Raw genomic sequence first — 144,179 nt, 5'->3', positions numbered from 1 at the left:
TAGCTTGGTCATACAGGGAGGTATACAGGTGAGTACACTGGGCTTGTAGCGTTGGGCATACAGGGATGTATACAGGAAGTATACTGGCTGGCAGTGTTGGGCGTACAGGGAGGTATACGGGTGAGTACACTGGGCTTTTAGTGTTGGGCGTACAGGAAAGTATACAGGTGAGTCCACTGGGATTTCAGCTTGGGCATACAGGGAGGTATACAGGTAAGTATACTGGCTGGCAGCGTTGGGCATACAGGGAGGTATACGGGTGAGTAAACTGCGCTTTTAGCGTTGGGTGTCCAGGGAGATATACAAGTGAGTACACTGGGCTTTAGCGTTGGGTGTCCAGGGAGATATACAAGTGAGTACACTGGGCTTTTAGCGTGGTAGATTGGACTTACAGGCAAGTGTATGGGTGGATGTACAGGGCTTTATCCCTTCAATACTCAGGTGATTGTAGCAGACGTGTAGGTACACAACAACTTGTAGTCTTCTTCTCTCTGACAGACTTACGAAGACCACTTAGGCGACAGAATTAATTTTGATTCTCGTCCTTTAAGATTCAGAGGGATATTATCCACCAAACTGGACCCTGCACAAACTCAGGTATTAGAGTAATGTTATCTCTGCTGGAGAAAGGGGCAATACAGTATGATCCCCCCCTCCAAGAGAGTCAGTCCGGGTACAGGCGGTGCTTCATATTTTCCAAGAAAAATGGTGGGCTGAGGTTTTTAAAACTCAGACATCTTAACTGTTTTTTGAGGAAATTAACCTTCAGAATGCTGATCGCTATTATCGTGGCCAGTACCATATTCTAGGACTGGTTTGTCAAAATGGGTCTACGGACACTTATATAACAAAAATATAACAAAAATAAGCTCTAATATTTTTAATGTTGTTTACAATAAAACAACATTATAAATATAACAGCTTTAACCTCAATGACATTGTATTAACAAATATTTAAGTAGTTAAAGTTCTCATCAGTTCTTATTCTGTGAAAAAGCTTAAATAATCAAAATATTCACAAGGATATACACAAAGGATTGTGAGTATTTCTTACAACATGTAATGATAATTTTAAGTTCGTTTCACTTGAATGATTTAATTTAAGTAATTTTATACGCTTAAAAGTTTAATATACTGAGATTTTTAAGTATATGTCTAAAATTAAGATATTAATAAATAAACGAATAAATGTTTCAAAAGTTCAAGCTCTCATCGTTGAGATTAACAGTTTACCCTATTAATTAGATTATTTCCTTCTGAGTCAGTTATGTTTTCCAACCCAAGCTCATGTTAAACTGCACCTGTTCTGTCTATGATGGGCTTTTCCAATAAATGATTAGCAAAAACATACTTTTCATGATTTTTTATTTATAAACCAGTAAACCAGAAAGTCTTGTCTGATACAGAAAGAGATATTAGAATTACATAAAACAAAAGTTCAACTTCAACTGGGAATATATGGAAATGGCAAATGTATTTTTATAGCACAACAGAAGTCGACCAATGTGGTTTAAAATTCCATACAAAAAATAAAAGTTTGGTAGCAGAGTTTGCAAACGACAAATAGATGTCTGGCTAATTGCTTAATATAATGCATTACAATAGTTGAGTCTCAATGATATCAAATCATGGACCGTCTTTGTACATAAAAGAAACTTGACTTCACAATGAATCTAATGGTTGAAGAAAATGATACATTTTCTTTGTAGTATTTTTGCAAATTTTAAACAAATTATTTTGTTAAGAAGACACCGATCACACTCATATCTCGTGTGATGGCAGAGGTTGGTATCTGACCCTTGACGTCCTTAATCTATAGACAAGCACTGCGCACACCATGGCAACTGTTGCTAGGAGACAGCCAGCAATGACTAGTAGGTTCAGATTCACGCCTTGGCTTACAGTGACCTCTGAAATAAAGTAAAGGCATGGAAATGTTAGTTGATCATATGAGCATCTACTACACAAGCAGCATGAACAACAGAAGCAAAACGACGTCTTACGTGATGCACGTCTCAGTCGCAGGGGTCCCTGGGAGATGAGGTGACTGGCGGTCTGGATTGGTGCCTCTCTTTTGTGATGATGGTGGGATGGTGGAGATACTGTGGTGTTTGTGCAGCCCTGAGAACAGCGGGTGGCGGGGTTGTTGACCTCACATATGATGATTGAGCAGCTGATGAACACCTTTAGAGGAAAGACAGAAAAGAAAAGCATTAAAGTTACTTTATTTGTTTTATTTTATTATTGCAGAATATTTGCCACCCTTACCTGGTCGTGGAGCCCAATGAATTTGAAGGCCTCTAACCCGAACTCGATGTATGGTTGGTGATTTGAGAAAATCTGAACAGTTTCATCCACAATGCATCTGATATTAGAAAACACATTTGAATTAGTAATGGGTGGTGGACTGAGATTTCAGAGGCTAGAGATGGGAACTGACCCTTTTACCATTACTAATGTTAGTAGAGAGCTGCAAATGTGATTACTTTGTAATCACAGCAGTCATAAAAGAAACCATAAGCAACAATGGTATTGAATTAAACGGTTTAATGTAGCAGAATCGTACCCGTTTGTGATGATGGGGTAAGAGATTGGGTAGTTGGGATTATCGTAGGGTGTAGCCACACAGGACTCGAGGAAGATCTCAGTGTGTTGGACTGGAGTGATGGGCTCAATCTGCATGTAGATCATCTCACCCAAATCATACTCCAGTGGGTAGGACTTTGCATCAATTTCGTTGTAGAAGTTTGCAGATTGATAAAATTCGAACTCGTAGCTGAATGAGCCGAAGCCAATCTCTGTGAAGTTGATCCCTGGTCTGCGTGTATCAAACTCCATTGTAAGGTTGCTTCTTTTCTGGTACTTGCACATGAATTCAATTTCTAGTTCGTGGGTCCTGGTTATAATGTCACTGGGGTCATCGTACGAAAAGATTTTATTCTTGAAGATAAGGTTATCATTGGTCTCCTTTAAACAAACAGATGTTTTCTAAAGTTAGGCTACTATCAGGTATTATGACATAATAAGCAGGCTTTAGTACTTTTATTCTCAAACTTTATTTGTCATGATACAGTTTAAACTTTAAAACAAAGTTTAGTGCTAAATGATCTTACCTCAATTTCAGTGCCACAACCATTTAAAGGTATGCTGATGAACACATGGGTCTTATTGGAGTTAAGCCGGCAAAAAGGATTTATCAGTCTCAAGTGTTTGTTATTGATGTTTTTGATTGTAGACTTCTCAACTGACACTGACATTGAGTTTTGTAAGCAGGTTACATGTGCCTTGGGTCCTAGAAGTCAAAATAATAATCAGGCATTTCTATCAAAGCAGAATCTTTCTGTGTTAACATATCAGCATTTATAAACGCTTTTAAAACAAACTGTAGAAGGAATGAGGACATGCATGTAATATATGTTTTTAGTGGCATCTAGCAGTGATGTTACGAATTGCAACCAATCTCAATATTGAAATGCATGGAGAAGCAAAGGTAGATGCCACAGGACAAACATGTCATCGTCTAAAATGACGCAGGGCCAAAAAGCGTACAGTTGGTCCGTTTAGGGCAGGGGTGTCCAATCCTGCTCCTGGAGGGCGAGTGTCTCCAACCCTATTCAAACAATCTGATCCAACTTATCAAGGTCTTACTGAGCGGGCTAGAAACTTTCAGGCAGGTGTGTTGAGGGATGTTTCAGCTAAACTCTGTAGGACATCAGCTCTCCAGGACCGAGTTTGGACACCCCTGGTTTAGGGCTACTAGAAACATGACAGCGACTTTCATGTAAGGGGGTGAGATTATATATCTGTCAAGAGATCCTTCTAAAAGTTACACAATGCACTTTTAAAATATAAAAGTCCATCTTATTTTTATTATAACTTTATCACTGACAAATACTTTGAGCAATAATAGTCTTAACGGTCTATGCATTTGTTTCACATGCAATAATGCACAATTTATCAAACTTTTTAGAATAGGAAGTTATGAACCAAAGAATCATACAACCGCCTTGACTAATACTAGACATAAGATACCCCAAAAGACTCAATTTACAAGAAAAGGTACAACATACCACCAAAATATAGATGTCTTTTAAATTAGCTATAGAGATTCCCTATACGGGTGCCCTATACCAAACCCAAACGCATAACCCCCCCAAAGGGCAGTTGCCCACACCCATGCTTAAATCAGCCACCATCATGGGTTTGGGATTTACTCATCTTTCAACATGAAATAATACCTAGAAGAAATTCCAAATTTATAGGTCGCAAATGCATGATTTGATTGTTGTCTCAAAAAAGAGACACAAAATGCAACACATTTGGTCACAGTGTGGAGCCCTTGGTGTATAATCTAGCCCTGGTGTAAGTAGAAGAGGCAGTTTAACAATCATTTTTATATATTTTTTTAACTTTGTAATACCTTGTAATGTTGATGCGACTGTGGTTGTAGTCGGTGCCACTGTGGTTGTTGTCGGTACGACTGTGGTTGTAGTCGGTGCGACTGAGGTTGTAGTCGGTGCTTTTGTGGTTGTAGTCGGTGCGACTGTGGTTGTAGTCGGTGCCACTGTGGTTGTTGTCGGTACGACTGTGGTTGTAGTCGGTGCGACTGAGGTTGTAGTCGGTGCTTTTGTGGTTGTAGTCGGTGCCACTGTGGTTGTTGTCGGTGCGACTGTGGTTGTAGTCGGTGCCACTGTGGTTGTAGTCGGTGCCACTGTGGTTGTAGTCGGTGCCACTGTGGTTGTAGTCGGTGCCACTGTGGTTGTAGTCGGTGCCAGTGTGGTTGTAGTCGGTGCCAGTGTGGTTGTAGTCGGTGCCAGTGTGGTTGTAGTCGGTGCCAGTGTGGTTGTAGTCGGTGCCAGTGTGGTTGTAGTCGGTGCCAGTGTGGTTGTAGTCGGTGCCAGTGTGGTTGTAGTCGGTGCCAGTGTGGTTGTAGTCGGTGCCAGTGTGGTTGTAGTCGGTGCCAATGTGGTTGTAGTCGGTGCGACTGTGGTTGTAGTGGGTGCGACTGTGGTTGTAGTCGGTGCGACTGTGGTTGTAGTCAGTCCGACTGTGTATATAAAATTCCATTTTATTATCTTGTCATTCATTTTAAAATATTTTTCTAATAAATAACATGACAATTTACTGCTTGACCTACTTTCATCCACCTCTACAATGACACACCTCATTTCAGACTGGTAAATGTTTGACCTTTAAATGGACAGATTTCAGTTTAGAGTTATGCTATGATACAATATGAAGCCAGAAATAAGATTTTACTGAAACATACCCAGATTGTCCTTCTGCAATGAAGCAAAATGGAAAGTATTGGCCAGAGTTCTCTAGAGTTGGTGTCCAGTTAATCACATACTCCCCAGTGGTTGCTTTGTTTTTTGTGCTGTACAATGGTCCACTTATTATGACATCAGTGATGCTTGAATGACCAAAAACAAAAACCATTAGTAAAGCAACTCATACCAACATTATTTATCAACATTATTTCCCATAGTTTGAACTGCTGCAGGAGCTGATAGCTTGAATCTACTCAAATATCATTAATTTCAATTATCGAGAGGTGAGAACCAAAACTGCGTAAGTGACATTTTGGGTGAAATTGACATATAGACACTTTAATCAGCCGCATGCTTGTCTGCACGGAACTAAACTTCCAGTTTCCATTTGTTTAATTGTCTGACTAGTGGCTAAACTGAACTCTGGAACAAATACCTCGTCAAAAGTAACAAATGTTTTAGTTTCCTAAAGATGAGGGGAGACAGTGATTATGGATCACCACTATTTGAAGGGAGGTTTTGCAGCCGATCTGTAGTTAACATTGTATACATTATATAGTACACATTTTACACAGAAGCATTAGCTCAATGTAGTTTATGATACTTGTTATTTACTTTGCTTGTTAACAGAAATAAACTACCCTAAAATGACTCTGTCGTTATTGATTCTTTGTGGAAGTTTAATCGGAGGTTATGTTTGTTCCACGAAAGACGTTTGTTTATTTTGTTACTGCTGAAACTAAATTTTTTCTGCCGAAAGGACACGAGTGAATTCCTAATCAATTTGGAGTTATCAAAGATTGAAATGAGTATATAATGTCAGATTAAAACATCATTTTTTTGTTCTGGCGCTCCTGCATTTAAAGTTGGTGAAATGTCCCTTATGCCCCTCTGGTTCTCACCCAACGTTAAATGTTAATTTTAAGAAATTGAAATTACAGTTTATTGCTTTGCTAACCAAACAGTAAATTTGATCATCCAGTATATACTGTAGTAACTCACTGTAGCTACTTGTGTCTGCACTTTCTGTACAATGATATTCTGTCATACTAAATCTTTTGAATCTCTATTTGGTTTATTTTTTTCAGTTGAATACAAAATTAAACCTGAAATAAAACAGAAATGTTTTTCTGAATACCTTGAAATATATGCAAAAGCATTTATTCTGATTTCAAGCTCCTCATCCACACGGGCCTGCAGGTGCTCTCCATGTTGAGGTGTTGGTGGGAGGAACAGTGGTATATATTCACCCTCAGTGCAAGATAGAGCTGAACCATCAACTGAAACAGCAACATATGTGTAAGCAGAAGATGCAGTTTAAAATTATTTTTATAGCATTCAAAACTTTGTAATACCTTGGAGAGAAAATTGAAGAGGAATTTTGCTCAGTGGTAAATTTGGATCTGTGGTTGTAGTTGGTGGAACTGTGGTTGTAGTCGGTGGAACTGGGGTTGTAGTCGGTGGAACTGGGGTTGTAGTCGGTGGAACTGGGGTTGTAGTCGGTGGAACTGGGGTTGTAGTCGGTGGAACTGGGGTTGTACAAGGTCCACATGTGGTTGTAGTCAGTGGAACTGGGGTTGTAGTCGGTGGAACTGTTGTTGTAGTCGGTGGAACTGTGGTTGTAGTCGGTGGAACTGTGGTTGTAGTCGGTGGAACTGTGGTTGTGGTCGGTGGATCTGTGGTTGTAGTCGGTGGAACTGTAGTGGTAGTCGGTGGAACTGTGGTTGTCATCTGTGGTTTCGGTGAATTGTGGTTGTTGTCGGTGGAACCGTGGTTGTTGTCGGTGGATCTGTGGTTGTACCCGGTGGATCTGTGGTTGTTCTCGGTGGATCTGGGTTTGTATAAATTAAATTGACACTTCGAACCATGCGTTGGGCTCTGTTGAAACTGTCTGGATCTCTAGTCACTGAAGGTTGGTTTGTGTAGGACAGAGTGATCGTGTTAATGGGGAAATCTTCCAGTACCAACTCAAACGAATAAACTCCTGTGAGCGATATGTTGTCATACGACAACGAGCATTCATTCTAGCAAAAAAGAAACAGTCTGAAACCCTGTATCTTAAAAGCAACAACATAAGCATCTTAAACAAAACAGTTTTAAATAAATTACATACATCAAAGACTATTTAAAGACTTTACTGTGTGTTTTGATAATAAACCTTATACACACACATGAGAAAGATTTTCAGTTATGTCTGGACAATGTGGAAGAGTATAGAAGCTTTCATTTTTTTAGCAAAGCTCTGTTGTGTATTAGTTTCTTAGCATTGCTTTGATAAAGACTTTTAAAATGATGTTCACTTGTAATTTTATGAATTTTCAAAACTGACACAAAGTTGTCTGCTAAAATGTGTGTGTACAAAATGTTACTCACATATTATTTTAGCACAGTTTGTACTGAATACAGTTATGTGATATTAGCCGTTGATATGTTTAAAGCAACTAAAAAAACCAAATATAAGAGCATGTCAGAACCTCTGCCAGTGTCCCAAAATGGTCGACCCCAGAGGGTTAAATAAATTACATTCATAAAATACTAAAGAAGTCTTTTCATGCTCCAATCAGACAATGTACAGTATTGTACTCTTACCTGATCCAAAGTAAAACCAGCAGGTTGGTTGCAAGTTCCACATTCATTATTGTATGCGAGTCCATATCTACATCTGACCTGGTCACCATCAGGATCAAAGGCTAAAAGATTGAACCTCCTTGGACAGTTCTGAGGAACTCTAGAAACAACCCCCCAAAAATGGCATTTTATTAATGATTGCATTTACATGCACAGTCTTAAGCCGCTTATGCTTAATAAACATATAATGTGTGGAGTCATAACGGCGTAAGCAAAAACCGATCGGCACAGGGAGTTTTTCGCTCATTACCCCGATTTCCTGTTACATGTAAAAACCTTAACCAGCGTTCCTGCAGTTTTGATCATGATGTCTCTGCATGTAAATTATAGTCATACGCGGAAGTAAGTAAGTGACACTCAAACAGTTGGAGAAACTGCAAAAATGCAAGCTCATGTTACATTTACAGGTTCTGCAGACAGATACAACAATATATTTTAGGACAGATTTCCCAACTATATGGCGTCATTGCCTCTGAGAAACCTGACAAATCTCCAAATTCCATATAAATGCATTTTTCTGTATTGATTTTCATGTAAACGCATTAAAACACGTTTCTATAATAAGCAGATTTTTGATAGTTATCCACTTATTTTGGGCATGTAAATGGACTCATTGTTATAATAAATAGAGAGCGCATATCATAATTAAAAATGTAATACATAAAAAAAGAATAAAGATTTTACCTCAGAAACGGTAATGTGGTAGTGATAGGGGATCTGTTGGGCTCTGAGGTGTCTGATCTCACTCCAAGATCAATATGTGTAAGAAGACTCCAGGGTCCACCTGTTGTCACTGTGTTATAAATCCAGCAGCAATTCTGGTTTCTGTTGTGCCATGCAGAGATGTATAACATCAATTTACATTTGAAATCTCTTATAATGTTTCAGAAGCTGGTTCTGTTTTAAATATTTGCACTTATTATTACTGTAATCATACTTACATCAGCTCAAATGGGTCATTGTTGGAAACGGTTCTTGTTATGATTCCCTCAGACTGACACCAGTTGCCACCATTAACACTTGAATCTATTTGACCCATCTCAAAACTGTCCTCAGTGCCGCAGTCTCCAGACGAGCATGACCAGTAATCATATGAGGAACAGTGATGGTAGGCCGTCTTGAAGCGAAGTTCCACCTGTAATAATATGTGGATTAGTAAGTCTGTCTACTACTATAATTCACTTAAATAAAATCAATGGTAGTGTGCTTACCTTGTATGATCCATCAAAGTTACTTCTTGAGTTAAAAGTCATTGAGCCTCCATAAAAGTGTGAAGCTGTGGTGCTCAACACCTGCAGTATCAGGAGCAAAAAAGTCAGATACATGATGATGAGAAGAGCTCAGATTATCTGTAACTATCAGCACAGATGCTCCTCTTGTATAGCCCCTAAAGGAGGAAATGACAATTATTTCTTTCTGAGTAACGCCAATGTTTCCAGTACGGATTAAGGGAAATGTATATTACAATAGGCACTAAAATTAGAAATGATTGGCATTAAATTATCAATGAACAATTACCCAGGCCACAACTATCTTAGGCATCTAGATAGGCGTCTTGCATGGGAACTTCCACAAATAAATTATTTCTTTTGTTCTGTCTGATATCTTCAAAGGGTGTACGTGAAAATCCTCATTTTGTCGTGTTGTGTTCAGATCCAGTCAGCATTGTTTAGATGGACTGGTCTGGTTTATGTCTTTATTTGTTTGGTCAAGAAGAAATTAAGTTTTTTGAGGAAAACATTCCAGGATTTTTCTTAATTTAATAGACTTTATTGGACCCCAACAGTTTACAGTTTCAATGCAGTTTTATTGCAGCTTCAAAGGCCTCTGTAAGGGTTTTGTATTGTCAGAGATGGGAACAAGTCACACATGTGCAAGTCTCAAGTAAGTCCCAAGTATTTTTTTTCTTGGGCAAGTCAAGTCAAGTCGAGTCACAGGCTATGTCAAGTCAAGTCAAGGCCTGTAGTAGGTCAAGTCAAGTCCAAGTCAAGTCACCTTATTATTGTAATTTTACCTGCAAAATCTGATCTTAATAAAGATATATAGAATATAAAGATGTAAAGAAATACTCATGTTCAGTAAAATACATCATGGAATCAAACAAAATGGTACTCTCTTCCGTTTGCCCACCTACATTTCAAATAACGAACTTGAGCGCGCAAAAGACGCGATATGTGAACCGGCCCTAACATTGTAGAATCCAGTAATTTTTCTTTGTGTGTGTGTTCAGGTGGCAAACTTAGAAAAAGTAGCCAAGTATTGTTTCGCTCAGATCAAGGGAAGTATTTAAAAAAATAAATCACAATTATTTTGCCCACATTTGTCCCCAACACGGTATGATGAGGGTTAATGGCTACGTTAGCTATTATTACATTAGCTAATTACCAACTAACCAGATATTAACAAATTGACAAGCAACTTATTGGGCAGAATGGCTCTTCAAATGACGGACGAATTTGGAGGTTGCCGTTCGTGAATGTAATGTTGCCATCCTGATGAAGCCGAAAGCGATGACCCTCGCTACCCCTCCGGCTGACATGTTGATATCTGTGGGCGTGGTGTGCGTAAGGTACGAGAGGGCATGACTGATGATAGTGTCATGATTCAGCCATGACAACGCCATTATCAGCCTGCGCTCCAGCTGGGTCAACTTTATTTTTTTAAAATAGTTTGTATATTATATATTTAAACTGAAAACATGATGTGATTAAGTCATTCAAGTCATCGTGTCTCAAGTCAATTCAAGTCCCGAGTCTTTAACTTTTAAGTCCGAGTCAAGTCTCAAGTATTTTATTTTTTGTCAAGGCAAGTCACAAGTCACAAAAATAGCGACTCAAGTCGACTCGAGTCCAAGTCACCAAGTCACAAGTCCCCATGTCTGTGCATTGTGTTCTGTGTGGTTTATTGTCAAGGTCTTTTATTTAAACATTATGTTCTGTTTCTAGTCTTTTATTTTGAAACTATGTCATGTCTCACTTCACCATGCCCTTTCTACTTGTCAGTATAAATCCGGTTCAATCCAATCATCTCACTGCTAAGTATTGTATGTGTAACAGCTGCATTACCGAGCGTTTTTATCATTGTTTCATGGTTACGTTTTTGGATTGCCCTTTGGATTTGTTTGCCTGCCCTTTTAGGATATTACTAATAACCCTATTTGCATTTGGATTCTCTCGCTCTCTCTTGCTTTGTGTAAGCAGCCCATTTGTTACAACCTCTAAACGACCCCAAACAAGTCATAAGGGTCTTATTTAGCAAAACGATTTTCGGCAAGAAAAATATGCACTTTAAAACCACGATTTCTCGTTTTGCACAAGTCGTTTGACACGCCAGCATGACCTTATGCATTTGCATAAGCACATCGAAAGATCACGCGCCACATGTGAAACGCACATTTGCTGACCATTTTAAACAATAAACTGACACAAAGACATTAATTAGTATCATTCCACATACAACAACATCTCAACGCTCCTCTTACTCCACACTTGTAAACACTGGGGCGGGTTAAAAAAGGATATCTGCTAATCTCCATCTTGACCACTAAAGGTAACAAATACTAAAAATCTCAAAAATTACCTATACAGTTTGTTCTAGCTTCTGTCTTAAAACTCATAATTTAGATAAGAGTCAGGTTTAACAATTCAGACCAGGGGTTACATGATTAACTGGAAGGAAACATTTATTAATATGTCTTCTCATAAACAAGACATAAACATGAAAATGTCACTGACAGGAACATCAATTATATTTTCCAGCATGTCAGTCTGTTGGAATTTATTTATTGTTGTTGCTGCATTTAACAACAAAGAAAAAACCCAGTCAGACTAGATGAACAAATTGAAATCAAGTCTGCCTAGAGATGCAACAGATGCAGAAGTTCCCACAAACTAAAATTGAACCTAAATACCGTAAAAGCTTTAATCCAAACCACAAGGCTTAAAAACAAAAAGTATTTTAGAGAAAAAAACAGCATGGCCTTGTTTAGATTAAACAGAAAGAAACTTAATAATAATGATAATAAACAAAATAAAATAAATATCTGGAAAATTGTCAGCCATAAAAAACGTTTTTTTTGCATTCCAAAAAAAGTAAATGCTTGGATGTGAAAATTCTTCCATTTTTTTTTTAGGATAATCTAAATGAATAGTTAGGTTTGTCCATATTTTACCCAACCATGGTTTGAAAACTAAAAATAGAAATGACCCAATGTCGCAGACAGGTTGACAGTTCTGTGATGGTTGAGATTAAAAAAAGATTCATTGCTTACACTAATTGGTAAATTGGTAACGCCTAAAAACTTTTTTTCAAGTTTTTCATTGAAAGTGAAACTACAGTGGAATTTTTAAGTGGAATAAACTTTTTGGGGTGTTACCAATTGAAGTAATTTTTTAAAGGTGCCAAAGAATGCAATAAAATAATCTTTTAAACTGTTCTTTAAAATATTCACATAGAAGAAATGTAGCTTTATTAGGTGCAAAAATGATCCAGAGTCAGTTTTACATGTCCATTTACAACCCTAGGATTTGCCTTTAGAAATAAATGGCCTATTATTACATTATTGGAAAGGATCATGAAAAATAATGTTGAGCCCTGCTCTGATTGGCTGTTTCTCAGAGCAGCTCCTTTAGTAGCTCTGTGTGTGTGTAAACAGATCTTATGTTTGCAGGGCTCAAAATTAACTTTTTATTTGGTAGCACTTAGGAGCACCAGCAAAAATCTTGGCGCACCCATCCAAATATTTTGAAGCACCACAACTACAACTTATAAGTTAATAGATTTATTTTATTAAAAATTAAACACCACAACTGGGCTTTACACATCCTATGGCCAGGATTTGAAATTTGGTCTTTTTTGCTGCATAGATTCCTAAAATAATACCCAAATGCTGTTTAAATAGTATAGCAGCAATAATATTAACAATTACAGGTAACATAATAATGATTATAATAGAAAATCTAGCAAACATGTAAAACACTGATTAATTGTGACATTACAAAAGTGACCTTAATATAGAAGGCTAATATATATTGGTATTGATAACTGCATTAACAGGATGCTATTACTACTAAAAAGGCAATGTTTTTAAAAACCTAACATCAGCATTGTCGTGTTCCACCTCAACATGGAATACTAGGATGTTTGTTGGATGTCCCTCAAGCAGGATGCGCACATACATTATCAAACACTATTTTTTGGTGTCTCCATCAATAATGAACACATTTGTCATGGCACTTCTTGTGTTTTTGGCACTTCCGCAAGATTTAAGCAAGGTCTCGTGCTTAAAATGTGTGGATTCCGCCACCAACGCCGTTTTACCTGCAACCTCCGTTTTACAGGATTTACAGTAAACACAGTAACACTGAGCCATTTTCATAGCGGAGCCACTCGTAATCTTTTAATATAATGTAAGGTCACACAGATTAAATTTCGGTCGCATATGCAACCAAAACAGTTGCAATTTCTGTCTGAGTCTGTATAAGATGAAGATAAAGATTTTGAGGAATAATCAATTGTTTAATGGACGTTTCTTGGTGGTAAGTTTTGACCTGCAAAACGTAACTGTAACATCGATAGTAGAACTTCACCATAAACGCTAGCATATAGCATTAATTAGCATTTATACCACGGGTCTGTTGAATGCTGTATTCTGATTGGCTGAGAAATGTTCCAAGGGTATGCGTTAACTCTTTCGCCGCCAGCGTTTTTAAAATAAGTTGCCAGCCAGCGTTTTTCATGATTTTCACAAAAGTTTAATGCCTTCTAGAAAATGTTCTTCTTTAAATATATAAACATACAATATATCAAATCAAAGAACAGACCCTCTGCTTTCAAAAAAAAAACCGTTTCATCCTACCTTCAGTAGTTCTTTTGTAATCAGCTTTTGAATATGGGTTTCTGCAAAAACACCAACTTTTGAGCAAAAAGCAGAGATAATTCCATTTTTGTGACGGACTTTCATAGAGATCCCATTCAGAGCGATCTTTAAAACAGACACAGACATCCAGTTGCTTGCCATAGGGCAATACTTCCGGGTTTAAAAAGTTGCAGAAGGGTGCCACCTGGTGGATAATAGCGGTATTGCGGAAAGACGGAAATACTCGTCATTGGCTGGGAAGCGTTTTCTCTTGATTGTCGTCAATGGCGGTGAAAGAAGCATTAAATATCTTTTATGCATTCTTTCTAAAACAGACAAGGGCTTTCTCACGGCTCGCATCAGCAAAGCATTGCATCGTCCATGTTACACTTAACAGAAGTTGACACTTGTCTTTTTGAAAAATAAAAAAGTAATAATAATTATACAAAAGAGTTGTTCTAGTCGTTACTAGAAGGCACAGAGTGAGTTAGACCTGCCTTGGCGGTGCGCCTTTTATGCATTCTGAAGGTGCCTGTTTTATCGTGTTGCAGTCTATTAGGCAACATTCCGCATAAGATGGGTTTAGATTTGGAATTACATTACAACTACATTTTAGTGCTAACTGATAAGGTGATGGTGATGATCATCTTTCTTTATTATTTTTAGCACTACCTCAAACTTAAGCGCCGTCTCTTCGGAGCTGTCATTTTCTTAAATAAGCCGCGGCAATGTTTCAACTGAGCTTCTAATAAGACAAACGCCTTTATTTTCCATGCTATTGTCACCAGGTGATGATCTGTGAGGGCGGAACCAAAAGTGTGCAAGATCGGTTCCGCCCGGCGAAGGTTCCGCCCGGACGACTGACTCCAAACACCGGAATTCCCGGGGTTTCCCTGAATACTAAATCAAGCCCGATATCATACAGGTGAGGGCGATTAACACAGCGATTGCTGATAGGCCGATAAGGAAAGAAGGCTGAGCATAAAAAGACCTTTGAAGACGTCAGATGTGGGCTGTTTTGTGGTACTTTGGAGTACCCTGCTTGCGCTTTGTTGCTACGGTGGACATCGGCTGGGTTAACTCACATTGATCCCTTAGGGAAGACGAGAGGTTGGAGACGTCTGGGTAAGGAAGTTATTGTGTGATTTGGATGTTGAGAAGAGCACACGAAGAAATTGGATGTACGAATGGGGAGACTTTTTGACAACAAAGCGTGAGTAACAATCAAAGCAAATTCTATGCGCTATTTAGAAGAAGAGTTACCAGTGTATTTTGAGAGAGTGTTGAAGGTTACCGGCCCCACTACGAAGGGAAACGTGGGCGTGCCGTGCGTGTATTGTGATACACCAACTGGGAGATCTGTAGACGAAACTTTCCATCATTCACGGCCCTGCGGAGAACGGAAGCGTAGGTGAGCCGAGGAGGTAACCAGGAGACATAAAGGGGTGTTGCTGAACATATTCACGTTTGAATTCTTTTCTCTCTCTCTGGCGAGTACAAAGCCCAACCCGTCTCTCGAGCAGCCGAGGCCTAGGTGGCCAAGTCTTAACTTCACGTGGAGTGCGTGTGCAGAGTGCGGTGGTGAGTTGTGACTTTCATCGTGTGTTTTCACTAAGCTTGCTGTGTGTGTGCTGTGTTTACAGTAACCGAAGCCGCCCTGGCCCCGTGCAGATCGTGCGAAGTAACAGCACGTTGAGGCCTGAGCCATATGAGAGAAACCAACTACTACCATAACCCCCTGAGTGTCGGCTAGAGCTCGCGTCAACCCGGAAAGCAGGCAGCGGTGTAACCCAACTACACATCAAAGTGAACAACGGCCGAGGTACATTGTATGGATTGAAGGTCGAAGTTGTGTCTGTCCAGAAGAACTCGGTGTGTGCGCAGAGCCTCGTCGAGAGTTCGCCCCAGTAGAAGATCCCCTGTCGGTGACAAGGAAGGGGAGCTTGGGAAGCGTTCGGCTCTGCGGCGCCCGACCTTGCAGTCCCCACGACACCTACGAAGCTTTGGGCCGACGGGTGAAGGCATACAGTGTGCGGCCGTTGTGGTGAGAGTGCGCTGCCTGGAGGAGTGAACCAAAGGCCCAAGTGTTGTGAGTAACCTACCTGTGTAGTGTGTAACTTACCTGTGTTTGCAGCAACGCCTCGAAGAGGACCGAACAGTGTCAGTAGTGAAAACTCCTTACCTCTGTCTCCACGTATGCCTTGGAGTGAACCAAAGGCCCAAGTGTTGTGAGTAACCTACCTGTGTAGTGTGTAACTTACCTGTGTTTGCAGCAACGCCTCGAAGAGGACCGAACAGTGTCAGTAGTGAAAACTCCTTACCTCTGTCTCCACGTATGCCTTGGAGCGAACCAAAGGCCCAAGTGTTGTGAGTAACCTACCTGTGTAGTGTGTAACTTACCTGTGTTTGCAGCAACGCCTCGAAGAAGACTGAACATTGTCAGTAGTGAAAACCCCTTACCTCTGTCTTCGCGTATGCCCTGGAGTGAACCAAAGGCTCAAGTCTTGTGAGTAACCTACCTGTGAAGTGTACAACCTCCCTGTGTTTACAGCAGCGCCTCAGAGAGGATTGTACAGTGTCGGCCGGGAGATAGACTTACCTCCGTTCCAACGTAGATCCCGAGGTGAAGAACGGTCCAGGTCCCGTGAGTAGTTTACCTGAGGGCGAGAGAGACAGAGAGACAGAAACAACGGTCAGATAACTGGTGACTCAGTGCTGGGCCAAACATTAAATTGTGTTCTCCCTGTTTTGCCTCCAGGAGGAAGCGGAGGGCGCCACGGGTTCAAGAACAGCATAGGAGGAGACTCCTGGCCCCCGTCCCCTAGTCCAACTCGTCCTGGAGGCGAGAAGAAGATTGTTTTAAACTGCCCTTCCCCTTTCTTTCCCCTTTCCCCTTCTCTTTTAACTATTTAATAAAGATACATTTTAATTGTAGTATACTCGTCTGTCTGGTCATTGGGGTGGTCTTGGGAACCTCCTCGAGGTGGAAAGTAGAGAGGGGCGTGGCCTGTTAGCTATCTTGGGTCCGCCCCAGCCGTGACACTATCACCTTACCCAAACCATTTTGAAACTAAGGAGTCATTTGTCCTCTGATTACATACAAGCAGCATACAAGCTCCTCGGCGACGCGTTTGCGAAATTGCAGGCGTGGCTCGAAATGGCTGTTTTTCAAACAGCGTAACTTGTTTTAAACTAATCAGTTAATGGCTCGGTTGTCGGTGAAGAAAAGGATTAGTTTTCGCCATCCCTAATTTAATATTTAATCCTTGTCTGCTATATAAGTTCATTGTTTTTTTAAATGCCGATATGGTGGTATAGAAACTGATACCTTTGCTATTTTTAGATCCCGCGGTATACCATATTACCGTATTACCGCCCAAGCCTATTACTCACAGCAACTGCTAATACTCTCCTCTCTGTGTCTTTTTCCTTCTAGTGGCCAGCCGAAATCCTCCTTTCTGCGTGTTCCTGCTGCCAGAACTCCTCTCTCGGCGACACTTCCGGTGAGTATTCCTATTGCACACACTTAGCACAGATCATTCATATTTAGATGCTTGATCACACACATCCTTGTTGCATAATGTAAATACTCAGCCAATTTCGGTTTTCCTATGTCCTCCTTCACCCAGTCACTCAGTAATTCCTCCACCTTTTCGGTCCTGCACTCACTCCCCCGCTCTACTTCCTCTCACCAGATCGGCTCGAACAAAATGCCCATTGCCAACTTCTGAAGCCCCTTATATCCTCCTCCTCTTCCCTCTGTCATCCAATCCACAATCGCCACGTCCGCTTGTCACACCTGTGCCTCATCGCGCCTAATTTTCCCTCTCAGAGAACCCGGAAGTGCCAGTGTTTGTGCTTTTCGGTCCAGGCGGAACAAATCTCCAACTTTTAGTTCCGCCCTCAGAAAGTCACCCCGTGACATACACCTCTGCATGTGGGTATGGGAAGCTTTTGAAATTAGGTAGGCCAAATTCAGGTGGAAATCCCCAAAAAAGCCTTATCTATGCCTAGGTAAATAATTTTTTTTCTAAGGCACCTTTAAGTTGATCCAACTTTTCACTTTTTATAGTGTATATGTCAGGATCCTGTCAGAATCATGTCTTGTAGGAACATGTGATGTCTTTACCCAGCCACCTGTTTTCCTTGTCTTGTCTCTTTTACCCCGCTTCCTTGTGATCCTCGTTTGTATTTATTGTTTTCACTTGTTGTCCTCATTTTTTGCTCCCCTATTTAATTCCTTGTGCCCATTGTTCTGTCTACGTACGTACTGTATTGATCCTGTTGTGTTCTGGTTGTATAAAGAACTATTTAAGTCAAGTTTATTTGTACTGTTAGTATCCAGTTTATTGTCTTGTTTTATAAAGTCTCATCCTGTCAGTGTTTTGTTACTTAGTGTCCTTGACAAGTGTCGTGTAAACCCTGTCTTGTTTTGCCCCTTGTGGGGTTTTGTTTTCTTGTTTATTTAATAAAGTCCTGTATTCTTTACTCCTGTCTGCGCTTGGGTTCATCTGCCCCCAAACCCTCACAGTATATAGCGATAAAGACAAAACAGATAAGAGTATGAGTTATTCATCGTTCAGTGTGGATCTACTAAGACAAAAATCAATGTTTTGTTTCTTATGCTTGACAGAGCACAAGATGTTGACCTAAATTCTCTCACTTTTGACATTTTCTGTAAATTCGGTTTTATGTCAGATCATCCAAAACTACACAAAGACCATTTATCTCAACATTAGACGTCCCTTAATAGATTTAACTAAAGTCTGAAAGTTTACATTACAGTCATGGCAACATGAGCTTGGTTCTGGCTTGGGAGAAAGCTTTGTCACCCTAACAGTAAGTTTGTAGTTTGTTCTTACAAATTTATTACAGTACAAAGATGATATTGGTTTTCAGATTTCAAAGATCTAGATGGAGTACACTGACAGCTTACAAGAAAGACAGGTAGGAGCGAGATCATGTAATGCCTTGTAAACAAGAACAAGCATCTTGTAATAGTTTGTATACCAAACAGGTAACCAATCCGTGAGAATGGCACGGAAAAGAAAGTGTAACAGAGTCATACTTCTTGGCTGATTTAATCGTTGTGGCTGCTGCATTTTGTATTTTTTGTAGGTGCGCCAATGCTTTGGTATGAATTCCAGTATAAAGTACAGTTGTCTGTTCTTGAGAAAACGATCTAATTTCTGCTTGCTTGCAAATGATTGGCAAATGATAACTGACAGATACATAATGGCATTTAGACAAAACACCTGTCAGATAAATGGCAGTTCAAGATTAACTTTGGTAAAAAGTGTCAATTGAATCCACAATCAGAGAGGCAAAAATGATAAAAAAAAGATTAATAAAAGCCATTAAAAAAAAACATAAGATACTCAAATACTTTGTATTATTGTATTACACCCAATCTCTTTTGTTTTTACACCTGACCCTCCACTAGTAGCACTTACTTTTTCTCCTATTAATAATAATAGTAATAATAATAATATGTTAATTATTAAACCAAGGTTGCTTCACAAAATGATACAATCATTAGACAGGCAATTACACAATCAATTCTCAATCAAGATATAACAAACCGTCAGAAGGGACATTTAAAAAAACGTAAAAACTAATAACTACAGAAAATGAATTATTTACCAAGCAAAAGTGAATAGATAAATGTTAAGATGAGACTTGATGGTGTTTAATTGCTATTCTGTTCTTTCTTCTTTGTGTACTGCGTTATGTTAACCGAGACATGATTCAGACCAGTTATGTACTGCTGCGCTTTTGTTGATTGCTTTCATTGTCTACCTCATTTGTAAGTCGCTTTGGATAAAAGCATCTGCTAAGTGACTAAATGTAAATGTAAAACACAAAAATATCAAATACTGTTTTTGCAGATAACAATACATCTCATTATCATAATCAATAAAGAAAATAATTGAATGCATGAGATTAATGACTGAGGTTTAACAGGTACATTTTCTTCCTAACAGATGCGTTTCAATGTCTGACAAAAATAAGATAACAAAAAAGAGATGTGTCTATTCATTTCTAAAACATCATTAATATGATGCATGATGCATTTATTTTGACTCTGATGATCATTAGTATCATACAATCAAATGGGTATAAATCATATATTTCTTTATGTAAAGTGATAGCAACTCGTTGTCATTTAAGGACATACAGTACTGTAAATTATTTCTGTCTGAAGAACGTGTGCACAACCTGTCCTGTGGCTTTATTTCAGGCACGAGGAAGTTGTGTTTCCCAAAACTGCATTAGGTTTAATAGCACATGCTAAATTGTTCTTGAGATCATTATTGAGATCATTATTTCCATTATGATGATGAAGATAAAGAGCATTTAATTATTTTTAATTGGTTCAGAAAATATTTTATGTAACTGCGTTGTCTAATTGTTTAATAAAATGTGTTTAATTGAAGTTTGTTTAGTCTTTTCTATGACAAACATCTTAAAGGGCGTGTTGCAGGTTAACCACCACTGTCGATTAATGGGTACATAAATCACTCAAGATATGTGTATAATTTTTTAAATGTCTCAAAAATGGTCTTAAAGACCACTTTTTTACGTTTTTGGTATTAACGTTTTTTTACGCAATTCTGCGATGACGTCACGTTGGGGAGAAGTGGAGAAAGACTCAGCCATAGCCATAGAGATAGATGAGACATTTATTGCTGTTTAATACTTACGTATATAATTTGGAAATCATATATACATCGTAGGAAATATATAATGTGTTATACTGCCAAGGTACCATGCTAATTATTATGTATGATATATGTGGAGATAAATAAAACTTCGCAAATCTGCTGATTTGATCCATTCATGTCCTGACCACCAGGGTAGAGATTTTTAAACATCCTTAATCCACACTTCTATCAAATAATATCTCAAATATATTGTTTTGTGAAATAAAAGGATGCTTTGTTATATTGTTTATGCGATTATAACGAATCACACGATCATTTTATACGCAGCAGCAGTCAGCAGCTGCAGCATACTCGGATCCGACCGCATACATACTGTAATAAACAGGCGTTCGGCGGCTTTTACATCACGACAGACTATGCCATTTGAGGAGGATCCACTCATTGATCACCGTATTTTTATAAATCCTGTACATGTTTGGACCTGCCGAACAGGTTGAGCACTTTTATATACTTTGTTGAGCAAAGAGGCTGCACAGTTTGACCAGCGGGCTGCGGGAACCGGCGCACATCACGCCGCCAGATGGTGTTAACTCGAAATGTGTAACTATTATCAGATCGGCCCACCGGGAAAGTCCCGACTCTCTCGATTGCCATTCCGCTACTGGCTGTAAGAAAGTGAGTGCGCTTGGGTCGCTGGTCCCCGCGAACAGACGTGACGTGCTTCACTCACCTTCCAGGATTAGAGACATGCTGCCAAAACCGTTTGTGCTGAAGATCGCATAAAGTTACACCCATTTCAGGCAGGATCATGGACCCCCTCAAGCCAGCATGCACGAGTATGTTAATTGTTTGTTTACTTTCTACACGAAGATATGCTTACGTTATGCTATCTGGCTGTCTGCCTATCTCTCTATACTAGCCTATCCATCTATCTATCTAAAATCTGCGCTATCAGAACTGTACTTTACTCGTCTTTCTATAGTCATTCTCAATGCTCTCAAGACGGCTTTGGTAAATTCGCTCCCCAGCGTGACGTCATACAGTGCGTTGTGGGGGAAAGGAGAATCAATGCAAACCGCTGTACTTTTTCATACTTTTTAGGGTTTTGTGATACCCAACAACATAAAATACAATGGATAACAGTTTAAATGTTTATTATCAACAAGCAAATTGCACAAATTCGTTGAAAAATTTAACCTGCAAAACGCCCTTTAATAAACAATAACAGCAATAAACAACAACAATAATGTGGTTGCTTTACTGAAGAAACAGGGAAATGTTGTACTGGGTTTATAATAGGAATGATATATTTTTTTAAATGTTGGGTTATTTGAAACATTTTATTTACTCTTTCTTATACCATTATGGGGCAGTTTTCTGGACAGGGTTTAGATTAATTCAGGACTAGGTCTTAGTTAAATTAGGATTTTAAGAAATGGCAGCTCAAACATGCATTTTTGTCTGGGACTATGACTCCTGTCCTTCCCAGATACAAAAACTGCCCTTATAAGTTAAAATATGCAGTGCTTAACAAATTCATTAGCACTCGTTTATTTATCTCAAATCTCAACTTAGTATTTGAACAACTTTGTTATTAAATTAATGTGTAATCTGCAACACATTCTCACTCCCCAAGGAGTCAAATTTTCAGTATGAAGACGCGAAGGGTGCACCTATCACTATATTGCCGAAATGAGGACTCTGTTGCTTTTATGCTAATTCTGTCAGTGTCTGATATAGACGAAAGGGAATCCCGGAAGGTGATGCTGTCACGTTATGCGACGTCAACGTATGCGGCAATCAGCAGGATCATGCCGCTTCTGGACGTTAACTACTCGATTATTTTCCTATTTTTAAACCATTGTCGCTTGGGGTTAGAGTTGGTCTTGGGTTGGGATGTAATTTTATGTAACAGAAAGTCATTCTAACCCCAACCCCAAGCGACAATGGTAAAAATTTAAAACAAAAATTGAGTAGTTAACGTCCAGAAGCGGCATGATCCTGTAACACAGTCTCACACCCATGGCGTCGGTGTTTGACGGCACTTGACCATGCGTCAGTGTGTTGGCGCGGAGGGTGTACCTTTCGCGTCGTTTTTTGACGAGCTGGGGACTTCAATACTATTAGGTACGCGAAATTAAACAGTTGTCACCTGGCATTGGGGTTAGGGTTAGGTTTGGGTAGGGATGTCATTATGTAAATCTAACCCTAAACCGACGCGAGAATGGTAGAAAATGGTAAGAAAATAGGAAAGAGAATGCAACGGACTTAATAGTATTGAAGTCACCAGCTCGTCAAAAAATGACGCGAAAGGCACACCCCCCGCGCCAACACACCGACGCACGGCCAAGTGTCGTCAAATATTGACGCCATGGGATCGTCGCATATGTTGACGTCGCATTACAATATATCCGACGCTGAGGGATTAGCATGAAAGCAATGGCGTTCCCATTTCGTCGATATAGTGATCTATAGGGTCACCCTACGCTTCTTCACAGTGACATGCTTGAACATGCTTCAGATTTTGACGCCTGGTGAGTGAGAATGTGTTGCTAATTTAATGTTGGGGGCGTACATCTCGACTGTGATGTCACAGTTGGTGTTGTGTTGAGATTGTTTTCCAGCAGTCTTTTGCATGCACAAGGTTTACATAAGAAGGAGGAAACAATTGTGTTTGAGGTTCAAGATATGTTATTACCATGTACACAACTCTTATTATTCATCTATGACTATAAATATAGTTTTACATTCTACGGCACCTTTAATGACTGTAATTGACAGCTAAATAAAAATAATGTTGTGCTTTACTATAACTTTTCTTGAAAATTCATGGATAAGAACAATAATTATATTTTATTATTAAAAACACATACTGCTTGGCTACAGTAACATAACTAAATGAGTTTCGGTAAACACCAATAATGTTAGTTTTGTACAGCTGTGACACAAACCTTACATTGGGTGGTGATCTATAAATTTATTAAGTGCTATATATAGACATTGTTTCTAGTAAAGGTTGTAAAATATAAAAGTAATTCATTCAATAAAGTTTTATAACCACCCAAAAAATAAATCTATTGTACAATATACTAAAACTCAAGTATTCAGATCAGCAGATTCAATAGTTTATTACAAATTGCACTTTTAACATTCATGCATACATTCACGCAATAATATATGATAATATATGAAAGTAAAAATATATATACATTCGTTGAACCATGTTGTGTGCAAAGAATTAAGAAGGAAATAATAAGACAATAGGATCTATATTGAAAGCAACAGAACATAAACAACTGCTTAAAAGATCATTGTTGTGCTATTCTCCTATTGAAGGTGTTTATTTAGTTCATGTACAAGTAGATATGTAAGCAAACTGGAAAGACTTGAAACTCTGTAGGTGTATATAAAGTAGGTTTCTTGCGCACAGGACATTAAATGCCATCAGAAACTGGACAAAAGATGCATACGGTCAAGTGCTCGTGTTTTTTTGATCTTATGTACCAACATCCCCGCCAGCACAATGACTGAGACAACGAAGAGTCCGGCAAAGACCCCGGTGCTTACGCTTACATGTTGAGATCCACCATTATTTTCTGCTGCAAAAATGAAAGAACAATAAAGTTAAGTGACATGACGATCATGGAATTTTCACACTTAATAACTTGTTTTTGTTTACAGTACTTTATTGTCAAAACTAAAAGGGTTTTGTAGATGTTTACGGGGTTAATTTTGGCATTGCAAGCTATTTTTTTGATGTGCTATCACTGCTCTATAGCATGAGTTTCTTAAAAACAGTGCTTTGATGTTGCTTTACACCCAACCCATGGTTAACTCAGTGTGAAATCCTTTAATATCTGTATCAAACTGTATAACATACCATCATGCTGACGAGTCTCTCTGGACACACGCAGGGGACCCTGTATGATGTAATGTCTCGCTGTTTCTTGACTGGAATCTCGCCTGCGCCTGCGTGAGGTTTGGCTGAGGCAACCTTGGGCACATCTGGAGTTTGGGCTTCCTTCCGCGCACAGGATCACGGAGCAGCTAATGTAAACCTGTGGAGAGAATTTTAACTTACTGAAGTCAAAGTCCCGGTCACATCATTCATAATACTGTACCCTTAAATTTGACGTACCTCATCGAAATCTCCCGTGAACTTGAAAGCTTGGATCTCAAAGTCGTACTTCATTGAAGCACTTGGATAGACCTTGACTGTTTCATCCAAAACACACCTGAAAATATAAGAGATGAATGAGTTAAACGTGTCTTGTGTAATTAATCATTTGTGTCGTACAATAAGAGAAAATTTTAAACAATGTATTCAATGTGTTCTTGTCTTATTAATCATCCTTTCCATGATAAACATGAATAACATCTGAATAATTATTAATCTGAGGCTATTATTTCTTTAAATCATTACTTTAAAAATCAATGCAGATATAACAACTGAAAATCTTTCTGCATTTAGATAATATTTTTTATACAGAAGATTATACATTGTGATTATATGTTTATAATGGTTTTATAAGAAGGCATTGTGAGGGTTGCAAAAAGGTTTAAAGCTTGACTGATTTTGACTCCCGCTTTCTTCACGAGACCAAACCTGAAACCTTTTTGTTAGCAGCCGAGAATGTTAATGGAAAGCATTTATCATAAGCTTGTGTATAATGAATATACTTAACACATTCACAATGGGAGAGTAGGAACTCTACACTATACACAACCCTACTATTAGTAGCACCAGGGCTATTCATATTGCTCTGTACTTTCGGTAGGCAGATAATACAACAGAACAATACCAAAGACTGACATGAAGAATGACTGAACTCTTTCAATTCGGGCTACTAAACAACAACCCAAAACATTCAAGAAACGTCCCCAGACAGCAGATGACTCCATGCTGGATCTGCACTGGATGTGGGCCGAAGTTGTCAAGTCCGGAATGGATCCGGTGTGGATCTGGTCCTGAGTCGTCTGCTGTCTAGGCAGAATTCTGCATTGCTATTTTCAAAACGTATTAAGGGGCGTGTACACCAAAGCATTTAAATGCGGCTGAAAATGCCAGGCAGACATTGACTGTAGGCGCTTGCTGGCTTTTTCAGCTATAGAGTTTTGGTTGCTATAGCCCTATTCGGACAGGATTAGTTTTACGGGAGTAGATGGCGTAATGTAATTTTACCCAAGGACGTCTGTAATATTAATGGTCAATTTACGTGTATATTTACAGCTGGTCTATTCCCACTGGATTAGTATTGCCTGAGGTAATTTCTCCGGACCTTTTTACAGAAGGTAAAAGTCGCCGTAATCTTTACTGACATTGTCCGTAATGATTACTGACATGGAGCATTCGGACAGGACTAAAATCACTAAAAGCGCCAATAAAAATTGCTTTACCCCACCTCCCCATGTAAAACTAATCCTGTTCGAATAGTACTTATGATACTTATGCTTTGTTTATCAGTCGTTAAACGATACACCGATTGGTTGTTGTGATTGGACGGTCGAGTGAGAAGTGACATTAACTGAAACAATGAATCAAAGCTGCACAATGGCTTATTAACTCATGGTTAAGATGTGTCCAGGAACAAAATCTTGAGATAGTACATGAATTTAAATATTTAGAATTATTCTTGGATTCTTAGCTTTCTTTCAGACCACATGTAAAGAAAGTAGTAAATGTATTGAAATTCAATTTAGCAAATTTCAGATTATTAGAAATAATTTGACCAATCAAGCAGCAGTTTTATTAATGAATTCAATGATCCCATATCACATATTGCATGACTACCTGGACTCAAAATAAAATAAAACATTGACGAGCTGAGCATTTCACCCAAAGTTGAACATTTTTCAACTCTGGGCACTGAGCGTGAAAAAAATGCAGAGTGCCAGTGCTCAGCGCGAAAAAAAATGCCAACTGCTGGCATTTTTTTTTAAAGTGTGGCGCTTCCATTGGAAACCATTGAAAACACACCAGCGTAAATGCCTTGGTGTACACGCCCCCTTAGTAATCTAGTTTAAAAATATTTCAGTCTTACCCATCTTTGATGATGTCATAATAGACGGCACTATATGGGTTGTCTTCTGGTGTGGCCCTGCAAGACTCGATAAAGAGTTTGACCTTCGGGAGGGCAGAATGGGCTTCAATGCCCATGTAGAGCATATCCATCAGTTTAACCTTCACTGGATACAGGTTAGGATCCACCCGACTGCTAAAGCTGTTGTCTGTGAAAACTTCAAACGAGTAAGCAAAAGTGCCAAAGCTGGATTCAGTGAAGATGTAGTCCGATTTATGGTTGATGTAGTGACTGGAGACGCTGGCTAGTTTGGGATATTGGCAGGAGAAACCGAATTTGAGTTGATTGCGTCTGGTGATAACTGCGTTTGGGGTCTCGAAAGAGTTGATCTCATTTTTGAAGACCATATAATCTCCAGAGTCCTGATTCGTGTTAGAGATAAAAAAGTAGAAAAAAAAACAGAAATAATGACAATGTTAGGGCTCTGTCACATGACTCGCATGTCTTCTCAGTAACATAGTTAGCAGGGCAAATATCATATTATGAAAATCACAAACATGCATGCAAAATTACAGTAGTTGCAAATGTCCTGTAAAATTTTCCAGTAAAATGCATTGTGATATTTCAGGCTACCTTACAAGTACCAACTGTTTTTACTTTAAATATAAAATAAGCAGTAACTGTACCTCTACTGTCGTGCCACAGGTGTTGAGGGACATAGAGCCCAGTATGTGAGTTTGGTTGGATGTAAGCGAGCAGGTGGGATCTCTCAGCTGAAGCCAGTTCTGATCGATTCCCTCCATTGAAGCTTTATTTATGACAATGCTGATACTGTCGCTCTTGCAGATAACTTCTGCTTCACCTAATACATATCATTTAAATGTTTCACTTGCTGTTTCATCTTTTCAACTACATGATCGTTTAAATGTATTAAATAAACAAATCTCTATTACCTGACAGAACCATCGATCTGGCCACAACCACAACGATGCACCTCATCTCTGATTGACTATGAAAGAGAAGAGATGAGATCTATTCAAACAGAAACTACACAGAAAACAACCAATGAACTTCAAGATAGACCTCGTAATACCTGTGCAGCGTCTCTGCTGTGAAACACACAGGTATGTGACGATACAGATCAGATTCCTGTGGCGTCCAGGTCAATGTTGCCACGGTAACTCCATCACTCTCATCTCTCAATGTCTTGGACATGTTAAAAGGACCACTGACCTGAAAGTCTAAGATGCTGCAAAACAGAAGTTAACTCAAATGTATATGTATTGTGAAAATCCATTTATAAACATTTGAGCTACTACAGAATTTTACATTGCTTTAATGCAGATCTGTATCTTACATACTGTACGTCCACAATAATAAACTACGTATTGTTAGATAAAAGATATCTATTCAAGACATATTTAATGTAGAATTATATAATTTTCTATATAGTCAATGGGAATAAATAAGATGCTCTGTTGAGTGTGATTTTAAGCAACACCAACCTGCTGTCTGAGCTCTGGGCTCGGAGTAAGATCTCATGCACGTGTCCCACAGCGGCATGATGTACATCTCCGTTTAAAGGAGTTGGTGTCAGGAAACCGGGCTTGTTCACGCCTGGGACACAACTCTGAACCGGTGCAAGAACTGCAAGACAAAATTTGGGGAAGAATTTAAAAATATATATAATAATCCCAGAGATTAGTAAGGAATTCTTTACCCAAAATATGAACCATCAGTCATCTTTCCCTCCCTCATGTTTGCTTTTTCTTTGCTATATTGTCAAAAGTAAAAAGTTGAATCAACTTAAAAAATACTTCAATTTGTTTTTCCAACTAAAAATTCTCTTAAGGTTAAACTAAAGTGAAATTTTAAGTTGAAACAAAGTAAATGTTGTAAGTTTTACCAATTCAAGATATATGTGCAAAATACCATATAGATAATTTATTATAACATGTTAAAATTGACATTGTAGGTGTGTGCAAAAATGTGCTGTTTTGGGTGTCATTTAAAATGCAAATGAGCGGATGAAGTGCAAACACCGATCACAATGATGGTGGTTTGATGCAATTCAAACTCAAATGTGCTGTCAATTATTTTCTCTCTCTCTGCACTAAATGGCATATGTACATACTTTACATATATGTAAAGTACAAGTTCACTTTCAATTACATGTTACAACAGAAAGAACAATAGTATTTGTCCTTTAGAAATGTCTTGCATGTTTCTTTATTTGTCCTTTATGCTAATGCCTCCAAATCGGTCACAAAAGAGTTGTTCGGGTCCTTAAAAACACAACTGACTAGCTCTGAAAAAACATCTATTATTCTGCAGGACATAATTTATGTCTCTAATAAACAAGTTACCAATATCTGTGGACTCAATAGATGTCTAATATGCAATCTATGCACCATTCATTTATTTTTCACTGTGTAAATGCATTGTTCAGACTGTATAATCTGATCGAATACGTTCGAAATGTACACTTGCGGACACACATTCAATAATAATGCATGACATTACCGAAATTCCTGTATATAAATATATCCTGTGCATAAACTGTAAACTGCATCAGACATTGTGTTGGTTTCATGTCATATCACATTGCAGTATCTTCTGTAATCTTGATACGATTACATTTCCTCATGACTGTTTATTTGGAATGTAGTCATGTAAAAATGTGTAGTAATAGATCACTTTTACAAATTATTTGTAGCTATTATGCAAATAATATAAGTGTTTTCATGGGGAAATACAAATAAGTTAACATAGCTGACTTACTTTCTACTCCAAACTGCAGGGGCACTTGACTGAGTGCAGTGGGGTCAGAGTTCACAGTCAGATTAAAAGCATTTCGGACTGAAGAAACTCCATCAGCATTCGTCACAGTTATATCTGAAACAGGGTAATCCTCCAGTATGAGTTCAAATACATGCAGGCCAGGATTCAATGAACCGCTTCTGTGCAGAGTGCAGGAGTCCTAGACACGATCCAAAAAAATGACATTACAAGCACCTAAATCTGTGATGCACCATCAATGTTACTCATAAATATACATTAAACAGCTCTGTGGAGTCAGATATTTTATGTAATGTCGCTACGCTGTATATTTATTTGTTGTCCCTGGCAGTCCAGGGTAATAGTTTTATTATAAATCTATTGGGGATGCTGGAAATGTGTCCCCAAAACAAACATAACTATAACCTATAACTAGATACAAAAGCATTTTTTATGACAGTTTAAGGAGTTTGTCATCAAAAATCATTACCTCATCGAGATGAATGTTTGTGTGCTCATGACACGACGAGCAGTTAGCATCACTAAATTTGCATCTCACAACATCTCCATCTGGATCATGTGCCAGTAAGTGAAGGCTCTGGAAACAGTTCTGAGGAACCCTTATAACAGAAAAACAAAGACAAAATGAAACTCTATTGCTTTAGACATATATCTCTATGATGATTATTGTAATTTAGAAAGCACATGCCTTATATTGGGTACTGCTGCTGAAACAGGGGATCTGTTTGGGGATTGAGTATCTGAACGTCGTCCCACATCAACATCAGTGCGTAGTGTCCATCCACCAACAGCTTGAATATTATCTGTCCAGCAGCAACCTGAATTACTTAAAGAGAAATACGATAATAAAAACAAGTAGTACATTATTTTTTGTTTTAAATGAATGATGATGCAGTTCACAAAGCTAAGAAACTTAAAAATGGCAGCATATATTTGTGTTACTGGCTATAGAACTTAAAAAAGTTATATTTTTCTCATTTTTTATTACATCCAATTTATAGTTTGTTTAATTGCATGCAATTTGTTTTAAGTGTATTTTTCATATATTCTAGTAAAATGTGTATATAAGAACGAAGAAATCAAGGTCAAAATACCTAATTTTTTTTACTATTGGGTATCTTTTACATGAAATAGAGCAACAATTTGTGATTATGAATAAAGAACAACTACAAATATGATCTAATTGATTTTACCTGAGGATGAGAGGCGCATTACTGCTGATATTGGTGGTCATATGAACCTCTGACTGGCACCATTGACTCTGATCTGAGTGGTCTTGATCCGTCACTTCAGGTTCTGTATAGATGATATTACCACACTGCACATTGTCACAGATCCAGCTGAGATAAGAAACACAAGGACCCCTGCTGGACTCTCTGTAGTAAAAGTGCACCTGCCACACAAAGAGACAAGATGGGGCAAGTTGTCACACTTCATTACTCCACACTTTAAAAAAAGGATGTGTTAATTTTTTACACATTTGCTTTTGTGTTATGCTTTTTAACACATTATGTGTCATTTTGTGTTGATTTTGTGTTCAAATAAAACACACAAGTTGTGTTAAAAGTAACACACAAAATTGTTTAATAATAACACACAGATGTGTGTATTCTGTGACAATGCATTTAGTGTGTTGTCCCTAAACTAACACTGAAGTTTTCTATATAAATATATATTAATATTCTAGTCAATATTGTGCGTATAGGTTTAAAACAAAATAATAATTTTAACTATAACATACAAAAATAAAAGTTTTTAGACAAATTATGTGATTTTTTGCTAAAAACCTTACTCAAACGTTACTGAAATTTAGCCCTTGCATCAACTATTGCGTGTGACAACTTGCCCCGGTCTGCCCTACAGCATCTATTTTTCTTAACAGCTCACGCATTATTCTCTATAGAGCTATTCTCTCTCTTCTTTGAAAACGCATTAAAATGACTCAAAAACAACACATTTGTTAAGGTGGGAGTTTATTATTTTTCTAACTAGCACCTCTGACTTACCTCCACTAAACCATCCGGATATCTATTTCCAGGTGTGAAAGTCATAGACCCCCCATAGAAACCTACGGCTGGGTCCACAGCAAGAGCCAAGCAAAACAGCAGCAGTACTGCGCTCCGTGCCATAGTGTCGGATTAAACTACACTAGTCTGTGAGCAATGGCATATAAGTACTGGGCGGATACTTTCTTTTTCTGTGTTAATGTTTGACTGGTTATTCCAGAAGATGAAAGGGATGTGAAGAATGAGTTCAATCTCTTATAACAATCATTATTGTTCCTGGAAAGACACATACACTAAATAATTTTCATCTTGGTATTAGTGTCATGTTTTCATGCGGAAATGATACAGATAAATAGATTATCTTGAGCCGGAAGAAAATAAAATAAATACCAAAATACACAATACTTTAGAAAATCTAAATGTTAATTAAAGGTGCAGTGTGTAATTTTAGAAGAATCTCTTGACAGAAATGCAAAATAATATACAAAAACTAAATTATCAGGGGTGTATAAAGACCTTTCATAATGAACTGTTATGTGTTTATTACCTCAGAATGAGACGTTTTATCTACATACACAGAGGGTCCCCTTACATGGAAGCCACCATTTTGTGCAGCCATGTTTCTACAGAAGCCCTTAATGGACACATTTTTTACCAAGTTGTCTCCAACGATGACATGTTTGACCAGTGGCAGCTACCGTAGCTTCTCTATGTGTTTCAAAAGCAAGAGGTGAGCAGTGGACTGAGCCGATGGTTGCAATTCGCAACCTTACCACTAGATGCCACTAAAATTTACACACTGCACCTTTAAACTGTATAGTAACTCAGACAACTATAGTGCTAATTAGGGCCCGAGCACCAAGGAGCAGGCCTTTACACACTGCACCTTTAAACTGTATAGTAACTCAGACAACTATAGTGCTAATTAGGGCCCGAGCACCGAGGAGCAGGCCAGAATGGCCTGCACCGTAGGTGCGAAGCCCTATTGTTTTTGCTCAGATTCTTCTGCTTTTTCTTCTCCGAAATGAATCGCATTTTTGAGGGCCTAAACATGCTCGAAAACTCATGAAACTTTGCACACGCGTCATAATTGACGAAAATTTACATGTGGTATAGGCGTCAGAAGTGGGCGTGTAGAAATGGCTCGATAGCGCCACCTGCAAAATTTCAAAAGAACAACCCTCCCGCTACGAAAAACTTACAGATACGTAATTTGGTAGGATCATCTATCACCCCAAGACCTACAAAAAAGTCCCTTGGAACCAGGCTCTAAAACCCACAGGAAGTCGGCCATTTTGAATTTTTGCTGTGATTTCTGTGCAAATTTTGGCATTTCCAGGCTTCGTACTTTAACGAACTCCTCCTAGAGATTTAATCCGATCATCATCATATTTGGTCAGTATCATCTAAAGGCCTTTACGATGTTAAATTGCAGAGCTTTTGACTTTTCGTTGGAGGGCGTGTCCGTGGCGGCCTGACAAGTTTCAGCGTTTTCGGCATGAAACAGGATGTTGTTCTAAATCCGGCATACAATGTTCAATCTGCCCCATGCTTCACGTGTTTGATAAGAGTCCTGGCCTGAACACATTTCAATGCCAAAATTCAGCTTCAGTCATAGCGCCACCTAGAGGTAGCAGGAAATGCCATGTTTTACGCCATGATTTACTGCTCTTAGAGATTTAATTAAATCATCATCATATCTGGTCAGACTGATCTTAAGCCCTTTGTGATGATAAATTGCGAAGATCTTGACTTTTTGTTGGAGGGCGTGTCCGTGGCGGCCTGGCAAAGTGTGATGTTTTGCAATGAAACATGAAGTTGTTGTAATTCCGGCATACATTGTCCCATCTGCCCCCGACTTCACACATTTGATAAGGGTCCTGGCCTGAACACATAAACATGGCATAATTCAGTAACAGTCATAGCGCCACCTAGAGGCAGCAGGAAATACCATGTTTTACGCTGTGACTTACTGCTCTTAGATATTTAAACATATCAACATCATATTTCACCAGTGTAATCTCAAGACCTTGTGTGATGATAAAAAGCAACGACCTTGATTAAAGGGCGTGTCCGTGGCGGCCTCGCAAAGTATCGCTAAATGAATCGCATTTTGACAGGCTAAACAAGCTCAAAAAGTCATAAAACGTTGCACACACGTCAGAACTGGCAAAAATTTACATGTGGCATAGGTGCCAGAAGAGTGCGTGTAGAAATGGCTCAATAGCGCCACCTGCAAAATTTCAAGAGAACAGCCCCGCCGCTATGAAAAACCTACAGATACGAAATTGGTAGGGTTATATATCACCCCAAGACCTACAAAAAAGTCTCTTGGAGCGAAGCTCTAAACCCCACAGGAAGTCGGCCATTTAGATTTTTCGCTGTGATTTCTGTGCAAATTTTGTCATTTCCAAGCGTACTTTAACAAACTCCTCCTAGAGATTTAGTCCGATCAACATCATATTTGGTCAGTATCATCTTAAGCCCTTTGCAATGTGAAATTGCGGAGCTTTTGACTTTTAATTGGAGGGCGTGTCCGTGGCGGCCTGACAAATTTCAGCGTTTTCGCCATTAAAACAGGAAGTTGTTATAACTAAGGCATACAATGTCCAATCTGCCCCACGCTTCACATGTTTGATAAGAGTCTTGGCCTGAACACATTTCAATGCCAATATTCAGCTTCAGTCATAGCGCCACCTAGAGGTAGCAGGAAATGCCATGTTTTACGCTGTGATTTACTGCTCTTAGAGATTTAATAAAATCATCATCATATTTGGTCAGACTGATCTTAAGCCCATTGCAATGATAAATTGGGAAGATCTTGACTTTTCGTTGAAGGGCGTGTCCGTGGCAGCCTGGCAAAGTGTGATGTTTCACCATGAAACAGGAAGCTGTTGTAATTCAGGCATACATTGTTTGATCTGCTCCAGACTTCACACGTTTGATAAGGGTCCCGGCCTGAACAGGTCAATATAACAATAATCAGGTACCGTCATAGCGCCACCTGCTGCACACAGGTGGTGTGGCACATCAATTTTTCCTTGAATAGCCACCTATATTTACCCACTTTAATTCATATCCCCCTGGTTCACTGCTTTACTAATGCCATAGGGTGGCGGTGCACATGTGTGCGAGGGCCCTTCCATCACTGCTTGCAGCTTTAATTAATAATTATTATTCATTTTCATGGTAATATACTGATATTTACAGTATTTATCTTATGCAATGACCCAGACATATTGACCTTGGCATGGGCATATGCAACACTGTCTAAAAACCAGGCTAAAGTCAAAATCTAAAGATTAGATTTGAAGCACCAAAGTTGGATTTCACTTATTAATTTCACATTGATTTTAATCTTTGACATGACCTCAGTCAATATTAAATAAATCAATATTGTATTTTCACAGAATGTACTTTAAATGATTTTAAGTATAAATAAAAAATATATATATATTTTATCTAGATTTTTCACTTTCAGTGCAGTTGTCTTAAAGGTGACATATCGTAAAAATCTGACTATTTTCACATTTAAGTGGTATGATTGGGTCCCCAATGCCTCTATTAACCTAGAAAATTTTAAAAAGATCAACCCAGTTACTGAAATTTATTGAAAGGTTATTGAAATTGATGTCAGAAGGGGATAATACTGCCCCTTAATCTGCACTATCCAACCACCGCACTGCCATTTCAGATCAAAATCAAATAAAATTTTATTTGTCATATACATACAAGGTACAACAATGAAATGCTTGTCCGGTAATCAAGCATAAAAGTAAAAAAGAAATGCAATTTGGGATAAGGAAATAAAAATAATATAAAATAAAACCAAAAGGAAGTAGATAAATAAAGTATAAACTATATACTATATAAACTATATAAGAACAATATAAAATAATGCAAATCTGAAAATATTACGTGACAAATATTGTATATAAATAAATGCGTTTTTATTATTGTCCTTAAAGTGTCCATGATGTGCAGTATGGTGTGTATAAAGTTGCACTGTGTTGTGCAAGTCCAGAATTAAAGTGTCATAGTGCAACAAGAAGGTAGTCCAGTATTAGATCCTGTGTGTTTTCTGGTTTAACCTCTGAATGGCCTGCGGGAAGAAGCTTCTCCTCATTCTCTTTGTGTTTGCTTTCAAGGAGCGGAAGCGTTTCCTGAATGCAACAAAGAAATAATCAATTGACAGAGGCAACATTTTTACAAAGTGTCAATTTTAAACATAAATTATCTGTGGGGTATTTTGAGCTAAAACTTCACATAAACACACTGGGAGCACCAAATATTTATTTTACATCTTAAAAAAGTCTTGTGAAATATCCCCTTTAGTGCAATTGCGTTATTTGTCCACAAGAGAGCTCCGTTGTTCTCTTCAGAACATGTTTTCAAATTAAAAGTACACATTCACATACTGTATTATTATTATATACATTATAATTAAAGTATTGCATATGTGATTGTTGCCTATGTGTGGTATAAACATTTTTATATGGTTCACATGAAATACATACATACATACATACATATTTTAAAAAATCTGAGTTAGGGGACAGTTTTTCAGTAAAAGTCATTACGTCTTAATGAAGTCCCTATAAAAACAAACAAACAAACAATATGTATATCATAATCGTTGAGTATATATTTAACTTATAATCTTTGTGGGTCTTTGTGTGGAAAGATAAAAGTAAACTTAGTCACTACTAGAGCAGGTCTTTTCACTACATACCTGTTTTGTTATAATTTTAGCTCTAACCCTAATTAAACCTCACCTGCCTGTAGCTTTAGTAACTCTTTAGACCTTGATTAGTCTGTTCATGTGTTTGATTAGAGTCGGCGTTCGCCACCCCTACATTACAGTTATGACAAATTGTTTGATGTCTTGCCAATTTATTATAAATGCTTCTGTTGAAACTTAATCTTTATTACATAAAAAACCCTGATTTATATTTGTTAGTTTTGTGTTATCATGAAAGGAAGAATATAAAGGTGCAGTGTGTAATTTTTAGAAGGATCTCTTGACATAAATGCAAAATAATGTATAAAACTATATTATCAGGGGTGTATAAAGACCTTTCATAATGAACCGTTATGTGTTTATTATCTTAGAATGAGACATTTTTATCTACATACACTGAGGGTCCCCTTACATGGAAGCCGCCATTTTGTGCAACCATTTTTCTACAGAAGCCCTTGACGGACAAACTTTTTTACGACGTCTCCGACGATGACATGTTTGTCCTGTGGTGGCTACCGTATCTTCTTTATGCATTTCAAAAGTGAAGGTTGGGCAGTGGACTAAAGGGCTCGTTACAGTCGTGCGTAGGTCCTACGGCGCAGCCGCGATGGCGTAGGTTCCGCGTCGGTTTTCATTTATACTTTTGCGTCGTCCTCCGCGTCGACGTGCAAACACACACGTAAACCCCTGGTAGGCAGTATCCTCGCGCGTAACCACAGTAGCAGCGCGACCGTCAGAGAAGAAGAAGCTTGGCAAGTTAATCCACAAACGAAGAAGAAACAGCAACTTGTTGTGTATGATTTGAGAAGACCAGCAATGATGGAAGTAAATAAACAGCGACTTTTGTTGTAGTTTGAGGTAAATCACTCCTACACTTGGCTCATCTTTGTTTTCACCGTCGGGAGGGGTTCTGGTGGACCAATCACAGCGCTTGCGGTCCCCGTAGAACTGACGCGCTGTTCAAATTTTTGCGAGGTGCGCGTTAGACTACGCAGAGCTACGCACAGGCTACGGATTGCCTACGCCGTAGCTACAGCATAGAACTTACGCACGACTATAAATCAGGCTTAAGCCGTTGGTTGCAATTCGCAACCTCACCACTAGATGCCGCTAAAATTTACACACTACACCTTTAAGGCTGAATTGTATCATTTTTTTCAATCAATGTTAAACTTCTTATCCCAGCTTATGTGTACACATTGTTTGCCTGTATCATCAAAACACCCTTACGAAAATTAATGTTTTTTTGATTACTATCAGCAAAAGGTTTTCCTACACTAACCATGGTTTAACTAGTTTCTGAAAACCATGGTTATTTTGTGGTTACCATGGTTTAACTACAGTAATCGTGGGTTTTTGGTTTTAACTAAAACCATGGTTAATTTTCGTAAGGGTACATCTCTGTCTGTTTGAGAAACAAGACCAACATAACAAATTTGGGTAATGGTGGAAGTGTTTAGGAAACTTCTTTTCAACTCTATAGTTTAAAGGGGACATTTCACTTTTATAAGATATACAATAAATATTTGGTCTCCCCAGAGTACGTATGTAAAGTTATTGCTCAAAATACCATATAGATAATTTATTATAATGTGTTAAAATTGCCACTTTGTAGGTGGGAGCAAAAATGTGCCGTTTTTGGGTGTGTCCTTTAAAATGCAAATAAGCTGATCTCTGAACTGCCATTGTCATTATTGAAAATTGCATTTTAAGGGCCGGTATTATTATAATAAGATCCCATTCTGACGTCACAAGGGGAGCCAAATGTCAATGACCTATTTTTTCACATGCTTGCAGAGAATGGTTTACCAAAACTAAGTTACTGGGTTTTCTTTTTCACATATTCTAGCACTGGGGACCATTTATAACACTTAAACATGGAAAAGTCAGATTTTCATTATATGTCCCCTTTAAACAGTGTATTCAGAGTATTCAGATGGATTATGTAGGCCTGTTGAATTGAAAGGATGTTGCAATGCTTCACGCACAATTTGATGTCATTATGCTGGTCACGCATAATTTATGTATAGCATTGAGCAATGGTAGAGCATTGTGTTAGCAACACAAAAGACCATGGGTTCAAACACTGCTGATAAAAATGCACACGTTATTATGCACTGTAAGCTGCTTTTGATAAAAACTGTATGTGTATATAAATATATAGCGTTTAGTAAGAGGTAGAATCTATTTTTAAAAAGATTAATTTGAAACAAAAGGGTTTTGTGCATTGCCAGCCAATCTGTCTCCTGCTGCGTCTGACTAAACAGTCAAAGCGTTGTTTCATTCTTTGTGAATATAGCTGGCAGAGACAATTTCTGTTTCCCTTTATGACTGTGTATTCTCAATCTCTTTTCATCTGCTTTTACTCTCCGTCTACATTAATTCTTTTTAAAAGAACAGCTTTTAGTTTTTTACAAAACCAAAAGCAATAAAAAGTTTTATCATTTGTATCTGCAAATCATAAGTACGGAATAATAGTTATAAATGAATTTTAAACTTAAAAACACCTTTATATTCATAAGTAATGCTTAAATATGTCTCTAATGTGACTGCACTGTAACATCTTTTAGCTGTTCTAGGCAGTTTTGCTGAAAACGCACACGCCCCTCCCTTCAGCGCTTAGCCTCGTTGATAGACGCGACCCTCGACCAATCGTTGCAACGGAGTCTTTGTGAGGGGCGGGACTTCCTTCACCCTCAGAGTTGGATGTTTTACTGCAGCATTTAGGTGACACGTATCGAAAGGTGCGATTAGGCCTCCCAAAAACTTTAGATGAAACATATTAGTGCGTTTAAAAGACTTTTGTACATAATGTAAGTAACGCGACAAAACTTCGACCGAGTACGAGGGCCGAACTGAAGTCACCTTCGTCTTCGGAAACTTTGCAGAGACTTTTCAGCAGACATTACCGATATGCCTTGTGCTTTTACAGCATCTGGGCATAAATATACGTTTCATGAGGAATATCGGAGCTGTTTCGGTACCGAGTAAAGAAGAAATCATTCCTAGGAAACTTTCTGCGGACTCCAGAAGGGCGATCATCATCATGGGCAACGGCGTCTGCTCCAGAAAGCAGAAGAAGATTTTCCAGTCTCTCTTACTGGTCACAGTGGTTTGCGGGATGATTTATGGTGGGATGGTGTCTTATGAGATGCACAAACAACTAAAGAGGACCGAAGCTATGGCATTAAAATATCAGCAGCACCAGGAGTCTCTATCCGCTCAGCTTCAAGGTAAAAACACACCTGCTGACGTCACAACGCTGCTCTGTGAAACGTTGTGATCCCTGATGTGTGATGGTGTTAATGTTCCTTGTTGTTTAAATATCTGGGGGCTGGTAATCTGAAACTTAATGGTTCAACAAAACATATGCAAGCTGTACAGAAAAATGACTCTGCCCTTTTTTGTTAGTATTTGTAAGAACTGGTGGCTCTGGTTTGACCAATACGTATAGTTTCCTAATTCCAGCAGATAAGTTAGTAGCCTATATGTATGTATTTTAATTAAAATAGAAGTGAATATAGTACATTTATATTTGTTAATTTAGTGGACACTTTTATCCCAAGCCCCCCAAAGAAAATTAATGTCATAAAACAATCTCAAACTTAAAGGTGCCAAAGAATGCATGTAATAATCTGTTGAATTGTTCTTTAAAATATTTCCATATAAGGTATGTGGCTTTATTAAGTGCAAAAATGATCCAGAAACGGTTTTACATGTCCATTTACAATCCTAGGACCTTTCCCGAGAATGAAATGGTCTATTATTACCTTATTTCAAAGGGTCATGAATAATAATGTGGAGCTCTGCCCTGATTGGCTGTTTCTCAGAGCAGCTCCTTCAGTAGCTCTGTGTGTGTGTAGATCTTATGTTTGAGTCTGTATCAGATGAAGAGACAGATTTTGAGGAATAATCAAATGTTTGGAGATTGTTAATGGATGTTTTTGAGTGGTAAGTTTGTGGGTTTTTTTTAGTATGGACCTGCAAAACTTATCTGTAACATCAATAGTAGAATGTCAGCCTAAACGCTAGCATATAGCATAAACTAGCATATAGCGCTAACTCATCAGTCACAACTTTGTTTTTAGCATTGTTTCAACATTGTAATAAATTTAATGTTGGGATGTACATCATGACTGTAACGTCACAGTTGGTGTTATGTTGAGATTGGTCTGTTTTCCAGTAGTCTGAGGTTTAAGAAGGAGGAAATAATCATCTTTTAGGCTTACTGGTTTTATGTCATTACCATGTACAGTAGTGATGCGCGATTCAAAGTTTTTTTTTCAACCCGTGAGTCCCACTTTTATGAAATATTTGGCCCGCACCACTGTATCTATTTTTACAACCCGTCCCGCGCCCACGACCATTAAAATAGACATACTAGGCATTTGTAATGTAAATGAAAAGAGGCTTTATTTCAGAATAAAGGTGCTTGGAAACAGCCATTAGATTACATCGCTTTGTAAACTGGCAACAACACACAAACCATAGAAACCAGCATGCTCATATTAATATAGAGATAGGATAATGATTTTCAACATTTACAAAGCAGCGTTTGTATTAGCTATTCACAAATTCCCTACCTTAATTTCTCCCGCAGATCGTCTTTTATCTTTTATTTCTCCATTTGTTTTGTTGTTGTGGCTGGCAGCGAGAGCTACTTGGCGCTTCCGTGACGTGATGCCAAAGGTTTGGGGATATCAAGTTATGTTGCGCAAGTTACATTGTGCAAGTTACGTTGCAGAAGTTACGTTGCTACATGGGCCTACGGAATTTAACCTTATCAAAGAACCTAATAAAATATGAAAATATATATTCCCAAATATTTAATACAGTGTTTCCCACAGGATTTTGAGAGACTGTGGTGGTGATGACGTCACCCGCTAATTACCATATATGTGACGTCATCATGTCGTGTTTGCGTTTGATCTAGTGTTGGCACCTGAAATATGTTTTACATCTACTCTTTGATCTGTATCTATATTTGATCTGTATTATATATCTAATTATATTTTAAGCCGAATTAAGCTGTTTTAAATAGTGAAATAAAATGTAAATGGGAATCATGAAAAGTTCTATTTGGGGGGGCCAATGTTGATTCTGTGGTGGGCCACCACAAATAAATCAATGTATGGGAAACAATGTAATATAGGCTGTAGGGAATTGGACGCAACATACATGTTTTTTATTGTGGTTTTACCTGCTCCGCAATAAAGGTGAGAATTTCTTTACCCAACCCGTCCCGCAGGTTGTGATTTTACCTGCCCCACAATAAAGTGACGGTTTCTTTACCCGCCCCAACCCGGGGGTTACTGCGGGGCCTGCGGGTTACGAGATGACCCGCGCATCACTAATGTACAAAACTCTTATTATTCATGTATGCCTAGATAAATAAAGTTTTACATTCTGTGGCACCTTTAAAATCTGAATTGAACAAAACATATTAAATGTTGGTTAGTAGCTAGAATAAGATAAAATTCAGATAAGGGCTGCACGATAAATCGCATGCTGTCATGCGCATCTTGTCAGTAAAGCCGGTTCCTTGATTAGTAGTAAATCGCCAACCTGCAGTGCTTTCAGATGGAGCGGCATTTACTACACAAAGCTGTTGTTCCCTTACAAGCTGGGCTATATCCCATACATATCGCTGGCGATACGTCTGCAATAATTAATGCAAAATTGCCCCGATTATCAGTGAACTACAGCTTTGTGTAGTAAATGCGGCTCCATCTGAAAGCGGGTGAAAACGATCAAATGCAATTTATTGTGCAGTCCTTATTCAGATATCTATGCCAAATGACAATTTTGCACATTTTGTCCACTAGATGATACATTTCTTCATTGTATGTTGACTGATCTATGGTCTGTTTTTGCAGATTTGTATGGTTTTTTTTGTTTTTTTTTTTGCAAGGAACTACTTGACGTATATCATGTTGATTTTGAATAAATATTTAGCTAAAATGAAGTCATTGCATTGCATTTACGCCCAGCAACTCTGCTGGCTGAAAAGCTTCGATTAAGCAACAGTGAATTATTGTGTTTTGTTTAGCACAGTAAATGCAGTGATGCAGTAAAACAGGATCATTCATGTGAAATGATTTACAAAGATGAACTGAAGTGCTTTAGTTGATCTGGTGACACTTCAAAAAGATTCTTTGCATTCTTCTAAAGCAAATCACATCCTAACAGTCCACTAACCGTTTATTACTCCGTTACAAGGTTAAATGTTATTTGAATATTGAAGTTTGTTATTAATGGACTTTGATTGTTTACTGAGAAATGTGCAGAGGTTGTGTTATCTGTAACAGAAACCAGACATCAGAGTAGATGATAGAAGAAGATCAATTTCAATTCAATTTGTGCTTTTAATATTTTTAAATATATTTATTAGCTAGACAAATATGACATCATGTCCTAAGCTCACATTTTCAGTCGAGCCGACGTGGCTGTGAGGTGCTGGTTGGGTCACAAACAAACAGAGCAATGTTTTGATAGCACCACACCACAGCGTTTACACCTTTCTGGCAGTAAACCTCGGGCTGATCCTGAAGCCATCATCATTATTTCTCTGAGCAAAGCACTTAACCTCAGATTACTCCTGGGAAAGTCGACCTGTCTGTCATATAAGTGTACTGGAAGGCACTTTGGATAAAAGCATCGGCTAAATGGTTGCTTACTGTTAACCCAAATCTCATTTCTGAAATTTGAGGAAGACAGCAACTGAAATGCAGTGTAAGGTCAATGTACTGAGATCCAGCAGCACCAAAGAAATCTCTATAAAAGACATTTTTGTGAGACATCCCGCTGGCGCTGCTTCTCCTTTACTAGGCAGACTGTTTCTTTTTTATGAGTTAGTTGTTAAATGCAGTTCTTTCAGTTTTGTACCTTCAGATTGCAGTGCCTTGTAGTGCCAATCTGTGACACCTTCACCTTTAAACTTCTGGAAATGACTGTATGTGGTAAATGGGGTAATGATGACTGAGGTACAGTCACCTCATGGTGAGAGAAAAGTAAAAAAAAAAAATTCTGGAAAAGCTTCAGTTTGGTCGTGCAAGTTGATTAAGTTAATTATTTACTTTTAAGCGTATAACTTTAAAATATATATTTGATTTTGTGTTGTTAATAATACACTGTTTAGTATAAAATATTTCTTCAAGTTACTACAGTAAATCTCCACCTTTGTTTGGGTGGTGGTGGTGTATTCTTGTAGCTTAAGGGAATCATGGATTTATTTAGCAGGAAGTGCACATACTGATAAAATGTACAGATTGAAAGCAGGGCTGGACGAAATGGCCAAAATTTCTATTGCCGATATACAGCTACATTTTTATCGGTACTGTATAGATTTGATAACAGTGTGAAGGTTAAAAAAGCCTTGGGATAAACTGCAAAAATGCCCACAACAAATGTCTGTACCTACAAACATCTAAACAAACAAATTTGTCAAGTCTATGAAGCCTCCTCCTATAAAACAATATAATATAAAAAAAATAAAAATGGTATAAAATAAATTGATGTTCGTTTTTAATATGTATTTAGCCTTCATACAAAATGTAAATGTAAACTTACAATGTAAACTAGGGATGGGCACAAGCATCGATGATCGATCACGAAAACGATGATCATGTGGGTTTATTTATTTATTGTGGATATGGCGGCATTTGGATGTCTGGTTAGCGTTACAAGCGCATGTGGTAGTAAAGACTGGGTCTGGAGATGCGTGTTTGACGTCGTATCGAGCTACGCAGACCGGCGAAAGACATCAGTAACCTTACCATGAATGATTTAAAAACAAACAAATAATTCCGCGCACCCGCCGTGCACGCGGCAAGCCGCCGATCCCGTGAAGCCGGCCACATCGCACATCACTGAGGCACTATGGTTTAAAAGGATGCCGTGATTGTCGGAAATACAGTCAGTCAGGTGCAAAATGTAAAGTGCCGTCAAAAGTTCAATGGGTTATCATCTCATATTTTTAACATCAAATGTCAAGAGATAACAGAGAGCCATACGAGCATTAACATTACATCTTGACTGAGGTGAGAGACGACACGACACAGCTAATCGCTAAAATGATAGCAAAAGACTTAAAGCTGCTTAATGTTTTGAAGCTTGTGCTTTGACTGGACGTGTTTAAAAGCGCGCTGTTTATGATGCACATTCACAAAGGGAGTTAAACTTTCTGTACATAACTTAGTTGAAAACTAAGTTGAAGTCTTGCATTAAATGCAGATAGATGCACGTTGTATATTTATGTTGTATAAAGGCTTAATATTACGTAAAGTGCGTCATATAGAAAGCGCTTCGGTTTGCGTTTAACCCTTTCGTTTCACTTTCACCTCCACCGCCACTTTCAGAGTGTGCTTGTAGCAGCTAGGAGGCAGCTTAGGTTGCAGCACTATTACAATTTGTCCAGTTAAAAGTTGTTCTATCACTGAAATAATTTTAGAGACATTATTTAAAGGTAAAAAAAAATTACATAGTGTTGCTTTAAAAACATTTAATTCATTAATAATCTAGTAGGCTATGTGTTCATTCGTCATAGTTTCTTCAAAATTAAGTTTTATTTGAGTGTTTTTAATGAAAATATTTTCATTTTGACCATGACGTGTACGCCCCGCCCCTTTGATTGCCACGCCCCCAGTTAATCGAGTACTCGTTCTTCAGACCTATGGATTAATCGAAATGAAAAAATAACATAAATGGACATCCCTAATGTAAACTCACTGTGCACCTGAATGTCAGTCAGTGATAAATGCTGTAATGCAGGTGTCTAAAACTAATGGTAACTAACCCACGGGTCCTTGAAATCCTTGAAAGTTTGTGAATCTGGGGGGGGGGAATTCAAGGCTCTGGGAAGTTTTTGAAAATATACATACATAGATAAAGGTCATTGAAAGTGCTTGAATTCATTTTTTATGCAAGAAGTTTTCTGGAAAAAATCCATATTATTCCCTGTGTAGTGTAGGATAATATCATAAACATTGTAGACTTTTTAATCACACGTGCTAAACTGTTTGCTTTAAATGCTTATATCTTCTGTATGCGAATGTTGATTCATACCAAAATGCTTTTTTGCATAGTTGTGTTTGACACATAAAAACGTCTCGGGTTACGTATGTAACTGTTGTTCCCTGAGAAGTTTGCGTTTAACCCTTTCGTGTCACTTCATCACGCAGCTATTCCTGTAAAAGTTTTCTGTTAAAAACATTTAATTCATTAATAATCTGTTAAAAAAGTATGGTGTCTCCTTTGCCATACTTTGTCTTTGGCAATATTTCAGCTAGCGATATACTTTCTGGCTTCCGCGTCTCCCTGTCTTTGTCGTTAAGCCTCACCATTGGTTAAATTTGATATACACATTCAGATGCACTTAACCCTGGAGGCGTCCCCAAAGTGTCACCGCAGTGACGCAGTGCGAGTTCCCTCGAAAGGGAACTGTAACAATGTATCTTAAAAGGTAACACAATGTAACCTTCCTCTCACTTGAAATGCGTCCCCATATTTAGTTCTTCAATTTGAGGATATTGGACCTGGAAAGTCCTTGAAAGGTCATTGAATTTGAAGTTAACTAAGGTGTGGGAACCCTGAACTAACCTTGTTGACGTGAGGTACAGATTTAAATCCAATCAGGCATTTTGCCTCCCCCCGTACTGGAGAGTGTGGCTCATGGTTGCTTAGCCATAAAAGACGTAACAGGAGCACGCTTTGGAAGGAAGAAGTGCCTTGAAGCTCGTTTAATACGTTTTCAACTTGACATGTGAACGGCCATGAGTCACTATAATGTATATCAAAATATCGGTAATGTGTTTAAAAACCATATCACCGTTATTGAAAAAAAGAAGCAGCAATATATATTGATATTGAATTATTGTCCAGCTCTAATTGAAAGCACTTTAAGGGCATTAAAGTATAAGGCGTTTATAACAGAATTATGAGCTGAAAGCAAATGTATTTCCCACAGGCCTTCTTAAGACTGTTCTTGGCGTACAGTGTGAACAAAACGTATCTACATCACATGACCCTTGCCGCAAATATGCTATGTGTTAAACAAATACACAGGTTGTACCTGGAATAATTGGTACCCTCATAACTGTTTGGTGGTTTGGTGACACTTATTTCACCTTAACAGCATGTTTTGCTTATAAATCCCATTAGATAGATAGTGCTGTTATTATATGAGTTGAGATTAATGAACAGCTTGGATTTGGTCTGTTTATTAATCTATTACTGAAGTGTTTCCATTGTCACTAAACATCATTATTTTTTCTGAAGAGCATTTGTTGGCAGCCATGTTTTCAAATTGTGCCTAAAATCACAATCTCCCTCTCTCTCGTCCCTCTGTATGAGCTTCTGAGTTTATATTCGATTTATCACCCTGTGAATGAGCTGTAGCTGTGGAGAAGAAATGCTCCTTGTCTTCAGATTAAATACAAAGGAAGCAAATGAAACAGTTGACAGAGACCAATTCAGTCTTTGCCACATGGAGGCATATCTTTTCTTCTTAGTTGAAAAATGAGAGTTGAGTTGTGTGTGTGTGTTTTCTCAAGCAAGCATATTTGCAGCTAAGCAGTGGTGTAGTCTACGTGATACGCAGGTATACGCCGTATACCCACTAGAAATTGTCAAGGATTTCCGTATACCCACTAAAAATAGCTTGACGATGCGTAACAGCATGGTTTTCTGACATTTCAAACTTTTAGTCATAATTCAGATGGAAAAGGACTGACCAGCATGCTACACTTGCTATTTTAGCGGGTTGAACTGCATATATATATTAGGCTATATATTTGGTGTGTTTGAATTCCTGCCGAACTGCGCGATCCGATTCGCGTATGAAATCAAATTACCCAACATTACCATAGCGGCGCGAAAGTGACTGGGGAGTGAACCCACAGGCGAGTGACAGCAAAGTACCGCGAGAGCGATTGCATTTATCACATGGAGAAATCTGCTTTGAATCGCTCTCGCGGTACTTTGACATCACCAAAGGGTTTGCTTAGCGCCAAATGAAGTCGAACCTCACGCGACACTGTAAACAAACAATCCATGTGAAGTGAACGAGCTGCTGCAATATAAAATCCGGAGAGTTAACAACGCACATGTGAGTAAACAACATTTAAAACATCAGTCCAGTTTATTACTTTATCTGGAGGTAAGGCTCCAAATGCAATAAAATAAGCCCGTAATTATATCCTGATGGTTTTAGCTTTCAGCATGTTTGCTTGCGCTTCATAGTGTTAAACTTTCCTTCTCTCTGTGTTTATTTATATATCTACGTTCAAGATGTATATGATCTTAAACTTCTGTGAGGAAAATCATGTCTGCTTTGATGTTCAGTTTAGACTTGCAAATTAAAGATCATTTTCTTCACTTTGGTTTGGGTGTCTAATATTAGGCTACATCATGGTCTTGTAATAATAATTAAGTAAAAGCCTATTTTCATTTTTAGACACTGCTTGTATTATATGCATAAAATAAGCTTTTATTTCAATGACTATGCAAATTAGAGTTAATTCATGGTCATCTTAAATGTGTATTAATTAAAAACATTTACACCATTAAATTACACATGGTAATGTTATCACTAGGTGTCATATAATAGCTATTGAAAGAGTGGATATTTTTTTCTCCTTCAATGCATGTGTTAGCCACGAATTGAAGATTGGAAACAGTTTATTTAATTTTAATTAACAGTTGAGTAACTTTTGGCCCTGAGTTAGATGTTGATTACACTAAACCAGTCTAAAAATCCATCCAGTTTCCCCAGCTGTAAACCCATTGACTGTTAAACTCTTTTTTTCTTATAATAAACTGACATGTTGATAACACATTCAGTTTATGTGTTTATGAGTTCACTTTCAGAATGCTCTCAATTACGTGAAGATCCATACTGTATGCATCTGTAAGTGTGGTGGTGCTTATGGGGTGTCACTCTGGGACGAGTGAGCATAAGGGTGAGAGGGAAAAATCACAGCATACTCACTACAAAAATCTAGACTACACCACTGCAGCTAAGTATTTGTTAGGGATAGCCTGACGTTGTCATACTCAAAATTCTAGTCAGAATTTGAGTCTGGTACTGATTATTGGGCATGTTTCAACCAAACCAGGACAAAAAATGCCTCTGCAATTAATTAGATATACCTACAACCAATCAGAGCAACCGAGTGTGTAACATATGTTGAAATAGCGTCTGTCCTTTTGCAGCCTGACCTGAACTGCTAGTTATTTCGCATTATGATTGTACTAAGTCTTAGTTAGCGAACGTACATCGACACCACCTATGTTTACATCATTTCATTCATATCACGACATTGTGAGTTATTTACTAAGTCATACAGTCAGACTATCTCTTACCATTTGTAAGTTGGCCTGATAGTGGACATTGTGTTGTACACGTCACACAGAAGTGAGGCTGAATAAACTTCATTGTAACTTTGAAGCATGAAATCTTCAAAATATACGGTCATGCAGTACATCGTTTGAAAGCCTAGACTCTCAAGATTCCATTAAGCCCACACACAAAGCATAAGATGATTTATAGCAGTCATAAAACTGTAATCTAGTTGTCCTTTACCTGAACCGGGCGGCGCCGATTCATTTTCTTTACTTATCTTTAAATTCTTCCCTTTATCCACTTCAGTGAAATTGTCCAAAAAAAATGTTTTCATAAATCCAATGGAATATCCAAGCCGAAACCAAAACAATTTGTTGGCCTCAAAATCTCGTTTCTGACCGAATAACGATATTAAAACTGTAAACAATAGTTCACTACCGGGCACCGCACCCCCCTGAGTGTCAAAGTATATGGGAGATGTACCACTTTTATTTTAAGTATGTCGTTTAGACAAAAACATGGAATTCAGCTGTTTCATAAGAGGTTAAATGAACTTCATTCACAGGCTTCCAAAAAGGAGCTGGCAACGACCACTAGTTATATCCACGTTGTCGCGCACGTCGAGTTGTAGGGAAGGCAAAAACATCTTTCCGATCAACAAATGCCTTGATCGCGTTTCTCTGTTCCTTTTTTAAAACCAATCGCGCTGTCGATATCTTCTAGAACAGACTCGATGGCAGAATATTCACATCTCAATTCTCCAGCGGCAGTCGTCTTTGTTGTAAACGGATTCAACACAAGCGTTCTCATGGTTGATTACTGTTGATCATCTGTCCATCATCATATATGCCCTCCCTGACAATTTGATTGGTTCGATTAGCTTTGGGTCGCGCATAGTTGCGCCACAACGAAAGCATTCTTTAGAAATGTTGGCCCATATTGATACTAGCATCTTGCAATTTATGGAAATTTGTGGGATGCACATCCTTGGCACGAAGCTTCCGTTCCACCACATCCCAAAGATGCTCTATTGGGTTGAGATCTGGTGACTGTGGGGGCCATTTTAGTACAGTGAACTCATTGTCATGTTCAAGAAACCAATTTGAATTGATTCGAGCTTTGTGACATGGTGCATTATCCTGCTGGAAGTATTGGAAGTATTATGGTGGTCATAAAGGGATGAACATGGTCAGAAACAATGCTCAGGTAGACCGTGGCATTTAAACGATGCCCAATTGGCACTAAGATGCCTAAAGTGTGGCAAGAAAACACCCCACACCATTACACCACCAACACCACCAGCCTGCACAGTGGTAACAAGACATGATGGATCCATCTTCTCATTCTGTTATTTCAGTCAAAGTTGCTCTTCTATCAGCTTGAATCAGTCGGCTCATTCTCCTCTGACCTCTAGCATCAACAAGGCGTTTTCGCCCACAGGACTGCCACATACTGGCTGTTTTTCCTTTTCACACCATTCTTTGTAAACTCTAGAAATGTGCGTGCGTGAAAATCCCAGTAACTGAGCAGTTTGTGAAATACTCCGATCGGCCCGCCTGGCACCAACAACCATGCCACGCTCAAAATTGCTTAAATCACCTTTCTTTCCCATTCTGACATTCAGTTTGGAGTTTACGAGATTATCTTGAACTCCAAGACTGCACTGAAGCAACTGCCATGTGATTGGTTAATTAGATAATTGCATTAATGAGAAATTGAACAGGTGTTCCTAATAATCCTTTAGGTGAGTGTTCACTGTGTTTTTTATGAGTTCATATATGAAATTAAAACAAAAGCATAATGCAAATTTTACTTGCTCAGTACATGAAATTTCTACTTAAAATCTTAATTTGGTAACAATGCAGTTGACTTGTGCAATACTGCATTCTGTTGTTTTAATGTTTCAATTCAAGTTATAATTGTTTCATTGCAACTGAGGCTACATCATTTTTACTGGATGTATCTTGTATGCAATTTTAATTGTACGGGGAGGATATGAGAACAGGACAACACCCTAATTTTGGGACAACCAGCAGTGTTGGACAAACACAAGAAGGGAGGGTCCTGTCAGGCTTGATTTCTTGTGGCATTTCAGTTTTGGGTGGGTCGTTGTGGCACATTCACTGCTCATGTTACTTTTAAAAAGTCATTGCACATTGAGGGCCTTTACTTCTGACACAATCAGAGACATTTAAAGAGGCCACAACGTGGCAGTCGAAGGGTCACTGATGCACAAAGTCTTTTTTTAAATAACACCACTAACTTTATATTAAAAGCTGCTAACTGTAACTGCTCTCTTGTATTTCTTGTAGTTGTTTATGAGCATCGCTCCAGGTTGGAGAAATCTCTTCAGAAAGAGCGTCTGGATCATAAAAAAGCCAAAGAAGGCAAGTGAATGTACATTCAGCACTGAATATATGACACCATAATAACTAATAGAAAATTACAAAATGACCCAGCATTCCGAAGCATCCATGACGGACACAAGCCAAAGCAACCATGGTTCACTTTAAGCAACATAAATTGCATGCTGTTGCCATTGCATTTGTGCATAGACATGTTAAATTCTAGTTTTGTCTTTAATCGGCTTTCGCAATATGAAATTGACAACAGATATTGTGGTTTTGCAATAAAGTTATAATATTCCACTGCTAGACAGCGAGAGAAAATCTTTCATTTCTCTTTTAGTTTTTACTTGTGCACTGTCAGAAAAAAAAAGTACCAAGTTGTTCCTTTTTCTGTCGCTGGGGTGGTCCCCTAAAACGTACCTTTTTCTACCTTTATGGGTATACAACACATTTAAATATTGTACCTTATGGGGTACAATATTATACTGTAAGGACCAATTGTGTACCTTAAGGAACAATTTTGTACCAGTTAAATTTTAGGGGTACAAAACAGTTAACTGTACCTTTAAAGTACACAATAGATCCTTAAGGAACAGTAATGTACCTCAAAAGGTACAACATTGTATTATGTTTATATACCTATAAAGGTACAAAACGGTACCTTGGGGTACCACCCCAGCGACAAAAAACAGCTTTGTACCATTTTTCTTGACTATCGGTAGTTAAAGAATTATACGTGTATTTGTATTTCCTCTTTAAATCAAACGCAATCAGAGTTATGTTAAATAATATATGGCCTATTTACAGCTTTATAATGGCATTGGATAGTGCCCCATTTTTAAGCACCAAAAAGTGCGTCCATCGATACAGTTATTAAATGTCTTCTGAGGTAAAATTATGGGATTTTATAAGGAAACATTTATATTTGTGAACCTGTATCATTATGGCTGTATTTGGAGCAATATATAAAATACATTGCATGGGTCAAAATTATAATTTTTAATGCCAAAAATTATTAGGATATTAAGTAGATTATGTTTCATGAAGACTTTCTACTGTATATCAAAAATGTATATTTATCATTAGTAATATATGTTGCTAAGAACATTTGGACAAATTCAGATCTCAACCAAATATGGTCCTATATCCTAACAAACCATACACCAATAGAAAGTTTATTCAACTTTCAAATTATGTATGAATCTCTGTTTCAAAAAATTGTGACTGGGTCCAGGGTCACATTTCAAACTTTATAAACTATGGCCTTATGCATGTTGACGAGAACGTTGACTTTATCTGGAAGGCTGACCTGTGACCCAATGTTACAAAAAACTTAGAGAAGTCAGAATGTTATTTAATAACTCTGACTGTGTTTGGCTAAAAGAAGAAAGTCATAGAGATGAGTAAACTATGAAGTAATTTCCATATACGAGTGAACTATTCCTTTAAGAGAAAGTGAAATCTTTTCCTCTTATAGGGCTGCAAAACAATTAATCGCGACTATTCGATTGCAGAATGAAGTTTTTGTTTACATCATATAAATGTGTGCACTGTGTAAATAATTATGTATATATAAATACACACATATGCAAGTATATATTTAAGAAATATTTACGTGTGTTTGTGTGTGTGTACATTTTTATATTTAAATATAATTTATATTATAATTATTTATATAATTATAAATATTTAACATATAAATAGATTTTTCTTCCTAAAAGTATACATCATCTGTGTGTATTTATATACACATACAGTTGTGTTCAAAATTATTCAACCCCCAATGCTGTTAAGGGTTTTAGGGAATTTAGTGTACATTTGTAATTGTATTCAGAATAAAATCCTACAATGACTTCTTAAAGAACCATATGTAACTAAAATGACATCAATTGGTTTTGTAATATAGTAGTAAATGTTTCTTTTGTGAATTCTTCATTGACACAATTATTCAACCCCTTAAAGAACTACCACTCTGAAGAACAGAGGTTCATTGAAGTGTTTTCAATCAGGTATTGAAAACACCTATGGATGTCAGGGAACAGCAATAAAGCCTAATAAGCACCAATTAGGCAGCTTTAAAATGACTGTGATACTCAACTCCTTCTAAACATTTACTGGTGTGGTTACAAACATGGTGAAGTCAAAAGAATGGTCCAGGAAGACAAGAGAAGAGGTGATTAATCTTCACAGGAAGGGCAATGGCTATAAGAAGATTGCAAAGATGTTAAACATACCAAGAGACACCATAGGAAGCATCATTCGCAAATTCAAGGCAAGGGGCACTGTTGAAACGCTTCCTGGTCGTGGCAGAAAAAAGATGCTAACTGCGACTGCTGTGCGCTATCTGAAGCGTAGAGTGGAAAAAAGTCCCCGTGTGACTGCTGAGGAACTGAGAAAAGATTTGTCAGATGTGGGTACTGAAGTTTCTGCTCAGACAATACGGCGCACCCTGCGTACTGAAGGCCTCCATGCCAGAACTCCCAGGCGCACCCCTTGCTGTCTCCAAAGAATAAGAAGAGTCGACTGCAGTATGCCAAAAGTCATGTGGACAAACCACTGAAGTTTTGGGATAGTGTTCTGTGGAAAATTAGAACTGTTTGGGCCCATGGATCAACGCTATGTTTGGAGGAGGAAAAACAAGGCCTATGAAGAAAAGAACACCTTGCCTACTGTGAAGCATGGTTGGGGGTCAATCATGCATTGGGGCTGTTTTGCTTCTGCAGGTACAGGGAAACTTCAGCGTGTGCAAGGTACCATGAATTCTCTTCAGTACCAGGAGATATTGGATGACAATGTGTTGCAGTCCGTCACAAACCTGAGGCTTGGGAGACGTTGGACCTTTCAACAGGACAAGGATCCCAAGCATACCTCCAAATCCACTAGAGCATGGTTGCAGAAAAAAGGCTGGAACATTTTGAAGTGGCCATCGCAGTCACCAGACTTAAATCCGATTGAGAACCTCTGGTGGGACTTAAAGAAAGCAGTTGCAGTGCGCAAGCCTAAGAATGTGACTGAACTGGAGGCTTTTGCCCATGATGAATGGGCGAAGATACCCGTAGATCGCTGCAAGACACTTGTGTCAAGCTATGCTTCACGTTTAAAGCTGTTTTAACTGAAAAAGGATGTTGTACTAAGTACTAAGATTGAATGTCACTTGGGGGTTGAATAAAACTGATAATGATGTGAGCAAAGAAAAGACATTTGTGGTTATTTCATTATAAATGTTATGTTATATTTGTCTGACCTACACATGCCTCTTTGATGTAATTGTAAGCAGGATGACTGAATGATCAAAATCAATGTCAAACCGGCCAAAACAATCAATTTCAGTTGGGGTTGAATAATTTTGAACACAACTGTAATTATTATACACAGTACACACACAGATATGATGTAAACAAAAACTTTTATTCTGCAGACGAATAGTCACGATTAATGGTTTTGCAAAACTTGTGGATTGTATAATTTTTTTACCAAAGGGACCCAAAATAGACCCTATTAATAGTAGATTGTGTTTATTTATTTTGTTTGTCCAAATTGATTTATTGAATTATTCTATGTGTATGCAAAAGCGTTTTTTAGCACCTTATGCTTAGTTTAATGCTTTATATATTACCTTTGTAATTCACAGATTATCTTATGTACAAACTAGAGGCTCAACAGTCCCTCAACAAAGAAAAGGTAAGTTATCTAAGCCATGACAAGATGGTCCTGGTGTTTATAAATGCAGTGCTGAGTTATCATCAGTGAGCTTTTCTCCGTCTCTGTGTCTCATGTTGTTGAGAGTCAACATGTACTTGCCCTGCAGCCATTGCCCATCTGTTTCCTGCTCTGTGATTGGTTCACATGTCTCTGTCTGTGGTGTTCTGTATCATGATGCATTACCACATCTGTTTGTGTTTGGTTTGTTTGTTTACAGCAAGATGGCAACGTCAGGTTTAACTCTCTGCATTCACAGCACCAGATATTAAAGGTCAGTGGGCACAGATTTCTCCTTGCTTGTTTTAAATAAATTATTTGATTTACCTATGAACCCAACATAAATCCTGATCTCGAGTTAAAACATAGAGCTCACATCCAAAACCTTCAAAGTGCGTCTGAAATGTTTTCTTGTAAATAAGCATTTTTTTTATCAGACTCTTAATGGATTCTGCCAACAAACCGGTATTTCTTAATGGCCTGAGGCTGGGATTACGAGGATTTAACGCAAGAGTATTTGACGAATTTATAATATGTGCCGAGAGCGTTCAGTGAAAGGTGCCAAAGAATGCATGTAAATAATCTGTTGAATAGTTATCTGATATATACATAGAATGTTTGTGGCTTTATTAAGTGAAAAAAATGATCCAGAGACAGTTTTACATGTCCATTTACAATCGTAGGATTTGCCTTTAGAATGAAACGGTCTATTATTACCTTATTTGAAAGGGTCATGAATAATAATGTTGAGCTCTGCTCTGATTGGCTGTTTCTCAGAGCAGTTCCTTCAGTAGCTCTGTGTGTGTGTAAACAGATCTTATGTTTGAGTCTGTATCAGATAAAGATACAGATTTTGAGTAATAATTATTGAGTAAAATTTTTTTTTAAAGTTGCCAGCGCCAGCGTTTTTCATGATTTTCACAAAAGTTTAATGCCTTCCAGAAAATGTTCTTCTTCAAATATATAAACATACAATGTACCAAATGAAAGAACAGACCCTCTGCTTTCAAACAAACAAACAAAAAAAAAAATACGTTTCATCCTCATCAGTCACAACTTTGTTATTAGCATTGTAACAACATTATACTTAATTTAAAGTGTAATTTAATGTTGGGGGCGTACATCTCGACTGTAACGTCACAGTTTGTGTTATGTTGGGAGTTTTTCTGTTTTCCAGCTGTCTTTTGCATGCAAAAGGATTACATAAGAAAGAGGAAACAATCATGTTTAAGGCTCACGATATGTCATAACCATGTACATAACTCTTATTATTCATCTAAGCCTCGATTAAATACAGTTTTACATTATACGGCACCTTTAATATCATTATCTTATTTTTGACGGTTGTGGTGTTTAGCGGATTTGCATCTGAGCTCTTCATATATTCTCGGATAATCGCTGGAATTAAGTAATTTGCACAAGATGTTGGACACAATTGTTTACTCTTAGGAGAAACCCCTGTAAAATGTTAACTCTCTATTAAAAAAATGAGTCTTAAGCAACTTATAGTTTTATAAATAAATCTGATTCTCGCCATAAACATAGCCATAGTAGCTGGCATGGCGTTAAAAAAGAAAATAGTTTTAGTGTCAGAAAAAAAGTTTTACATGGTCTTGTTTAAACTACATAAGTAAGCACAGATCATCTGTAATCAACTGTTATCTGGTTTATTTATTCATCAGAACCAACATGAGGATCTAAAGAAACAGTATTATGAACTACAAGAGAGACATCAGCTACAAGGAGATGAACACAACCGAGCAGTCGATGAACACAAACAGAAACTAGATGAGCTTCATCAGAACAAAGAGTTGGAGATTTCTAAGCTCAAAGGTATCAAGTTATTTCTCATTCTCAGGAATGTGTTTGGATGCACATTTACTACTAATGGTGTTTGCTAAAGCAATCAATACCAGTACTGTTACTACTGCTCTTGTTTAGAAATGTATTCAGATCGTAAGCACTGCATTTCTGCTATACCACACTGTATCTAAAGGCAAAAATATTACTGAGACTTCTGGGTGGATCTGTTTCAGCTTCCTTGTTCAGTAGTCTGGTCACTAATCAGGGAGTCGGCCATTTTAACCTGATAAGGAACACTGTGCCGTACACATCGTTTGAAAGCTTAGACTTTCGGGATTCCATTAAGCGCACACAAAAAGCATCATATGATTTTTAGCAGTCATAAAACTGTAATCTAGTTGTTAGTTACCTGAATCGGGCGGCGCTGATTTAGGATATTTACTTACCTTCAAAATCTTCCCTTTATCCGCTTCGGTGAAATTGTCCAAAACAAATTGTTCATAAAGTCCAAGGAAAAGGAATATCCAAGCCTTTTAATCCAAAACGATTTGTTCATCTCACAATCTTGATGTTTCTGACCGAATTACGATATAAATACTTTAAACAATTATAGTTCACTAACGGACATTCGTTCGAATCTCACTTTTCATTCACGATTTATAATGAATATATTCGGATGCCACATTTATTGTGCAACGTCTGAGAAACAAATTCGCCCCCTTGTGAAATTTCAACCGTTCCATGGTTTTCTCAATTGCGAAATCCTTCCAGTCCAGTTCCCTTTAAATTCCCACAATGCAACGCAAAAACCAATCGATAGTCCCCATGTTCCCTAACTGGAAATCACTTCACCTTTTTTGAAGCTCTCCAACCGAAATTGCACCAGCCTTCTTAATAAACTTCGATGAAATACAATAAACATTTGTTTTAGTTTTAACACACATTGCTAAGCAGGAAGGGACCACAATCTAGTTCATATTTAAATGTAATATTCCTCCAAATTTATGCATGGATATGTTCAATTAAAAATTAAAGTGTTTTTAATAATATACTTTACAAAATAAACGTTTTGGTTTTGTCGGTTGTTAACAGCTCTGAATCATCACAACGCCCTTAAGCAGTCACATCAAAGGAAATTAAGTGAAGTGAGCTTGGGTCCGTACTAGGGATGCACCGATCCGATATTCTGGATCGGTATCGGGGCCGATCCGGCATTCTTTGCTGGATCGGATATCGGACTAACAGGACCGATCCAATTCCGATACTGCGCATTACCCATGGTTGTCACTGACAAGCGATTAAAACGTCAAAGTATTATAAAAGCACCATAAACGTTTTTATGCACTATAATCAACGTCATCTTACACTCAATAGCTTCATGTGAAGGAACAAACGCACATTTAAAAATATTCATGTTCACAGAAACACTGTCACTTACTTGCAAACTGAGTTAATCCACTGATGAGAAGCGGACGGATAAAAACGCGTCATTCAACACACGCACACACACAATAACACACACAATAACTGTAACGTTAGGCTTTATTAAAGATCTGATTTCATAAAGTCTCAGTAAGCTGTTGGATGGATGCAATTCACTATGTGCTGAGGATTCACAGGTGAAGCGGACGGATGAAAGCGTCATTCAACACACGAACCCTCAATAACTGTAGGCTGTTTTAAAGATCTGATTTTATAAAGTCTCAGTAAGTTGTTGGATGGATGCAATTCAGTATGTGCTGAGCACACGATGCATCAAATCTTTTTGTGTTTTAATAGTTATGAACTTAGCTTTCCATTGCGGAGCGAGGATTCCCATGCGAGTGTGAGGACGCTTCTAGAGCATCAATGCTGCACAGTATTGCGCAGAATGCGCACTCAATATGATTTAGGCGCATCAATTCTGCACCCGAAATGTGCATAAAAGGTCCGGTTAAGTGCATAATTCCAAAATAAGCATCTGCACACTAAAGCTTTTTTACTGTGACTTTTTGCGCAATTAAGGAAAATATATTTAGCATACTTATTTGATCAAACGTGCCTATTTTATTTTCTCCTAAACACTGCCATGGTTAATATAATTACTAATGTTCTTGTAACTTGTAAATCATTTTAAATTATTGGTTTTTAATTTAAAAGTATAATTATATATAATATAATTATATTATGCTAGATTTAGACATTTATATAGTGTATGTCTGTGTGTGTGTCTGTGTCTGTGTGTGTCTGTGTGCGTGTGTCTGTGTGTGTGTCTGTGTGTAATTTAAATTGCTCAAGAAAAATACAGTAGTATCGGATCGGCAGGTATCGGAATCGGCCGATACTCAGAATTCGGGTATCGGAATCGGATCGGAGATGGAAAAAGTGGTATCGGTGCATCCCTAGTCCGTACCAGTGCCCAAACCTGTGTACACGATATACTGATTGAGACACACCCATGCTGTCCTTGAAACAACATTGCAATGCACTAAAATCCACTCAGAACATTTTAGCAACCACGTACATCCTGTTTATATGATATATTTAGAGGCTGTTCACCTGGTATTAAGATGCGGTTTGATCGATCGGCAAGTGGACAACGATAAATACAGGGTTCCTTGAAATCCTTAAAAGTAGGTGAATCTGGGGGGGGGGGGTTCAAAGCCCTGGGAAGTTTTTGAAAATTAACATACATAGATACAGGTCATTGAAAGTGCTTATTTTATGCAAGAAGTTTTCTGGAAAAAAAATCCATATAATTTCCTGTGTAATGTAGATTAATATCATAAAAATTCTAGACTTTTTAAGCACACATGCTAAACTGTTCGCTTTAAATGCTTATATCTTCTATATGTGAATGTTGATTCATACCAAAATGCTTTTTCGCATAGCTGTGTTTGACACATGAAACGTCTCGGGTTACGTATGTAACTGTTGTTCCCTGAGAAGGGAACGAGACGCTGCGTCTCCTTTTCCATACTTCCTGCATCCCTGTAATGCCGTCTTTGGCAATATTTTAGATAGTGATATACTTTCTGTCTCCCGCGTCACCCTGTCTTTGTAGTTAAGCCTCACCATTGGTTGAATTTGATATACACATTTAGACGCACTTACCCCTGGAGGCGTCTCCAAAGTGTCACCGAAGTGATGCAGCGCGAGTTGAAAGGGAACTGTAACAATGTATCTTAAAGCGTAACACGATGTAATCTTGCTCTCACTTCAAATGTGTCCCCACATTTAGTCCTTGAATTTGAGGGTATTGGTCCTTGAAAGGTCCTTGAATTTGAAGTTGACTGAGGTGTGGGAACCCTGTAAACAGCCTATAAGATGTGTTAGTAGGAATCTTACGTTCACACCTGGTGTTTTAATCTCTCTCTTTTATCCTGATTACTTTGTGGTAGAGGTCTTCACAGGTCCACTTAGATCCAAAAACTCTTTCTGGTTTGTGCAGGGCTGCAGACTACACTCACGTCAGTGCCGTTTACATTTGGGTCCTGTTGAGTTAAAAAAAAAATGACACTCAGTCGGGTCGGACTCGGGTCTAATTGGAAATTTGAGAAATGATGGGTTTAAGTTGACGCGCAATAATATTATGTATGAGTCCGCTGCGTGTGTTGTTAGTAAACATGCTGCACCACATTTTAAACGTGTGAGGGCTTTCTCGGATATTACAGAGCAATTGATGATCTAAAACGCATCTTAATACCAGGTGTAAATAGCCACATAGTAACAATCTGAATCTTGCAAACATCCACAAACACTACCATACGGTTGGTGGGTTTTACACGCTAGCAAGCACCAGCACATTTAATCCATACTGCTTACAGTAACCTGGTCAGTGTGTTACTCATGATGTTTTTATCTCCCCCTGTTGTCTGTATGCAGCAATTACAAGCAGCAGTTCATGTTTCACTTCTCCTTTTCAGATAATGTTTATAATCTGCGTGAAGAAAACAAGCAGTTGAGAAAAGCTCATCAGGACATCTATGATAATCTTCAAGATACCAGGGTAATCCCTCAAAACATTATGGGTGTTATATATTCATTAAATCTCAAACTGTAAAGATACAACATGCAAAATGATGCAAAAATTGTGCATGTCATGCAAAAAGTATTCTTATTCAGACACACACATCTAATATATTTAATGTGTTTTTGAAAGCATGATTGCATTTGTTTGTTTCTGTGTTTATTAAGTCATCAATAATATCGGACCCGGGTTTCATTTATGCTATAATCGTGATATTTTCTCTCATAGCAACAGCACAAGAGCTTAAAATCTTCCCATGATCAGCTTGTGTTGACCCTGGAGGACCACAAGAGTGCGCTAGCAGCAGCTCAGGTGTGTGTGTGTGTGTGTGTGTGTGTGTGTGTGTGTGTGTGTGTGTGTGTGTGTGTGTGTGTGTGTGTGTGTGTGTGTGTGTGTGTGTGTGTGTGTGTGTGTGTGTGTTCTGGAATTTGTGCTTTACACAAATGTATATGATACGTGACTTCTTGTGTCCCTGTAAACCTAATGACGGTGGTTAGTTTAGGTTTTGGGGTTGGGATGGGGATAGTATATACACTTTGAACAGTATATAAATCACTGCATATACAAGTGTGTGTGTGTGCTTATGCAAAGCATTGTGGGAAACACATTAAAGTCATTAGCTCACCCAGTAATAAAACATTGCTGTGAGTTTACTCACTGACACCCTCAGGTCATTCTACACATAGCTGACATTGTTTCAAAACTATAGCGTCTGTTCTCCGCCTCCTTTATTTTTGTATTTAATTTTGCGAGCAAGTGAAAGTTGCGTAAGCTTATTTCATCACTCTGTTGTATCAGAGAAAGCCATTACATATATATGTACAAAATGCTGTCCAGCATGTTTAACAACACAATAAGCAGTACTCTGACATAATATTTGTGCACATTAACTTTAACCCCTTATTTTCTCTAGTGTTTTAATGACTTGCCCATAGACCAGGGCTATTCAAATCTTACCCTGGAGGGCCGGAGCACTATATAATTTAGCTCCAACCCTAATCACACTTAACTACCTGTGATTGTCTAGTGATCATGAAGTCCTTGATTATCTTGCTCAGGTGTGTTTGATCAGGGTTGGGGCTAAACTATGCAGTGCTCCGGCCCTCCAGGGTAAGATTTGAATAGCCCTGCCATAGACCATCCCCTTGTAATCAGGACAGAAGCAGTTAAAAGTCTTCAAAAGAAAAACCAGGTGTGTACAGGAATGCCTTGTTTATACATGGGCGTGTTGCGAGTGGCAAAAATTATGTCAACGCAGAGCGGGCAGTTGTCCTCATTTCACGTGGAGGTGTGCACGACAATTTTGGTAACCACACAAGTGGCTCCGCCTCCAAAAATGACCGAACGATTCTGTCTGAGCATGCATTAATGTTTAAAAAAAGACACAAATGGCTGCTAAAAAATGATGATGTGGAAGTGTAGTGGAAGGCAATATTTTTTTGTGTATGCCTACGTGAAGGTGTCTATGCTCACCTGTCCGTTAAACCCCGCCCATCCAGATGGGTGTTGGTCTGCATTGTGCAGCTAATTGTTGTTTAACCTAATTAAAAATGCATAAAACTAAAACACTAGTAGCCTATAAGCAAATATTAATTTGGTTCTGTAGATGTTGCATGTCCTTGCAAACTGAATCTCTCTCTCTTCTGTCAGATTCGACTGTGTTTATTACCCAACTTTTTTCCGTTGACTTTAAAAGCTCACGCATACTATACTATACAAAGCTTCATTCTGATGGCTCTCTGTGGCTTTCAGGTTCAATTGGATGAATTGAAACAGCTGAAGGACACTTTGAATAAGGTGCCCAGTCTGAGACAGAATGCAGGTATACCTCAACCTCGTGTTGATGCTCTTCCAGTCCCGAACAGACCGCATAATAATCCTGAAGAGCTCCATCCGTTCCAGCAAAAACATCAACAGGTATTAGAAGAATGTGGAAGATCAAAATCATCTCTGTTTTGGGGTAAACTATTCATAAACTATAAGTGCCAGCTGTATGTCAGGAATTTTTTACATATAATAAATATCTTTTTATAGCATACACAGTCCAGCCTAATGTAATAAATGTAACTTTATACTTACATATTTTAAGCAATTCAGACCAGGGTAATTATCCTTAACTAAAACTATTAACTGTTTCCCCACCATCGACAAGTTAACTCGCCAATTAAGCTTCCCTGCCAATGACGAGTTTTCCAGCAATCCGTATTTCCGCCATTATCCACCAGGTGGCGCTCTTACTCAAGTTATAAAACCCAAAAGTAGGGCAAACAGTTCAAACTGCATGTATGTTTTGATCATCGCGCTGAATCGAAAATGCAATTATCTCAGATTTTTGCTCAAAATGTGGTATTTTTGAAGAAACCTACCCATATTTGAGAGGTGACAAAAAGAGAACAAATGAAGGTAGGATGAAACATGTTTTTTTTTTCTTTTGAAAGCAGGTCTGTTCTTTCATTTATTTGTATGTTTATATATTTAAAGAAGAGCATTTTCTACAAGGCATTAAACTTTTGTGAAAATCATAAAAATGCCAAGGCTGGCAACTTTTTAAAAAACACTGACGGGAAAGATTTAATACATGTCTTTTACCTAACGTAAAGACATTTACATTTTTGTTGAAAATTGTGTTTACATTTTTTGTGTCACTAAAATATTTACTAAATCAACACCAAAAAAAACATAAATTGCATTATCAATGTGAAATGATTCATTAAAATCAAATAAATTGACAGTAAATAGAAAAGTTACCAATAGGCTAATTAAACTAAAACTAATGTTTAACTTCCTGTCTTTAATTCCTGTGTGTTCCCTTCTGTTAATAAGTTTTTGTTAAAATATTAAAACAAGAAATAAAATGAATGAGTATGCTGGTCCACTTCTCTTACATTACCCTCATGGTTCTCGTTGGCAGCTGGAGAAACAGGACATGGAGAAGCCCCAGCCATCCCAGTCAGATAACAGGGATGAGGATGGAGAGCTGGGAGGAGGAGCAGAAGAAAGGAGGAGAGAGCTGGCGGAGGAGGAGATGGAGCAGGCGGGGCAGCCTCAAAAACTGGAGGAAGAATTTGATCCGGCCCACAATGAGGTGGAGGGGGAGGAGCAACAGGTCAACCAACCAGATGAGAACACATTAGAGAGCGAGAAACACGCTCAAGTGGTGAGATGAGATTGAAATTATAAAAATGTTGACACGATACACAAATCAAATTAGTCCACAACACTGCATGTGTATTAACATAAAGTGATCAGACAATGTTTTATTTACTGCTGTTCGGTTTATATGACATTGTATATTTTCACCCCCAGGTGGCGCCAGCTGAGGTCCAGGTGCAGAATGCACAGGTGGAGCGGGTGAAGTCTGCTTATGAACAGCAGCAGGAGCAGCAGCGTCTGGCTGCGCAGCTGGCAGAGGAGCGCAGACAGCTGCATCTGCGTCAGGAGGCTCTGGAGAGGCAGCAGTTACAGCAGCAGAAAGAGAGAGAGGAGCGACTGCGTCTCCAAAGGGAGAAAGAGAAACAACAGAACAGAGAAGCTGATCTTAAAGAACAACAACTTCAGCAGGAGATGCTCAGGTGAGATCTCCTTTCCTTCTGTCTGTCTGTCTGTCTATCCTCCTCCCCTTCTGTCTGTCTGTCTGTCTGTCTATTCTCCCCTCCTCTCCTGTCTGTCTGTCTGTCTGTCTGTCCTCATCTCCCCTTCTGTCTGTCTGTCCTCATCTCCTTCTGTTTGTCTGTCTGTCTACCCTCCCCTCCTTCTGTCTGTCTGTCTATCCTCCCCTCTTCTCCTTTTGTCTGTCTGTCTATCCTCCTCTCCTTATGTCTATCCTCCTCTAATTTGGTCTATCTGTCTGTCTATCCTCTTCTCATTTGGTCTGTCTGTCTGTCTGTCTATCCTCCTCCTCTCTTCTACATCTCTCTGTCTGTCTGTCTATGCTCCTCTCCTCTGCATCTGTCTGTCTGTCTGTCTGTCCTCTCTTTCTGTCTATCCTCCCCTCCTCTCCTTCTGTCTGTCTATCCTCTTCTCCTTCTCTCTGTCTGTCTGTCTGTCTATCTGTTTGTTTTACTATCCTCCACCCTCTCCTTCTGTCTGTCTGTCTGTCCTCATCTGCTTCTGTCTGTCTGTCTGTCTTTCCTCATCTCCTTCTGTTTGTCTGTCTGACTACCCTCCCCTCCTTCTGTCTGTATGTCTATCCTCCTCTCCTTCTGTCTATCCTCCTCTAATTTAGTCTATCTGTCTGTCTATCCTCTTCTACGTCTGTCTGTCTATCCTCTCCTTCTGTCTGTCTGTCTGTCTGTCTTTCTGTCTATCTATCCTCCTCTAATTTGGTCTGTCTGTCTGTCTATCCTCTTCTACGTCTGTCTGTCTGTCTGTCTATCCTCCCCTCCTCTCCTTCTGTCTATCTGTCTGTCTATCCTCCTATACTTTTGTCTGTCTGTCTGTCTGTCTGTCCTCCTCTGATTTGGTCTATCTGTCTCTCTATCCTCCTCTACGTCTGTCTGTCTATCCTCCTCTTCTCTACATCTCTCTGTCTGTCTTTCTATCCTCCTCTCCTCTACATCTCTCTGTCTATCCTCCTCTCCTCGCTTTCTGTCTGTCTGTATATCCTGCTCTCCTCTCCTCTCTGTCTGTATCTCCTTTTCTCCTCTACTCTGGCATCACCCAAATACAGAAACAGCATTTGATTAATTTGGTAAACACTCCTGTGATGTTCTGTATCTATCAGGAAGAGGTCACATTATGAGAACATGGATGCTGATGTAGTCCAGGGAGAGGAAGACCCACATATCCCTGAAGAGAAAGGTCAGAGTTCATGTTGGGTCCCCAGCCGCCTGACCCCATCGCTTCCACATTTACCACCTTAAAACCACCCATTTGAATGAAGTGAATGTTATGTATGAGCCTCAGTGTGTTGTTTTTATTTGTTATTTCTAGAGAGGAATGTACACCAAGAAGAACCGATTCTTGGCAGAGAGGAGCATGTTCACCAGGAAGAGATGAAGGTGTGATATTAAACACATCTACATGCACTGATATTAATTTTGAGAAAAGTTGTGTGTTATATAAAAGTGTTTGCTTTGTTGACCGTTAGCGACATGTAGAAGGAGATGTAGATCCAGAGAATGACCCGAACAACCAGGGCGAGGATGAGTTTGAGGAGGCAGAACAGCAGCAGCATCATGAGGGAGAGGAGGAGGAAGAGGTGGCACCCGTCGGACACCCCGACATGCATCTGCCCAAAGAGAATCAGCACCAGGAACACGCTGATGAACAGCTGGTGGTGAGTGATGCACAGAAAGTTTACAATAAATCGAAAAATGTGTGAGACAGATTTTTTTTGTCCTCACTAAAATTAAAGGCTATGCAAAGTGACAACATTTTTATTATGCAGCTTTGCGTAGTAGGGTAGGGGTTTGGACCAATTCATTTTCCCTGTGGGTGGAGCTACTAATGCAGACTTGGTGTAAAATCAAAATGTCAGTGTTTGAGTTGAGTTTTGTTTGTTTGCTGCAGATGGCTGGAAACCCAGACCAGCAGGAAGACAATCTGGATGAGCCGTATCAGGAGGAAGGAGATGATGAGGTCACAAAACAACATCCAAACACACAAACACAGTCATTAAATCACAACAGCATATCGTTTTCTTAATATGATGATCAAGACATGATGGTCGTGTGGTGCAAAAGCGCAAAAGGTCATGGGTTCAAACCCAGGGAACATGCATGCTGATAAAATTTGTTGTTTATGCAAATGTATTACATTAATGCAAATGTATTACATTAATGCAAATGTAAACATTGTGACTGCAGGCTCAGGATGAGGTGGTGGAAAATCAGATGCATATGCCGGTGAGAGAGGAAGAGGGAGATCCTTATAATGAGGAGAATGGAGAACAGGTACAAACACATCAATGAAAATATTCTGAATGGATGGAAAATTGTTAGCGCATGTGCATATAAGACTTCAAAATAGTAGTAGTAGTAGTTAGGGATGCACCGGAAGGAAAATTTTGGGCTGAAGCCAAATAAAATGAAAAACTCAGAATACCGAACAACCCAAATTTTTTTTCGTTTTCCATTGCACAGGTTACATTTTCAGAATGTCATTTTTACTATATTTATTAACCATGATTTTTTTTATATTACAGCAGTCATTAAAGGGCTTTTTTACACCTGGTCACTTCTTTAATAAGATATGTATAGATAGATTTTTAAAACAGTTCCATTTACATTCAACCACATTAAAGAGTCTTGGCTTAATGGACATTAATCCCATCTTCTATTCCTGCACAAAATACACTATTCGTTACTCTGCCTTAAGAAAGTTGCAACAACGCTTATATAGCACTGTATGGTGGGCAGCGGACACGCGCCTGCATGCACGGTCAAGCACGAGCACAGGGAGAGAGAGACGGGGGTGAGATTGACAGGAGATGACAGTGAAAAACGCTCAACAATGCGGTCTAACAAAAAGTTTATTGTAAATAAATGTTTTATTTCTGGTTTAATATACATACGTGTGTTTGTCATTGTAGGACTTTACTGGTTCTAGGAAGTTTTTATTACATACTGCTGACGCTCTTCATCGTTCAATGACGTGAGATGAAGAGCTAAAGTCACTTGTTCTTCTTGCTTGTGCATTCGTTGGACAAATACCCAATATTGCCGCCGCCGTGTCTTTCTCATACGCTTCATGTTGTCTTGATTATAAATGATTAATGAAACTTGTAGTGCTGTATGTTTTCGCGTCTTTCTCAAACACTTTAAAATGCTTTCACCAACATGTTTGCTGCATTTGCGCGTCTCTGACTCTGCGCTGGATATTATTTGATCGCATCATCAAAGACCTAATTGTTCGGTAAAATTGATTCAGCCTTTCGCCCGAACACCTAAAATGAGTTTTTTGCTGTTTTCAGACGAATAATTTCGGTTGTTGAACATTTGGTGCATCTCAATAGTAGTTGTTAACTAGTGCTGTTCATGAAATCAAGTATCATTATATTATGGCTTATTTAATACTATGTGTGCTACAACATTGAATGATAGCTCAGATTGTGTTGAGTAGAGATGTGCTTTTACTTAATGAAGAAGAAAGCTTTGTGCATGATGATAAATGAAACTGAACTAAAATAAAAACTGATAGACTTATTATATATTAAAAAGCCTTATCTAGAGACCACAATATCTTAAAAGACACAAGCAACACCCTAGCAAACGCACAAAAACACACACAACTTTTAAATAGGCCTGGGAATTTTTTATTTAAATATAGTTAATCGTATAGTAAAAAAAATTCAAATGTTTTTTGTGATCTATGACCTACAGATCTGTTCATATGTAATGTTTGTGGTATTTTGACTAATTTGGCAAATTGATACAATTATTTACTGTATATGGTTTAAATTCAATTCGGTATTGATTAATTATCAGTATTCACAATTGTTTAATTACTTTATACTTTGATTAACTAATATTGTAGCAATAAATTATGAGCATACAATAATTTAATTTGCCCTGCGCTGTCTTCATTTGTCTTTTTAGTTTTGTTGTAAAGTGAAGCAACTCGAAAGATGATTCACATCTCTGTAACACACAAATTAAAAATCGATTTAGGGATTTCCCGAAACTATTTATATTGTTTCGTTAAATTGAAAATTTGTTTAAATCAAAGAATTAGTATATTTTTTACTCAGCCCTATTTGTTGTTATTATAAAGCATGTTTGTTTTTATCAGACGAATAAACAGGACTGTGAAAAACTGAAAGAGCTGTTTGTTTAAAAGCAGTTTTATGACAGATATTTCTTTATTGTTTGTGTGTATGTTTGCACTTAATCTGTTGTACAAGCTGTCTCTGTAAGTGTAGACTGTAAGGTGAATCAGATCTATTACATCATTCTGGTGTCTGATTACTGCCGTGCCATTTCATGACTTCAGTTCATTCGGTTCACTTTCACATCATCTGTGAGATTCAGACAGGAAATATTGATCAATCATGCTGATCTAACAAACATTTCCTCGCCATGCCCATTATAGGGCTCCACAATAGATAGAAATTAATAAAATATCGCAGATGAGTCGTTTGCAATAACTGAATCATTTTAACACTTCAAAAGATTGTGTATAGTTAAAGTTTCAGCAAAAGGACTTGCACACAAGAGTGCATTTATGTGGTAGATAATCAACGATCAGAAAGAATGTATAACGTGTATGTTATATCATTTTCAGTTTTTAAATCAATTAAAATTGCATTATTGTATTGTATATTGTTGATCGCATTTCCTTCAGTACCTTCATATGACTTTCTTACATAAAACACAACCCATGGATTTCTAATCAAAACTCTGGCCTACACTGGAGGGAAAGGATTTTAATTTATTTGTTACCCATGATGGCAAAATGAGTCAGAATGCGCACCGTCTAATTTTGAGCCACAGGCGAAAGAAAGTATAAATATTGATTTTGGTAGAAATTAAGGTTAAGTACATTTAGCCCTTGTCTAGTGATCTCAATGCTCTAAATAGTCATTAAACATCTAAAATGATCTTTATTTGTATGTTTTCAGAGAGGTGTAGGTCTTGCTTGATGTTTAAAGATTTATTAAGAGCGATGAGACAACATTCTTCCTCATGCTGACTGATAGATCCAAAGCATGCACACAGTTGAGCAAGTGCGCGACCTCGATATAGAGACATCTAAACAGAATTACACTTTTAAAATATATATATTTTGACAAGAATTCACACAGATATAGGGCCAGATTTACTAAACAGGGCAAATTAGTGCGCAATTTCAAAAAGGCGCCAATGGGAGTGGCAATATCTGCGGGTTATTTACTAAATAACACAGGTGCAACAGCTGATTTCCATAATGACCAACGCAATCTACTAAGAGCAGCGCCAATTAGTTTGGGGTCGCAAATAAGCAGAGCTGATGAGGTGCAGGTGATCTACTAACACCTGATGCGCTTGAGTTCAGCACCACGGACATCACAGCTAACCAAGCCAAAGGACACTGAAAAGTGAAAGTTTACGAGAAGTTTTGAAACACCTGCGATTGTGTAACTTCTCTTAGTGACTCCTCTTTTATTTCCTCCAGCAAATAAAAAATGGCTTTGCAAACAATATTTTTGAATAATATGTTCTGGCATTTCAAATAAACGGTTACATGTTAAAAAATCCTCTGTCTTGTACCACACGCTCTCTGATGCCTCTTAAATCAGTTACAATTTCATCCATTTTAAACACAAAATAACTTAAGACATGCTTTTTTCAGCATTAAATAATGGCACAAAAATCAGTCATAACACACGCAAACATTAGTAAATCACGTACATGAATCATTTAAATAAGCTCCTCTCATAAATTTTGCGTCTGAAAAGGTAACTCCTAGAAATGCATATGCAAAAATAATTAGACCACACATTTACAGCGTTAATTATCTACTGCACGTCTTAAGTAAATCCTAACGACAAAATAATGGTTTGCGCTGGTTCAACTTGTTAGTAAATCTGGCCCTTAATTTGTTATGACTTAAGTGAATGTTTGGTGAACTGTTGGAAAAAATGTGTAACACTTTATATTAGATCCTTACATAACAGTAGATCCGCTGTCTGTCTCAATGTCAATCATACAATAAAAGAAGTAAAAGGGTAAAACAGATATTTTTCCTATAGATATTATTTTTGATTTTGCGTGCAAAATCTATTGTTTTTGCCCCTGAATTTAACGTGTGGATGTGGTGGGTTTGTTTTTGTACCTTTAAACAAAAAAACTTTGCAAAATTGACTTTGCTGACTCTGTCAAATTCTAACACGTGCACAGCAAAAAATTATTTTCAAGAAAAAAAATCTTAGTATTTTTGTCTTGTTTTCAGTAAAAATATCCAAAAAATTTTAAATTAAGATGCTTTTTCTTGATGAGCAAAACAACCCAAGAAAATAAATCTAGTTTTTAGACCAAAATATCAAATTTAAGTGATTTTGTGCATAAAACAAGCAACACAAATCTTGAACATTTTTCTTAAACACTAATTTCAAGAAAACATCAAGAAAAAATAGCTTACCCCATTGGCAGAATTTTGTGGCTTGTTTTATGCACAAAATCACTTAAATTTGATATTTTTGGTCTAAAAACTAGACTTATTTTCTTGGGTTGTTTGCTCATCAAGAAAAAGCATCTTAATTTAAGAATTTTTAGATATCTTTACTGAAAACAAGACAAAAATACTAAGAATTTTTTCTTGAAAATCATTTTTTGCAGTGTCGCTCTGTAAATTTTTGTCAGATTCCAACAATTGATTTGAAGTTTTCTTAATAGAGAATGTTAAAATATAAATAACTAATTTTTAAAAATGTTTTGCAGCATTATCAGTTTTATGTTTACTGTAAATACTACATAAAAAGTAAGCCTATGGTTAAGGGCCAGAATAAACCCAAAGTCAACCAGTCTTGATTCTGTAAGATCACTTCAGCCTTTTTAAAATGATTTTCATTGTCTGTACAGGAAGATGGCGGACATCAGGATGTAGCGGTAAATAGAGATGCACAGCCCGTTCAAGATCCCAATGAGGAGAATTATGAAGATGAAGATGATGATGCCAACGGTGATAAACCTAAAGGCAGGGCAGAAATGTGAGCTGATAGGAAGAAACATTGGACCTGGGAACATTTCTGTTGGGTTCGGATGAATAAGAAACACTGAGATGCACAAAGACACCCGACCACTGACAGGCCAGACACACTGCTGTCTGATCATACGCTTTTCTTCCTCAGTTCAGTTTTATTGCCAATACATACGTTTAGATTTTAAACTGACGTTGCAGATTTCTTCGACTGGATTTTGAAAACACAGATTTCAGCCAGCAGATAAGCACAGCAAGATTTCATTTTCATTTGACAATATTTAATTTTTTTTTTCTTGCGGCTGCACGTGTTGTTGAAGTAATGCTGTAATATTTTTTTAAAGGCATGCTCCTAACTTTTATAAATGGGTTACCAGTATGCCATTAAGTTGTTAAGTCCAGGTCGAATTTCACCCAATTATCACAATAATGTTTATTACGACTATCTATTATTTACGACTTCACACAGACTATGAATTTAAAGGATGGGCTACAATCATCATTAAATCTTCCCAAACACTGGCCGCACCCATCAGCTGTATTTCACTTATTGTGTAAATCCGTTACATGTTTTTTTAAGGAATAATGCAATATAACCGTATTGAATAATTTGACACTACATCATATTGGATCAATACACATTACTATATGAATGTTTGCGTGATTCAAGCAGGCAATTGTTGCTGTTGACAATTTATTTTAAATGTTGTATTGTTTATTTATCTTATGTTGACTGTACACATAAACCAAAATCATTCAGTTACGAACTGATAACACTGCAATACTTTGATATTTCTTAATATTTCTATTTTAAACAAAGTGCCTCACGATACAAAAGAGATTCGCCAAGTTGATTCAGCTACTGACATGTTTGTCAGAGGTCTTTATTAAGGTGGGAGTCATTCATATCTGCCAACTAGTATTCTAGTATAAACTAGTACTAGTATTCTATGCTACTGGGTCTTATTGTTACTGTTATCTATTACCTTGACATCAGACAGTAGATGATTTAATGGCACATTGAAAGATTGAATATTGAATATTCGAGGAGTAAAAACTGTGTGCATATTCAAAAGGATTTGTCCTGAATGTATGCTGAATCACTACAATATTGAAAAAATATTGTATTTATTTTGTCTTGTATTTACTTGTCTCTTTTTATATGACCTTGTTTTGCTGTTTTATTATTTTCTTGGTGCATACACTGCAAAAGAAATGACTTTCTTACTTGGTATTTTTGTCTTGTTTTCAGTACAAATATCTAAAAATTCTTAATTCAAGATGCATTTTCTTGATGTCTTGATGAGCAAAATGACCTAAGAAAAGAAGTCTAGTTTTTAGACAAAAAATATAAAATGTAAGTAAATGTCTTCTTAAAATAAGCAAAAAAATATATATCTGCCAATGGGTTAATAAAAAAAATATATTTTTAAAACACTTTAAATTAAAGAAAAAATGTCTACCCCATTTTTTAAAAGCAGTTAATTTTGCTCATCAAGAAAATACAGATTTTTAGATATTTCTTCTGTAAACAGGACAAAAATACTAAGTTAGTAAGTAATTTTTTGCGGTATAGGATGATTAGATTGGTTAGCTGGTGTAATTTTTGTGAACCAACTTTTGTGTTAAGTGTTTATCTTTGTTCAATACATTATATTTAAAATAAATATATCTATATACCTGTATACATTTCCTCTCAACATTGACACAATTTGCCATTGTCGAGTTATCTTAATAAGAGAAAAACGCTTCCCTGCCAATGATGAGTTTTTACGGCAATCCATATTTCCACTATTTTCCACTAGGTGGCGTTTTACACAACTTATAATATCTATATACCTGTATACATTTCCTCTCAACATTGACACAATTTGCCATTGTCGAGTTATCTTAATAAGAGAAAAACGCTTCCCTGCCAATGATGAGTTTTTACGGCAATCCATATTTCCACTATTTTCCACTAGGTGGCGTTTTACACAACTTATAAAACACTGAAGCATCCACTGATCCAAAAACAGTAAAGATCTGTGTATGTTTTGATCATTACTCTGAATCTGATCTTTAACAAAAGTCCTTTACAAAAATGCAATTATCTCAGCTTTTTGCTCAAAATATGGTATTTTTGAAGAAACCTACACATATTTGAGAAGTGATAAAAAGAGAACAAATGAAGATAGGATGAAACCTTTTTTGTCTTTCCTTTCATTTGATATGTTGTATGCTTATATATTTAAAGAAGATATATTTTTTCCTGGAAGGCACTTTTTGTGAAAGTCATAAATAATGCTGGCAATGGCAGGCAACTTTAACAAACAAACCAAAAAATGCTGGCGGGAAAAGCAGAATAAACTAATCGATAGTTAATAGATTCATCCTGAATGTCTTACTGTGCGTTTACACCAGATGCGAGTTCAACGATTTGCGCGAGTAGATTACATACAAAGTCAATGCAAATACGCGATCAGACGATGCGATGCGAATGACACGATATGGGCGGCACGTTTGCCGTGAAAACACACGCTATTCGCCTCAAACGCGTCCTCGCCCAAGTTGAAAATGTTCAACTCGAGCGGAAAATTCGCATGACACGAAGTTAAATCCCGCGAGTAATCTAGAGCGAGCAACGCGATGCGATTTCATGCTTCGCGTTTGGTGTAAACCCACAGTTAGAAACTGAGATCCAGGTCACAGCTGGTCCAGGTTTGCGATGAATCTGTGAGAGGAACCCACACCTAGAAGATCTCATCTCCAAAGTTCATCAGAGAAAAAACTGCTTTGTAGATGTGTTTGCCATATTCTGTTTATTCTGTGAAACCTGAGTACTGGAAAACACGATTTTTTTTTTAGATCAAGACATACAGTAGTAGTAGTATTTTCTTTTAAAGATATAAACGTACTATTAACTTGGTCTTTCTTCCTGCTGTTAGATAATGTTGTAAAAATATGTAGCTGTATTGTTACTCTGAATATATTTGTGTTTGTGTTATTATTCTTGTAGGCATGTGTAATGAATCTTTGAAGAAACTCTGCAGATGATGTTCTCCACAGGGAGGCGGCGGTCTGATGACAAACAAATCCCACTCTCACAGATTTAATAAGCTGTATAATTTTGTCAGATCTCTCGTTTCTCTTCTTCTCTCGTCTCATCGGCTCGGGTTTCTGCGGGGTTGAAATTGACACCAAAATTAACACAGAACACTGAAGCGCACATGAATTAGTGATCAGTGCTGAAAGCACGAGGCGAGTCGTACAGGATGATGGTGAGCCACTGAGTGTGTATAAAGTCACACATACCGTATGAGCGTTTACATCCTGTATGACAATTATCTAATACTTTGGGTTACATGCAGTATTGGGTGGATATTTTGGGGCAACAATAAGTTGTCTTGTTTGTTGTCTGTCTCTGTCCGTATGTTTGGTTGTCTGTCTATCTACTCTGTCTGTCTATCTATCTACTCCGTCTGGTTGTCTGTCTGTCTGTCGATCTACTCCATTTGGCTGTCTGTTGATCTACTCTATATGTCTGTCTGTCTATCTACTCTGTATGTCTGTCTGTTTATCCTGTCTGTCTGCCTAATCTGTCTATCTATTTACTCTGTCTGGTTGTCTGTCAATCTACTCTGTCTATCTACTTTGTATGTGTGTGTGCCGGTCTGTCTATCTACTATGTCTGTATGTCTGTCTCTGTCTAGCTCTGGTCTGTCTGTCTGTCTGTCTGTCTGTCTATGGTGTATATGCTGTCTGTCTATCTATCTATCTATGCTGTTTATCTATCTATCTACTCTGTCTGTTTGTCTGTCTGTCTGTCTGTCTGTCTGTCTTTCTATCTATCTACTCTGTCTGTCTTTCTATCTATCTAATCTGTCTGTCTGTCTTTCTATCTATCTACTCTGTCTGTCTGTCTGTCTGTCTGTATACTCTGTCTGTCTATCTACCTTGTCTGTCTGTCTATCTATCTACTCGTTCTTTCTATCTACTCTGTCTGTCTGTCTGTCTGTCTATGCTGTCTCTCTATGTATGTTGTCTATCTATCTATGCTGTTTATCTATCTATCTACTCTGTCTGTCTGTCTGTCTTTCTATCTATCTACTCTGTCTGTCTGTCTTTCTATCTATATTCTCTGTCTGTCTGTCTTTCTATCTATCTACTCGTTCCGTCTGTCTATCTATCTTTTCTGTCTGTATACTCTGTCTGTCTATCTATGTATCTTGTCTGTCTGTCTGTCTATCTATCTATGCTTTTTATCTATGCTTTTTATCTATCTATCTACTCTGTCTGTCTGTCTGTCTTCTATCTATCTACTCTGTCTGTCTATCTTTCTATCTATATTCTCTGTCTGTCTGTCTTTCTATCTATCTACTCGTTCCGTCTGTCTATCTATCTTTTCTGTCTGTATACTCTGTCTGTCTATCTATGTATCTTGTCTGTCTGCCTGTCTGTCTATCTATGCTGTCTGTCTATCTATCTATGCTTTTTATCTATGCTTTTTATCTATCTATCTACTCTGTCTGTCTGTCTGTCTTTCTATCTATCTACTCTGTCTGTCTGTCTGTCTGTCTGTCTTTCTATCTACTCGTTCTGTCTGTCTGTCTTTCTATCTACTCGTTCTGTCTGTCTGTCTTTCTATCTATCTACTCTGTCTGTCTGTCTTTCTATCTATCTACTCTGTCTGTCTGTCTTTCTATCTATCTACTCGTTCTGTCTGTCTATCTATCTTTTCTGTCTGTATAGTCTGTCTGGCTATATATGTATCTTGTCTGTCTGTCTATCTACCTTGTCAGTCTGTCTATCTATCTACTCGTTCTTTCTATCTACTCTATCTGTCTGTCTGTCTACTCTGTCTGTCTATCTATCTACTCGTTGTATCTATCTACTCTGTCTGATGATCTATAGACTTTTTCTGTCTGTCTGTCTATCTATCTTTTCTGTCTGTATACTCTGTCTGTCTATCTATGTATCTTGTCTGTCTGTCTGTCTATCTATCTACCTTGTCTGTCTGTATGTCTGTCTATACTCTGTCTGTCTATCTTGTCTGTCTACCTACTCGTTCTGTCTGTCTATCTATGTACTCCGTCTGGTTCTGTCTATCTACTCTGTCTGTTTATCTACTCTGTATGTGTGCCTGTCTATCTACTCTTTCTGGTTGTTTGCCTGTCTGTCTGTCTTCCGTTTCTGTCTGTCTGTCTTTCTATCTACACTTTCTATATATCTATCTACTTTTTCTGTCCATCTATTTTTTCTGTCCATCTATTTTTTCTGTCTGTCTATCTATCTATCTATCTATCTATCTATCTATCTATCTATCTATCTATCTATCTATCTATCTATCTATCTATCTATCTATCTATCTATCTATCTATCTATCTATCTATCTATCTATCTATCTATCTATCTATCTATCTATCTATCTATCTATCTATCTATCTATCTATCTTTTCTGTCTGTCTATCGATCTACTTTGTCTTTTCGTCTGTCTGTCTAACTATCTATCTTGTCTGTCTATCTATCTACGTGTTAAGTCTGTCTGTTTGTCAATCTATCAAATTGACTTTTGATCTCAGATGATCTGACATGGAGAGATGTATAAAGTACTAGGGACCCAGACTTGAGTAAAAGTACAAGTGCTCTATAAAAAAGGTGACTTGAGTAGAAGTTGAAGTGCTCTTTAAGCACAGCACTTAAGTGGAAGTACTAAAGTATTAAACATGTTTTGTACTTAAGTATTGCAAGTAGTTTATTTTAAAATAGACTACTCAAGTACTGAAAGTAAAAGTACAAGTATTGTGTAATGTAGTTATTAAAGAAAACAGTCAAAAGTTTGAATATAATATTGTTTATATTATTTCAAATCTTTAAGCTAATGGACACTCACAATTCCTTTGGCTGTAGCAGGAGTACAAGGACAGGAATGTTCAGATAATTCTGATTAATTTAACTGATATGGCGATAGAGAATTCAGAATTAATGAAATATTGGTCGATAAAATGGTAATAGGTAAAGGTACAAGGTGTTTCAATGAATTTAGGTTTCCTTGTTTCGCGCACACTCGCCATTTCTCGCGCATTCTCTCTCTCTGTCTTTCTCGTGCACTTTGGTTCTCTCTTCGCTTCACATTTGTCCTCAACCCCGGCTCATATTTGTGAGTGAGAGGGAAGGAGGGGTCCGCCGTTCACTATCTCCGATTGGTTTAGACCACCATGTGTGTGTGTTTCTAATGTGTATCACCGCTCCGGCAGTGACAATGTGGGTTTGGAATGATTCGTAACATTTGAGTGTAACGAGTAACTATGCAGCACATAAAAAATGTATCGGAGTAAAAGTATTAAACTCATCGAAAATATGTACTGAAGTGAAAGTGGAAGTAGGAGAAAAAAATAATAATTCAGTAGAGTACAGATACTGTCTTTTAGTACTTAAGTACAGTAGTGAAGTAGTTCTACTTCGTTACTATACATCTCTGCTGACATGACATGTGTTTCTGTATAGGTCAGTGGTTGAGCATTGTGTTGGGGCATGGATTCGAATCCAGGAAAAACACTGATAAAAAATGTGTACCTTGTAAAGTCACTTAAAAGCGTCTGCCAAATGCATAAATGTAATGTAATGTAAATGACTTCTCACTAACTGTAAATGTACCTTTTATCATTTAAAGGTTTTTGAAACCCCTGTTAGAAGATATATATGTACAGTATATTTTAGGCAAACTTAAAAAATAACACAATCAGAATATTGGTATTTTGGGGAACTTGTGACTCATTTTCATAAAGCTGTGAGCTGCTGTGACATCAGCAGCAGTGTCACATGACTGTATCTGATTTAATCTATCTGCCCTTTAATCACACCATGTTGAATGGGCATCAGGCATTAACACCTGAGAACTGACCCATCTGTCAAAACAGCCTTCAGGAGCTTAACAAAGATCAGGGTTGGCTGATCACTGAGACACCAAATAGACTGAATTACCATGTGACTTTCTCTCGTCCATAAAACACAGAGATGCATTTTGAACACCAGAGGCCACTGAGCCCCAAAAGTCATGAAAGTAAATTGGACTCATTCAATGTGTGTGTGCGCTATATTTCAAATCTAATAAAGAATTTTGGAGCCAGTCATTCTTTACTATTGTTGAATGGAAATTAGCATCTTAACAAGAACAAAGGCGATCAAAGTATTTTCCTACTCATACTTGACACATAGCTTGGCCTTTCTTCTTAAAGTCAGAACGGATCAAATGTAAACTAGAGGTACAAAAATAGCTTTAATAAGTCACGTAAATGTACATTTTATAAATACAGTCTGACAGTACAGTACATTGGATTGAATCTTGGCTTTAGGTTCTGCCTTTAAGGCCTGAGTTTCAGAGCTTCATTGTGTTCCTGTCTGTGCCGTTCAGTCTCAGAAAATAATACAAAATCTGGATGCTTCTGGTGACGGGGGAGGCACGCAATCTTCCGGCAGCTTTGGGATGCCATCCAGAACCTTGAGGTTTGGCAAACAGGCGAACACACTGCGGAGGAAACACAACCCGTCTCAAGGTTAGTCAGATGAACATTAAATGATTGTTTTGGAACAGTCTGAACACTTGATTCAGTAAACGATGATGATATCATGATGTGTGATTTTTTAAGACAGATGACCCCCAAATGGGCTTTTACACTGATTATAAGATGTAATTAGCTGATTAGTTTTAATCCGTCCCTATTCCATAATTCTGACAGCGGCTCAGTGGTGATCTATGAATAAGTTGAAGATGAACGCTGCTGGTCTCACCGTGAGCGGTAGTGCTGTAGAAACTGGCAGGGGTTGTGTTTGAGAGTGAGAGACTGCAGCGGTGTATTCCTCAGTAAACACAACTCATTCACCGATGAAATACTGTTTTCAGACAGGCACAAGTGTTGAATCTCAGGAACCTTTGGCAGCTGACGAATCGACATCAAACCATTCTGATGAAGATTTAGGATTTTACATCTATAATAAAAACACATTCTCAATCACATTTTCTTTGTGAATGCAATCCGTCACAATGTTTCATCACAATGCTGTCTGTCTGTCTGTCTATGTACACTATCTATCCATCTACTGTATTATATCGAGGGTAGTGGCTTTTGTCTGTCTGTCTATCTACTGTGTCTGTCTATCTACACTGCCTGCCTGCCTGCCTGTCTGTCTGTCTGTCTGTCTGTCTATCTATCTATCTACAGTGCCCTCCACAATTATTGGCACCCCTGGTTAATATGTGGTCGTGGACTTCAAAAAATTCTCCTTTTTACTTAAACAACATAGAACCCAAATGCAAAAAAAAAAACAAAAATCCAACATTTAATTTAAGTACATTACTTTGGTGGTAAAGAATTTACACATTTAGAAAAAAAAACTTGAAATCCTGTGTTCCACAATTATTGGCACCCCTGATATTAATACTTTGTTCAACCCCCTTTTGCCAACACGACAGCACTTAATCTCCTCCTATAACATTTCACAAGATTGGAGAACACATAGAGAGGGATCTTTCACCATTTTTCTTTGCACAATCTTTCTAGATCATCCAGTGTCCTGGGTCCTCTCTTCTTTAGCTCGCCCCACAGGTTTTCGATTGGGTTGAGGTCTGGGGACTGAGATGGTCATGGGAGGACCTTGAGTTTGTGACTGCTGAACCATTTTTGTGTAGATTTTGTCACATATTTTGGATCATTATCCTGCTGAAAGCCCCAATGACGACCCATCTTCAGCTGTCTGAAACAGGCCCACAGCATCACAGATCCTCCACCATACTTCACGGTGGGCATGGGGTGCTTTTCGGCATACTCATCTTTTGTTTTACGCCAGACCCACTTAGAGTGTTTGTTGCCAAAAAGCTCAATCTTAGTCTCATCTGACCAAAGCACATGATCCCAGTTGAAGTTCCAGTACCGCTTAGCAAACTCCAGATGTTTACGTTTGTGAGAAAAGGCTTTTTCCTTGCATGCCTCCCAAACAGCTTGTTGGCATGTATAGAGGTTCTGATAATTGTTATGGAGACTTTGTAACCCCTGATGCAACTCTTTGATGCAATTCTGTGACAGTAAGCTTAGGAAAATTTTTTACTTCTCTAACCATACTCCTCACTGTCCCTTGTGGGAAGATAAACTTGGGACCTCTTCCAGCCTTGTTTGTCACTGTTTCAGTTGTTTTAAACTTCTTAATGATTCCTCTGACTGGTAATACGGGCAAGTTAAGGCGAGTGACTATTTTCTTGTAGCCATTGCCTGACTTATGAGGGTCGACACACATCTACCTTACTTGAATGGTGTGTTCTATTTTCTTTGCCATGATGACAAATGGGTAAGAGAATAAGACCTCTTTGTCACGTCATATTTATACTCCAGGGAAACAGGAAGTCATGAATTACTAATTAAAACTTCCTAGATACCCTGACCAACTTTAGAAACTACAAAAAAATATTTAAAACTTTTTTTTATTATTTTTCATAGGAATTGTTAGGGGTGCCAATAATTGTGGAACAGGTGATTTTATAATATATATATATTTTTCCTAATTCGTGGACTTTTTAAAAATTATTATTAACTTGTGCTAAAGGGTATATTTTTCAAAAATTTTCTGTTAGAGATTATGCTTCTGCAAAAAAAGAAAGAATTAATTTTATCGCTTTTAACACATCTTAAACAGGGGTGCCAAAAATTGTGGAGGGCACTGTATCTATCTACAGTGTCTGTCTGCTGAGTGTCTGTCTGTCTGTCTGCCTGTCTATCATATTGAGAGTAGTGGCTTTTGTTTGTTTGTCTGTCTGTCTGTCTGTCTGTCTGTCTGTCTGTCTGTCTGTCTGTCTGTCTGTCTGTCTATCTATCTATCTACAGTGTCTGAGTGTCTGTCTGTCTGTCTGTCTGTCTGTCTGCCTGCATGCCTGCCCATCTATCATATGAAGGGTAGTTGCTTTTGTCTGTCTGTCTGTCTGTCTGTCTGTCTATCTATCTATCTACAGTGTCTGAGTGTCTGTCTGTCTGTCTGTCTGTCTGTCTGTCTGTCTGTCTGCCTGCATGCCTGCCCATCTATCATATGAAGGGTAGTTGCTTTTGTCTGTCTGTCTGTCTGTCTGTATCAATCTACAGTATCTGAGTGTCTGTCTGTCTGTCTGTCTGTCTATCTATCTATCTATCTATCTACAGTGTCTGAGTGTCTGTCTGTCTGTCTGTCTGTCTGTCTGTCTATCTATCTACAGTGTCTGTCTGTCTGTCTACCTGCCTGCTTGCCTGCCCGTCTATCATATCAAGGGTAGTGGCTTCTGTCTGTCTGTCTGTCTTTCTATCTACATTGTCTGAGTGTCTGTCTATTTATCTATCTATCTACAGTGTATGAGTGTCTGTCTGTTTGTTTGTCTGTCTGTCTGTCTATCTATCTACAGTGTCTGAGTGTCTGTCTGTCTACCTATCTACAGTGTCTGAGTGTCTGTCTGTCTGTCTGTCTACCTGCCTGCCCGCCCGTCTATCATATCAAGGGTAGTGGCTTCTGTCTGTCTGTCTGTCTGTCTATCTATCTACAGTGTCTGAGTGTCTGTCTGTTTGTCTGTCTGTCTGTCTATCTATCTACAGTGTTTGAGTGTCTGTCTGTCTGTCTGTCTATCTAAAGTGTCTGTCTGTCTGTCTGTCTGTCTATCTATCTATCTACAGTGTCTGACTGTCTGTCTGTCTGTCTACCTGCCTGCCCGCCCATCTATCATATCAAGGGTAGTGGCTTCTGTCTGTCTGTCTTTCTGTCTGTCATATTGAGGGTAGGGGCTTTTGTCTGTCTGTCTGTCTGTCTATCTATCTACAGTGTCTGAGTGTCTGTCTATTTATCTATCTATCTACAGTGTCTGAGTGTCTGTCTGTTTGTCTGTCTGTCTGTCTGTCTATCTATCTACAGTGTCTGAGTGTCTGTCTGTCTGTCTGTCTACCTGCCTGCCTGTCTATCATATCAAGGGTAGTGGCTTCTGTCTGTCTGTCTGTCATATTGAGGGTAGTGGCTTTTGTCTATCTGTATGTCTGTCAAGAAAACATCTCAAAAAGAAGAATCTTTTTATGTTTTTCCTTATTTTAAAAGAACAAGTTGTTATAACACAGTTGGATGAATTGTGATGTTATGTTGTGTTTTCACTGCTTATGTGATGTTCACACTGCTGTGTGGTGTTTTAAGCATTAACGGTGATCCATAATTAACAGTTTCCTACTCCGTGTAAAATAAACTCGTCATACGAGATACACCACACAGCTAAAGTTGCACTACATGCATTTTTACACAGCCAGACACATTCTGTTACAAAACTATTGCCATATAATGGGCTGATGTCCAATGAAAGGTCACTTACTTGGAAGAGTGGATTTGTTATTGGTAATGATACATTTTGAAAACTCCCAGGACTGCTATCTGGACTGTTTCTGTCACAAAGGTCATGACCACCAACGAACACACATACTGATAAATGTATAGCTTTAATTTACAGCATTGCTTTGAATCAAAAGCATCTGGCAAATGCATGAATGTAAATGTAAACTATACTCCACTGTCTCTTGTAACAGTTAACATGATCACAAACTAGGTCTTTACCCTACTATAACTAACTTCCATTACGTTTGCAGTATCAAACTAATGTTGTCTGTATGTAACATCATCTCTATCAGTATGAAGTGTGCAGTTTTATACCTTGGCAGTCTGACAGAACTGATATCTTTCAGAGAGTTGTTAACCAGTTGAAGACGTTCCACTCGGATTAATCTCTTCAGGATACGGGTGAAGTTCTCCAGCTGGTAGGGATCTCCCAGGTCCTGATAGGACAAATTGAGTTCCTAGGATAACAAGTAAAACCCACTTTAAAACTAACCGTTGTCCCATCACAGTCTTGTCTGGGTGAGACATCCAGTTTAAATGAATATTGGCTAAAGAGCTGACAGACAATATCAGCAATGTTGATGAATCATAAATAAACGTGTTTGTTTGGTAACTCACCACACAATTCTCCCAGTTCTCCTGAAGTCTTTCCTCCCATTTCTGTCCTCCCTCCTCTCTCCTCTTCCTCCTGCCGGCTCTGAGAAATATGTCTTCGCTGTTAACAGACAGCTCCTCTTCAGCTGGGCCTGTTTGATGATGTCATTGATATAGATGCAATTGTATATAGTTTATCATAAGACACTAAATGTGACCTTGGACCACAAAACCAGTCATAAGGTTGCCTTTTTTAATTCCATTGATGTATGGTTTATTGGAAAAGGACAATATTTGGCTGAGATACAACTATTTAAATATCTGAAATCTGATAGTAAATAAAATAAAAATATTGAGAAAAACACTTTTAATGTTGTCCAAATAAAGTCCTGAGCAACACATATATTACTAATAATAAATACATTTTATATCAACATGATCTCACAAAGTTCCGTTGTATAGTCAAGGAATATTTTGCTATTTTTTTACGTGTCATTGTCACGGATCTACATTTTTTCCGTGGCCGTACCACAGACTTTCTTTTCCGTGTAATTGTCATGGATTGGTTACTCAACAGCTTTCAAACCATTGTCACTTCGGTTTAGGGTTAGATTTGGTGTTTGCGTTAGGATGTTACCGAACCCCTAAGGTGACATTGGAGTAAAAAAATCTAAAGTTTAGTTTCATGTGCTCACGCGAAACCTTCATGTGCAGATTTTTCGCGTGCGTGCACGAAACTAAACTTTATTAATTTTTTTCTCCATGTCCCCTTAGGGCAGGGATGGGCAACTTCGGTCCTGGAGGGGCGGTGTCCTGCAGAGTTTAGCTCCAACCTTAATTTAACACACCTAAAGCAGCCAATTAAGGTCTTACTAGGCATACTACAAACTTTAACGCATTTGTGTGCTGAGGCAAGTTGGAGCTAAACTCTGCAGGACACCGACCCTCCAGAACCGAAGTTGCCCATCCCTGCCTTAAAGGCTCCATAGGATGTCAATTGAAGTATTGGTTTATACTATTTTTTCTGATTTATTCTTTTTTATTTTCTAATTTTTAAACCATTGTCGCCTGGCGTTAGGGTTAGAGTTGGGTTTGGGTATGGATGTCATTTTATGTAAATCTAACCCTAAACCCAAGCGACAATGGTAAGAAAATAGGACAAAACAGTTGAGTAACCAATACGTGACAATGTCATGGAAAAGAAAGTCCGTGGTACGGCCACGGAAAAATTTGGAGATCCGTGACAATGCCACGGAAAAATTAGCAAAATATTCTGTGACTATACCACGGAAATTCGTGAGATCAGGTTGTTTTATATATTTACAGTAGGAAATGTACATCTTCACTGAACACGACCTTTATTTAATATCCTAATCACTTTTGTCATAAAATAAAATGTATTATTTTGACCCATGCAATGTATTGTTGACTGTTCCCAAAAATATACCTGGTAACTTATGACTGGTTCTGTGGTCCAGGGTCACAAATGACCTCTTACCCTCTCTGACTCTGGGACAGGCGAGCTGGTCTCCACGGACATCGTGCTCCTCTAACCAATGCCACGAGGCGAACCTGAACCGACTGGATGGCAGCTATATGAAACAACATTCAAGGCAACATGCAGATACGTGAGCTGTCAATCAAACCACCAACTTTCAATGAATGTGCTAAATCTTTACACAGTTATAACAAATTAGAAGCTTCACAGCCTCTGATCAGTAAATATTTTCGTTATTTTATGCAATAATATTTTTGATGCATGAATTATTAAATCACAAAATAAATAGATGGTTTATAAATTGAAAATCACATTATTTAAATTTATGTAGTCATGAATAAAAACATTATATTAAGATAATGGTCATAAAGAATTATGAGCAAGAATCAATGGTTAAAAAGTAATGGACACTATGCATCAGTGTAATGTACTTACGGGTGTGGCAACAATGCCAGAATCTGGAGTCAGTTCCACAGAGAGAGGGCTGTGTGAGTCACTTAACTCTGAGAAGTGAGAGTGAGATTTCGGGAAACTTTCACTGCTGGTGTTCACTCCAGAGGAACTGCAAACAGAAGAGTTTATTAACAAACAATGAGCTCAGATGCAAAAGCCGCTGAACAAAATGAGAATGATATTAACCAAATGTTCTCGGCACATATTATACATTTATCAAATACTTTGACTTCAAATCCGCTTACTCTCAGCCTCAGGTCATTCAAAAAAAATACAGCTTTGTTGGCAAAATGTCATGGTTCTGCCTTCATGTCATAGTGTTTGCTCCTTGCTCCGTGTTTTGTGTGGTAGCACGTGGTCTTGGTTGTTTTCACCAGGCCATGTGCTTCCCTGTCTCATTACTTACCTTGTTATTGTTTCATTCATGTTACATGCACCCTCATCATTTACCCCCCTATGTAGTGCCCTTGTGTTTGCTGTCATGTGCTGGTTCATTTTGTCCCTATGATGCCATGTTTCCTGTCTCGTGAGCTTTGTCAGTTGTTTTACCTTTATGTGAAAACGTCTGCATCTGGGCTCTTCTCATCGTAAATCATGACACAGAACTAAAGTCTGATTCTGAGCTCTTCAAATATTATAAACAATTTTAAAGGGGACATTTCACAAGACTTTTTTAAGATGTCAAATAAATCTTTGGTGTCCACAGAGTACGTATGTAAAGTTTTAGCTAAAAAATACCACATTGATAATTTATTATAACATTGTCACTTAGGTGAGAGCAAAAATGTGCCATTTTGGGTGTGTCCTTTAAAATGCAAATGAGCTGATCTCTGCTCTAAATGGCAGTGCTGTGATTGGATAGTGGAGATTAAGGGGCGGTATTATTATGATAAGATCCCCTTATGACATCACAAAGGGAGCCAAATTTCAATTACCTATTTTTTCAAATGCTTGCAGAGAATGGTTTACCAAAACTAACTTACTGGGTTGATCTTTTTCATATTTTCTAGGTTGATAGAAGCACTGGGAACCCAACTATAGCACTATTTAACGCGTGTTTATGTGTTTACTGGAACCTAAAGTGTAATCTCATTGTTACAACGTAGTTCTCAGATTGTATATTATAGTCTATTACAAGATGTTCATGCGAAATCTGATGTAAACAGCAGACTATATATCTATATTTCACGGATTATACGCATTTGCGTACAAAAACGGTCATTGGATGTATTTTTTTGGACTCGGTTTTTACACATCCAAAACAGACTGGATTCGATTCGCAATCGTTATATCAACACAATGGTAAGAAATCACGTTTATATTCTGCATGTTGTCATCTGGACTTCTGTAACAAATACTACATTTATGATGCTAGAGCATCTGTATCTCAAAACAGAGACCATACACTGATGCTAAACCCGTAAGTTATACCTTTTAAACAATGTACGTTATAGTAATTTTAATATTATTCATGTTTGTAGACAGTAGGCTATATAGATATTGTTAGCAGCGTTAAAAAACTGATGTCATCCCGCCTACGAATTGGTGCACGTCGAGGGGGTGAACTTGTGTGTGTGTTTTAGCAGTCGTTTGGCATTGAGAACGACGAGGTGGCTAACCGCTATGCTAGTTAGTTTGCAGCGTGGTTTCTCCTGCAAAGCCAGTGACCAGCTACCGTACATTTTGAAAGTTAAAAGAAATATTTAACTGCTTCATGTTACAACTCTACATGAACTTACTAAGTAATAGTGTTTTGCCAAACTAAAAGTTTTTTGCCAAACTAACCGAGACCGGGCCTTACTGACCCGGCTTTTCCGACGAGCCTAACGTACCATCAAGTCTCTATCACTTTCCAAAGATATGGCGGACCTCCCGCTAGCTTCTAGCAATTAGCATGCTGTCCACAACAGTATACATCCCCCACAGGGTCTTAATTTCTGTAATTTGCAAAAATAATGCGTTTAAAAATGTTTTATAATGGGAATATGTTAGCGTTGTCCAGGACAAAACAAGTGTATTGTTGAGACTGCTACATTACAATTGACTCTGGAATCTTTGTGTGTCATGAGTTTCTTCTCCTGGAGTGTACTTATTAGTGATACTTTTCTGCTTGATTTGTCTGTTGGCAATACATAAACCGTTAATAATAATATATAATATATAAAAATAATAATACAGTCTGTACTGCTCGCGATACCATTGCGTGGGGCGTGATCAAAGGAGCAGCAGCTCATAAATATGTAATGACCACCTCAAAACGGCACAATCTGAAATGCACTTAAACAGAGGCTACTAGAAATGTAAAACAATATTTTCTACAAGCTATTTCGAGCAAACAACTTTTGAAACATGTTTTATGGAACTCATACACCTATTTAACTTGTGGAAAAGCTGTCATAAGATGGGCACTTTAATAACTGCTGCTGGGGTATTGTTCAATTTTATTTCATTTTATCTAATCCAGTGGTTCTCAAACTTTTTTGGCATGCGGCCCCCCTTGTGTACGATGCATCCCTTTATGGCCCCCCAAAGAAAATTCATGACATAAAACTGAAAAAAAAAGTAATTAAACAAAACATTAAAGGAATAGTCTACTCATTTTCAATATTAAAATATGTTATAACCTTAACTAAGAATTGTTGATACATCCCTCTATCATCTGTGTGCGTGCACGTAAGCTCTGGAGCGCGCTGCGACGCTTCGATAGCATTTAGCTTAGCCCCATTCATTCAATGGTACCATTTAGAGATAAAGTTAGAAGTGACCAAACACATCAACGTTTTTCCTATTTAAGACGAGTAGTTATACGAGCAAGTTTGGTGCTACAAAATAAAACGTAGCGCTTTTCTAAGCTGATTTAAAAGAGGAACTATATTTTATGGCGTAATAGCACTTTTGGGAGTACTTCAACTCGGCGCAGTAACACCCTCCCTCTCCCATTATGGGAGGGAGAAGGGGAGCGGACTTTTCAGGCGAGTTGAAGTACTCCCAAAAGTGCTATTAGGCCATACAATATAGTTCCTCTTTTAAATCCGCTTAGAAAAGCGCTACGTTTTATTTTGTACCACCAAACTTGCTCGTATAACTACTCGTCTTAAATAGGAAAAACTTTGATGTGTTTGGTCACTTCTAACTTTATCTCCAAATGGCACCATTGAATGAATGGGGCCAAGCCAAATGCCACCGAAGCGTCGCAGCGCGCCCCAGCGCCCACGTGCATGCACACAGATGACAGAGGGATGCATCAACAACTCCCAGTCAAGGTAATAACATATTTTAATATTGAAAATGAGTAGACTATTCCTTTAAATTATGCAATGTAGTGCTGTTGGTATAGCCTTATTTTTCTGAGGTTTAATTACACAGAATTTTTGACAAATTCATTTATTTTATAAAATGTCATTAAACTGTGGCCCCCCTGGCACAATCTCACAGCCCCCAGATTGAGAAACACTGATCTAATAGTAAAAAAAGTTACTAATCTAGTCACAAATACAATACAACACTATTGCAAAGTGTTACCAAACTAATTTTTAGGTTAAAAGACAAACTACTTATTAAAACGCAGCTTTTAAAATGCAGTAGACTCCTATGATGTCTGTCTATGTCGGCAGCTCAGTAGTTTTTAAGACAGAGAGACTGTCTGTAATGAGAGCCAGTGAGTCCTCACATCCGCTGGGCTGAGGTTCTGGTGTGGATTACCCTGAACTCTGCACCCTGATCCAAATTAAAGCCATCTTTCACTAGAACAGCACGTTACCTGAAACTGGTTCATTATAGCAAATGATTTCATATAAGACATCTTTACATTGTTTGTTACAGTGTTTATCTTAGAAATTGCACAGCTACTGTAAAGTTAATATATAAATATATTATGGAGCATGTAAATGCTTTATTACTTTACTACAATTACTTAATATCTTTTTTCCATTACTGTTTCTTATGTCTTTAAAGTTTATGCTAAAATGTATTTTCTGTAAAGCTGCTTTGCAACAATAAAATCGTGAAAAGCATTATAAAAAATTAAAATGATCTTCATGCACTTTGGAAATTTTTGTAATGTGAAAAGTAATTTACTATCTATAAACAATAAATTACAACAAAGTATTAAGCAGACAGCTCTATAATGAAGACAAATGAGCAGTTTCCTATCTAGGACAGCCAACTGTGGCTGTTTTGGTGATATTTATCAAAACGTTTCTTACCTTTCGGACATGTCCGTGGGTTCTGACGGATTCTTTTGGCATTTGACACGCAGTGACGCGGGTTGTTTATGAAGAATATAGCGCGATTTCCCATTGATGCAGAAAAAGCGACCGTGTTTAAGTGCGACAGGTGACTGTGAGTTGTGCGCATGCGTCAGGTTCACTGCTCCGCGCACTGAGGTCAAACAGGGCAGCGTGCGCGCGCGCTGTGTGTCTTAGGTTGCACTTCATTTACTTTTGGAAAATGGCTTCATTAATTATCCAAACTAGTACAATATGTTTATATTTGAATAAACCAATATCTGAATAAAAGCTTTATTACAAAATATCAGCTGAAAAGCGTGAGTAAACAATCGGAATAAGAATCTTTTTTGTTTACACTTTAAATTGCATGAACTGTATGTTTGTGTAAAAACTGATGGTTTATGTTTTCTAAAAAAAATGTTTTTTTTTTGTGGTTCAATCAAAAAACTGACTGTCTTTAATATTTTCCTATTGACTTTACAACGTTGCAATGTTTTACATTTTTCAAAATCCTTAAATGTGGTTTGTTTGTAGGTTAAAATTCGATTGTGAGTTTCATTAGTTGAATGTGGTCTCAGACTTTTGGACCTCACTGTATGAATTATGGATATACTGGTGTTAGTTACATTTAATCACACTTTTAGCTTCAGTGAATTAAAATTCTCAGTGTAGGTGTATTTTTCATATCAAACCGTTTCATCATATTTGGAAAGTTTCAACTTTAACTATAGTAACTATAAATCATGTAGCTACATAGCAGATGGTGTAAACAGACTGATGGTTTTCATCAAAACTCACACCATTGTTACTTTCTACAGATTTCTCTGCAAGCTAGATTTTGGGAAAATATGAACTTGAGAGGAGAGATTGCTTTGGGTTTTGCCGAATGAAAGCAATCAGTTGTTTTCTGTTGTGGGGAGAGCGGGGCACAACCTCTCTCTTTATTTATATATTTATGCATTTGGCAGACACTTTTATCCAAAGTGACATACAATGCATTACAAGCTATACATTTTTATCAGGGTTCAAACCCATGACCTTTTGTAATGCTCAACCACTGAGCTATACAGGAACACAGGCTCTATCATTCAAAAAATATTTAAATTAGATGAATAATTTTTTACACAATCAATACACACATATCTGCTACAAATGAGCACTTAAAGTTTGTTTGTGGGACCTACCGTTATTGTACAATTGCACTGAAAGTGACAGGAGTGCAAACGTTACCCCATGTGAGGTTCATGGTAACAAACAGAGGGTTTGTTGTAACACCTGCTAGAAAATGTAAGTTTAAACACAAATAGTTCAATCAAATTCTATTTATATACTAAAGGTGGATATTGTTTATATATCTGCCTATAATAGATAGATATTCCTTCATCTAACCATCCTTGTATACGCATCAATGCATATATTAATTGATTTTTCATAAAAATAATATTTTTTAGTTATTCCCTGATATTGTATTAACAGTTATTATTTTAATTAATATTATTTACATTGCTTTCATTTCAATATCATTGTATACCTGAGACTGTGTGACAACTAACCCCGCTGTGAAAAATGTTTTCAATCCCAGCTATCAGTTACTAGGAGTTGCTGACATGATTCAAAATGGTGTTATGTTTTAGGTAACAAGACAGTGATTAAAATAATATAAGGTTGGATTTGGGGACTTACACACATAACTCAGAAATCGAAAAAACTTAAGATGAAAAAAATTTACTTCCATGCTTCCAAAACACTCTTTGTTCAATATTTTAATGAAAACACATTCAAACTTTTCATCTTCATCTTCTGACAGTAAGAGAAAAAGACAAAAAGATTGCTCGGCCCTGTGGAAATATATAAAGTAGCCGTGTTACAATTAAAGTCTCAACTTAAAACATTCTTCTTTAACAAAGCATTCACATAAAATGTCTTGTAAATGTACCTATCCCGCAATAGTTAGTTTGTCCAGAACAAAGCATTCACATAACTCATCTGGGAAATATACTTATGCCGCAATAGTTAGCCTGTTTGAAACCGAGCGGATTTTAAACCACTATACTGTATGACACTTGCATTACATGTGAACAGCCCCTACGATAATAGGATTCTGTTTCTCTCTCCCTGTCTCGTCCTTGACCCCGAGGAAAATGAGCCAAACAGACCCAGTTCCTGCTGCTGTGAAGGTCATCACACCACTGATCTACTGACTGTCCTTCAACGTGATGCCAAGCCGATGCGCAACCAACGACCACCGGCTGAACCAGTTTAATCCGCTTACCCTTTTCATGTCCCTATCGTGTTTATATATATATATATATATATATATATACTGTATATATATATATCTCAAGGGTTTTTCTCCTCCTAGGAGTTTTCCCACAGGGTTTTTCTCCTAGGGTTTTTTCATCCCCGGGAGAGTCAGCCAACATTGGCTTAACTTAGCACTTTCCTTTAAATGTTACATTAATACTACGCTCGCTTGTACGTTTATTCTTAGCCGCTGTATTCTATTTCTTATATTATCTATCGATTATTCTGTGTTTTCCCACATCTATTCATGTAAAGCTGCTTTAAAACAATTAACAATTGTGAAAAGCGCTATATAAATAAATTTGAATTGAACCTTGTGTTAGTTTGTGCCCCACTCACCCCTACTTATAAAGTTTGTCATTGATATATTGTTTAAGAAAGGTAATTCAAGGCTTAACACTCATTTGTTTTGAAATTTTAACAATAGTGTCAGGAAAAACCTCAGAGAGATCTCATTGAAGACATTCATCTTTATTTCTAAAATCGAGAATACAGCTGGTATTTTATTCACCACCGTACCAAATGCACTCTCTCCAGTCTGCCTGAGTTTCCATGGCAACAGCGCTTCACTACCTGTACATTCGCAACCTTTCATTGAATCAAAAACGTATATTTATATAATAAGGCATATTACGTGAGCAGTACTTCAGCCATGTACAAAACCAAAAACAGGAATGAAAGGAATCTACATTAAAGAACTGCACACGTCCTGCAATTAATATTATTAACATTTCTCTACAGAAACACAATAGCGAATATACAGATAAGATAATACAGGACTGAATAATGCTGGTGTGGAATAATAATAATATAAGTCAATGGCATGGAGTGCTCGCAAATACTTCAAATATTTACAGCTTTGTATATCTTGTATGGTTAAAGCTCATGAGTATCAAAACACAATCACTTTTATAATATAAATATTCTGTTTATATAATAGTTTCTCAACTTGTGTTCTGGGATGATTTCATTGTAGAAGTATTCACATCTCAAAGTTGTTGTCAAAGGGCTCGATGACTTCCGGGGTCATGACCCGGCCCATGAAAAGAATTGACCCTATAAAAAAGATCAAATCAAAAATGATAAGTTTGCATGCGTCTGTCTACTTCATTTCTATTTCTGTGTTTGATCTTGTACCTGTTTTTCTGTTTCTGATGATGAAGAAGAAGGGATGATCAGCCATGACCTGAGGGTACAACACCAGCGTCCTTGTCAATGCGATCATACCTGCAGCACAGCATGAAGAAAGGATATAAAACCTTTCACGCACCTTCAATGACACATGGTGAACAGCAGGGGGTGCTTTTAACATTTAAGAAATGCAGAAAATTCTCTGAGCAACCCAATGCATTTAAAATTAGATTAGAAAGAAAATGAAGGTCAGAGAAGAGAAATTTTAAAGTAAGAAACATTGAAGATAAAGTATGTAGAGATATATAGATAGATAAATATGTATAGGTTAAAAGAGAGATGTAGTAAAGCATCACCTGATCCCGCAGCTCCCTCTGCTCCTTCTTCTGTAACTTCCAGGTAAGCCTTCTGCACGGCCTTCCCGATAAACAAATCCTGTCCCTCTATACACAGAAAAACAATACAGACTGATAAGTGTCTCATTAGGCTAAGCTGATTTTACACACTTCACTAAATTATGCATTTATTTATTTGCTGGTGTAATTAGAAATGCAAAGCATTGTGTATAATAAGTTTTTTACAGGCACTAAAGATTCATGCTAGGGTTGCACAATACACAGAAAACATCGCAAATAATCATATCGCAATAACTGCGTGACTTTTACTTAAAAAAAAAATGTATAGTCAAAGTTTTAGGTCAATGCAGAGAGACACATGAGTACATGTGTATGACATGAAACATGCATGTTGGTTAAATCATTTCAGTTGGCAAAAATAAAATATTTTGGTTTGCTAGACGAGGGGAGACGACGATCATGGATCACAACTGTGTGCGGAGAGGTTTGACAGCCAGGCTAGAATTCAAGGATTGTATACATTCATTTTATACAGTAGGGGAGAACCGGGGCGAAAGTAACAAAGCGATTTTCTCCGAGCCCTGATAACATTTACATCCCAGACTATGACATCATCTTCACAACGCCTTATTTACTCATCGTTTTTCACGTGTAGATCCAGAAAGGAAAGGTGTTTTCAACCATGAAAAGTAAATTCCTAAAGCGTATGAACTATTGTGTTAAAAATTGATATTATTCTAATTTAATTTTCATAGTGTTCAAACTGTTAAACAAATATTTTATTCTCAACAATTTAAGTTTGTACTGTTGGTTGCTTTTGAAACATTTGATAAAACTGAAATTTAAAATTACAAAATATGTTTGCAGTTACATATTAACGAGGTCATAGTCATGCATATTTAATAAAAAACATGTGTGTAACAAACATCTTGTTTTGTTGTGTTACTTTTGACACACCTGTGTGTAACTTTCATACCTGCAGGTGTGGTCGAAAGTAACAATTCACTACTTATGTTTAAAGTGAAATTATACTTAAGTTGTTTTACATTTTAAAAAAATTTCACCTTGTATTGATAGAACACACTTATTAATATTTATTTCTGTCTATAACATTATCTTTCAAATTATTTTTTTCTGAAAAATTGTACTTTTGCCCCTGCTCTCCCCTAATGCTAGGTCGGTGTAATAGTTGATATGCATTAGATTCCCTTGTTATCATAAATAAACTACTGTAAAAGTCTAACAGAAGTTGTGTTTATCCACAAAAGCCGTTTGTTTATGTTGTTACTGCTGAAACCATCTATATGCGCATGCAGAATCCTAGCATGTTCTGATTGGTCAACAGCTTTGAGTGGGTGTGGTTTATCTCATACCTTTCATCTCAGCCATCATGGCCGACAGATCTGCATCTTTGGTGAAGATGTTTCTGATGCCCAGCTGCTGCAGTGTGTCTCTCAGATCCATCTTCTGTTCCACCTTAAATCTAAAAGCATGGATGCAGAAAAACCAACATGATCTCACAAAGTTCTGTGGGATAGTCACGGAATTTTGTGCTAATTTTTCCGTGGCATTCTCACGGATCTCCGCATTTTTCCGTGGCCCTGTTACGGACTGTCTTTTTCCGTGGCATTCTCACGGATTGGTTACTCAACTGCTTTTTCCTATTTTCAAACCATTTTCGCTTCGGTTTAGGGTTAGATTAGTTGTTTGTGTTAGTATGTCACTTTAACTATTGGTTTATACTATTTTTCTGATTTATTCTTTTATATTTTCTAAACTTTAAACAATTGTCACCTGGCGTTGGGGTTAGAGTTGGGTTTGGGTAGGGATGTCATTTCATGTAAATCTAACCCTAAACCGAAGCGACAATGGTAAGAAAATAGGACAAAACAGTTGAGTAACCAATCCGTGAGAATGCCACGGAAAAATGAGCACAAAATTCCGTGACTATGCCATGGAAATTCGTGAGATCAAACAGGTCAGTAAAAGAGCACCCCCCCAAAAAATGTGAACATTTAATAATGTATGAGTGTCATTGCATTTGATCATAACAATGTAAATTATTCTTTCCTTCTAGGTTTTTACATTAATGAGCCTCAGCCCCCAACACTTAAATTTTTATTTCTAGTGAAACAAATCATGTGTCACCTGGGCAGGTAGACCTCCACTTTCTGTCTCTTGACATTGTTGGCCCACTCCTCCAGCAGCTGGGCTTTGATGATGGGCTCCAGACTGGCCAGAGGAACCTCTTGCCGGGGCAGCACGATCATCATGCTCATATCTTCACCTTCATAAAGCATCTCCAAAACTTGGTAGACCCCACCTGCCTCTGTGGTGCCATCACTAAACTCTCCTGAGGATGAAGTATTCGTTAAGACGTCATTCGTTTATGTGTGAGGGAAAGGTTGATGAAGTGAAGTTGTTATAAATCACAATGTGTATGTGGTTTTGTAAGTAATTGTTTGTTCAGTTTTGTAGTCAGTCTTTACGAGCAATCATAAGAGCCGGTGACAGCAGACTCTTCAACAGCTAAGAAACATTTCTGATGATTTTCTTTCCTGTCTCTTTCACTCTCTATCAACTTCTCATCAGTTCTGCTATTGTCTTTTTATTTCTATCACTTAGTTTGATGTTGCTGTTTCTATCACATTTGATCAACTTTCCCCTTAATCTTTCTGTCGCTCTCTCTCTCTTTCTGTCTCTTTGGTTCTGTGGATGTGATGAATGTTGGAGGTGCACTGCAGTGATTCTGCAGGAGCTTAAAGATTTCATCATCTGACCAATCGGAGTGAGCCAATCAGAAACTACAAGCACATCCAAACACACAAGACTGCATAAAAAATAAAGACCACAATCGCCCTTTCACATCATTTTCTCCTAAATCTATCTCTCTTTCTATCTCTCTATCTATCTCTCTATCTATCTATCTATCTATCTATCTATCTATCTATCTATCTATCTATCTATCCATCCATCCATCCATCCATCCATCCATTTATCCGTCCATCCATCTATCAGTCCGTCCATCCATCCATCTATCCGTCCATCTACCGATTCCTCCATCCATTTATTTATCCATCCATCCATCCATCCATCCATCCATCCATCTGTCCGTCCGTCCGTCCATCCATCCATCCATCCATCTGTCCGTCCGTCCGTCCATCCATCCATCCATTTATCCGTCCATCCATCTATCTATCAGTCCGTCCATCCATCCATCTATCCAGCCATCCATCCATCCATCTATCCGTCCATCTATCGATCCGTCCATCCATTCATTTATCCATCCATCCATCCATCCGTCCATCCATCCATCCATCCATCCATCTATCCAGCCATCCATCCATCCATCTATCCGTCCATCTATCGATCGTCCATCCATTCATTTATCCGTCCATCCATTCATTTATCCGTCCATCTGTCCATCCGTCCATCCATCCGTCCATCCATCCATCCATCCATCCATCCATCTATCCAGCCATCCATCCATCCATCCATCTATCCGTCCATCTATCGATCGTCCATCCATTCATTTATCCGTCCATCCATCGATCCGTCCATCCATTCATTTATCCGTCCATCCATCCATCCATCCATCCATCATCCATCCATTTATCCGTCCATCCATCTATCTATCAGTCAGTCCGTCCATCCATCCATCTATCCAGCAGTCCATCCATCCATCTATCCGTCCATCTACCGATTCCTCCATCCATTTATTTATCCATCCATCCATCCATCCATCTGTCCGTCCGTCCGTCCATCCATCCATCCATTTATCCGTCCATCCATCTATCTATCAGTCCGTCCATCCATCCATCTATCCAGCCATCCATCCATCCATCTATCCGTCCATCTATCGATCCGTCCATCCATTCATTTATCCGTCCATCCATCGATCCGTCCATCTGTCCATCCGTCCATCCATCCATCTGTCCATCCATCCATCCGTCCATCCATCCATCCATCCGTCCATCCATCCATCCATCCATCCATCCATCCATCCATCCATCCATCTATCCAGCCATCCATCCATCCATTTATCCGTCCATCTATCGATCGTCCATCCATTCATTTATCCGTCCATCCATTCATTTATCCGTCCATCTGTCCATCCGTCCATCCATCCGTCCATCCATCCATCCATCCATCCATCTATCCAGCCATCCATCCATCCATCTATCCGTCCATCTATCGATCGTCCATCCATTCATTTATCCGTCCATCCATCGATCCGTCCATCCATTCATTTATCCGTCCATCCATCCGTCCGTCCGTCCATCCATCCATCCGTCCGTCTATCTGTTTGTCTGTCTGTCTGTCCTTCCACCCAACCTACCTATAATATATCCACCCACCCATCTACTACATCTATGCATCCATCCATCCATCTTCCCCCACCTACTTATTCATCTGTCAATCCATTTATCCATCTACTTAACAAACATACCTACCTAATAATCTATAACCTATCCACCTTATCAGTCCATCCATCCAACTACCTACCTACCTACCTACCTATTAATCTATCAATATATTTATCCATCTACCTAACAAACCTCTACCTACCTATCTGTAACCTATCCAATTATTAGTCCATCCATCCATTCATCTATCAATCCATTAATCCATCTACCTAACAAACCTCTACCTACCTATCTGTAACCTGTCCATCTATCACTCCATCCATCTACCCATCTATGATCCATCTACCTACCTATCTATAACCCATCTACCTATATACCCACCCATCCATCCATTTTAAACCTCACATCATTATCTATTCTCTCCGTAGTAAAAGTCTCCCTGCTGGTACATCATCAGGGTCTGGACCTCACTGCCATCATCTTTAGTAAAAGAGAAGGTTCTGGTGTTTTCTGGTCTGAATTGATTCTTCCAGCTTCCCCTGAAGTACACGGCATTCACCAGCATGATCTTGGTAGCACTGCTGAAGTCATCTGCAGACACCAGGTTGGGAATCTTGCCTGTAAAACAAACCCACGGATTTATATAAACAGTCACATTAAATCTCCCTCATCCAATGCGCTGGATTTGTGCTGCTATCAGACAGTCCTTTAGCAAAAACAAAATCTGACTGTGAGAAAATAAATCTGTCTGGAAATATCTGCAGAGTCATTATCATGCAGAGTATGACTGATCTACTTAAGTGTCCTACTTTACTAAAGTCAGAGGAATCCTCCTGAACACCATCCATCCATTTTAAAAATAATTGTACCTCACAAAACCCTTTCCATAATTGGATTATGAGCTATGGCTATACTGAAGGGCATGAATAACATAGTATAAAAGATCAGAACTAAAAAATTTTGACACAAATCAATGTAACAAAACATAACGTTACCCGTAGCTCTACTGGTACAGCGTTGCACTAGCAGAACAAAAGGTCATGGGTTTGATTTCACATTTATTTACAGTACAAGTCTTAGGCCACCATGCCAGAATTAGATTTGTTGTTTTGCAATTGTATAGTGATCATATATAATTGTTCCTCAGTCTCTTTAATAGAAATCCAGAAAAATCAGGAAATGTGTATATAGTATTAAAAACTGTATAAAAATGTAAACTGAAGTGTCAAGTTTTTAGGGTAAACTCCTCTTCCACTTGGGCAATGGCAGGAAACTGCAGGATCTCCTAAATTAAATTAAATCCTAATTTCTAATTTTAAAGAAATTGTGCCAAGAGAGGTCACACTAAACACAGACGATGCCTAAAGAAGACATTTAGTCCTGAAAAATATATATATATATATATATATTTGTACATATTTCCTGTATCTGTTTGTATCTTAATTAAATAGATTAAAAATAAATATGGATGGACATTAAAACTTCTAAAACAACAAGTCTGGTGGTGGTGGCCTAAGACTTTCGCACATTACTGTAAATCTTTGACACGACCTTAGTCAATTTTAATGATATCAAGATTATGGGTTTACAATTTTTACAAAAAATGCGATGAGCCATTTGATATCCCATAAGGAAAAAATACATTTCTTTGGCCAAAAATATATTTTAAATATATGCTAAATACATTTTGTAGAAAAAAAGCCTAATTAAATATATCTTTGAATTTTAACATATATTTCGAAATGTATTTCAGGGCAAAAAATAAATTTCAAATTTTACAACCCGTACGACAAAAATATATTTTTCCTAAGCAAAATAAAAAAGTTTGTATAAAATGTAACATTATAAGTATATTTTTGCTGTTGAAAATATAGTTAATTTGAACCTTTTTTAAACCTGCAAGTTTGTTTTTCTTCCAATACAATGTGAATATAAATGCTTTAAAGGTGCAGTGTGTAATTTTTAGAAGGATCTATTGACAGAAATGCAAAATAATACACAATACTAAATTATCAGGGGTGTATAAAGACCTTTCATAATGAACTGTTATGTGTTTATTGCCTTAGAATGAGACGTTTTATCTACATACACAGAGGGTCCCCTTACATGGAAGCCACCATTTTGCGCAGCCATTTTTCTACAGAAACCCTTAACGGACAAACTTTTTTACCAAGTTGTCTCCAACAATGACATGTTTTTCCGGTGGCGGCTACCATAGCTTCTCTTATGTGTTTCAAAAGCAAGAGGTGAGCGGTAGACTGAGCTGTTGGTTGCAATTCGCAACCTCACCACTAGATGCCAAAAAAAATTACACACTGCACCTTTAAAATACTTTTCAAAATATACAAAAAATGGTCAATTCATTTTTGTTAAAGGATTAGTCAGTTTTCTTAAAAAAAAATCCAGATAATTTCCTCACCACCATGTCATCCAAAATGTTGATGTCTTTCTTTGTTCAGTCGAGAAGAAATTATGTTTTTTTGAGGAAAACATTGCAGGATTTTTCTCATTTTAATGAACTTTAATAGAGCCCAACACTTAACACTTTTCAACGGAGTTTAAAAGTACTCTAAACGATCCCAAACGAGGCATAAGGGTCTTATCTAGCGAAACGATTGTCATTTCTGACAAGAAAAATTAAAAATATGCTCTTTTAAACCACAACTTCTCGTCTAGGTCAGGTCCTGAAAGCATCAGCGTGACCTCACGCAAAACGTCATCACATCAAGAGGTCACAGAGGACGAACGCGAAACTACGCCCCAGTGTTTACAAGTGTGGAGAAAGAGGACCATTCCGACGTTGTTGTATGTAGAATAATACTAGTTAATGTCTTTGTGTCAGTTTATTGTTTAAAATGGTCCGCAAATGTGCGATTCATATATGTAACACGTGACCTTGCCACGGCATTATGCAATTATGTGAGGTCGCGCTGGCGCGAGAAGTTGTGGTTTAAAAGTGCATATTTTTTATTTATCATATTTATCATTTCGCTAGATAAGACCCAAATGCCTCGTTTGGGATCATTTATAGTCCTTTAATACTCCGTTGAAAAAAACTCTTAAGTGTTGAGTTAAGTATTAAGTATTGGGCTCTATTAAAGTCCACCAAAATGAGAAAAATCCTGCAATGCTTTCCTCAAAAAACACAATCTCCTCTCGACTGAACAAAGAAAGACACCAACATTTTGGATGACATCGTGGTGAGTAAATTATCTGGATTTTTTTTTAAGAAAATGGATTAATCCTTTAATATATTTCAGCAATTTTTTTGTATTTTTTAAAAAATATTAAAAATTATATTTAAACCAATTTTTCGCCTCAGCTTCCTCAGGTTTTTTTTTAAGTTATGTTTGGGCCATTTTTTCCTTTATTATTAGATAGACGGTGTGATACGAGAGAACAGAAAAGTATAGGGTGGAGAGAAAGGCACAGGATCTGCAAAGCACCTCGAGCCAAAATTCAAACTCGAGTCACCAAAAGTGCGTCTGCACCAAATGTCGGAGCGCTGCTCCCACACGATCGGCTCCGACAGCTTCCTCAGTTTGAATAAAAATACATGACTCCTTAAGGGAATAGTCTACTCATTTTCAATATTAAAATATGTTATTACCTTAACTAAGAATTTTTGATACATCCCTCTGTCATCTGTGTGCGTGCACGTAAGCGCGCTGCGACGCTTCGATAGCATTTGGCTTGGCCCCATTCATTCAATGGTACCATTTGGAGATAAAGTTAGAAGTGACCAAACACATCAACATTTTTCCTATTTAAGACGAGTAGTTATACGAGCAAGTTTGGTGGTACAAAATAAAACTTAGCGCTTTTCTAAGCGGATTTAAAAGAGGAACTATATTGTATGGCGTAATAGCACTTTTGTGAGTACTTGGACTCGCCTGAAAAGTCCGCTCCCCTTCTCACTCTCATAATGGGAGAGGGAGGGTGTTACTGCGCCGAGACGAAGTACTCCCATAAGTGCTATTACGCCATCAAATATAGTTCCTCTTTTAAATCCGCTTAGAAAAGCGATACGTTTTATTTTGTACCACCAAACTTGCTCGTATAACTACTCGTCTTAAATAGGTAAAACGTTGATGTGTTTGGTCACTTCTAACTTTATCTCTAAATGGTACCATTGAATGAATGGGGCTAAGCTAAATGCCATCGAAGCGCCGCAGCACGCTCCAGCGCCCACGTGCACGCACACAGACGACAGAGGGATGCATCAACAATTCCCAGTCAAGGCAACAACACACTTTAATACTGAAAATGAGTAGACTATTCCTTTAAGTCATTTGATGTTTTTTGTTGAACTGACTGTCCAAGTGCGCTGACTTACTCTCTGTGTGGTTTTGGACCCATGAGTTAATGTGTTCAGCCACAGCTGCTGATGCTGTAAAGTCCACGGTCTCCACCTCCGCTCTGAAGTATTTCTTCATGAGTTGTAAGAAATCTTCACTGAAGTGAACGCCCGTCTGCAGAAAGAGAGAATTGGCCAGCCGCACCACATACTGCTCTTCATCTGCAGACAGGGCCTGTGTCAGGTTGCTCAGCAGCGAAAACTCCTCATCTGAAGCAGGTGTGTAAAACAATGCTTTAGTCATTAGCAATTCTCTTTATACATTTATATTTATGCATTTGGCAGACACTTTTATCCAAAGCATAAGTAACAATAAGTATAGCACTATACAAATACATGTGTACCATCTCTGAAATTACTGTAGCCCAAAGCCTGTCTGATCTCATCTAAAGAAGATCCCCGGGCACCCAGCTCCACCATGCCCAGAGCCAAAGCCACACTCAGAGGAGAAAAGATGATGTTCTCCTCAACCCCCTGGATCTGAAGCTGGTGGTACAATCTGACCGAGAACTCAGCCGTCACATCCTCAGGAGCGTCGGCCGCCTGGCAACCGCATCCCCTTAGCAACATGAGTGGCAAGAGTCCGAACAGCAGCATGGCAAACGTGCTGATGAGAGGAGGGAGAGAAATGTGTGAGTCAGTGCAAGAGGAAAATGGTAAATATAACTCTGTGGATGACAAGCATACCACTGTATTAACTTTAACATTCACAATGCAAAGCCTACACAGTTCACCCAGACTATTGATGAAAATCAAGCTGTTAAAAGAAGAGAATCAGATGGATTGCAATCAAAACAGGACCTTTATCAACTTTTTATAGACTGATATAAAGGTGTAGATTATAACATCTCTAAATATCTGCATTGAGGCCATATTGGTTATAAATGAGTTCGATTTCTAGGGAACACACATACTGATGAAATGTATAGCTTGAATGTACTGTAGTCGCTTTGGATAAAAGTGTCTACCAAATACATCAATGTAAATGGTCTACATGGTTTATCATAGTGATCCAAGAAGCATTTATTAATCTTTATTAATCTAACTGCCAAATGAGTAATAAAACACATGAATCTGGTCTCTGCACAGCACGCTCACTGCATTGGGTTTAAAAGGGACGAACCCAGCCGTTGGGTTAAATTAACACAGAAAATTTTTATATTTGACCAAACAATGGATTAAAACAACCCAGCATAGGTTAAATTACAACCCACTGAGTTGGGTTCCACCCTTGGGCCACACATACATGCACACAAATAATGCACGTCCACACACAAACTCACTCACATATGCATGGATGTAACTCTACCTTCATTCTAACATGCAACAGTCTCTATGCTTTAGTTGTTGCCTGGCAACAGTGTTATCCATACAAACAATGTAGAAGAAAATCTGGCCTTGTGCCAATGTGTGTGAGCGTGTGTGAGAGAGATTTGTATGTAATGTGTGTTGCATGAGGTCATTGTATGTTAAAGTATGTTATGTGTTCGCTGTGTGCTTTGAATTTGGTAATGGTCACACTGCACCTAAAAATAAATAAATAAATAAAAAACCTATAAAAAAAAAACATTAAAAATAAAGGTTCCAAAAATAGCTTTTTGAACTATTATCATTCAGAGAACCTTACTGTTAAACAAAAGTTTTTGTACTAAAAAATATTAGAAAAAATGGTCCCTTTAAGAAGATTTCACTTTAAAAATTATTCTTCTAATCGATTGCTAAAACAACCTTTTGAAATCTAGAGGTCGGCCAATTGTGGATTTTACCGATAACTAACTTGATCCCTACTTGCCGATAGTTTCTAAAATGGATACTGGATAAAAACACAAACTTAAAACTTAAAGTGAAACAGTGCTGAAATGTACTGCAAATAAATAAATAAATAAATAAAACAACAGTACTGAACCATGAAACTGTGCTAAATAAAACAGAAATGTACAAACAAAAATATATTCATTATATTAATTCAATTACATTTTATTTATATAGCGCTTTTCACAATTGTTTAATTGTTTCAAAGCAGCTTTACATTAATAGATGCAGGAGAAAACACAGAAAAATCGGGGGACAACATAAGCAGCAGAACACAGCGGTTAAGATTAACCATACTAGTAAGCGTAGTAATAATGTAATGAATAGAAGAGGGTGCTCAGTTAAGCCAATGTCAGCTCCCCAGGGTTGAAAAAACCCCTAGAAAAAAATCCTAATCAGGAGGGGAAAAATCCCAGGAGGAAAAAACCCTCGAGAGAAAGCCAGACATACTGTAGCTTAGAGGATATACTATATATTAGATACTATTTTATAAAATTTTAAGGGAAGTAAAACATATATATATATATATTAACTTAAAATATGTATAAAAGTAACCAGCTGGAAATAAATGAATGCAAATCGATGGTAATAATCGTGACATTAAACATTTGGGCTGTCTAATCTTTTGATTCTTTTCTTCGTGATATTATCACGAATTTCCACATTTTTTTTGTGATCGTATAACGAATTCCTGTATTCGCATGATTATCACGTATTGGTTACTCAACAAATAGCGACAATGGTTTAAAATAGGAAAAAGCAGTTGATTAACCAATACGTGATAATCACACAAAAACAGGAATTCGTTATACGATCACAAAAAAAAAGGGGGAAATTTGTGATAATATCATGAAAAAATAATTTAAAAATTACGTGACTATATCATGAAACCTCGTGAGACTGGGTAGCATAAAGCAACAGACGCACTCGGAAAAACTATCTACATGGATTTTTTGCCGATAGCCGAGTGTTCAACCAATGAACTATCGGTGCCGATTAATCTGCAAAACCGATGAATCGATCTATCTCTATTGGAAACCTTTTGTTATTAAGAGTGTGTGGTTGCCACAGTGTTTCAAATGTTATCTGTCCCACTAATGTGTGGTTGCTACAGGGTTTTTTTTTAGAGGATTTTCTTTGGATTTGTAAATGACTTCCTCAACTCCATCTAATCCTCATCATATCAGATTCTAAAAATGTTCTTGGTAACCATTTTCTAATCTGTCTGATGCAAATTTAATAAAAAAGGTTTAAAGCATGCAGTCACTGATATCAAATCTTTCAAATCTGTGTTGTTTCTGCAGCTCAACTTGTAAAACTTTGCATTAGCAGTGGAAAAAGTTATTGGAGAAATTCCGTAGCACATAATGATGAGAAGTATAGCTTGGATGCACTGTAAGTCACTTTGGATAAAAGCCTGTGCCAAATACATAAATGTAAATGTGCCACACAACAAACAACCACTTTAAAAATCCACAGTGCAAGCCATAAAAGATTCATCTGTTCTCAGTTCTTCAACTTTCCTGATCTTTCATGACCTAAGCCCTTCAACTCAGAAACCGCAGCTGGGTACCGACTCACACGCACAGACACTCGGCCCGTGTAACCGGACCTGACCCTGGTGACCGAGATCTGGCCTGAAAAACAGATGAGAGATTGTGAATGCAGGGGAAAAGTGGAGGGATACGCCTGAAACACCATTAGACCTGCCTGACCTCTCTCTCACTCACCTGTGCTGGATTCTGCACAAAGGTCTGAAGGCCACCTGGGAGAAGTCAACAAGACCTTCAACCACCCTAATGGCTTTAACCAGTAAAGAATCAGCATCAATACACCCTGATTCAGGTCAATTTCTGGCTCTTGTGTGAGGTTTTCTCTCTCTAGTGATACTTCACTGTTGCATAGAGCCTTACAAAACATGCATTTACTGTGTACGGACGTGGGGCAGTTTCCCGGACAGGGACTAGATTAATCCAGTACTAGGCCTTAGTTATATTACTACATTTAAGTAGTTTTTACAAACATACCTTACAAAAAACAATACTTATGGTTGTCAGGATTGCTGTGTGGTTGCTAAGTTGTTGCAGGTGGTTGTCAGGATTGCAATGTGGTTGCTAAGGTGTTGCAGGTAGTTGTCAGGATTGGTATGTGGTTGCTTAGGTGTTGCAAGTGGTCGTCAGGATTGGTATGTGGTTGCTAAGGTGTTGCAGGTGGTTGTCAGGATTGCTGTGTGGTTGCTAAGTTGTTGCAGGTGGTTGTCAGGATTGCAATGTGGTTGCTAAGGTGTTGCAGGTAGTTGTCAGGATTGGTATGTGGTTGCTTAGGTGTTGCAAGTGGTTGTCAGGATTGGTATGTGGTTGCTAAGGTGTTGCAGGTAGTTGTCAGGATTGGTATGTGGTTGCTTAGGTGGTGCAAGTAGTTGTCAGGATTGGTATGTGGTTGCTAAGGTGTTGCAGGTGGTTGTCAGGATTGCAATGTGGTTGCTAAGGTGTTGCAGGTAGTTGTCAGGATTGGTATGTGGTTGCTTAGGTGTTGCAAGTGGTCGTCAGGATTGGTATGTGGTTGCTAAGGTGTTGCAGGTGGTTGTCAGGATTGCTGTGTGGTTGCTAAGTTGTTGCAGGTGGTTGTCAGGATTGCAATGTGGTTGCTAAGGTGTTGCAGGTAGTTGTCAGGATTGGTATGTGGTTGCTTAGGTGTTGCAAGTGGTTGTCAGGATTGGTATGTGGTTGCTAAGGTGTTGCAGGTAGTTGTCAGGATTGGTATGTGGTTGCTTAGGTGGTGCAAGTAGTTGTCAGGATTGGTATGTGGTTGCTAAGGTGTTGCAGGTGGTTGTCAGGATTGCTGTGTGGTTGCTAAGTTGTTGCAGGTGGTTGTCAGGATTGCAATGTGGTTGCTAAGGTGTTGCAGGTAGTTGTCAGGATTGGTATGTGGTTGCTTAGGTGTTGCAAGTGGTTGTCAGGATTGGTATGTGGTTGCTAAGGTGTTGCAGGTAGTTGTCAGGATTGGTATGTGGTTGCTTAGGTGGTGCAAGTAGTTGTCAAAATTGGTATGTGGTTGCTAAGGTGTTGCAGGTGGTTGTCAAGATTGCAATGTGGTTGCTAAGGTGTTGCAGGTAGTTGTCAGGATTGGTATGTGGTTGCTTAGGTGTTGCAAGTGGTTGTCAGGATTGGTATGTGGTTGCTAAGGTGTTGCAGGTAGTTGTCAGGATTGGTATGTGGTTGCTTAGGTGGTGCAAGTAGTTGTCAAAATTGGTATGTGGTTGCTAAGGTGTTGCAGGTAGTTGTCAGGATTGGTATGTGGTTGCTTAGGTGTTGCAATTGGTTGTCAGGATTGGTATGTGGTTGCTAAGGCGTTGCAGGTAGTTGTCAGGATTGGTATGTGGTTGCTTAGGTGGTGCAATTAGTTGTCAAAATTGGTATGTGGTTGCTAAGGTGTTGCAGGTGGTTGTCAGGATTGCTGTGTGGTTGCTAAGTTGTTGCAGGTGGTTGTCAGGATTGCAATGTGGTTGCTAAGGTGTTGCAGGTAGTTGTCAGGATTGGTATGTGGTTGCTTAGGTGTTGCAAGTGGTTGTCAGGATTGGTATGTGGTTGCTAAGGTGTTGCAGGTAGTTGTCAGGATTGGTATGTGGTTGCTTAGGTGGTGCAAGTAGTTGTCAAAATTGGTATGTGGTTGCTAAGGTGTTGCAGGTAGTTGTCAGGATTGGTATGTGGTTGCTTAGGTGTTGCAATTGGTTGTCAGGATTGGTATGTGGTTGCTAAGGTGTTGCAGGTAGTTGTCAGGATTGGTATGTGGTTGCTTAGGTGGTGCAAGTAGTTGTCAAAATTGGTATGTGGTTGCTAAGGTGTTGCAGGTGGTTGTCAGGATTGCTGTGTGGTTGCTAAGTTGTTGCAGGTGGTTGTCAGGATTGCAATGTGGTTGCTAAGGTGTTGCAGGTAGTTGTCAGGATTGGTATGTGGTTGCTTAGGTGTTGCAAGTGGTTGTCAGGATTGGTATGTGGTTGCTAAGGTGTTGCAGGTAGTTGTCAGGATTGGTATGTGGTTGCTTAGGTGGTGCAAGTAGTTGTCAGGATTGGTATGTGGTTGCTAAGTTGTTGCAGGTGGTTGTCAGGATTGCTGTGTGGTTGCTAAGTTGTTGCAGGTGGTTGTCAGGATTGCAATGTGGTTGCTAAGGTGTTGCAGGTAGTTGTCAGGATTGGTATGTGGTTGCTTAGGTGTTGCAAGTGGTTGTCAGGATTGGTATGTGGTTGCTAAGGTGTTGCAGGTAGTTGTCAGGATTGGTATGTGGTTGCTTAGGTGGTGCAAGTAGTTGTCAGGATTGGTATGTGGTTGCTAAGGTGTTGCAGGTGGTTGTCAGGATTGCTGTGTGGTTGCTAAGGTGTTGCAGGTGGTTGTCAGGATTGGTATGTGGTTGCTAAGGTGTTGCAGGTGGTTGTAAGGGTTGCTATGTGGTTGCTAAGGTGTTGCATGTAGTTGTAAGGGTTGCTATGTGGATGCTAAGGTGTTGCAGGTGGTTGTAAGGGTTGCTATGTGGTTGCTAAGGTGTTGCATGTGGTTGTAAGGGTTGCTATTTGGTTGCTAAGGTGTTGCATGTGGTTGTAAGGGTTGCTATGTGGATGCTAAGGTGTTGCATGTGGTTGTAAGGGTTTCTATGTGGATGCTAAGGTGTTGCAGGTGGTTGTAAGGGTTGCTATGTGGTTGCTAAGGTGTTGCATGTGGTTGTAAGGGTTGCTATGTGGATGCTAAGGTGTTGCATGTGGTTGTAAGGGTTGCTATGTGGATGCTAAGGTGTTGCAGGTGGTTGTAAGGGTTGCTATGTGGTTGCTAAGGTGTTGCATGTGGTTGTAAGGGTTGCTATGTGGTTGCTAAGGTGTTGCATGTGGTTGTAAGGGTTGCTATGTGGATGCTAAGGTGTTGCATGTGGTTGTAAGGGTTTCTATGTGGATGCTAAGGTGTTGCAGGTGGTTGTAAGGGTTGCTATGTGGTTGCTAAGGTGTTGCATGTGGTTGTAAGGGTTGCTATGTGGATGCTAAGGTGTTGCATGTGGTTGTAAGGGTTGCTATGTGGTTGCTAAGGTGTTGCATGTGGTTGTAAGGGTTGCTATATGGTTGCTAAGGTGTTGCAGGTGGTTGTCAGGATTGCAATGTGGTTGCTAAGGTGTTGCAGGTAGTTGTCAGGATTGGTATGTGGTTGCTTAGGTGTTGCAGGTGCTTGTCAGGATTGGTATGTGGCTGCTAAGGTGTTGTAGGTGGTTGTAAGGGTTGCTATGTGGATGCTAAGGTGTGCATGTGGTTGTAAGGGTTACTATGTGGTTGCTAAGGTGTTGCAGGTGGTTGTAAGGGTTGCTATGTGGTTGCTAAGGTGTTGCATGTGGTTTTAAGGGTTGCTATGTGGTTGCTAAGTTGTTGCTGATGCTTGTCAGGATTGCTATGTGGTTGCTAAGGTGTTGCAGAAGGTTGTCAGGATTGCTACGTGGTTGCTAAGGCATAGCTGATGCTTGTCAGGATTGCTATGTGGTTGCTAATGTGTTGGAGGTGGTTGTCAGGATTGCTATGTGGTTGCAAAGGCATAGCTGATGCTTGTCAGGATTGCTGTGTGGTTGCTTAGGTGTTGTGTAATTGCCAGGACATTAATATGTGGTTGCCAAGGTGTTGCGGGTTGTTGCTACGATCTACATTTTCATGAAAGTTGCATCCTGCATATAACTGTGTATGTGACAAATAAACATATTGAATTGAATTGCTATGTGGTGTTGAAGGTGATAGTTAGGGTATTTGTGGTTGGTACTGTAGGACGGTGCATGTACAAGCGATGCTAATAGTAATGATGGACCTAGTAAGCTAACAACACAAATGAGACTATGACAAACTGCAAATGTTTGTATCATCTCACAGTAAAAATCTAGAGGTTAACTCGGGCCAATAATTTTTCTTTTATTGCAGCCATACAGATTTTTTAAGCAGATCTGGCGCACACACACAGCACAAAGCCAACACTAAAGTGCCATTTTTTTCCCTCAGCAACATCAATCTGCTGTGTTTTACTTAACTCTTCTGCACACGCACAGCAATCGCCCTAAATATGTCTTATCCACCTAACAGCCTTCAACCTGTACTTAACTTGCAAGTGCACATTCAAGACATTACTAAAAAGAGGGGCAGCATAGGTGTCCGTTTTTAGCCTTGCTGACTACTTGATAAACTCTCCATGAACATTTTGAGATAAAGCAAGGAAAAAATGACTACATGCTGAATCAGTTATGATTGTAATAGCAGAGTGAACTTTAATTATGCTGAAATGAACAGCTTACCATGCTGGACCAGACTGGTTAATGCTGGTTAGTACCAGACTAGCGAAGAACAAGTTGGGTGATTTTGGACAGTAAAATGCATTCATTATTTATTCTTCAGTCAGCAACATCCTCAATATTTCATCCTAAATGATGGAGGCATACCAAAAGCAATCAAATGTACTGGTTTTCCGTCAAGCTCTCAAAGAAACTCTTAACTTTCCCAAAATGATCATGCATGTACACACGCACACCAACATTATTCATTCACATCCATCAGTCCTCTTGCTGCCTGACAGGATGGTCCAGAAAATGCAGGGCATGCTGTGTAAAATGTCATCTCTCTCTCCTCCTGTCTGCTGAAGTCTCCAGAGGACAGACCTGCTGGAGCAGAGCCTTCATGGTGGAGCTAGATTTGACTGCATGTGAAATGTCAAACAGGTTCAGGATTCGGAGCGTACTAAAATATTCTAGACAAAGTCTGCAGAAGCGTTAAAATGCAACAGTTGTTGTGATAGAAAGCTTTTCGAGGGCTACTTAAGGAGTTATAGAGCCAACATTGCAGTGGTAAGATAACTTCAAAGGAGACTGAAGAAGATGATGGGTCAGATTTAATTAAAATCCTTTCCAAGGTCTGTTGACCGCAGTACCCAGCAGAATACTGCAGCACAGGACAGACACAACCTTATTAGATAAGAAAAAGAGATATCAATGAGATTTATGATTTTCTTTCTCATTTTCCAACTAATTTTTGTAAGTTTATTGAACTAACTGATATTTTGAGTAAGGACAACTTAATAATATGGATTAATATGGATTTCAATGAATGCGAAAATATTAAGTAGCATTTTAAGAAAAAGCAAATAAATTAAGTACATCCAATGTAAAACAATCACCATATTATACACAGTCTTAATTAAAATAGGTAATATTTAAATGAAAAAATACTAGTTAATGTCTTCTGATTTATTAATTAATTTTATTATTATTATATTATTTATGGTTTGTAGTTGTTCTTGGGGCACGTAACGTTTATTCAATCACACACCCACTCAGTTTAGTTTTGGGCAGCTTTAAAGCGCAACATACTTCAGTATGCAGTCTATGCACAAGCACTAGTCTTCTGAACAATGGTAACTACAAAACTCAAAAAAAGAAACAAAAACTCTTCCAAATGTCAAAGATAAATTAACATTAAACACTTACAAGTCTTTCTTTTTAGTTAAAAACACATAAAATAAAGTTTAAATTCAAATTATACTCTCCAAATGCAGTCCCATGCAAAGCATGCTGGGAACTACGAGTCCACTGCCTAGTTAGTTATGTTTAATAATAAAATCATTAGTTTCAACACAAAATGATTAAGTTAATTTCCTTCTTACAAATTTAAGTGGATTATACATGATTAAATGAAGTTGAATTTAGTCAATTAAGTGTTCATTTAAAATTACTCAAATTATTCAAATTATTATGTTATTTTAAAAATTTTAACACAGTTCACTCATTTTATTTTTGTTAAATCTACTAAGGCACAGAAACACTTTTTACAGTGCACTTTTAACTCCCCGCCATTGACGAGTTATCTTGTCAATTAAGAGAAAACATTTGCATAAAAAACATGACATGTTCCTGATGAGTTTTTATTGTAATCTGTAATACTGCGATTATCGCACTTACCAAATTTATAAAAAAAATCTGAAGCAAAAAAATTATTTACTAATTTTAACCTCTGTGTGTGTTTTGATAATCGTTCTGAATTTGATCTCTAATAAAATTCCTTTACACAAATGCAATTATTTCAGCTTTTTGCAAAAACATATATTTTTTAAGAAAAATACCCATAAGAGTTTATAAACAGAGAAAATATGAAACTTTCCCAGTTTAGTTTGTGTGTTTATTGTTTGGGTCTGTTCTTTCATTTGATATATTTGTATGTTTGTATATTTTTAGAAGTAAATTTTCCTGCACTGAAAAAAATGATTCTGTGCCTTAGTAAAATTAACTTAAAAGAAATTATTAAATTCTATTAAAAAAATGTAAAAAGTAAAAATAACACACAAAAAATTAAGTTAATTCTAAATTAACAAATTATTGAGTAAATTTCACTTAATTTTATTATGTAAAATCCACCCAAATTTGTAAGAAGGAAATTTTGTGTTGAAGCTACTTGAATTATTTAAGTAAATATAACTAACTAGGCAGTGGGCTTGTACTTCCCAGCATGCTTTGCATGGGACTGCATTTGGAGAGTAAAATTTGAAATTAAACGCTATTTTTTTGTGTTTTTAACAAAAAAGAAAGACTTGTCAGTGTTTCAGGTTAAATTATCTTTGAGATTTAGAAGAGTTTCTGTTTCTGTTTTGAGTTTTGTGGTTACCATCATTCAGAAGAGTGGTGCTTGTGTAAAGACAATAGGCGACACGATGAAAATCATGATGTAAGCAATAACTGTGCTTATGCCAGTACTGAGATCTATTGAGTCTCTTCTTACTTGCTCAACATAATGTGGCCGTTAAATGTGAAAAGTTAAAAAGAATAAGAGATTTAAAAAAGGATTGGATTATCTTAATTTTAGTATGTAGAAATTAAACCATTAAATTGATTTGTTTGCACATAATTAATTTTAGTGTACTGAACATAAAAAATTGAGCAAATTCTACTCAAAATAATTATGAATATAATTAAACTACACTCACTTGATAAATTATAAGTACACTCAACTTAAAAAATATATCTGGAGTTAGATAAATTAATTCTGTGCATCTTCTTGTCATAATAAAATTAAGTAAATTCAACATAACATTTTTTTCAGTGTGGAAGGCACTTTTGTGAAACTTTTGTGAAAATCACAAAAAATACTGGCGGGCAACTTTTAAAAACATGTCTGGCGGGGAATGAGTTAATAACTGTGAATTCTCCACATTCAAACATTTTTGAAATTTTATGAATCTATTGTATCATGTTCATTTTCGCAGTGGTCCTGTACCACTAGGTTACAACACCAATGCATCATTCAGTTATCATAGAGAGTCAGTTAACATCTGGCTGTTTCTATGCTCAGTGTAAGAGGCTTTAACCACAGTGTATGTGTTTGTGTGTGATGTTATCTCTGCCCATCCGTCCACACTAACACACAGCTGTCATACAGAATAGGCCACTGCTGGAAAATACACAGAGAGAAGGGCTATAAATCGCTGCCACCAGTGAGATGTATCTTTCTGTATTATAGATGACACACGGCATCTTCTGTGCACTGCAGTCTAATCTACCAGGAAACATATCTTACTTGCTAATATGGTATAGAGACTGTGTCTCCTTCAGACAGCCAATCCGGTGGCAAGTTAAAAACCTTCTTAGGTACTTTAATTGTTCCCAAGTTCAAAGGCAGTTTTTTCCTTTATGTGCTACTGACGAGAGCAGACGTGACTCAATGTTGCAGGTGTCCTTCAAAAACACCCCCACGCTTGAGTCTGTCGAACCCAATCGTTCATGGGCTGCCAATGCTCTCTCTTTAGTTATTCACCTGTCCTTCAACAACCATACAACATTCAGTGTTTCTATAGGCTTACAAGCTCCTGGGACAGCATCTTTAACATAAGCAATGTCAGCAGTTTGATTCATTAAACCCGTCTGAATATGGCTGTCAAAAGATTAAAGTCGCCATGAAACGGAAGTAGCAATTGTCTGATTTTCCCCGTGGTGACATATATCCGAGTGAAAAAAGTCAGGGCGGGACTTGAATTCGTCCATTGAGAACTGATTGGATCGTTTGAAGTTGGGTCATATTGCTATTTGCTAATCACGGTGTCTTTTCATGGACCCCGCCCACATGCCATACCATATGACCATATAAGGAGGGGATTTACATTTTTAAATAAAGATTATGGGGGCACATGAATTTTTAAAAATATAATGATGCTCACAGATAAGCCTGTGAGCTAAAATTTGTAAGAATTATCACAATATTGCCCCAAAAATTTGTTTTTCATTTCAATTTCATTTAGACTTTAAATGGGATTAATTGCATACAAAATAAAAGTTTGTGTTTGCATAATATATTTGTGTGTGTATTGTTCAATTATTATTTATATATATATATATATACACACACACACACACACACACATACATGTATAAATTGTATGTTATTTATGTATATATTTTTACATTTATATATAATATAAAATATATCAAAATCTAAATAAATATTATAATACATGTAAATGTTTCTCAAATACATCCATGTGTGTGTATTTATATATACAAAATTATTACACACAGTGCACACACATGATGCAAAAACAAACTTTTATTTTGTATGCAATCAATCTCGGTTAATCTTTTGACAGCCTGAATGTTGTTCACTACTTACCTAAATAATCTGTTTATTGGTATCATTTTTCACTGTTCAAACAAGCCAAAATACTATTTGCACTTACAATAGAAGTCACTTAAGAAACATACTTTTAAAAGTACAACCACAATACTACACTGACAAAATAACTTATGTATATATATATATTTTACATGTACTTTTATGTAGGCTATATTGTGGCTGCTTTATGTATTTACTTAATCATCAGGGAACCACAGATTATAGTGGTAGATCAAGTTTAAATTGTTTGAAACTGGAACATTAAGTTTAAGAGGCTTTAACAGAGATGCATATTAGCCAACAATGCATTGAAATGTAAACCTAATTGTAAACACATGCATAATGTGCACATTAAACACACTGTCATTAACACGTCTTATGTTGTCTATTGTCAGTCCTCAGCAGGTCATTCAAGTCAATCTGAACAACCTAGACCATGGCTCTTCACCATGGGGTCCATGCATGGCCCCTTGGGGGTTCGTGATGGTATTTGTTTTTGAAAAATAAAATGCATAAAAAAAATTTTCCCTGTTAAAAGCTATTCAGTAAATTTAAAATATTATAAAGAAGTATTTTAACAGTAATGCATGTATCTGTGCATACAAAAATATCTTTGTAATGTCATATACATTAACAAAGTATGTATATCCAGTCTAAATTTTATACATGTACTGGGGGTCCTTCCCCCTCCTCTCTACCCATTAAGGAGTCTTTGGCCTGAAAAACATTGAAGACCTCTGATCTAGATAACACTAAATATGACCAACATCTGACCACATGCTGTTGGTTACAATACAAACTTTGTATGACAGTGTGTAAGAAAAGTGTTTTTGTGTTATTGAAGAGTAAAAGTTTTATTAAAGCAGTGTTTTATGTGGATGAATCCAATTAAATGTTACAAAAGTAATTCATGTGAGAATATTTATCTCAGCGCTGTCTTGCTCAATCTGTTTCTATGTAGCTTTGTCATCTAGCTGCAAATTTCATTTTTGAAAAAATATATAAAAATAAATAAATACTGTTGTTTTTCACATAATAAAAATAAAAATCTGTCAGGGTCCCCTGAATAGATAGAGAGTTTTAGCTTCATATTGTTCACATCTTCTCAGAAGCAGAGAAATAATTGCTTCACGCCTGCCAGTGGTTCTGACCCAATCCGCATTGAGTAATGATGCAAGTAGCATAAAGATGCAGACCACAGGCTTGACACATCACTGAAAAGCAATCAATAACAAACAGCTTTGCATATGTTTAAAAGATGGCCAAGGAACACACATAAGAGAGCAGCCACGTTCAATATATCACATACATTTACAGTAGTGACATTGCCTTTTAGACAACACAGATGTTTTCTGGATATTTTTCCTGCCATCTGTGCTTTCTTGAGGAGAGACGATGAGAAAAACCTTAGCAAACTCAAAATCACTTACACAAGACGGTCTTTGAAAAGTATTCTGTCATCCAAAATCAATTTCTATATGGCTGATGCAGGTAACCCAGGCTGAAAATCCGGTGTTGAATCGTATTTGTCTGACACTCAGCCATTTCATTTAAAAGAATGTTTTCTTCTCTAAACCGAAACAAACGGGCCGATATATACAGTAGGCTTTTGTACACAAACGAAAACATTTCATAGCTCATTCTAAAGCATGAAACTGGTGAAAGGTTTTGATTATTTAAAGACAAGTAAAAAACAAAGAGCATTTACAGAAATGTTTAGAAACAGATTTTTCGTTAAAAAGTGAATATGCAACAACAATTTTTTTTTATGCACTAAACATTGTACATTATGTACAGTATTGATTATGTCAGTAACTAATAAAAAGCGTGGTCAGTCATGCTTTCAAATGCTCATTCACACCTGCACAACAGCAATCAATATAGAAATCAATATGCATGCTGATTGGAAGTGATCACCAATGCAACCACATATGCATGCATGTGTGTGTGTGTGTGACTGTCAGGCCTACAGACCACATCAAAGGCCTTGATAATAAATCGCTGCAATTGTATTAAAACTCCTTTGCACCTTGATGCTGCTTGTTTTCTATTGCTTTCAATTCTTCTCTCTCTCTCGTATCGATCTCTCGCTTCCATTGCCTCCCTTCTCATACCAATTGCACTTTAACACCTCATTTTCCCTCCCTCTTCTTTAGTGGCCCCTGTATCTCTCTCATACATCCACATTACGAAGCCTCTCTAGCACACCTAATCTCCACGTGAGTGCCTCCCACCAGCAGAACAAACCAGCTATTTTACACCCAACGAGGGGGCTTGGATGGGAGGCGTGGTCTCTTTTTCACTCCTCCTGCGCGTCTCATTTACAGAAACATGGAATAAATAGGATTTTCTTGTGGGATATGATTTACGCATCCCCAGACGATGCATTCTCACACCCAGCTGTGCAAGGATGCAATGCTTCATGTGGTCTCCAAATCCTCCCCATGATTAAATAGAAACACTTTAATTATTAAATCTAAACCACAATGATGGTTTAAAAATACCACATACATGTATGCTTTTATTCTTCTTAAGACAACATAGTTGTGCTGAATTTCATTTACCAAGGAGTGTAAAGGATTATGTTCCTGTTTTGGCTTTTTTCTACAAAATTTCTGCAGACATGTGAATACATGTACAATTGCAATATATATATAATAATTGTATAATAACATAGGTGCAAACAAACATATGATAAACAAATTATTCAGACAGATGCGAAAGCCATCACTTAACCCATCATTAAAGGGCATCACATCTGCACACTTTATCATGCTGAGAATACAACAATCATAACAGATATTACAAAATGGCCATCACTAGTTATAAGACTTACAAGCAAAATATATATTTTGTGATATCTTTTTAAGATAAGATTGAAATAAATGCGTGAAAATGTCCTACCGTAAGATAAGAGCGAGAGAGATGGTGATACTCTGCGATGCTGATGTACAGTGCTGCTTTCCTCACACACACCTTTATTATTAGAAGAAGACCCGCCCTCTCTCTTCTGATTGGCCAGTCTTAACATATGCTACACGGCCGTTAAACGCCCTTAATTATTTTCCGTTTGATTATTTGCGTTACTTTCTTTAATCCAAAACAATTATAAATCATTCGGTTGTAACAAAATAAATCAGTAATTTTATTTTATTTTTAATACTTACTGACTTTCATAAGTACTGTGATTGGCTGAAACTGACGCCAGTTATTTAACCGCACGTCAAGCTTTCATAATACTATTCGTGGGAGTTGTAGTTTTATTTGATGCCTCAGCGTTGTTCGATGTCTGTCATTGGACTACAAAGCGTCACACCTTGCCTTGTTCTATTTCAGCCGTGTCCGCTGATTGGTTCTCATCGGTACTCGGCCCCGCCTCTCATTCTTTAGATTGGTCAAGCAGAAAACTTCCGTCTTTCGAGAGCGATACCAAAAGGAAAATATTCAAAAGAGTTAACGAGGCTAACCGGCGGTCGGATAACTATCTTTACCAGTTTTACACAGGTATTAACATTCTTTTATATTTAATCTGTTATTGACAGTGTTTTTTTAGCTGTGGGATTCATGAAAGTATTTTGTACTGGGACTAGCAATCATCCAGCTAACAGAGTCTTTAGCAAACCGGCTAACAAGCTCATCACAATGGATCCGAAACTAAGAGATATTTAAAACATGATGTTTACATTTTATTAAATATTTGTTTTATACAACGACAGGGAGCTAAACTCGGATCAGTTTTTAGCAAGGATATGGTTCTGATGAAGGTCTACAGTAAATCAGTTTTATGGAGAGCAAAACCAGGCCTCTGCTGAAGACTCAATGAAAACAAGCAATTTAGAAAATGTGTAGAATGACACTTTTGATGTAAAAGCAATTCGCATTATTTAACCAGTTATTATCATTCAGTTGTTGCCGTTTTTTAATGTTGGATTTGATAAATAAAACGTTTATATGCTGTAGATAGATCAAAGTCTGATTTTCAGTATCAGACTGTTATAATATTTCTGATGACAAATGTGATGACGTTATATATGGGTGTAAACATCTGAAATTTCATTGTTTCAATCAGATTTTAGGTCAATGTAGCACAGTTGCCATTGTGTTTGGTTCTCTTTTGGTCTCTTGATATTTATTTATTTGTTATATTTCTATACCGTCCCAGAGTAAACAAACACATTAAGACATTTAAAGGTAGATGTTTATTTTTCCCATTTATTCTTTGTTTACATTGACAGAGTAAATGTAATTCTTATGTAATAACATTACAAAATGTGACAGATTTTGCTTAATTTACTAAAATACTGGGATTAGAAAAAAGATTGAAGTTGAATAATTGCCGAATAATGATGTTGATCTCTAACTGTAACAAAGGTAAAGCTTTGATACACGGCTGCATGATTATAACAAAAATCATATTTGCCGATATGGCTTCAACAAATGATTATTTTGATAATCCATTAATCTACCGATTATTCGAACGATTAATCGACTAATCATCGTTTATTTCAACAACTAATCGGTACGTTTTGAACGATTATTCAGCTTTTTCAATTATTTAAAACATTAAGTTATACACATTTTAACTAATAAAAAAGAAAATCACTTCATCATTTGAAATGATTGTTTTAATGAACTTTGAGCGGGTCATTCTTTTAAGTTTTCGGATTTCTGTCCAACTCAAATTACACACAAATGCTTTCTAAGGATTGTTTAAATATTCTGTTCTCTTTCAATAGAAAAATTATAAACAAAAACTAAGCAGCATTACAGACAAAATCCTTTTTTTTTAACACAAACATCTCTTGTCAGCAGTATAAAGAGCTACTTTTCTAAAACAAAAGATTGTATATGTATACATAACATAAAATATGTATAATAACTTAAGTACACAGAGCCGTAGTTCACTGACAAGCTGGGCCATCTTGCATTAATTATCGCAGACGATACATTCTCGATAATTAATGCGAAATTGCCCTGATTGTCAGTAAACCACGGCTCCGCGCAGCAAATGCCGCTCCATCCGAAAGCAGGTGATGGCGATTTACTTCTAATCAAGGAACCGGCTTTACTGATGAAATACGCATGAGAATCCCCCCGATATATATCGCCCAGCCCTAATTCATTGTTTACTAATACATTAATTAACAACTAAAAACCATCTCATGTTGTACTTAATGATGACTCTTCATTAGTATTTTACATGCATTAACTCAGCATTAGTTCAGGCTGAAGTAATTAAGTTCATTATGACTCATAACCCTTATTATAAAGTGTAACCATAATATTATTACTGTTAATATTATTACTATTAGTAGTACTTCATTCTCATTTATCTAATAGATTTGCCGCTAAGTTAGTTAACGTAGCTCCAGCTGGAGAGCACTTAAGTTACCTCTTACCAGCTCCTCTTGCGCCGGGATATTTCCTCTTTAAACGTTGTGCTACCATGAAAGGCAAGTTCTGTCTTTAATGTATTAAACACAACAGCATTCTTGGTTTGAAGTTTTGTGAAACGGTTTGTTCTGATTCGTTTGCACTCCGCCATAATTCGCCCTGCGTTTTCATCTATCTATCTTCTATCGCAAATTTGTAAGGGTTAAGTGAAATGTCGACAATGCCGACTAATTGTTCAGCCCTATTTGCCGATTATTCACCTTGATATTGTAACTGCGATTATTATTGTTGATTTGATAGATTTTACATTGAAGTTTTCAAATGTTTTATAACTTTCTGTAAAACAGCTGCATGGTAAATTCTAAACATTTTAAAAGAAATAATATAATGTAAATAACAAATAATTAAGGGAGTTTAGGGTTGCAAAGTGGTGGAAATTTTGGAATTTTTTTGAAAAATTTGGGAAATGTTTACAAACTATATCATATACAAACATAAATAAAAATTTTTGTTTGGTCATAAGCACACATGCATGCAAACTAATAAAAATTTTGAAGAATCCTGTTAATTGCGCTCATCAAGCCGTTGATTTAAGATTTTTTTTTCTAATATTAATGATTTCTGAAGAATTTTTGATCAAATAAATGCAGGCTTGATGAGCATAAGAGACGTCTTTTGAAAACATTAAAAATAGTAATGTGTCTAAACAGTTGTTTTGTACAGTAATTCTGTATGATAACATAAAACTGGCTAGCAGAATGTAAAAGAAAGAGCATCACAGCTCGAGCTAGCTACATGATAACTCGCCTCATACATTTTTAATGAAATAGTGCTAGCTTACATCTAGAAATATCTGATTTCCTGGCTTCAAGAAATGATCTGTTCATGTTATGAAAGAATGCAAGTACATGCAGGGGGTGTGGCCTCAATGGCCCTTCAGTAAGAGGCTGTTTACACTTGGCATTAACATGCGTTTTCGGCGATCGGTTCACAAGTGGACGACGTTAATGCCAGGTCTAAACGGTGTTCAAAACGTTTTGAGCTCGTCCACTTTCGACCACTTTCAACCACATCCAGAGGTAGTCAAACCACTTTTGATCGGATCGCTTTGGAGTTACGGAACGCATATGTGGTTGAATGCATTCGAACAGCCACACACGACCGCCTTCTCTCTGCCCATTTATCTAATCTGAGTTATTAAACACAAGTTTTACGTCTTTTTTTGACTTCTGGCGTGAACATACTGTGAACAGCGCTATTTTTAGCCTTTCATTGATAAAACTAAAGCGTCTGATCTTCGTAGTTTCGTTTTGAAAGCGTGTGAAAGTTGCGCGATCCTATTTCATCAATTGCGCTGAAAATTCAAAGAAAGCTCTTAAATTCTCATGTACAAAACACTGTGCAGCATGTTTACTTGCTAAACAAGCAGTGGACTCCTACATAATATTAGTTTGCGTCCATATAAACTCATAATTACTCCCGCTCGGGTTTGAATGAAAGCATAGAGACTCGCCCACCGTCTCACAGACCACCCCCTTAAAGTATTCAGGACAGAAGCAGTCGGAAGTGGACAAAAGAGACGGATTTAAATACCAGGTGTAAACGTAATGTGTCTCTCTCGTCCACTTGTGATCCGATCGATGAAAACACATCTTAATACCAAGTGTAAACAGCCCCTAAGCAGTGTGCTGTGTCAATGTGACTTTTTTAAATTCCCAGTTTATTTCCATTAATTTTCATATATTGCCATGGAAAGTTTCCAGCCCTGGAAATTCCTGGAATTTTGCAACCCTAGTTATGTTGTTAGTTAATCCAAAATGAATTGCTCAAAGACACGTCAACTTATCCATTTTAAAATTTCTGATTTAAGATGAAGCGCACATGTGCCGCTGTAATTGAGGCTTTTGGAGATTATTTAATTGTTTCACCTGTAATTGTAATCCTGATTTTTTTTTTCGATTAATTGTGCAGTCCTACTTTAATATGTGGCAGATGTCAATTGCTTTATATAACCGTCATAGTTTGGAAAGATCACTAGGCATTCCTATCCCCATATTATACAATTTAAAACAATTAGTTCTGAAACATTTCACATGACTGCTTACAGTAATTATTTTTTAGTTATTTAATTATATATGAATGGACGACCATGCTGTTACATAGCACATGCATCTTGCATAGCTATAAAAGACCTTAACTGCCTGTAAAAGTTAGCAAAGTGCTTAGATTGGCCAATCAGAGTTAAGCTTTGCAGAGGTGTGTGCAATAACGTCTGCTTATAATTCACTAAGTGCGCCCTGTACAAATTTGTCTTCTATAACTTTAAGTTCGGTTTAATAGTTTTGTTTAATCCACAGCGGTTGTGGTGTGCATTATGCGGCAGAAATGTAGCACAGGTGGATCTGACTCAGAATTCACCTGCGTTAGGGTGTTACCTATTTCCAGCTGACTACAGACATACAAGATCCAGGTGTTGCTTGCCCTTTGTCAAGGGAAAAAAGTGAGTCATTATAATGCATACGTAACCTGGCAACCGTGTTTTATAGGAAGAGTTCTGGTATTTCCAGCCATTGAAAGTAATGGCCTGCTCTATGTAATGAGATTACAATCTGATCTTTGTGAATGTCACTCAGATAAGGCCGCCTCCCACAGCGGGGCCAAAGGGCTTCTGATCAGTTTGGAATGAAAGTGACTCATGTCTACCTGTCCATTTGAGTAAATCATTGGTATTTAGAAAAGCGTTCCTTTCTTTCAGTAGTTTATAATCTTCCTTGTAGTTTGAGAGGAGCCGTGACCTTTTGCAGATAACAATAAGTGCGATTGTTTAATACAGGTTGCCTGAAATTGAAGTCTGGTTGTTTGTTGTTTTGAACATTTTGAAGAACAATCAAGTGGTTCATTTCTATATTTGTCATCTAGTTGACATGGCTCTTTCGAAAGGATTTCTAGAAAAAGATTTATCGGCTTGTTTACTTGTGTCATTTTAACAAGGGCTGTGTTAAGATTCTTCAAATTTCTGCTTTTGAGTGTTTGGTTTTGTGTGAACCCTATGCCATAATGAAACCATGGGTTTCTTTTTCTTAAAGTTAGGAATAGACATTTTTGGTTATTGTCAATAGTTCAGCTGGTTCTTTGTAGCTCAGTTGGTGGATTATTGCGTTAGCAGCAGAAAATGTTGTGGGTTTTATCCCAGGGAACACACACATACGGACACAAATGAATACCTTGTAAGTTGCTTTGGATAAGAGTGTATGCCAAATGCATACATGTAAATGCAATGTAAATGTTGCCGTCTTTTGGCCACACTTAAAGGTGCATTGTGTAACTTTTAGAAGGATCTCTTAACAGAAATGCAATATAATATACAGTGGTGTATAAAGACCTTTCACAATGAACTCTATTGTTTTTATGACCTCAGAATGAGCCGTTTTATTAGGTATACACCGTAATGAAAATTCTTGTCCGAAGCCGAATTATAAGAAACACTTAGGTTTATTCGTAGGTCGAATAACGAACAACTCGACATAGGCCTGTTCCGATAATGTCTATATTCATTTATCGCACGATAAGTGAATATGACCTAGAGAGAGGGGGCGATATATTGCCATAGTGAATTGGTTTCAAAGCTACAGCCTGCATCTACTGCAACTGAACCTGCAACTATCTTCAAAAACGTGGACAATAAAAAGAGCTATACAAATAAAAATGAAACATACCCATAAAATCTAGTGTTTAGATCTGAGGTGTTGCTATTATAAATGTGACTGGGCGTAATGGAGCATACTTACAGATGAGATCAGAGTAAAACCTTGTCCTAAGCAGTGGTTCTCAAACTTTTTCAGCGTGCGGCGGCCCCCCTTGTGTACGGCGCATTCCTTCGCAGCCCCCAAAAGAAAATTTGACAAAAAAGTTCTAAAACTCAACATTTTAATTAAAAAATAATACAAAGTGGTGCTTTTGGTTAGTAGCCTTATTTTTTAGGTTTAATTACACAGAATTAATGATAAATGAATGTATTTTATAAAATGCCATAAAACTGGGACTCCCCTGGCACAATCTCACGGCCCCCAGTTTGAGAACCACTGGTCTAAAGCAATAAATGTGAAGCTAGGATTTACACTGAAGAATGACTACTATCTGTTTAAAATGTAAATGCAAATTGTATGATGTTTATTTATGTTTTAAATATTTCGAATCTTTGTTTTTATTTTTTCCAATATTAATATTTCATATTAAAAAATATTAATATAAAAAATTCTCAAAAATCTAAGTTGTGTTCTTAGAAAGGATGTACTTGCATTATTATGCTATTTTATTGTCATATCAGTGACATAAAATGGTCTTAAAAAGACAATACTATTTGCCATCGCCATTATTTCTGGGGCAATTAACCCACTTCTGAAAAGTAGCTATTGTGACCAACCTGAACATTATTTTCCCAATTTTCTTAAGTACAGTAACATTTTTAGAGCGTCATTTACTATAATTATTTCACATTTTATTTAACAATGAACATTTGTTTTTACATTCCAGCAGACACTATAGTATCTTTTTACACATGGTCACTTCTCTAACTGGATAGCTATCTGATAATCCCAAGAAAAGGCAACACTTTATATTGAGCAGCGAACACCAAGCACACGCGTGTCCGGTGCTCAACATATCAACTAGCTCAACTAGCGCTTCTGTCTAACAAAATGCTTTTGTTAATAAATGTTTTATTTCTTGTTTAAAATAAACTTACCATATGCGTTTTGAAATTGAGGGGTGAGCTGTTGGTTGCATTTCGCAATTTCACCACTAGATACTGCTAAAAGTTACACACACACCACCTTTTAAAGGCTAAACTAAAACACAACATTGTCATCATAAAAGCACATGTGTTATGATTAGGAAATAGCCTTTATTTTTGCCACACTGGTTTTTTAAGCCTTTATCTTACAGAGCCAAAATCGTCTAAATCTCACCAGTTCCATCGCAAACTTGGCATAGTCCCACAGCTATCACATCTACCGTTCGAACACAAGTTGAAAATGTCATTTCCTTACTTCTGAAATGGAATCCAGCTACCCTTTTATAATCTCTTCCTCATTGATGTTTTTGTAGCGATCGTCTTGGCCCTCCTCACCTCGAGACCCCAGGAGTGAATGACGCTCCCCCCGTCCCTTCCACACCCTGACGAGGATGACAATGGAAGAGATGAAGAATGAAGCGGACGCGACCTCGATGGTTTCCATGACGCTCTATGCCGTGATGTACCCTGTCTTCAATGAGGTACGGTGGTTAATCTCAGTAAGAGTTTGGCTTATTCCCGGTTTGCCACTTGTGTTATGTTGAGACAGACAGACTCTAGTTCAGGATTAGAAGATGCAAATGTTGCACACCCACACGCTCAGGAAAACCTGGAGTATCGAATGCATTTTTCTACAAGTGAGTCATACAAACCCAATGGTACTCCTTCATGTTTTTACACTGAGGAGACGTCCAGTTTCCTCTGATATTTTATCAACACAAGTAAGATCCTGCTACTTGACTGATTTGATTTACACATAAGTACATTTTTTAAACCTAGTTTGACTAGTTTATTTGCTTCAGAGGTGGTGTTTATCTGTCCCACTAATGAAATTACGTAACGGATAATGTACAGCCAGCTGGGTATGTCATGTCAGAATAAATCTCATCTCACCGTAAAGGGATTTATTTGTGATTATACGCTTTATTCAGTCCGCCGCCATGTTGATTCCAAAACCAGGCTGTGAGGGATAGACGTCCAGAGCGTGTGCTTTAAACCTATTGTTTTGTATCAGGATGCTGCTTATTCAGCCATCATAGCACATCATTTAACGAATTTCCAAAGAACCTCAGAAATCATGGATTGTTAAAATGGGAAAGGACATATGACCTAATTTTGAGATAAGAGCAGCGCAATGTGAACATAAAATCTGTTTGGTTATTAGCCTGTTGGCTAATCATTAATTGTTAATGAGTCATTTAAATTTTATTGTTAATATAGTCCTATAATTAACTAAGTACATCTCCTATTCGTACAGATTAAAAAAACCACAAGGCATGCGTACGTTAAAAGCTCTTCTCCGGTACGTTTTTTTTAAGCACATCATCTGAAAGCAGGATTCATTTCTACACATCTTCACAAAAACACAACGGAGAAAATACATGGGACCAACTGGAGATGTATACTTAGATTGTTTTGTTGTAGCCTGGCTAACACCAGACCAGTCTCATAGAAAATGAGACGTGGTCTGGGAACCACATGTTCATTTTCGTGTTTTAGGCGTGGTTTACGAATGCCCAGAGCCGTTTATTGGGCGCTACGAATGTCTATCGAATGTGTCTGTATGTAGCTCATACCAGATCGGTGTGTTGCATAGACGTCGTCATCATCTTGCTGCCCCCTCCCTGTTCTGTGATTGGTTCCCTAATCCTTATGCCGTTTATTTGGGTGCTACGAATGTCTATCAAATGCGTCTGTACGTAGCTTATAGCCGATCGGTGTGTCGCATAGATGTGGTCATCGTCTTGCTGCCCCCTCCCCGTTCTGTGATTGGTTCCCTATTTCAGGCAAAAATTTGGTTTCCATGCTAGACTTACAGCGTTAATAAATTTGCGCGCAAGGTAGCATGGGGAAACCCAGGCTAATATTGTTGCACTTAGAGCCCGACCGATATATCGGTAGGCTGATATTATCGCCCGATTATTAGGCATTTTCCGAACTATCGGTATCAGCATTCATAATGGCCGATAAATGAATATAAAAAAACCCCGGACGAAGCAGCCTTCAACCATGTCATGAGTGTTGCCGTTGTATAGTTTGTCCACCAGAGGGCACTCTACAACCTCCCTGTTGGCAACACTCATGTATAACGCGTCACACATCCTGCAACCTGCTGATCCAGCCAGAGTTGGGCAGAGAGAACAACGATTAAGTGAGTTCATGGTCACGAGACCATAAAAGAAACAAGTTTCTTTTTAAAATGCATTTTCATATTATTTTAGTTAAAACTCATAAGTAACTACAAATAACTAATGTTAGGGAAATCTGTTAATGTTTTGTTGCGCGTTTCTGAAATAAATAATAAAAAATATATTGGGCGATATATCGGATTTTAACAAGCATTTGTATCGGCATCGGCCTTCAAAATCCTTTATCGGTCGGGCTCTAGTTGCGCTATATTGCAATTTTAAAGAAAAGTAAACATGCTTGCAACATGAGAAATTAGCGATTAGCCAACAGACCATATTATGAATATGTACACATTGTGCTATTCTCATCTCAAATTGGGTCATATATCCCTTCTCATTTTAACCTCACGTTTTCTAAGGTTCTTTGCAAAATGATGTATTTTCTGTGTTTTAATGGCTGAATGATCAGCATCCTGATACAAAACAATAGGTTTAAAGAGCACGCTCTGGACGTCCATCACTCTTAGGTTTGCAATCAACATGACGGCGGACTGAATAAGGCGTATAGCTGGATGTATTATACCTCTCATGAGACGTCTACTTGCCACACAAGTAAATATATGGGCATAAAATATGGATTTATAAGATATGTAAACCTTTCCGTTTCCTTGTGGCTTTAAGCCAAGACGTGCTCAAAGTTCATAGTTCACAGCTCAAACATGCATTAAGTTTAATCATTTATACACAAAACTTCATATGTTATTGATTATGTGTATTTATATTGAGTTTATTTTTAACTGCAACTGACCTGACACCTCACTCACAGTACCCGCATGAGGTTGTGTTATTAGTTTCTGGTGGTTGTTATCTGGGAATAACAACCACTATCCAATCAGAATCAAGCATTTACACTGTGTAATAATATCTATGTATAATGTTATGTATAATTCTTTTCTTAAAAATAGCAATGGGGTTAAGTCATGTTTTACATTAATAACATTAGCTAAAACTGCAATGTTAAGCGTGTCTTAAAATCAAACCTTGGTGTATGTGTGTGGTGTATGTGCACAGATAACACAACATGCATGCATGCTTCTCACACAGCCCACATATACTCCTGTGAAATCATTCAAATCTCAAATTAGGGATGCTCATATCAGTTAATTTTCCCGACCGACAACCGTAGCTTCTAAACCGAACATTAACCGTTAACTGATAAGATTTTAATATGAAATTGTCATTCAGTAAAAATACAGTTGACGGTTGTCTGTGAACTAGTAAAAACAAAAGATTTAATTTGAACGTGCAAACAGCAGCGACAGATCAACAACAGAACCAGGATTCATACATTATCAGATATTCACGCAATATATTCACCTTAATAAAAAGCACGCGATCAGTCCAGAGGATTAATATCCAAAAAGGGCAGATTGTCTCCGTTTCATCTACCACAATGGTCATTTCTAAAGCAGGATGCTTTTCAGAAAGTTTTGTTTTTGCGTCGTCTTTCTCCGTTTGTGCAAAAAGAGAGATGTTTATGGAACAGTGCATGTGAGCGGAACGGTAATATTTCCATCAGAGCGCAGTGGTAATATTTCCATCAGAGCGCAGAGCGCATTTCCGAAGTTTCCGCTCCGCTCGCTCAATACGCATCACCGCTCGCTCATCCCAGTATGCCCTTTGGTAATTTGATAGTTCGAGAATCTATAGCAATAATTTATGGAGTTCAAATATTTTTTTAATGAAGTCGCCAGCCTTATATAGAAATGAAAGAAATGAAACTAAGATGACAGTATAAATGTAGCGTCGTCTGCATCTAGATGCAGTTTTAGAGATGAAAATTACTTTAATCTAACTGATCAACACAAATACAAAGCGCCATAATATAACTGATTGCTTACCAGCATTAAAACTACTTAAAATAAAAACCTGTATAGTTCTCCGCTCCGTGGATGAGGAAGCTTCAGCCAAAAATGCCGGTGCCTTTAGTATTAACTGACTGAACACTTGACTCTTCCCTGGACATTTAGATATTAATTTTTTTCATCAACAGCATGCGATGAACATTATAAACATTGATGATAATCTGCCGACTCGACTGATTCAGCACGTCCTCTATTTTACAGAGTCCGCTTAATTAACGGCTTTTCGTTCGGTCCGCGTGAGCTAAACATTTTTGTTCTGTAATTTGCTCTCGCGTAGGCTATATTTCTACATATTTTCGACCAAGTAACACTCGGGATAAAATGTAAGTTCTTTTAGATAGCATTTAAGCTTCTGAAATGTTGACAAATCAGTCTGACTAAAATGATCTATCCAGATGAATTTAGCCAAAATAATGATTTATTCGTTTTCATACTACATTAGATACACGTTAATTTAGCTACTAATATACTATTGAAAATGCCATAAATAAATACTCATGGCCTTCTGTATTGCATTCGTTTTGTACATTTACAGGTTCATAAATACTGTCTAATTTTAATTTCTTTAAGACACAGCTGTGTTCTGTATTTACTGATGCACTGTAAATTTGCACTTTGCACTTGAAATTGTTCTTCAATTTATTTTAGTTTTTTCAAATAATATATTTATATAATAGTATAGTTCGTTGGGGAACGAATTATTATAATATTTCGTAATTACTTATTACATTTATTATTACTTAAAATTGTGAATTAGTAAAACGTGGATGTCGTGGAAACAATTTGTTAATTTGAATTATATCCGGAGCACCGTATCAGTTAAACTAGGTCTAATAGCCAACACACAACTGTACATAACTGCGATTTATCAGCTAATACTTTAATTAAATGCAATTATCCAAGAACGTCAGTACAGAAAACAATTAGGCTTACTAAATTTTTTTTTATGACGGAGCGGGATCTGAATGGGAATTGGTTTATTTGCTGGCGTGAGCGGAAAGTTAACGGAGCGCTTGCTTGGGCGGTGAGCGACTGAGTGGAGCGCTTGAACAGTAGAGCGGAATATTTAGGGGAGCTTCGCTCACATGTTATGGTCCGGGACACGCGCGCGTCTCCGTTCAGCTTCCAAACACGCATACAAATGATCAGACCGTCAGGGCAGCAATCATTTGTGTCATTTACAGGACATTCACAAATTAAAGATAGAAAAGTGGCGAAATGTCTGTCGGCTCATGACGACACGCACCATGTATTAACAAATATTTTTTTTATTTTAACTGATAATGTTAATCGGTCATACATTCTTACCTTCGGTTAAAGGAATAGTCTACTCATTTTCAATATTAAAATATGTTATTACCTTAACTAAGAACTGTTGAATCATCCCTCTGTCATCTGTGTGTGTGCACGTAAGCGCTGAAGCGCGCTGTGACGCTACGATAGCATTTAGCTTAGCCCCATTCATTCAATGGTACCATTTAGAGATAAAGTTAGAAGTGACCAAACACATCAACGTTTTTCCTATTTAAGACGAGTAGTTATACGAGCAAGTTTGGTGGTGCAAAATAAAACATAGCGCTTTTCTAAGCGGATTTAAAAGAGTAACTATATTTTATGGCGTAATAGCACTTTTGGGAGTACTTTGACTCGGCGCAGTAACACCCTCCCTCTCCCATTATGAGAGTGAGAAGGGGAGCAGACTTTTCAGGCGAGTCGAAGTACTCCCAAAAGTGCTATTACGCCATAAAATATAGTTCCTCTTTTAAATCCGCTTAGAAAAGCGCTATGTTTTATTTTGTACCACCAAACTTGCTCGTATAACTACTCGTCTTAAATAGGAAAAACGTTGATGTGTTTGGTCACTTCTAACTTTATCTCTAAATGGTACCATTGAATGAATGGGGCTAAGCTAAATGCTATCGTAGCGTCGCAGCGCGCTCCAGCGCTTACGTGCACACACACAGATGACAGAGGGATGATTCAACAGTTCTTAGTTAAGGTAATAACATATTTTAATATTGAAAATGAGTAGACTATTCCTTTAACGGTTAAACGGTCAATGTGAGCATCCCTATCTCAAATTAAAAGCAAAATCTACACCAACAACAAACTACAGGACCATTTTTAATGAATGCATATATGTAATGTATGCAAACTCGAAATAACCTAGTTTATCTGTGTTTTATTTTTGTATGTGTGTTATAGCTGGAGGGAGTAAATCTATCTGCCGCACAGACTCTAAGAGCCGCCTTCATAAAGGTGAGTAGATCTGACGTAAAGTTACTACAGCAGGGTAAAACTGATGTTTTATACTTTTAAAAATCATCTTTGAAAATTCTGTGTTTCATTTGAATTAGCATAAAATAAATTCATAAACCCTCCGGTCTTATTGTGCACAAATGCATGTTATTCCAAAGAAAAACAAATATCATCTTTTGTCAAAATGTGAACTTGACATCATGTAGTCATAACATCCCACAAGTTTAATATGAACTAAGCGGCAGAAACCATTCAGAAATTGATATTGAGATCACATTAATAAACATATTCCCCAAGTTTAAACATTTTCTTGGGTTTTGTGTATCTTTGTGTGAACACTAGTGTTATCTAATCCAGTGGTTCTCAAACATTTTCACCGTGCGGCCCCCCTGGTCTACAGTGCATTTCTTTGCGGCCCCCCTAAAGAAAATTTATGACAAATTTGTGCTAAAATGTAAAATTTTTTTAAACAAAACATATAAAATGATTCAAAGTAGTGCTGTTGCTTAGTAGCCTTATTTTTTTTTAATTACACAGAATTCATGATAAACTAATGTATTTTATAAAATCTCATAAAACTGGGGCCCCGCTGGCACCATCTCGCGGCCTCCAGTTTGAGAACCACTGACCTAATCATTACTGAGATTATTTACATATTGCATTAGTGAAATCAGCCCATTATAGGGTAACTGTAATGTGTGTAAATGGTCATAAGACGTGTTTTTGTATACGAAATATAGAGATTAGGGCTTTGCAAAAATATCGATACAGCTAACTATCGTGACATTTTTCATGATAGTGTATCGATATTTCCATCTCTACTATCAACTTTTTTCGGCCAATGTCTCAGAAGTTAGCGGGAATGAGAAAATTTAAAAACACCTGCATATTTCAAAGCCGACATGTGGAAGCACTTTGCCTTTAAAAAAAGTTTTTAAAAATCTGCTCTATTTTTTTTACATTTTTGATAAAAAAAGAAAAAGTATTGCAATGTATTGCAACGTAGTGTATCGCAGTGGTTCTCAAACTTTTTCAGCGTGCGGCCCCCCTTGTGTATGGTGCATTCCTTCGCGGCCCCCCAAGGGAAATTTACAACTTACAAAGAAAACTGTTCTAAAACTTAACATTTTAATTAAACAAAACATCAAATTATACAAAGTATTGCTTTTGGTAAGTTGCCTTATTATTATTATTATTATTATTATTATTTTTTAGGTTTAATTACACAAAGTTAATGTATTTTATAAAATGTCATAAAACTGGGGCCCCCCTGGCACCATCTCGCGGTCCCAGTTTGAGAACGACTGGTGTATCGTATTGTGATAGACTGTATCATGGCCAAATGTATCGTGATATGTATCGTATCGTGAGCCCCTTGCCAAAACCCAGACCTAAAAGAGATATAGATATATTAATATATTTGGGGCACTTGGACCCTAGTAACATAAAGGGGGCCATTTCATGCAAAGTCAACCTTATTATAAAAAGTTTTTACCTAAAGTTTTAACCATGCTGATAAGTCGGATGTCAATATTTGGTGGTTTAAATTCATACTTTTTTTAGTCTCTATTAAAGTTTTTAAAGCATTTTTCCACAGTTAAGAGAGTCCATAATGGAAAAATGTTATGTACATGATATTGTTTCTCAATTATGAATGCACATACAAAATTTAAATAAAATATAATTAGTTTTTTGAACAGCCATCCATTCTCCATTTGTTGGGTATTATTGCTTCTGGCTTTTGCATTTTAATTTACTTAACTTAATTCACTTTAATTCCTACAAAGAATGTTGTCTTTCGAAAACGTGTCTTTTTTGTCACATCCATAACGCATGCACGTGTCCCTCATCTAAAACAGAAAACATGAGTATAGACTGATATATTTCTAATGTCTATCAACAGGGGTTAAGGAGAATATAAACAGATGATTTAATATATTGGTAATAAATGCATTCTCTAAGAATTTATATTTTAAGTTTTGACTGCACATAACGCTGGTATTGCTCTCATGTAATGTTGTGCCTTTGAGAGAGTTTGTGGTTGTATTTCTAATAACACAAGTTCTTAATTCACATTCTTGGATATATTAATATAAGAGTGTAAATATAAAATGTTTGTGCAGTCAGTGTTGTTGTCCTTTTTATATTGGTGTGCCAGTCATAAATAATATAAGTTAAAAGTTTTAAAACATTCACATTTGATGATCTGACAGTGGTATTACACACACATTGATTTGTTTTAGATTTTAAGATGTGATGGGAAAATTTGATGTTTCCCAAACTATAAAATCAAAATGCTATACGTGACTTGAGTTGGCATGAGTGTTTAATTATTTTAGTTTTTTTGTTTTTCCCCTCTTCATAACTAGTAAAGTTTTTTTACTAACTAGTATCTGTGTGTGTATTAGGCAGAGAAAGAGAACCCGGGCCTAACTCAGGATATTATCATGAAGATTCTGGAGAAGAAGAAAGTTGAGATTAACTTCACAGAGTCTTTATTACGCATGGCTGCAGATGATGTTGAAGGTGCGTGTGATTTTAGCAGAGAAGAGATATGTACTTTATTCTTTGTTGTCCCGTTTGAAGTCTTGTAAACAATGCAGCATGTTGCACCTAGGTGGAGCTGTTTCCCCATGAATTAAAACACTTGGATGAAAATCTGCTCTGCTTTTTAAATTAATTAGTTCCCATTCAGATGTTTTTTGACACATTCAGATTTATGCTGCCAATGAATACACAAGCACACAGTGCGTTTCTGGGTGATGCTCATTTGTGTTGATTTAAAATGTAAAAATAACTTCCAAATTTAATGAACAACCTTTTTCATTCTAGTAAAGTTTTTAAAAATCAATTTTGTCTTTTCTTCTGTAATCCATGCTTGTACATATGCATGCATGACATGAAAGTTTAGTAAAAGTTTACTGTTAAGATTATTATGGTACCTGACTGTGTCCTGTGGTTGTTTGTGTGTAGAGTATATGATTGACAGATCCGAGCGAGAGTTTCAGGAGCTGAATGAAAGGGCTCGTGCGCTGAAACAGATCCTTAGCAAAATCCCTGACGAAATCAACGACCGAGTCCGTTTCCTGCAGACAATCAAGTAAGAACGCATTAAGAAAAGTTCACACGATTTAATTTTTTTTATTGCATCAAAGAACTTCTCATTTAATAACATTTGTGATGTGACAAAGAATATATAGTGGGTCTGGATTATGACAACAAGGCTATGATATTATTTATTAATATTTGTGACCTCACCTACAGCGGAAAGTCCTTTCAGATGCTGCTTTGATGAAAGATTTTTATGATCATTTGTGTTGATGAAAATAAGTTGTGCTCATTTGTTTACAAGGGTCTTTTAAAGGGGACCTATTCTATAAATTAACTTTTATAATGTGTTTGAACATTAATATGTGTCCACAGTGTGTGTAAACAACAAGCCTATAATGGTAAAAATCTCCCTCATTTGCATAATTAAAAACCTACATAGAGAAATGCACAGATTGTGATTCTTCCCTTTGATGATGTCATCGGAGGAAAAGCCACACCCAACAGCGGTTACACTCCGCCATATTTGCATAAACAAAGTGAGAAGCATGATGTTTGCCATTGTAGTTTTACAGTGGTCTCTGCCAATGAGACATTATGTCTGTTTTCACATCACGCAACAGGAGAGAGTTTGCAGCGCTTACCCATTGTGTTTTCACACATGACTTTGATTTGTTTAATTCATGTTGTTTTTGTGTTCTTTCTGGTCCGTGTAGTGCAAGCTATAGACAGATAAAAGCCCATTGCACTTTCTGTTGCTCTGAAAGTTATGATAAAAGATAAGGTTCACTAAGTGATTGACAGCACAGTGCGACTGTATTCCCATCCAAGGTGTACAATATGAGCACAAAACGTGTTTTTATCTATTTCTCTAAAGATTAGAAAGATGAGGATTAACTCTGTGCACGAGAGAATGATTGACAGCCCAACACGACTGTATTCCCTTCAAACATTTACAATATCAGCAATGTGCTGTGTATGTGATAATTTTATATAAAATCATATTTTTATCATATAAAGATCTATGTTAAAGGTCATTTAAACATTCTTTTGTGCTTTAGTCAAAAGTCCTGAAAACAGTGTTTATTTTCTTGTAAAATGCTTAAAAAATCCTGAGCTTTATGTCTTTATTTTTATCCCACAATGCTCACCGTCTAGTTATTCATAAAGATGTATGTATAATTGACTTTTTAACTCATTCACCGCCAGCCTTTTTGAGAAAAGTTGCCCACCTGCATTTTTGTGATTGTAACAATATTTTAACAAAATTCCTTGCAGGAAAAATTATTTTCTATAAATATATAAACATACAAATTATATCAAATTAAAGAACACACCCTCTGCTTTCAAACAAACAATAAACAAACAAACAAACAAAATGGGGAAAAAAACTTTTCATTATATATTTACTTTTCTACTTAATTTAACCACTGAAATATGGATATTTCTCTTCAAAAATACAACATTTTGAGCAAAAAGCTTTAAAAACTGTGTTTTTGTAAAGGAATTTATGTTAGAGATCAGACTCAGAATGACTATCAAACATAAAGGCAGTTAAAATAAATCATAAAATCTTTTTAACTTTCGTTTTTGATACATTCGGTTTGGCGCCATCTGGTGGATAAAAGCGGTATTACACTTTCACTTTGAAATTCGTCCAGAAAGGCATATTTATTAGTTAAATATGAACTAATAAATGATGAGACAACTCGTCAATGGCGGTGAATGAGTTAAAATGGTTTAAACATAAAAGTCGTAACATTGCTACTGACTTTTGTGACATTCTCCTGCTTTGTTGTGGCTGTTGTTCTTGAAACCTCGCCCCCCACTGGTAAGCTGCGAGCAACAGCTCATTTGCATTTAAAGGGACACACACCAAAACAGCACATACCTAAAATGAGCAATTTTAACAGCTTGATGAATTATCTTTGAGCTAAACTTCACATACACACTCTGGGGACACCGAAGACTTATTTTACGTCTTGTGAACTGGGTCACAATAGGGGACCTTTAAGTTAAGTTTATTGAGGTATAGTGAGACAATTTTGATTGTTGTAAATGGCTTTCACATTAAAAGGACCAACAGAAAGTATTTGGGTGAAATAAGCAGGATGAGAGTAATACTGTATCTGATCAATTGTTTTTATGTCCACAGAGACATAGCCAGTGCCATAAAAGAACTACTGGATACAGTCAACAATGTGTTTAAGAAATACCAGTATCAGAACAGAAGGGTAAGTGTTACACACAACCACATTCTTACATTCACAGTCTTATTCAAATCTGTTGTTTTACAATTGCAGAGCATGACAACTAGGTTTGGGCATCACTGTAATCAATTCTTTGGCTCCTGAGGGTCCCAATTCAGATTTGATCCTTAAGGTCCCGGTTCAATGTGGAAAGCATTCTTAGGGTCCCGGTTTGATCTTGGAACGATTCTTATGCTGCGTTCACACCAGCCCCGGTAGAGGCGTCAAGCGCAAGTGTTTTCAATGTAAGGTCAATGTGAAGACGCGTTGACACGTCTGGAGGTCTCGCGGCGCGATATGAGGCATTTAGTGCGGCACGGTAGACGCGATACCGCCTCATTGGTTAACTTGACGCTTTTTTTCTGCCAAAGTTCACATTTTTCAACTCGCCCGTTTCCCGTAGCAACCAGGAGCTTGCTCTAGTAGTGACGTGATTACTGGAAGCCAGCGGAGTCGCCAAAGCCCCTCCCATGACGCAAATTTTTGTTTGAATGTCTCGACAAGAATTTCACGTGTGAATGAAGCAAGTAAACTCAAAATGTTCAAGCGGCAAATTTGACGCCTCAAACACGGCTGGTGTGAACCCACAGTTAGGGTTCCAGTTCTATCCGGAATCAATTCTTTGGGTCCTGATTTGGATTTAAGTCCTAGGGTCCCATTTCAGATTTGATCCTTAAGGTCCCGGTTAAATGTGGAAAGCATTCTTAGGGCCCGGTTCGATCTGGGAACGATTCTTATGCTGCGTTCACATCAGCCCTAGTAGAGGCATCAAGCGCAAGTGTTTGCAATGTTAGGTCAATGTGAAGAGGCGTTGACACGCGTCTGGAGGTCTCGCGGCGCGAAAAGGCATTTAGTGCGGCACTGTAGACGCGATTCCGCCTCATTGGTTAACTTGATGCTTTTTTCTGCCAAAGTTACAATTTTTCAACTCGCGCGTTTTTCGCAGCAACCAGGAGCTTGCTCTAGTAGTGACATGATTACTGAAAGCCAGCGGAGTCGCCAAAGCCCCTCCCATGATGCAAATTTTTGTGTGAATGTCTCGACAAGAATTTCATGTGCGAATGAAGCAAGTAAACTCAAAATGTTAAAGCGGCAAACTAGACGCAGATTTGACGCCTCAAACGTGGCTGGTGTGAACCCACAGTTAGCGTTCCAGTTCTATCCGGAAACAATTCTTAGGGGCCCGGTTCGATCCGGAAACGATTTCCAGAAAATAAAATGTAGTCAACGCTCTCGCTGTGGACTTTTCTATTGACTTCCACAATTTCTAAAAATGTATTTTTGACATTTGTGAACTGGTACAAATCGCTATCGATCGCGATTCATTTATGAATCAAATTTTTTTCTGCACCCCTAATGACACATGGCTTCTGTTATGAATCTGTATGTTTAGAAGAGATTGGGGTTGTATTCAGTTTGATGTATTATAATCACATTGATAGCAGAAAAAAATGACTTTTTGTAATAAAATTAACTTTTTTTTCCAGGCACTTGACCATCAGAAGAAAGAGTTTGTGAAACACTCCAAAAGCTTCAGTGATACTCTGAAAACATACTTCAAAGACGGAAAGTACGGATGACTTTTAGATTTCCCATTATTACTGCAGGATCTCTCTCTGTTATTCCCATTTAATCCATGTTGCTTTAATGCCAGGTTGTTTTTAAACCCATTCTGGATAAATACTGGACAGAACACACCACTCGGTTAAAAATTACCTAACAACAAGCCAGTATTGGGTAATTTTTAATCCAGCAGTGTATTTTAAAAACAACCCAGCATTTTTAATGTGGTGATAAAAATATCTGTCCTTCTATTCTTTCCAAACATATATTTCACATGACATTCAATGGGATGTTTTTGCTTATTGCAAGTATATTATAAAAAAACAGGATTCTTTAAAAGGCAGATTAGTTAACACCTTGATCAGATTGCCTGTATGCACTATAAATAGGAGATATTTTAAGCTTTTATTTAATACAAAAAAATTAACCCTGGACCACAAATCCATAAGTGGCATGGCTATATTTGTATCCATAGCCAAAAATACATTGTATAGGTCAAAATTATAGATTTTTTATGCCAAAAATCATGTTTCATGAAGGTATTTATTACATTTCCTAGTGTAAATATATAAAAATGTGTTTATCATTAGTAATTTGTTTTGCTAAGGACTTCATCAATATTTGACATTTTTTGCACCCTCAGATTTTCAAATAGTTGTATCTCGGCCAGATATTTTTCTATCCTTACAAACCATACATCAATGGAAAGCTTTATTCAGATTCCAGATGAAGTATAAATCTCAATAAAAAAAAATAACCCTTATGACTGGTTTTGTGGTGAAGGGTCACAAATTATTAAGCTGCTCTATTAAAGAGAATTAAAAAGTAAAATAAGTGTCGGACGCAACAATCTGTTGATTATTGTTCATTGTTATTGTCCCATATCTGTGTTGAATCTTAAAATGATTGTGTAAAAAATGAAATGGACGCATTATTAATTCATGCATTTCCCTCTTCACATTTCTCCTAGGGCGATAAATGTGTTTGCCAGTGCCAACCGCCTCATCCACCAAACCAACTTGATACTGCAGACCTTCAAAACTGTCGCATAGGAGTCGCAGAAGTGTATTTTTAAAAAATAACCTTTATATGAACAATGTAAAGATACTTTGGACTGTAATTTATGAGTCTTGTCTCCAGGAGGTAACACTTAAGGCAAGATGGCTTCTATTATCATTTCTAACCGCACATCTAATCTTCTTTATGAGCTGGAGCTTTCCGCTCACGCTATTGCTATGGAGACGCTCTGGCTTGATTTCTCCCTCTGTTTTGCTCCTGATGTGGTTTTGTTCTTTCCGGTCAGTCCAAGAGAAAGCCAAATGCCTGGGAGCCTTAAACGGGAGGGAGACGCAGGCGTTCCAGACGTGCTTGTATATGCTGGGGTTAACTGTCTCTTCTGATGCTTTGAACTTGAATGAGAGATGTATATTTAATAGATATTTGGTAACAGAATTGTTCAAATAAACACAGCACATGTTGGAAAGATTTAAAGTAAAGTTGTTTGAATTCTTTGTGTTTTCCGTTGAATACTGGCACATTTAGCTAGTGCAGGTGTCATCGTTGCTTTAGTGTCACGTTAGGGTAAAACGTTTTTCATCTTTAACCGTAAATGTAGAAGGGGTTGGCTAATAAAAAGGTTTTATAAATCACTTACCCCTGTGTCGTTCCAAACCTGTCTTTCAAAAATATCTAAAAATGTATGCTGAAGACGATCGAAGGACTTAGGGTTTGGAACGACCTGAGGGTGATTTATGATCAAATATTTTAATTAAATAACCCTTTAAGCTTGTGCGCTTATAAGATGTCTTCTAATCTTCTCCGCAATGGGTACGTGGTAAGATATTGTCCCGCCTTAGTTTTGATTCCTGCTCAAAAATAATTAAGTAATATAACCGCAGTTACAAAAAAAAAAAAAAAAAAACCCACACACAATAACCCCACAAAGTAAGTACAACTTTGAACAGAATCACAGAAAATAAACAGATGCACCCCGACCAATTTTAGTTTACTCACACGTGACTTGTATTAACAAAGGTCTGATCCATTTTAAAATATATCCTTGTGAATAAGAACCAAACAAAGATGAAATTGCAATATTGTAGTCATTTAACCCCTGGTTTTGGAACGAAGCAATCAATCTACAGGTCTGAAAACACCCTTATGGTGCTTTTCCATTGCATAATACTCCACGGGTTGGTTCTGGTCAGCTTACTTTTGGGTCGTAATGGGGACGAGACCGCCTATGCAGAGACAAGACCGAGGCTGTTTCTCAATGTCAATGATACTTACTTACTAGTCCTTACAAGTCACTTCTTTCAGAGGTTAGGCATCCTCTTAAGCATTCGGAGAACACCTTAATGTAACAGGCTAGCAAGTGCACGTCATTGCATCAATTAAAGGTGTGCTTTTGGTGCTGCACGCATAGGATTGTGGGTGATTTCAGCGTGCGAAGAGCACGAATGGATACATATGCATCCTTTCCTGTATATGGGATATTTCTTGAACGAAGGCCTCAGTCCTAGGCTGAAATTCCGAGGATCCTCGACATTGCAACAGTCCTTTGACGGACGTCGATGATGTCGCATCCTTGAAATTCTGGCTTCCGAGGATCCTTCCTTGACATTGAGAAATGGCTCGAGTCTTTGAAGGGTCGAGACCAAGTCCATTTGGTTTTCAAATACAGTCGAGTCCGAGTCAAGACCAAGTCTTTGAGAAAGCAAGTCTGAGTCGAGACCAAGACCATAAAAGCATGTCAGTTTTCATATTCGTGATTTAATATCACCCCAGTTAATAAGCAACAGTTAGGTCTACAGACTAAGCTAGATTGGTAATTGTTTAGAGGAGCAGTCTTAACGTCTTAATATGGACTATGCTTTTACTATCATTAAAAAATTCCTACCACATGCATCATCTTCTGCCTATTTTTCTAGAAATAAATAAACAGCTCTGATGGCAGTATCTTTGCATTGCACCATGGGATGTCATTTTTAAATAATGCCCGTCAACATTGCATTTTATTGTTATGTGTTGTGGTCTCGAGGACTCAGTCTGAAATTACGAGTCCTTCTCCTCCCACTGTGGTCAGAGACCGAGTCAAGACCGAGTCTTTGAAGGAACAAGTCAGAGACGAATCCGAGAAAGCAGAAATCGGTCTCCGAGACCGGACTAGAGTACTACATCACAACTTTTGTTTTCCAGATTTGCTGTTTGTGGCAGCATGTATGCGCAGCATTTTGCAACTTAGCGGAGCTGACACCACGGGTGTTTGTACAGAAACAAACATCTTCTTGTGATGGTCAATTTTGGTTTTGTGGTGGTGGACTGAGAAATAAATGAATTTATGGGAAACCCTGCATTACAACGACGCTCGCTCCCACTTTTTTAATGTAACGGCACACCTATAATCACTCCCTCTCTGAAGTTGTACTAAATTAAATGTAAAAGCTAACCAAGCCAAAGTAAAGTGAGCCGACATGACCTTACCCGTGGGGTACTATGCAATGGAAAAGCTTAATCTGTAGGCCTCTTTCAATCTTTAGGCCTCTTTCATTGACATTTCCTTTTTTTTTGAGCATGTGAAAGTTGTGCAAGCTTATTTCATTCATTGCCCTGAAATGCGGGTCAATTTAAATTCATTGTACGTTCTAGGTTTGCCTTCTTTTGAAGAGATCCTGACTAAACAACTAGACATCTTATATGGCAAAATGAAAGTGCGCTGTCCACCTTTAGGCTGCAGTCACACCAAAAGCGTTTATGGCAGTTGCAGGCGCCTTTTTTGAACGATATTCTATGGGCAGGGCGCGTTTGCGCGCTGTTTATGCGCGCCGAGCGCCTTGCTGTTTTTTGCCGCCTGCCGCGCACGCGTTTTTGAAGGAGCGCTGAGAGCAGAGAAGCGCCTGACGTCATTTGCGTCTTTCATTGTCCAATCGAATCAGGGGAGAGGCGGGCCTTAAGTTGTAGTGAGGGAAGTTAACAGTTGCTTTGAAGAACCGGACTCCACTCGCTCACTCTCTCCTTCAAGTTTGTGCACCTCTCATCCTCAAACAAGGTCAGAGCAGGCGCCCTCTTTTTAAAGTTTCTGCTAATATGACAGTTAACAGCAAAAGAGCGTTCACGCTTCAATATTTGATTGACAAGACAGCTGACTCGGTGGTTGCTTAGCAATATGAAAAGCCGCGTCGCACTGCTCTTTTTTAAAAAAGGCAGTGCGTCGCGCCTTGCGTTTGCAAGCGTTTAAAGCGCCTTTGGTGTGACTGGCCCCTTAGACAAACTTGCTTCTGAAAGGAGTTATTTGGTTATTTCCCAGAAGATTTAGATTAAGCCAAGGACTAGGCTTTGTTTATGTTAGGCAATTTAAGTAGATTTTACAAACACCCCTTACAAAAAACATTACAGGTGTGCATCTTCAGACAAAACAATCTCATATATTTTAAGATGTGTCAATGCGAGATGTTAGGTAAGCCCAAACATGAATTTTAGTCTGGGATTATGCTTAAGTTTTATCTGGGAAACTGCTTGTAAGTGTCTTAACATGATGTCTAGGTAGGCTGCTTACTAGGTTTTGGTAGAGAGCTGTAGACAGTACATAAAAATGTGTAGAAGAGAAACAGTATTCTTGTTTCATTTTATGACTTTTGTTTTAACAAATAAATTAGATGGGGAAATTAGATATTTTTTTATTTAAATGCTTGCTGATGGTGTCTGTACTGTTTATTCATTTTGTCTAGGCAATTTGTTGTCAGAAACGTGTACGATAAAAGTTCAGTAAACACATCAGCTACACATGTGGATTCAGATATTGTATAAAATCCTTGGGGCAATGATGAGCTCGTCTTTAGTGTCCAATCATTGAATAGAGGAATGTCTGGACAGACAGATCCAATCCTCTCTTTATCCCTGGTTGCCAAGAGACATACCTGAAGCTTTGAAAGAAGGTGGATGATAAAAGGATAATATGTGCGGGATTTGACACTGTTCCCTCTTAGGAGTATACTCTCACTCCTCTGTGTCTCTCTTATTCTGCAGATCACATATTCACCTGCTGTTAAGATTCTCGGGTGACCCCATCAGTGGACAGCACTAAACCGAGTCCAAACAAATTGTGATCAGATCATGCAAATAACATTTAAGGTTGATCAAAAATGTAGTTTGTAATAGTTAGGTAGCACATTTAGCTTGTAATGTCAACATTAATATTCTTTAAAGAACCATCTCCTTACCTGTCAATCAGCCATGATGCTAAAATGCACAGCCTGAAATCTAATGAGAAGCTGAAGTGCACAATGATGGGCACACTTGTTTACAGATATATTCCTAAAAGGCAATAAATGTTCATTTTTGATTTTTAAATAAAGGCGAGAATAACACAAGGGATCAACAATAGTCCACATCTATGTGAATATCATGTTGATGCATCTTTTTGTTACTTTTGATAGATGACTGCAGTGCATCACAGTCTTTACACCATCACTTATTCACTGCATGCTCTCACTATGTTTCCTCAGGTCTTCTAACTATTGGCCTAATGCATAATGCATCTTTCCTTGTGTGAACTTCAGGCCCTATGTTCCAGAGTAACTCTGCCTTTCTCTAGACTTTGATTGACAACTGTTACAACCTGAAACCATAGGGGGAAGGGAAGCTGAGCGTTAGGTATCAGCTGACCGTGAAGGACTTTGTATTTGAAGGCTGTTCTGGGTGAGAACGTGAATATTTTAACGTGAGGTGCTGTTTGGTTTTATAGAACTTTTCGGGCACGCTCACATTACCCCAACCAAACTGTGCCCAAGCGCATTTGACCCCCAAAGCCTGGTTCGTTTGACTTGTGTTATCGGTCTATACCGTGCCTGGGCGCGGTTTGGTTAATCGTGCCCAGGCGCGGTTTGACCCCGAAAGCCTGGTTCATTTGACTAATGTGATCGCTTTGTACCGTGCCTGGGCGCGGTTCGGTTCATCGTGCCCTGGCGCGGTTCGGTTTAACGTGCCCTGTGGCGGTTCGGTTTATCGTGCCCTGGCGCGGTTCGGTTTAACGTGCCCTGGCGCGGTTCGGTTCATTGCACCCGTGCCGTCTTGCAGAGGTTGGCTCGGGGTGCGGTTCACGCAGTGTCATTGCAAAAATCGCGCCAGAGCACAGTTCAAAAGGAGAGACGTCAATTGCGCGAGCACTTTGCCTTCGTCAAAACTTTCTGATACGATCAGCAGGGTTGCTGGCATGTTTGCGCTGCATACCCAACAGATCAACTAAGCAATATGATGGGCATGTGAGGGTAGTGTGTCATTGCGCACCAAACGACTCCAATAAAAAAAAACACAGACTTAACATCACAATTTTACCTTTTTTTCCCAAAACCATCACATCCTAACGACAAAAATTGTGCTCAGGTGCCATTCGGTTAGGCGCAAACCAAACGGCGCCCGGGCACGGTATCGAGCGATCACACTAGTCAAACGAACCAGGCTTTGTGGGTCAAACTTGCTTGGGCGGGTTTGGTCGGTATAATCTGAGCACCTCAAATAAAAATCAAACTTTGATGCTCCTATATTGTATATTTACAGAACAGGATCACTTTTATCTACTGTAAATCTTGTATGTAACTCTGATAAGTTCCTGTTTTCTTTTACTAGCTTATATTGACTTATTATGGCAGACTTGGGTTTAATGAAAACATCATTGGCCGAATGTTTAAATGTGGTGTTATGCACCCGGTGACTTTATGAGGATCAACAATAGATGCAGAGTGGATTCTGAAGGACTCCACATTCAGACAGTAAGCATCCCTGGTCACTCTTCACCATCCGCATATCAATTAATATGCAAATCACTGGCGTTTTATTAAGCACTTACCCATAGATGCCTAACCGCCTTTATCCTTTTATGTCTTTTTGATGTCACACCC

The 144,179-nt window shown here is 37.8% G+C and overlaps 6 protein-coding genes across 9 annotated transcripts; 2 read left to right on the top strand and 4 right to left on the bottom strand.

Annotated features, from left to right (window-relative positions):
• Positions 1-1,486: 1,486 nt before the first annotated feature.
• LOC129418762 (uncharacterized) lies at positions 1,487-7,001 on the bottom strand. 2 transcript variants are annotated; one of them, XM_073853878.1, is made up of 11 exons: positions 6,626-7,001; positions 6,409-6,550; positions 5,270-5,413; positions 5,138-5,190; positions 4,542-5,047; positions 4,421-4,457; positions 3,114-3,292; positions 2,567-2,967; positions 2,269-2,365; positions 2,004-2,184; positions 1,487-1,910 (listed from the first exon to the last, which is right to left on the bottom strand). In XM_073853878.1, the coding sequence occupies exons 1-11, from the start codon at positions 6,999-7,001 to the stop codon at positions 1,762-1,764; spliced, it is 2,265 nt and encodes a 754-aa protein (XP_073709979.1). In that variant the 3' UTR covers positions 1,487-1,761. The 2 variants fall into 2 exon arrangements, with proteins under 2 accessions (XP_073709979.1, XP_055029607.2); XM_055173632.2 differs by having other exon boundaries at positions 4,421-5,047.
• A 16,368-nt stretch (positions 7,002-23,369) lies between these two features.
• LOC129419389 (uncharacterized) lies at positions 23,370-31,402 on the bottom strand. Of its 2 annotated transcripts, none has more exons than XM_055174519.2 (13): positions 31,246-31,402; positions 30,433-30,632; positions 29,928-30,065; positions 29,709-29,838; positions 29,222-29,420; positions 27,946-28,087; positions 27,534-27,689; positions 27,394-27,449; positions 27,127-27,302; positions 26,462-26,862; positions 24,559-24,655; positions 24,301-24,478; positions 23,370-24,016 (listed from the first exon to the last, which is right to left on the bottom strand). In XM_055174519.2, the coding sequence occupies exons 1-13, from the start codon at positions 31,366-31,368 to the stop codon at positions 23,865-23,867; spliced, it is 2,148 nt and encodes a 715-aa protein (XP_055030494.2). In that variant the 5' UTR covers positions 31,369-31,402; the 3' UTR covers positions 23,370-23,864. The 2 variants fall into 2 exon arrangements, with proteins under 2 accessions (XP_055030494.2, XP_055030493.2); XM_055174518.2 differs by having other exon boundaries at positions 23,375-24,019.
• Positions 31,403-38,668: 7,266 nt separating this feature from the next.
• Positions 38,669-72,487, top strand: golim4a (golgi integral membrane protein 4a). The gene is made up of 16 exons (XM_055174503.2): positions 38,669-39,219; positions 50,639-50,713; positions 54,306-54,355; positions 54,594-54,647; positions 56,056-56,206; positions 60,082-60,164; positions 60,414-60,497; positions 61,938-62,102; positions 63,097-63,342; positions 63,492-63,757; positions 64,909-64,985; positions 65,118-65,185; positions 65,275-65,463; positions 65,697-65,765; positions 65,993-66,079; positions 70,685-72,487. Exons 1-16 carry the CDS (start codon positions 38,943-38,945, stop codon positions 70,814-70,816), a joined length of 2,073 nt encoding a protein of 690 aa, XP_055030478.2. The 5' UTR covers positions 38,669-38,942; the 3' UTR covers positions 70,817-72,487.
• A 5,554-nt stretch (positions 72,488-78,041) lies between these two features.
• Positions 78,042-89,188, bottom strand: LOC129418587 (uncharacterized). 2 transcript variants are annotated; one of them, XM_055173356.2, is made up of 7 exons: positions 88,914-89,188; positions 84,691-84,817; positions 84,205-84,349; positions 82,782-82,909; positions 82,479-82,621; positions 78,573-78,770; positions 78,042-78,309 (listed from the first exon to the last, which is right to left on the bottom strand). In XM_055173356.2, the coding sequence occupies exons 1-7, from the start codon at positions 88,922-88,924 to the stop codon at positions 78,198-78,200; spliced, it is 864 nt and encodes a 287-aa protein (XP_055029331.2). In that variant the 5' UTR covers positions 88,925-89,188; the 3' UTR covers positions 78,042-78,197. The 2 variants fall into 2 exon arrangements, with proteins under 2 accessions (XP_055029331.2, XP_055029332.2); XM_055173357.2 differs by having other exon boundaries at positions 84,256-84,349; positions 88,914-89,180.
• Positions 89,189-91,696: 2,508 nt separating this feature from the next.
• On the bottom strand, positions 91,697-116,970 carry serpini1 (serpin peptidase inhibitor, clade I (neuroserpin), member 1). The gene is made up of 9 exons (XM_073853874.1): positions 116,829-116,970; positions 101,797-102,059; positions 101,432-101,662; positions 97,520-97,713; positions 94,877-95,082; positions 94,102-94,211; positions 92,729-92,815; positions 92,379-92,468; positions 91,697-92,297 (listed from the first exon to the last, which is right to left on the bottom strand). Exons 2-9 carry the CDS (start codon positions 102,047-102,049, stop codon positions 92,224-92,226), a joined length of 1,245 nt encoding a protein of 414 aa, XP_073709975.1. The 5' UTR covers positions 102,050-102,059; positions 116,829-116,970; the 3' UTR covers positions 91,697-92,223.
• A 298-nt stretch (positions 116,971-117,268) lies between these two features.
• On the top strand, positions 117,269-138,779 carry pdcd10a (programmed cell death 10a). The gene is made up of 8 exons (XM_073853875.1): positions 117,269-117,428; positions 124,425-124,592; positions 130,370-130,423; positions 132,832-132,949; positions 133,397-133,523; positions 135,627-135,705; positions 137,208-137,290; positions 138,254-138,779. Exons 2-8 carry the CDS (start codon positions 124,503-124,505, stop codon positions 138,333-138,335), a joined length of 633 nt encoding a protein of 210 aa, XP_073709976.1. The 5' UTR covers positions 117,269-117,428; positions 124,425-124,502; the 3' UTR covers positions 138,336-138,779.
• The last annotated feature ends 5,400 nt before the right edge of the window (positions 138,780-144,179 follow it).

Source organism: Misgurnus anguillicaudatus, chromosome 15 (genome assembly GCF_027580225.2).
Source record: "Misgurnus anguillicaudatus chromosome 15, ASM2758022v2, whole genome shotgun sequence".
Lineage (NCBI taxonomy): Eukaryota > Metazoa > Chordata > Actinopteri > Cypriniformes > Cobitidae > Misgurnus > Misgurnus anguillicaudatus.
This window is presented reverse-complemented; position numbering and strand designations above follow the sequence as displayed.

Bases quoted from the DNA above. Each gene is read 5' to 3' on its own strand.
- LOC129418762 (XM_055173632.2), bottom strand. From the start codon at position 7,001: ATGACAACCACAGTTCCACCGACTACCACTACAGTTCCACCGACTACA. The intron at 2,968-3,113 runs GTAAGATCATTT...GTTTGTTTAAAG, and splicing joins GTTGTGGCACTGAAATTGAG to GAGACCAATGATAACCTTAT. The intron at 2,366-2,566 runs GTACGATTCTGC...TTCTAATATCAG, and splicing joins TACCCCATCATCACAAACGG to ATGCATTGTGGATGAAACTG.
- LOC129419389 (XM_055174518.2), bottom strand. From the start codon at position 31,368: ATGGCACGGAGCGCAGTACTGCTGCTGTTTTGCTTGGCTCTTGCTGTG. The intron at 29,421-29,708 runs GTAATGATTTTT...GATCGTGTCTAG, and splicing joins CAAACATTCATCTCGATGAG to GACTCCTGCACTCTGCACAG. The intron at 24,656-26,461 runs GTAAGACTGAAA...TTATATTTTCAG, and splicing joins TATGACATCATCAAAGATGG to GTGTGTTTTGGATGAAACAG.
- golim4a (XM_055174503.2), top strand. From the start codon at position 38,943: ATGAGGAATATCGGAGCTGTTTCGGTACCGAGTAAAGAAGAAATCATT. The intron at 60,498-61,937 runs GTGTGTGTGTGT...TGTGGCTTTCAG, and splicing joins GTGCGCTAGCAGCAGCTCAG to GTTCAATTGGATGAATTGAA. The intron at 65,186-65,274 runs GTGTGATATTAA...GTTGACCGTTAG, and splicing joins TTCACCAGGAAGAGATGAAG to CGACATGTAGAAGGAGATGT.
- LOC129418587 (XM_055173356.2), bottom strand. The intron at 84,350-84,690 runs GTAAGTACATTA...TGTTTCATATAG, and splicing joins CTGGCATTGTTGCCACACCC to CTGCCATCCAGTCGGTTCAG. The intron at 82,622-82,781 runs GTGAGTTACCAA...TTGTTATCCTAG, and splicing joins AGAACTGGGAGAATTGTGTG to GAACTCAATTTGTCCTATCA.
- serpini1 (XM_073853874.1), bottom strand. From the start codon at position 102,049: ATGCTGCTGTTCGGACTCTTGCCACTCATGTTGCTAAGGGGATGCGGT. The intron at 97,714-101,431 runs GTAAGTCAGCGC...TTTGTTTTACAG, and splicing joins GGTCCAAAACCACACAGAGA to GCAAGATTCCCAACCTGGTG. The intron at 94,212-94,876 runs GTGACACATGAT...CCATGCTTTTAG, and splicing joins GTGGAGGTCTACCTGCCCAG to ATTTAAGGTGGAACAGAAGA.
- pdcd10a (XM_073853875.1), top strand. From the start codon at position 124,503: ATGACAATGGAAGAGATGAAGAATGAAGCGGACGCGACCTCGATGGTT. The intron at 124,593-130,369 runs GTACGGTGGTTA...TGTGTGTTATAG, and splicing joins TGTACCCTGTCTTCAATGAG to CTGGAGGGAGTAAATCTATC. The intron at 133,524-135,626 runs GTAAGAACGCAT...TTATGTCCACAG, and splicing joins CGTTTCCTGCAGACAATCAA to AGACATAGCCAGTGCCATAA.